The sequence below is a fragment of the Phycodurus eques genome, chromosome 9, assembly GCF_024500275.1.
Source record: "Phycodurus eques isolate BA_2022a chromosome 9, UOR_Pequ_1.1, whole genome shotgun sequence".
NCBI lineage: Eukaryota > Metazoa > Chordata > Actinopteri > Syngnathiformes > Syngnathidae > Phycodurus > Phycodurus eques.
The window spans coordinates 23,260,156-23,389,185 of record NC_084533.1 but is presented as its reverse complement, the minus strand read 5'-3'; the positions used below and the strand labels follow the sequence as shown (position 1 = coordinate 23,389,185).

Below are 129,030 nucleotides of genomic sequence, written 5' to 3'. Positions count from 1 at the left end.
AAAAGCATTTCTAATTGTGTGATGTATTTAAAAAATCGAATTATGTTGATACACTTGACACAGGACTTTTAGCATGTCGGAACTTTATGACAAATACATAATAAATAAGTATATCAGACAATTGAATAGTCAATAAAAAATGCTTGCATAAACGTCTGGTTATTTATATCAAATTGTGATACACATTTAAAAACATTCTACAAATATTAAATTAATATCTTAAATATCTTAAATTAATATCTTCATACAGTCATCAGTATCTGGAATCACACCGACCCTTAATTAGACTATATTATATAGAATGAATGAATGGATTCTAATGGGTTGTGTGATTGAAATAATTGAATTTAAATCAGTGAATTCATGTTGAGTAAAACACTAAATATTTTTTAAAAAAAATGAATAGACAATATCCGATTTTTAATTCAATGTTTTTTTAAATCAACGGTGGAATGTCAGAATGCTGGAACGTTTTGACAAATACATCATAATCTGAATGACATTAAGCCTCAGTTAAGGAAGGTTGTTGCAAACAAACCAAATTTACAACTGAATGAGAAATATTTGCATTTTCAAAAGATGGAGGAGGAATCAGTCGACTGATAATTGTGATTGGCTGCTGTCTTTGACCTACAGGTACTATGCATGCACAGTACATCTAGTCATGTATATAAAGAGCGATAAGAGCCAGTAGGCTCTCTGATGTCTTCTACTGGTACCAGCATCCTCTGTTTGACACGAGCGAACATGCCCAGACCACAAATATGCCCTCACCTATTTACCCCCCCCCCCCCCCCCATACCTCACTGTACAACCCCAAAAAACATTATGTTTCCACCTCCCTGCTTGACTGTGGTGTTCTTTGAGTCAAATGTTTTTTCTTTAACGCGGCGGGTTGAGGTGATGTCAAATAGCTCAGCTTCGGTTTCATCTGACCGCAGCACTTTCTTTCTTCTCTGAGTCATCTAGATGTTTACTGGCAAACTTAAACCGGGGCCTGTACATTATTTGGTTTGCGGACCTGGCAGGGATTGCAGGATTTCAGTCTTTACTGTTTTGGTGGTGCTTGAAGGTCTTTCCGTGTACTTTGAAGCTCCCTTAACTTTCTCATGACCTCCAAATAAAGGCGGCAATAGTTGTCACCAAACCTTTTGCCATTGGTTTTGTAACCCATTCAGCCTTCCTCACATCTTTTACATCCTGTGTTTTTAGGATTTGTTTGGACTGATACTCTGACCATAATCATTAAACAAGTATGAAAAATTGAAGACTGCTCATTCTTTATAGTGTCGTATCCCCAGCATCAGGGGGAATATTGTATCACTTTGTGTTCTGCTGCGAGGATTTTTCCTCTGCTTTGGGTTTTGTTCATCTCTTGGCCCTCTCTTGTCTTCCTGCCTGTATTTTTCCACCTTGCTCTGCACAGCGCCCGCTCGTGTTTTGCTAACATACTCCAGCCATGCTTTTCCTCCCCTGCTTTGTAGCAGCAGCTGTGTTGAAGCAGGTACCAAGCCTTGTTATCTGGCCTGCAAGTGTGTGTTATCTGATGCTATCGGTGCTCCCGTGTGTGCGTGCATATGTGTGTGTGAAAGAGCCACATCGAGAGAGAAATTAAGCTTCTGATGTAATGATAACAGCGAGCAGAAGCTCCGTGTGCGTACGTATTGCTGATTGAGCAAACAGGAAACGTCGAATGTGAGCACAAAGGACATTTTTTTGTAAATGACAGAACAAACTAACATCATTATCTCCAAAACAAACACGGGCCTCATCTGTCACGGTCCGGCGAAGGACGTCAACCTTGAATTCTCGTAGATGGGCAGCGAGGATGGGAAATGAGATTTCACCCTTTTCACAGATTAAAGCAACAACAACAATCTAATGGTATTCTTTCTATACATATACAGTAAGTCGACTAAAAACTGGCGACACACCGGCGCCTCCATCCATCTCTTTTCTATACCACCTCTATAAATAAATTTCCCACGTGATAGGGAGATTTTATTATTGTCCGATGAAGCCAATGTTGAATTCCAAAATATACGATTGGTGTAAACGCAATACTGCTCATCACTAAAAGAACACCATACCAACAGTGAAGCACTGTGGTGGCAGCATCATGCTTTGGGGCTGTTTTTCTTCAGCTGAAAGCGAGGCCTTAGTCAAGGTGCAAGAAATGATGAACAGTTCAAAAAACAGCACTCATTGTTTCACCACCACATTATTTCAGTTGTCTATTTATATTCCCCTCTCGAAATTAGCGATTTATTTAAAAAAAATATATATATCAGTTGAGTTGTACACGTTATATGTCACAATAATGGTGGAAAAAGTTTGAAATGACTTATCTTGGTCACATTTCTTTTTTATATCACGTACAGCTAGCATTTGAACAGGGGCGTGTAGACGTTTTACATCCGCTGTATCTAATTTTTGGTGGTGTGCCGTGAGATTGTTTTGATGTAAAATATATCCCTTGGCTCATTGAAGGTTGGGAAACACTGCAATAAACAACCATACAGACTGTGAACTTCTTACAAACTCAACAAGGGATCATTAATTATTTCCCACATTGTATGACATGATTACAGTACAGGTATCTAATTGGTTAACGTTGGTTTTAGAACAGCACAAGGTTAGGAAAAGAGATTTGGAGACATCTTTTTTCTCTACGCTGACGCATGACTCACTCTGTCCCTTCCACTCTCCGTCTCCCTCATCCAGTAGCTATATTTAGTACTGGAATGATGCCCTTCTATGCAGACAGACAGATAGGTTGGCAGAAGTGCTCCTATCCTCTCTCCTACGTCACCCGTCTACTTCATCATTAATAATCATAACAAGCAAGTCATACATGCTCATCAGTTTCACCACCGCTCCCGCACTGCACCGAACATCTGAGGCCTGACCTGTTTAGATAAGGAAACTTAAATATTACATTGTAGTTTCAACCACAATAGTAATCATATTATATAAATGTAAACCAGAAAATGCAATTTCTGTAGAAATTGGGTATGAACACTGAAAAGATAATGTTGGAATTAATCGAGATGCTGGAATGTAGATCGTGAGACTCCAAGTTGAATCAGTCGTGAAACAAGTAAATATGTAAACTGTCTCTTAATTTGGGAACTTTATCTGAGAATTGTAATAAATAGTACTGTGTTTGTCATGAATGAGATGAACAGTTTGAAGTCGGAATAGTTTGAATTGGTTGAGAAATGTGGAAGGAAGAGGTAAATGTGAGTAATATTTCTTAATTTGGGAATTTTATTGTGAAACTGTGGCCATTCGGGGAATGTGATAAATAGCTTTGTGGATGTCATGAACGAGCTGAACGTTTCAAAGTTGGAACAATTTGAATCGGTAAAGAAATCTGGAAGAAGGTCATTATGCAAACTGTCTGCATTCTCGTGGAAAATGTGAAATAATGAAAAATGTGGGAATTTGCGCAATGTTCCCAAGATTTCCTGAATGAGCTGAACAGTTTGAAGTAAGTTGTATCAATTGAGTAATTTGTAACATTTGGAAGTATGAGTTAAATTTAGAACATGACTTCAATTCATTTCAGTGCGATGATTTTCATGGAAAATGCGCAATTGTGGCAATTTTGCAAATGTGGAAAATAGTTGGTAAGTTTTGCAAAAATGCTGCTCTTCAACTTTCATTCAACGAGAAAATGCACTCTCTGTAGAAATTGCACGTGGAATACTTAAGCGCTGACGTCGAACTCAAATTCTGTGAAATTAATTGAATTGTTGCAATGTAGAATGTGAGAACCTGGAATGGTTCAAATCTGTCAAGAAATGTGGAACAAGGTGGTAGATGTATAAAATGTCTCTTAATTTGGGAATTCTATTGTGGAAATATGGGAATTTTGTCATTATGGGTGATTAATGGATCTCTACTTCAACAACAGTACTTAGTGGTTAACACAGTCAGGGGATCCGGGTTTGAATCTGCTTTGGAAGATCTTTGTGTAGAGTCACTGATGCTGTGTAGTAGTTCACTTGCCTGACTTCAGTTTCCACTCAGTGGCGGTGTGAATGGGAGTGTGAATGCTTGTTTGTCGGAAACAAACTGGATGTACCCTGTGACTGACTCCGCCTCTCGCCCAGTGAGCTGGCATAGGCTCCAGCGCAACCGCCACCAAAATAAGAACAAATGCCTTAGAAATTGGGTGAACCGATGCTTCAAGACACGTTTAACCGATTCCACACGATTGACAGAATTCTAAATGATCAATAATACAGAATGGATCAAGTACCAAAGTGTCACAAAATTGTGCTTAAAATGCTTATACAAAATTAAATTGTACTATTTTGCTTATTTCCATATTGTCAGTGTTGAGTTTGTCCTCGAGCTGCTTCTGACTCAGCAGAACAGATAAGAGGAGAGGGAACAATATTGTGTCTCAAAACACACACACACACACACACGCACGCACGCAGACGCACACACGCACACACACAATTCTTTGTCATCAACTCCCAGGGTGACGATGTCATGAAAATAATTCTGTTTGCCTTCCATTACCGTAAAACGAAACAAACACCAGAGCTTTGTATGAAAAATAAGAAGTTTCCTTTAATAACATCTGTAACATGATGGTTGTATCACTTCCAATACATTGGATGCAGTAAGTACACTGTACACTTGTATATGGACACGGAGTTAAATACTTCGACTAGTAAGATATAAACCTGTATTGTTTTTCTACAAGGACGTCATTAAAGGGCACAAATGGTGTAGCAGCAAAAAAGATTTGTTGGGGCTACAGTAGTACAATGTATCTGCAGCGGCAATCACAACGCATTATACATGTCTAAGGCAGTGGTTCTCAAACTGGGGTCTCCGATCCCACAGGGGGTCCGCGAGCCGTCACTCGGGGGTTATGCAAAATAGTTCGCAATAAACTATTGTGTCATATATCATTTTAGAAAGTGCATAACGACATATGTTGACCAGCGCGACGACTTCAGCTTTAGGCCAATTAAAAACGAAAATCTGACATCCCTGCATGAATAAAATGTTTTTCAATTAAAAAAAAGGCACATAACAAAACAATCTGACTTTCTTCCCTCACTAAACTTTTACTTTAATATCTCAATATTACAACTTAATAAAAAAAAAAAAAAAAAATATTATCCTAAGATTATGACTTTTCATCCCAACAAAATATGTTTTTGTTCTCATAAGGATGAAGATTTTTTTCTTGAAAAGTGAGAACTTTATTTTCATACTTTAAAAAAATCTGTAAAAAATATGAATAGGTTATTCTAACATTACAACAGGGAACTTTTTAATTCATATGACATTTAGTGGTACACATGGTATGAAACTTAATCAAAACTTTTTCATAAAAGGCATAAAATGGAAGTCAAAGTAATTTAAAATGTTAAACTCATCCCCCTTGTGATATGTTTAATAAGTTATTGTTATGTCAGTTATGTTTAATTGGTGTATTATGAGAGGATTCTTGGAAAATGTTCTGGAATATTAGGAATCCCCGGACCCAAAACGTTTGAGAACCACCGCTCTAAGGAATGCACTATGTCATAGACAAGAGGTTATAAAATGTCATATACTTCTAGTAAGGTTTGTCACTACATATGACAAAGGGATCTTTACAGTCAACTGCGCACGTACGAAGCACAAAAATACAGACATTATGAGAATATATCAAGCTGTTGTGATACTGAAATGTCAAACGTGCTCTTTCCTGCTTGGCTTTAGTATTAAAATAAAAATTTTAGACATGGATAAGTAACATCCAGACCTCTAAATGCCCTACCCCTGCTAGCGTTCCTGAGAGCTCAGCACCTCGTCTCCTTCCACTGGAATGTTTTTGTTGTGTGTGGTTTTTCTGCAAGGATAGCATTTACTGTACTGTATATGCTTTTTAAAATGGGGTAATCTCGATGGACTGACATCGAGTCATATAGCACAAAAACAGTAAAAACATTTCACAGCACAAAATTAAATCACATAAGCCTATATGATATTGTCGTGGAACAGTTTATGTGAGCAAGTGTTTAAATTTTTTTTTAAAAGGGCAAAACAATTAAAGTACTGTAACTCTATTTTGCTACCATTAGCCTTATTCTGGTGATTTAATGAGAAAACAATCGGTCTCAAATTGCCACAGAATAAAGGTTGAAACTGAATTTTTAAAAAAGTTAAAAAATGTAATTTTATTTAAAAAGTTTTTTTTTAAAAAAGGATTTAAAGTGGAATAAATTCAGCAATTCTAATCTCTTTATGATTAGTGCTACCACTAGCTTAGCATAGAACAGGCTAGCGTCATTGTACAGTTATGATGGGAAAACAACCAACATCTCAAATGTTGTGGAAGTCTAACGTCTGTGTGATGCTACAGCTAGCTAAGCACAATCAAAGCCAAACCAAATTGGCCCATCACATCAGTACAGCTCCAGTTTTGGCCGGTTACGCCAGTACGGTTCTGAGGATACGGCACCGGCTTTTGGCCAATCACGTCAATTCAGCTCCAGTTTTGGCCAATTACGTCAATACGAATCTGACTTTTGGCCTTTCAGGTCAACACGGCTCCAGCGTTTGGCCCGTCACGTCAATACGGCTCTGACTTTTGTTATGTAACATCAACACAACTCTGGTTTTGGGCCATCATATAAATACAGCAAAGGATTTTGGCACGTGATGTCAATACGGCTCTGGCCCATCACATTGACTGACAACCTGTTTGAGGCCTCCTTTCTCCTTTTTATGCCAATTAACGTCCCTAAACAGTGGTTTGCTAACCCCTAATCAAGTCATGTTCCCAAATGTTCCTCTCACTTCTATTTTTGTGTGTGTGATTAGCACATTATAAAGAATACCGTATATTCCCGCTTTGTGGTTAGTGTGTGTGAGACGTTTCCATTTGGAGTCAGTACATTTGGGCCACCCGGCTTGACTCTTTATGTGGACGGATTACAGACAGACAACACAATGAGAGACATTCAAGCAATGTGAGTGAATTATAATAACGTATAAAATTGAGGCTTGTGTAACAAAATATTGCATGTATTTATATAGAAAAGAAGAAAAAAGCTTATGGCTACCTGCATTAGTTTCACATTGCTTGTGCGTGTGCTTTTTGCACTACTGCTTTAACTGTGAATGCGTGTGTGTGTGCATGTGTGTGTGTGTGTGTGTGTGCGTGTGTGTGTGTGTGTATGTGTGTGTGTGTATAGCAGTGGACAGACGCCAGACCTCATTATTGTCATTCTTCTCACTGCCTAAAAGCGAGGAAAAGCGAGGCGAAAAGCGGCCGCTTTCAATCCAACGGAAAAGACAAGAGACAAAAGGGCCCAAATTAAAACAAATGCTGCAAAAGGCTTGCCCGTGCTCATGTGGTTTGGGGGGTGGGGGGATAACCCATCTGGGGTTTTTCAGAGCCAGACCACACAGATACATTCAGCACCACTATAGGTCCACATACACACACAGGCTGTGTCATTGCATGTACATATCCTATGTCCCATCCGGCATGTCTGAGTGTGTTTGCACCTTTTATCTGATTGCAGTTTTTTTTTTTTTTTTTTTTAAATCCTTCACACAAGCACTGGCCTCGATGTGAACCTGCAAAAATCAGTCTTCGTGTTTCAAGAGGTCCACCTCATCCATAATAGTCCCACTGGTGTCCAAGCAACTGCAAAGACGCAGTCCACTGTTTATCCATAAATCATAGATCAGCGCCGTGGTCCCCGCGCTCGTGCGAGGTGTTTAGTGACTGGATGTGTCTGTGCACGTTATGTACTGTACAATTGTACACACACAGACACACACACACACACATTTGATGTACATGTACAGTGCTACAGTGATGGCTTAACGAGAAAAAGCTAGTACAGGCTGAGTGCTAATAATACTTCCTTTGGGCAGGTTTGGGTGGGGAGGACAAGGTGAAAGGGGGGACACGTCAAGTCCTCACGGCGTCACACCTGAAACCGAACACAGAAGGTTTGATATTAAAGGGGACATATTATGGAAAATGTACTTTTAATGGTTTGTGTACAAATACAGTGGTGCCTTGACGTACAAGTAAACTGAATCATGAGTTTTTTGAGATACACTATTTGTCCAATATGTCAAAACTGTCTCTATGACCTGACAGCAGAATATTATTAAAATGATCTTTTCAAAAATCATTTCTCTCATTTTACTCATTATTTTACAACTGGGCACGGCAGAACAAGGATAGCCAATCAGCAGGTTTAGGCACAGTAAACGTGAGAGTCACACGCAGTTTGTACTCACGAGCCTCGCGGGGGGACAAAGTAGCCTCATGCAAAAGGAGACTATACTGTAGTTTTGTGATCTGATTATTTAACTCATGTTAGCAACGAAATTTAAAAAGAAGGAATTGGAAATCTCTCTCCCAAACAGTGACGTCACCATTCTCACCGGGTCGTCATGTAAGTTGATCACCCCTCTTATATTTTTCATTGATTATACAGTCCCAAAAATAAATTTGTATAATAATACCACTACAATACCAACTTTCTCCACCATTCAGCCACTGAGGATCAGAAATCTTTAAGCGACATGATGATGCGCATACATAACGGACGCCAGTTAGCTCAGTCAGTAGAGCATGAGACTCTTAATCTCAGAGTCATGGGGTCACGCCCGACATTGTGTGGTTGTTTCTTTCTTTTTGGGGGTAGGGAAAACGCAAATAGTGAACTCCGAATAGGCAGAGGTGCGCTGTACAGCATGTGTAAATTTGGATCAACCTGCAGCGATGAGGGTTGTGTCGTCGGTGTTTTCGGTGGCAGCTCTTAGCAGTGAGGGTGCAGAAACACCGACATGACGCCGCATCCAGCGTCCACTTCCTGCCTCGGCATGGCCGACAAGATGGCCGTACGGTTGGCATTGGAGGAGGATGAGGAGGAGAGGTCATTGGGGGAGAGGAGCGAACAGGAGTCCTGGAGAGGACAAGCAACAGTTGGACGATTAGTTAGTAATTAGTGTTAAGTCAACTGGTTAAGATGGGCAACCAAATTTGTAGTTGTTCAAATCTTTGATGAAGCTCTGTATCAATATCCTGGCTTTACGAAGTTAACAATACTCACTGTTAATTGAGAGCCCAATATGTCTAACGTTTCGGGAGTACAGTGGAACTTCAGTTGGCGAACGATTCAGTTCATGAACATTTTTGAAAAAGAAAAATGACCTCGGTTCATGAACAGTCTTGGCATGGCCACGGAAGGCTCAGAGCTTTGCACTTTTTCCCATGCTGCACAAACATCATTGGGTCCGTGGTTCAGGTATTTTTGTTTTTGCCTAAAATGCCCGCCACATCCCACAATGCGATGCAAAAGCTGCGCTCCATTGTGGGAGGTGGTAGCCATTTAGGGCGAGCAATAACCACAATGAACGTAAACATTACCCATCGTGTTGCTCGAAGGCTTCAACCGGAAGATGATGATGCTCAACAACCTGAAGTCGGTACAGCCAAAGCTTTATCACTGTCTGGAGCATACGCTGAATCGAGCTTTGGCCTCCGGATAGACTTTCTCTGTCTTTGCACCAATCCCTGCTGTGTAAGTTTGCTGTTTTCATCGGTGGTAGTGGCAGAACTTCCACTGCGTGGTTTGTCAAGAACAGATCCTGTTTCAAGAAACTTGCCCAGGATAGCACAAGTTGTCATGCACATTGGAGCAGTGTGACAGCCATAAAACGTCTTGCCAGGCAGATATTTTGCAGTACTGATCCAATGTCAATTAGTGTGCCGTGGGCAAGGGAATGCTAACAAAAACTGCAAAGCCAAAGCACTTAAATACTCATGGCCTCACTTCTGTCGGAATTATACCTGAAACAAAATAGAAAAAAGGAAGTGTATGGGGACTTCTGGCAAAACGTGTACTGTCTATCTGTTTCCAGTCTCTGATTTCTTCTGTGGCTAGAAATTAAACAGCCACAGTAAGACACGGCGCACTAATCCTGTTTCCTTTCTCGCTCATCCCCTCGTTCGTCATAGTTTCCAGTCTAGTCGGTGAGATGGTGATGAGAAAACCGTCTACATTTGTGTCTTTCCTGAAGGCTGTTAGATAATAAAGTTACTTAATGAGGCAGAGAGAGGCCATCTTTGTCCAGGGCCACGGTGACCACGCCTGCCGCTGGCATGGACAGAGAAGGTGGCATTCGGGAGCAAATTACAAAGATTTCACCCCTGCTAGAGCTCGAATAAAGCCAGTTGGGGTTGATGGATGGGTGCTGAGGGGACATCACACCCAAAACGGAGCCCCCTTCCTCCCCCTGGGGCCCGGATATGAGTGATGGCCAAAAGGTGGGCTAATTCTTTTATGCCTCCGAACGGTCTGGATTCATGGGAATCACAGTGCTAAACACATGTCAATCTCGTGCTACAGTGCGACAAGGTTTTCATTGTGCTTGGTGTTAGAACAGTGGCTTCCCACACACTTCACACCATCGAGCTGCTATCACACATAAAGCTGCTGAAGACATCGACTATACGGTACATTTAGATACTGTATGTTCTTATAAATCCATATAAGGTTGGAACAAGCTCCCAATTGAATTGAAGACCAACATGTCATGATCCACTCGGAGTTATGTTTTTTTCTGCCAGGTGGGTATTCCCTGTGTTTTTTCTTTGTTTCCCCTAGGCGTTGCAGGGAGAAACTCACCTGGGAGCTATTGTAATCACCTCTGAGACTGAAAGCTCTGCGGCCACACCAGGAAGACGCCAGATCGTTCCTTTGTCTTCACCGTTTGCTGTGCTGGATTCTGTCTCGCTCTCAAGTTAGATACTGTTCCTGTTTTTTTGAACACTGTTTCTCCCTGCAAGTTCTGGTTTTTTGGTGCTATTCTTATTCTTTCTTGTTTAGCCACTGTTTGTTTGAACTTTGATTGCTATTATCTGAACTTGTTAGTAGTAGTTTGTGTGCTGTATATTACTATTTTACTATTACTATTTATCTTTTAAAACTGTTTATTTACTATTATTATTTACTATTTTATTTATATTAGTCTTTTATTTCTGCACTTTTGTTTTACGTACTCTCCGTACACTCCAGTTTCCTCCCACATCCCAAAAACAAGCATTAATTGGAGACTCTAAAATTGCCCGTAGGTGTGACTGTGCGTGCGAATGGTTGTTTGTTTGTATGTGCCCTGCGATTGGCTGGCAACCAGTTCAGGGTGTACCCCGCCTCCTGCCCGATGACAACTGGGATAGGCTCCAGCATGCCCGCGACCCTTGTGAGGAGAAGCGGCTCAGAAAATGGATGGATGGCTGGATGGATGTTTTACGTACTTGTCCGTAGCAGTTTATGTTACCTATTTTTCTTATTTTTTACTCTGCGGGGACTTACTATACCACCATTTGTTAGAATTTTACAGGAATAAAGACATTGAGTTATTTTTTTCTACACTCTGTCAGCTTTGAGGTTGACCAGTCGCAAAGCATTACAGATCCTAAATTATAGAACTTTCTCCAAAGAAACAATCTGATCTGATCTTAAGAAACCAAGCCTGTCAGCACTGACTTCTTTTAACTATACTTTTTTTTTTAACTAACTATATTGAACGACTAACGCACTTGATGTTAGTACAGTAAACCCCCGTTTATCGCTGGGATACGTAGAATTGTAGTGTATGTGTGCTATATACAGTGGGCACGGAAAGTATTCAGACCCCCTTAAATTTTTCACTTTGTTATATTGCAGCCATTTTCCCAAAATCATTGAATTTTTTCCCTCATTAATGTACACACAGCACCCCATATTGACAGAAAAAAACGGAGTTGAATATGGCAGAAAACCCATAAAAATGATTGCTATAAAACACAAGAGTTCCGTAATATAGTGGGGATTTCTACGACAGGCAAGTAGATACATTCTACCCCAAAAACTGCAATGTAGCAGAGCTGAAGTTGTCAAACCACGATATTGTGGGGAACAATGTATAAAGGAGTGAGTAATGTAATCTACAGTATGTGAGGATGTATACTAATGCACTTTATGTGAGTATATACAGTATGTGAGTAATGCAACTTAAGTGGATATATTTGCATAACTGTGAGTAATACACCTATGTTGGTATGTAGATGTGAGCAATGTAATCCATGTGTGTGTAATGTATTTGCGTATACGGTTTGCTACTCATAATACTTTTTACCTTAACTTTTCTACTCTTTTCTTAATTTTCCTTTGTGTGCCACCGGGACTACAGATGGAAAATAATACTTGTGAATTGAATATTTTTTTGTACATGGTTCCTGAAAAACATATAACTAAAATGATATTGTTCTCCATTTTGCACTGTTATTTATTGTCCTCCTTTGCACTGCACGTTGTGCTGTGGAGTGTTAAACGTTGGCCACAAAGGCGCATTCTGTTCATCCCGACAGTATACTCGCGACCACAAAGATCTCTTTGAGTCGCGAGTATCACACAGAGGTGAGTGAACTTGGTGTGTGTGAATCTGTATGTGTGTGTCTGATTGTGTGTGGGTGTGTGTGTCAGACCTTGACTAATGCGCCTGTAAAAGAAATTGTGTCAAATAACGTAGACCAGATGACCCCTCATCCAAACACACGCAAAGGGGTTCTGTTCAAATACATGCTGCAAATAAAAATTTTGTCGCCAAGGAAAAGATTTTCAATTAAATAGGCTGATATTTCACATGATGGTTGATAAGTGGTGAGCACGTCTGCTTCACGGTTCTGGGTTCAAATCTCAAGTTTGCATGGTCTTCCCATGCTTACGGGAGTTTTCTCCGGGTACTTCGACTTCCTCCCAAAAACATGCGTGGTAGGTTTATTGAAGCTTCTAAATTGTTCAAAGGGGTAAATGTGAGTGTGAATGTTTGTTTGTCTAAATGTGCCCTGTGATTGGCCGGTGACCAGTCCACGATGCACCCAACCTCTCTCCCCAAAGTCAGCTGTGATAGGCTCCAAGGCAAGTGCTAAAGAAAAAGGATGGGCGGATATTTCACATGAACCTACGCATTTATGATGCCTCCGACAATCTTCCTTCCTCTGCCCTTTTTCTTGACGCTTGTTGGCTTGTGATAGGGCCTGAAAACGACAAGGAAAAGACCAGACAATCACTCATTATTTTACCAGTAAAAAACAAAAACAAAAAAAGGCCTCAAATTCACTTTTCAAAATCTTTATTTGATTATTTCAGCAACATTTTGAAGGTTAAGCATGGATAACGACCATTGCTGCTATAGAAATACATTTTTATTACAGTGGACCCCGGCATATTTGTGGTTCAGCACCTGCAGATTTCTTTTCCCCAAAAATGGGTGTCAGTTATTCATTTTTTATTTTTATTTTTTTTAACATTTGCATGACTGTTTATGATGTTAAAAAGTCCTGGAATGCATTCAAACAGTTTAAAATCTAAACATCCACCGCCTTCAAAATGTATTCTTGGCTTCTTTCTTCAAACAAGCTGAAATTATGAGCGGTCCATTTAGTGGCACGGCTGCAACATCATCAGGATCATAATGTCCCATGTTGTTGTCGTCGCTTTGATAGACGAGGACGATGATGGATGCGTGACTGCGCTCCATCATTGCCAGTGTGTGTGTGCGCACGGCGGGCCAGATAAAATCATTACTATGGTGACAACAGGATGTGGGTGGCCCCAGGGGATGCTCGGAGGGAGTCACACAGATGCTAACTCAATAAGGGACATTAGACAGGGAGCACAAATTCAAACACGTGTTGAACTTGTACACGTTTTTACTAATGTGTGACATCGTGCAGGTTTGTCTAGTGTATAGTAAACGCACCCATGCACATAAAACCTTACTGAGTCGTAAACAAATGTATACATACCTACAGCACACACACTAATACATTGGAACTCTCTATTTACGTCCATATCCAAACAGGAAGCAGGGCGATATAAATATGACAGCCCTTTTAGGCTGCAGGCTGTTTCCGAATCTAAACATGCTTAGCTCCGTCTTCTTTCAAATTATTAAACTTGTGCTTATTACATTTTTAAATGTTAATATTGTTGGTCTTTGAAATGTGTTGTGAAAACCATCTACATTGGCATTGTGTGTAGTTTTGCTGAGTTTTGCATTAATGAGGTGCAATGTTCCACTTTTAAATGATATTTCTTGCACTGTATACTCTTTTAATTGTATTTCTATTTGTATTTATTTATTTTTTCTCTTTGTTTTAAATGTTTATAAGCTGCGTTTTTCTTTGTTTTTAAATGCTTTTAATCATGTAAAGCACATTGTGTATGAAATGCGCTATATAAATAAATAAAAAAATATATATATGTGCTCACAGGAAATTAGTAGGAAATGATACAAAATGTAACATTTTCCAGCAACATGAGCTTTTTTTTAAAAAGCCTTTTTAAGAGCTCACAACATTCTCCATAATGTAAAAAGTCCAAACTATAGTAACTAAAGAAAGCAAACGACTATACCTTGTAGTTGATGTCAGCTGGAGTTGTTCTTTTAGTCTGCAAATAGATTTGTAGCATGGCAGTGTCAAGATGCAGTGAACAGGTATTCTGTAAGATTTGGTATCAATACGTTCGTACAATATGTACGTATGGTTATTGCATCACATGATGTATTTGATAGACTTAAATATGTATTCATTGTGCGAATGAGAGGAGCTACAAAGACAAGTAAAAAAAATTAATTACCATTTAATTGATTTTCCCCCTTTTGGATTATCAATAAATTAAAAGCCAGTAAAAAAATGTGGCCCAATTTTCTAATTAAAAGGATTTAAATTTAGAAACAATATAACACTAACAAAACAAAACTTAATTTTCCCATTTCATTGACATGGATGGATTCCCCCCCCCCCCCCCCTTAAAGGCAGAGTTTGCAGTTTTGACAGTAGAATATTATTTAAAATTATCTTTTGAAAATTCATCCCTCTATGGCCTTAATTTATACCTATAATACCTATAATTTAATTTAAATTATTATTTTACAACTGGGCACGACGTGACAAGAATAGCCAATCATAGACTGTACAGACAGGAGGCGTGACCAAATAGTCTGTCAATCGCTTGCTCACATGCACCGTCGTGCTCATGAGCCTCGCAGGGACACAACACCCTCGCAAAAAGAGAAACTAATATAGTTTCTTGTTATAGTTTATTTCAATCCAGTTAGCAACATAAGTTAAAATGAAGGAATTGGACAGATTTCCATTTCAAATCAAGGATAAACATATATAACGGTGGTGTCCTATATATATTTTAGATTAGGCATTTTAGACACGGGGACACAAACGTTGAATTAAAAAAAATAACAATAAAAATTACACCAGCGCACGCACACAGAGCAGAATATTTATTTGAAAGACCTAATAAAATAAGGATAATACTTCATGTTTTGAGCATACGGACAGCAGCAAATCGATGGTGCGCATTAGACACGGGTATAAGGGTTTCCCTGATTTTTGGGGTGGATTTTGTGGATGCATATTATACTTGAGAGCATTTTATACACAAGAAATTACAGTAGTTAAAATACAATACATGTGTTTCTTACCTGCACTCACACTGGCTGTGTTCAACAAAGGTCAACTCAGTGAGCTCATGTTTCATAAAGGAAGTCCTCATCAGCTACACAAAAAAACCACACAAAAAAAAAACACACGTGAAGGCCAACTTTCCATCTCACAACATGGATGTGTTGAATATTTGTGTGTGTGTCAATGTGTACCTCCATGGTGAGGGTGTGCGTGAGCGAGGGCACGCACTCCATTGCCTCGTCAGCACAGCAGCCCCCACATCTCCTCACTGCCACGCAGGAGGGTACGAAAAGGTGGTGCGTCTCCCCCGGCAACTCCCGCCAGACCTCCACCAAGGTTTCTCGGGGCTCGCATCCACTGCGAGAGTACACCTCCAACCAGCGTCGCACTGACGACGCACAAATGTCTCGGCTTCATTACAGGATGGATGACGGGGACCCCTTTGGATAGAAACTGATAACTTACCTTCTCGACCTTCTCTGGATTTAGACGCGTCGGTGGGCCGCCAGTGAGCCAGCTGGTGGGAAACAGAAAGAGAAAAGAAGGCTTTTTGAGAAGGGTAATAAAAATTAAACAATTAACTCTGTTCAGACAGCGTAAACCAACCACATTGAAAGTGAGAGTCATGAGGTTGGATAAGTCTGCACACCCTCTGAAAACAGGGGATATGACTTTGTCCAGAGTTAACCAATGACATTCAAACTCATGTTCAATGGAATTCAGCACACACCTGCCACCATTTAAAGCGCCTCTGATTAACCGCAACTACATTTAAGCTGTTCTAATAGGCATTTCCTGATGCATATGTGCCCACCAATTGGCTGGGAACCTCCCCCAAAGTCAGCTGGCAAAAGCTACAGGTCAAAGGCGCTCCTAATGAGGTCAAGCGCTATAGAAAATGGATGGATGGTTTTTGTCGGACTTAAATAGCCATTCATTGTGCCAGTGAGATGAAACTACAAAGATGACTGTACTGGTAAAAGTTTGCCTCCCGTACCTGGTCCTCCTCATCACTAACATCATCCACTCATCTCTCAAAACTGAAGACATAACACCAGTACTGAAAAAAACAGGTTCAGATCCAAATCATTTTAATAGCCTTCGTCCCATCACCAACCTCCCATTTCTCTTAAAATTCTTGAAAAAGACCGTTACTTCCCAGCTCCACTCCCACCTCACTTCCAATAATCTCTATGAACAATTCCAGTCTGCTTTCCCCCTCCATAGCACCATAACAGCATTCATCAAGATCACCAACAACCTCCTCCTGGCAGCTGACTCTGGTTTACTCACCACCCTCATCCTCCTTGATCTGAGTACATCTTTTGATATCACTTCTCACACCATCCACCTAAACAGACTCCACCGCATTGACATCAAACACACACACACACACCCCTCCAGTGGTTCAGTTCTTACCTGTCCAGCCTGTCCACCCAGTTTGAAATCATTAAAATCCCACCTGTCCTCCATTTCTTCTGGTGTCCCCCAGGACTCTGTCTTGGGCCCCCTCCTCTTTGTCACCTCCACCCTACCTCTGGGCAATAGTTTTCATAAATTCAACTTACACTTTCACTGTTACGCAGATGAGATGACACAAAGTTCTACTTCACCATCAAACTCTCCAACACGTTTCTTCCCTCCTCCCTGACTGATTGTTTCTCTGAAATCAAAAACTGGTTCGCATCCAACATTCTACAACTCAGCAGTAATAAAACCAAAATTCTACTAGTATTGTAGATACCAAGTCTATACTAGCCAAAACTGACAGTCTTTCCATCACACATCATAATTCCTCTGTTCTCCCCTCCCCCTTAGGTCAAGAGTCTGGTTGTAATCCTCGACAGCATACTCTCCTTCCAAGCACACATAAACAACATCACCCAGTCAGCATCCAAAACACAGGCTCATGAACACTTTTCAAATCAAATGCAAGATACACCTATCCCTGACTTTTTATTCAGTTTAACATTTCCCATATTATTTGCTATTTTAATTGATGTTTTATGTTTTTTTTTTATCATATAGTTTGATGTATTTGATTTTCTTTTAACTATGTACGGTGAACTTGAGTGGCTTGAAAGGAGCCAATAAATAAAAATGAATTACACTTTTTATGATTTACCTACAGAGTCTTATGTTTGCTTACCCTTCAAATAATTCAGACCTCTCAATCAGCAACACTAGCACATTCGAACTGCTTTCATGTCAAATCAAGTGTTCTTCAGGCAATGCAGTGGGCTGGTGTTTCAAAATAAGGCTTGAAATGATTAAAGGATTTTCTGTTAGCTTTTTTGCCCCTCGGCCACTTTTGAACACAAAAAGTAAGTTCCGACGCTAAATGACAGGATGGAGGCCGTCAGGTCGGGGGTCTACCACTGTAAACGTGCCTGTCATTAGATGAGCTGACGTGACGAAAAATATTTGTTGTAGAAAAGTTTAGGAGTGTTGCTGAGCACGAGCTGCTACCTTTGCCCCCTTTGCCCCCGCCCACCCACAGCAAAGTCTCTCATGAGGAGAAGAGAGTGAGAGTCGGTGCCAATGGGATTAGGAGTTCAATAGGCAAGACACACATTTTTACAAGCCACATGCTGCGGCTTGTGGCCGAAAGCTCACTAGATCACCCCACTAAAAGTCTCTTTTCTGTCCAGTAACTCTGCCTTAATTCATTTTGTTTTTTTACATAGCATTTTTAAGTCACTAAGTCAAAGACACAGCTTTAAAAAGTGACAATTCACATGGTCAGGACGACCAAAAGCTGATATGATTTAGACATGTCACATAAATCACTCACTTGTCTCTTGCGCTCATACTTACAGTACAGCTCCTCTCACTAGCACAATGAATAAATATTTAAGTCTGTGACCGTGCTGCCAACAATAATAATCATAGTTAATTATTTCAAGAGGTTGGCACTCCAGTTTGGCAATTACACTTTATGGTCTTTAGTTTAGTAAGTTTGCTTCGATGGGAAGCCTAGTGAAGCACGTACGCCTCACAGTTGAGAGGTTCTGAGTTTGAATCCCTACTGTGTGAAGTTTGTATGTTTTCATTGTGCTTGTGTGGGTTTTCTTCAGGTACTACGGCTTCCTCCCACAGTCCAAGAATGTGCATGTTAGGTTAATTGAAGACTTGGAAGAAGGGTTTTGCATCGCATAACGTGGTTGACGGTCTTAAACACATATTCATTGTGCTCGCAAGAGAAGCTCTTTCACGAGTCATTGACGACTCTAAATTGTTCATAGATGTGAATGTGAGTGTGAATGCTTGTTGGTCTGTATATTGACTGGTGAACAGTCCAGGGCGTACACCGCCTCCCACTCAAAGTCAGTTGGGATGGCTTAGTGAGAGGACCAACAAAGAGGAGCTCAAGACACAAACAAGCAAGTGATTTACATGACATGTCTAAAACATATCAGCGTTTTTAATTTGCTTACTCTTAGGTGTTCTGACCACGGACATCATCACAGCAGCGGTTCATTAATTATTAAATTTCTATTTCCTGTAGTAAAAAAATAAACGGTTTCAGAATTGTGTGTCCATTCATATCACATTGACTTCGATTCATATGAAGGAGGACAAATGTTTAACCTGACACATATTTTAGCATACAAGTTTAATGCTTCGTGTCATGGGACAATGATACATACAAAATAAACACGAAAGTCCAATAACTCTATGTATGTGTGTGTGTATGTATGTGTGTGAAAAAGACCAAGGGCGCTTGTAAGGGAATGTAGACTTTGTTCAGTCGGCACCTTTTAAACAGCTCCACCCCCTTTTATACACACACATACACACACACGTTCAAGTGAGTATGGAAATCTTTGTGAGCGTTTCTCTGACATAACGTGCTCTGTGGCCCCCAAAGCAAGTAAAACATGTCCATTCATATTAGTAAGTCGAATACAGTACCTCGCTTTACTCGGACTAAAATGAAAATGAAAAAAAATAACTCACTTTGTCATTGAGGTGACCATGACCATGTGCAAACAAAGACATACCTGTTTGGTACAATCAAAGTCAAGATCACACAAATAACGTGTGCAAAAAGTCAATTTGGTGTTTTTGATATGAATTACTTTCTTAAGTGTAAATGTATATTTGTGTATTGCATTCTGATCAAACCTTTTTGATTTGTTTTGAGGGTTAGAAATACACATTATTGCCATTTATGGGCCTTAAAGTGGAACAGCAGCAACCTGAATGCACAGGGAGTGCAAGCAAGTCCTTGCTCTTGGTTAGAGAAGCACCTAGGTCTGCTGTTAGCATCACAATTTTAGCATTCCGATCCCAAATCTTCTGCCTTCTTGATTTGTTTTGACAGTTTGAAATGTGCATTGTTGCACTCTACAAGGCATTTTTTTTTCTTTTCATGGGCCTATGGGGCAGTTAAAATTGAGCCCTACAAATGCACCTAGATCTGTGTTTGCATCATTTTTAGCATTATGATCCCAGATCTGTGACATCTCGATTGGTTTCAACAGTTTGAAATAATGCTGTGTTCGAAACCACACAATCGGAGACCAACTCTTGCCCAAGACCGGTCTCGACGGAAAAACCCATCCGGCCAGTCCGAGACAGAGACAAGACCTAAACCTTTGGGAGTTGAGTCCGGAACAAGACCACAAGACCTTCAAAATGTGGTTTCAAGACCGGTCTCAAGACGTTACAGGTTCAAGAATAGTTTGAAATGTGCAATTATTTTTCATTGATCTTAGGGGCAGTTAGAAGTTAGCCTTACAAACTCTGCCTAGCAACAAGTGACCACATAGATGTCCCAGAAGTCAATAAAAAGAATCAAGGCCAGGCCATGTAGTGTCTGGCTTCATGAATGAGTAAAACATACAGTATAGCGTTAGGCCCGGCTCCCACCGCGCCTCGCAGCACTGAGTGTTCTTGATAGATGTCTCCAGACATAAATAAAGAAAACAGGTCGTCGGCCTGCTCGTGAGTGCGAGGTGAAGATGAGTTCACGCGGTACACTGCCTTTAAATCGACAACTATACACCATCTCTATGTAGTCTGTATGTATTTTTGATTCATAAAACACTGTTTCCTTCTATTTTGGTGACACAACTCGTTAATTAGAAATACTTTTGGGTTGCCAGATTGTGGGAAAACCAGTATTTTTTTTTTGGCTAGCGCTTTAGCTATTTAAAAAAATACAGATACTACCTAACCTTGGTTTTATTAATTGAGAGTGACACAGCAGATAAGTGTAGATAAGTAAATGATAAACTTTATTGATCCTGTGTGTGTGTGTGTGTTGGGGGGGGTGGGGGGTGGATGAAGGACTATCGTCAGCTAGTTTAATCAGTTAGCACTCACTGAATGAACAGCTAACCTTACACAAGCAAAAGCCGACATAACGCACATATTCAGTTGTTATAATGACTTCGGGATGAACTGTGTTGCATTTTGACACATAGGTATAGCATTTAGGTAGATAGACAGCTAGCTAGCGAACTAGTTCAAGACTAACTACGCTACATTTTGACAGGTAGCAAGGAGGTAGGTAGAGAGCTAGCTAGCTAGATTGCTTTATATATATATATATATATATCTATATCTATATATATATATATAGATATATATATATATATATATATATATAGCTAGACAGATAGACAGCTAGGTAGATAATACACTGTATATAGACAGATATAGACATATTGATACATAGCTATACATAGACAGATCTATAGATAGATTTATAGATTATGTATACTGTACATAGATCGACAGATACAGATGTATAGATTTATAGACAGATACATAGGCAGATTTATAGCTAGAGAGACATATAGACAGATGTATCAATAGTCTGATAAGACAGATTTATAGAGCTATTTCGATAGATCGATAGCCATACATAGATATACACTGTAGATGGATGATATATAGACAAATAGCTATTTAGGCAAACACATTCATTCTAGATAGGTAGGCTGCAGATATAGATAGATAGATAGATAGATAGATAGATAGATAGATAGATAGATAGATAGATAGATAGATAGATAGATAGGTGACAGGTGGTTATTGACTTGCGGCAGGATGACTGGCATAGACGTACAATGTGATTACCAATATATGAAGTGCAGCACATGCATGCCGACACTTTAGAGGTCAGATGGTCCACCGCTGCGCGCGCGCGCGCACACGCACACGCACGCACGCACACACACATCCATACGTTACCTTGGCGTGGGACGTCGGGATTGTGGTGAGCAGCAGGAATTGAAACATTCCTAGAATAACTTGCTGCATAATCCCCATTGTGTGCACGGGAGTCCTATAGCGCCGTCCAACTACTACTACTACTACTACTAATTTTGGGTCACTTGCATCCAAAGATGTATCTGGATCATATGTGCGTGTCCGTATGTCCTCCGTGACCGAATAAAGACGCACCAAAGCCGGCGTTCACTCTCCAGCCTCCCTGCCGTGCAACCACACGCTCGGTGGCATCTTCATTCGGAGGTGTGCAACTCTCATGTTCTCGTAGAGATTCCTCTCTTAATCATCTCAATCTCCAACATATCGGCGCAAAATGGGTGATTATAATCACGAGACTTGAGGAAAGTTTGGCTTTTATATTAATAGTCGTCTTCTTTCCATCGTAAAATCCTCCTTCCGGGGCGACCCAAAACGATTTAAAATCAATTAAGAGAGGATGCTGGGTCGTGCGGAGATCCACCGCATGACGAGGAAGGGGGCGGGAGGGAGTGGGAAGACGGTGCCGCATATGTCGCTCCGAGCTCGGTCACACCGTCTCCATGCTGTCGCTGTCGCGGATCACGTCACCGCTCTAAAATCCACTTAAAAAAAACAAACGGATATGTTTGACAGTAGTAGAACTTGAGGTTTGTCCGGTTTAAAAAAAAAAAAAAAAAAAAAAAAAAAAAGAGGAGGCAGAATGTGTTAGCAGCAGAGCGGAGCAGTCAGTGTTCATTTGTTGTGGTCGCCCAGCTCGTTTTCCCTTTTTGCCCTTGAGACGCACACAGCGGAAGCAGCATTACAACTTTTTTTTTCTCCCACAATACGGGACAGGGCAGGCAGGCGCACTGGATACACGTGCTATAGTGCGGTATTACAAGTGGCCCCTCAGCATCGGTGACAGGGGGGGGCTTCACGTATGTATGCGTGCATGGGGCCCCTCGCCAAAGGGGAACAAGGTCAGAGTTGCCACAGAGGTCATGTCCTCTGTCATTCTCCCCCCACTCTTTTTGGTACTGCAGAGCTCAGCTATTGACGATACTTTCCAGGCTTGTGTTTTGATTTGGGTGACCATAAGAAATAATTGATTATTAGATCCTGTACGTAAAATATATGAAAATGATACCTTGGTGGTGTAAGCGCTATTCATCGGCAGTCTGGATGCAGAGGGAGTCTCAGGGTCTGTAATAACACCACATAAAGTCACTACTTATTACTTTTTTTTTGTTTTAATAAATAATCGGAGGAGTTTCTGGAAAGAATACCCATATACCGAGTAGTCACGCGAGACAGAACCAACTAACAATATTACACTATTATCATTTTCCACAATTTAAAATACAAATTTGACTATTTACCATGCTTGTGTTTTGAAATCTGAATACAGTTAATAACACGTGAATTGAAAAGTGAATTTTTGTCACTATATACAAATAAAGTTTGATGTGATGGATATAACCCTTTTAAATTGCTGTTGACGTTTCTAACTCATTAAAACACGCAATCAAAACGATACACTTATTAGAATCTGAAATGTGTGATTACGTTGGAGGCCACTTGAGGTCAGCAAATACATTTGACATATGAAATTTAGCACTGCATTACTTCCTGCAATCAGATAATATGATGCGTCGAAATGTCAGCTCCACCAGCCTTTGCTCTGCAATGATTTAATAAATCTATGCACCACTTGAGATTTATAGGGCAAGCTTAATACACCAGGCGTTCATTTGTTTACAGTGTCAAATAAAACCGAACACCATTTTCACTTAATAGCAAGAACGGTGTAAAGGGAAAGCAGCTGACTTTACAGCTCACTAAAGAGCTCCAGTTTCATGCTTGGCTGCTACTTTAATAAACCCAAGCATCCATCCATCCATTCTCTGAGCCACTTATCCTCACAAAGGTCTGGAGCCTATCCCAGCTATCATTGGGCCGGAGGCGGGGTACACCCTGAACTGGTTGCCAGCCAATCGCAGTAAATCCAACCATTTTATTTTTTTAAATAGCGTTTGTCCCCATTAGGGTGGCCGGTGAACTGGAGACAATCGCAGTACACATACAGACAAGCGTTCACACTCACATTCACACCTATGGACAATTGAGACTTCATGCTACGTGCTAACATGCATGTTTTGGGAAAGTGTGAGGAAGCCATAGCACCCGGAGAAAACTGAGATTCAAACCCTGCAGGACCTCTCGACTGTGAGGCAGACATGCTAACAATTTGTCCACCATGTGACCCATTAATATATCGAGTATAATAACGGAACTGCGACACTGAGATCTTTATCGTTTCCCCCGCTTTGGCACAGAGGAATGTGTGGCACTGAAGCATTATTTTACAGCCTTTAATGTCAATTAAAAGTGTGTGTTAGTGGAGTCACAGTCTTGGTGGTGTGTTTGGGTTATGAGGGTGGGAGAGTGTGAGTGTCTGCTATGCAGGGAGAACATTATCTCGTAAGTCTCAGTGCTGGGCCTGCAGGTGACAAGACAACACAGGAAGAAAATATTCTGTAAAGCAGGGGTTCTCATACTGGCACTGATATGTGCTACTATTTAAATAAGTCCATGCCAATAAAACAAACATAATAAACCAACTGAAGTATATATTCGTCAAGTAGAATCCAACCGTTTACTGCCACTGGCGAATATGTTCGTCTAGCACATTTTTCTAACAGGTAGGCGTGGAAGAAGGTCTCACCCACCTCGCCTGTGAAATTCAGGTTTGTAACCCACTGTAATGACTAACAGATCCATGTAGATGGTGGCATTGCACTGCTTTGGATTTGAGATCAGCACGAAGACAATGAATGATTAGACAAAGTTTTCAGTCTGTCACGTCGATTATTATGAAGAAAAACGCCAACACATTGGAAGTGAGACAAGTTTAAGCATCTGACACGCAAACAGATATTTATGGTATATTTAAAGTAGTAGATAGCATGTTTCACGATTGTGAGAAAACATGATGCAGTTTATGGAGTGAATGGTGAACGAGGTAAAAAAATCCACTGATATTCAACGGGAGCCATGCGGTGAGTCAGCTTTGCTCACGGTGTGTTTCATTGTTGTAATTCTAAATAAATAATTTTGCCATCAACAGACCTTTCTCAGTCTTGCTTTTGGTGTTTTATAGCTTGAAGTGTCACAAAGTCAGTTATGCTTGACATCTTTCTTTTCACAAAAAGCTTGTTTGCTCCACTTTTTGGTCAGAAATAGTTATTTTCTTTGTGGGGGGCAACCCACATTCTCTCAAGAAAGAACATTTATGTGGCAAATGTAGGGTCCACCCCTTCCCCCCTCTCCGACCCTTGTGAGAATAAGCTGTGAAGAAAATGGATGGATGGAAGTTTGTACCCACGATTTAAGCACAACTTTGTGTGTATTCACTGTTTATGAATGAGGGCCAATGTCTATGGTAACATTGATTGAGATTGACTGCTTGATTGCCTTCGACTGGGCTCTCTTTTCTTGTCATACGCTAAACAATGCAAGAATAATTCAGTAAATTTTGTTTCCTACTAAATTCTTGAGTCGCTTTTAAAAAGAATAGTTGTTACAGCGGTCGGCAAAGTCACTAAATATAGCGACCTAATTGCTAAATTGGCAACACTGACTGTCATTCAGTAAAATAACTCCTCTGTTCACAGCCAGGCACGGTGGCCGACTGGTTAGAGCGTCAGCCTCACAGTTCTGAGGACCCGGGTTCAATCCCCGGCCCCGCCTGTGTGGAGTTTGCATGTTCTCCGCGTGCCTGTGTGGGTTTCCTCCCACATCCCAAAAACATGCATTAATTGGAGACTCTAAATTGCCCGTAGGTGTGACTGTGAGTGCGAATGGTTGTTTGTTTGTATGTGCCCTGCGATTGGCTGGCAATCAGTTCAGGGTGTACCCTGCCTCCTGCCTGATGACATTACAAGGTGGGAAATTTCTCCCCTGTACCCGAAAAGTTTAAGAAACCCCGTTATAAATGATTCACACCGTAGTAACGCTTTTGGAAGTCCACATGTCCATATCTACTCTAGGGCTGTCAATATCGAATCTTTTTGGAATCGATTCTCCTATTGATTATTTATCATAAAATAATCGCCCCCTCCACTATTACTAAATAAATAAATAAATAAAAATACTACTAACATGCATTTTATTCTCAGTTATGAGGGACGGAGTTCAATCTTTAAACTGCATATGTTGGTACTGAGTTATGGTATAAATCAGATGAGAGAATTTGTGACAGTAAACTCGTAAATGCTAATCAGTTAGCAATCGTGATTAGCATTAGAGCGCTTGCGATTACTATTGTAGGACAAAAAATGATAACTACCATTCAGTTCACTCATACATCTCTGACGCTACTTTGTTGTTTTTGGCCCAACACTGTGTCCGTCTGCAATAAATGTCCATGTGAAACATGGGTTGTGGTGGTGCAAACATGGTTCCGGTCAGTACTTTTTAGGGGGGGGGGGGGGATCCTGGCGGAGCGTTGAGGCAAACATTTTCCGTCGACCTATTTTTGAAGTCGACTTAGGCCAGTTATTAAAAATTTTCCCCAGTCCTAATCCATTCACAAAAATAATAAACCTGTTTCTTCTCTATGACAGTTTTATAAGCCAAACAGAACAGGGGGGCATTATGCGAGCGTGAAATGGATCCTAAACTTGTGGGGTCACATTTGAAGATCCAAATGTGACACAAGAGAGGACCTGGTGTGGAGTTTGATAAGGACACTTCAGTTTCTTCTTGAAATGTGGCCAAGCGTGGGGACATCCCATGCCCTTTGATTGTCCTTTACAACAGCAAGCATGAGATTTCATCACACCACACACACACACAGTAAGGAGAGTAATTCATATAACACACACTGTGGCTCCAAGAAGGCTAATGACGTGTGTTGTATAGAACATAACCACTTTAATAATGGACTTTTCTAATCCCTACAATAGTTGGACTATTGTGCCAATCTTTGATAGAAGTCTACAAACTAACGGGCAGCTGAGTGAAGTCTCCTACTTCTCTCCGCCATTGCGCATTTTGTATTTCTCCATAAACTCGGCGTGTTTCTGCCGCAGGATTTCTGTCTGCTTCTTAAAACCGTTGACCCTGGGGGTAAAAAAAACAGCACAGAAATGAATTAGAACTAGGGCTGGAACTAACGATTATTTTAACAATCAACAAATCTGTCAATTACTTTATCAATTAATCAATGAATCGGATAAAATATATATTTTTAATATCCATCACTTCATTCAAAAACAGGTCATTATCTCAAAGTAACAGTGCAGAAAATGCACAAACATAAATTGACTATCATTCAGTTACTGGTTTGGTTACTGGAGGATTTGGACAATTTTACGTAAAAAAACTTAAAACGATTAATTGATTATCAAAATAGGTGCCATTTTATTGGATAATCAATGTGGATTAATTAATTGTTACACTTCTAATTAGAACCAATTGCACAGGAGAGAAGCTATATTCCACTCAAGTCAACTGAAATTGTGGGCTAATTGTTAGCTTGGCAATGTGTCCACTGCATGCACCATATACACGGATCCTCAAACTATTTGACAATAATTCAGCGGCTTGGCAATGAGGTGATGCTTCTATGGGTGAAAATACAATCCATGCTTTCACTGTAGTTATGGAGGTGTGCATGCACGAGAGCTGGGTTGACCGAGCTCTCTCATTTGTATGAGATTGGACAGGCCCCTGAAAACAGGCTACTTTTTGCGAGGCTAGGAAAATAGGGTCCACACCATGTATTTGCATTGCTTGTATTTGTATTATATTTAAATGCTCTTCCCAGTCTCCTCTGTACGTAAAGAAACAAAAAAATCTACAAAATTTGCCTCCAATACGTACAGTGGCGTGAAAAAATATTGCCACCCTTCTCAAATTCTTATATTTTTGCATAGTTTTCCCACTTTAATGCTTAAGATCACTCACTGCCAGTTTTCTATAACTGGCAGTGAGTTTTTCACATCTCTGTGGAGATACTTTGGCCCATTCTTCCCTGCAGAATTGTTTGAATACAGCAAAAATTGAGGGTTTTCGAGCACGAACGGCCTTTTTAAGGTCATGCCATTGCATTTCAATCGGATTAAAGTCTGGACTGACTAGACCACTCCAAAACTTAGAAGTGGGCTGAAATATCCACATTTGGGCAGTCCCCCCAAGGGTTTGTGTGCGGTCATGTGACTGCCTTGTGCCGTCTGATTGGTAAATTTGAGTCAAACGACACCAATGATCACGTTTGATCGGCGTAATGGTGCCCTATGCAGAAGTTGAAGATGGAAGTCTAAAAATAGATCGCGCACGCAATAAAGTATGCTTCATTCAAACTACTCTGACAAATTTATCCATAATGTTACTTGAGTAAATGTAACGGAGTAAATGTAGCCCGTTACTACCCACCTCTGCATCAATCACAACAAGTTGTCCAGGTCCTGAAGGAGCAAATCAGCCCAAGACACTACCCGACCATGTTAGACTGTGGGTATATTCTTTTTCTGAAATCATGTGCTAGATTTATGCCATATGTAACGAGACACCCACCTTCCAAAAAGCTCAACTTTCATCCCGTCAGTCCATAGAATATTCTCCCGAAATTCTTGGGAATCATTCAGATGCTTTTTTTTTTCTTTTGCAAAAGTAGGACAGGCCTTTATGTTCTTCTTGGTCAGCGGTGGTTTTCGCCTTGGAAGTCTGCCATGGATGCCATTTTTGCCCAGTCTCTTCCTTATTGTTCTATCATGAACACTGACCTTAATTGAGGCAAGGGAGGCCTGCAGTTTTTCAGAATTTGTCCTGAGTTCCTTTGTGGCCTCCAGGATGAGTTATTGCCGTTCTTTTGGGGTAATCTTTGTCGGCCGGCCACTCCTGGGAAAGTTCCCAGTTCCATATTTTCTCCATGTGAGGATAATGCCTCTCCCTATTGTTCGCTGGAATCCTAAAGCTTTAGAAATAGCTTTTGTAAACCTTTCCAGACTGAGAGATGTCAATTACTTTATTTCTCGATTGTTCTGGAATTTCGTTGAATCGTGTCATTTTGTTGCAGCTTTTTGGATCTTTTGTCTGACTTGATTTTGTCGCAAGATTCTGTTCATGTGATTTCTTGATTGAGCAGGTCTGGAGGTAATCAGGCTTGGGTGTGATCAGTGAAAATTAACCAAACATTGTGATTAGCCACAATCAATTCATGATTTAACAAGAGGTCGAATTACTTTTTCACACTGGGCCAGGTAACAAATATTTTTTTTTCCCTTAATAAATGAAATCATCATTTAAAAAGACCATTTAAGTTTACTTTGGCTATAATTGTCTGATATTTACATTTATTTCATGATATTAAACAAAGAAAGTATGCAAAAATATAAGAATTTGAGAAGGGGTTCAATACTTTTTCACTATAGTTAAAAGTAACCTAGCATGTTTAAAAAATATTAATAGAACTGTTTTATTTTTGTAAAGCTGCTCTAGTATGGAGGTCCCCCTTAAACAGCTGAAATAGACAATCAGACACCCATAATCAGCCGTAATGAAAGTAACAAACTACAGAGTCCTGTATTGGGTCGGATCACGTCAATAAGGTGACTTGTGGGCGCTTTTTTTTTTTTTTTTTTTTGGGCAGGATCGGGTGCAAGCAAAACAAAGATGGAAGTCCTTACTTCTGGCTCAAATGTGAGGGTTGCAGCTGGGCAGAAACGTTAAATATGGTCAAGTAGGCAACGGATCTTAAGAAAAAGAAAACAGACCTAGAAAAATAAATAAATAAATAAATCAGTTTTAAGGTAGGAGGTCACAAACCTGGCTCTCTCTTTGGATTCGTTGTAGATTTCCGTGATAACTCGATCCTTCTCGTCCATGAAGTTGTTGTGGACCTCTTCCAGCTTCCTACAACGGTTCATTTAAGTCAATCAGACTCTCGCTTCAAAAATCCCTAACATCACCGGAACCTCTAATGCTACCAACCCGGGACATTATGGAAGGTTCTATGTCTTCGAGATTCCAAAAACTGTTGGAAACACCTGGGGTGTCAATCTTGTTTAATCGCAAGACACATCGTGGGTATGCCAACCCTCAGGTGGCAGGTTATGAGGGTGAAACCTCAAATATATAACACTGGGTTACAAACTTTATTTTTTAAGGTGCCTGTTTTTTCAACAGATTTTGGACAATTTTGCGTCACTGAATCCGAAAATGACATCCGTTTCTTTTGTTAAGGTCAAGTCATTATGCCAAATTGTTAACAGTTTATTAATCAAATGTTACAAACTTTGCTTACTGTAAATGGAACAGTAGACATTGATAAAAGTAAGTACCTGTAAATTGAATGTTACGTCATCATTGTTCTAAATTCAGGGCATGAAGCTCAGTTTATTTGAACCTCTAAAATGAAAATACCTGCACATCAAAACACAAACATGTATGTGCCCATAGTTCAAAAAGTTGTCCTGATTGGGCAAAACCAATGTGATATTTGGATTCAGCACATCAAAAAATATTAAGACAATACATTTGTTGTTGACCGGTGTAATTGCTAGGGGTGTTAACAGTATGTCAAAAATCACGGTCTGTTGTGTACTGTAGCTCAGTTTTTAAGTTCATGGTTCAATACACATTAATCACATTATGCAAACAAAATGCAAAACAAACAATAACAGGTCTCATGGTATTTTAATTAAACATCAACGGCTTAAGTCTTTTCTTTTTAGGGAAATCCACCATCAAGTTTTTGCTTTTAAGAAATGAACGATGCGGGTAAGTGCAATAGTAAAAAGTGTGAATTATCATCCAGGTTCATTAGGTTATTTAAATGCCACTAAAATTTGCATTTGCAGCCTGATACCATCTTTTAAACGTGTCATTGCTTGTCCCTTACCTAAGAAGCAGACAGCCTATTAAATCACAGATGACAGGAAGTTTCACCTGAAGAAGACAAAGTGCGCCCCGACACTGAGCGCCATGGTGAGGAAGCAGTAGCCCACCAGCCGGAAGTTTCTCCTCTGCCGCCGCTCCCTCTCCTCCGCCGACATCTCCTGGGTGTGGGACTGATATAGTTGTTCCCAGTAACGTATGTTGTCCTGCACCGTTGCGCTACTGCGGTAAAAGGTAAACAACGGCGGATGAGCATTTATGAACATACATAGCTGAGGAATCGGTTGTTTGAAATTGTGACTACAATTGGGGCATGATGGTTCCATTCTGCTGGCATTTACAGTCTGAACAATGAGTTGAAGGTTTCTCGGGACAAAGAATTATTGCAACATGCTGTGTGGAAACAAGACTACCACAAAATATTCCAAAAAGCATTGTTGTAACTATTTAACCAAAACTTCTTAAGACTGGGTTGAAGGAACCTTGAATAAATGGCAGCAATAACCTTAATCGAACATTTCCTGTAGTTGAAGATCAGACGCGCACACCAAACCGGACGAATTTTGGACCATTCTTCTTAACAAAACGGTCGCAGTTCAGCAAAATTCCTGGGATGTCTGGTGTGAATAGCTCTCTTGAAGTCATACCACAGGATCTCAATCGTGTTGAGGACTTTAGCTGGGCCACTCCAGAACACATATTTCTTCTTCTGAAGCTATTCTGTTGTTGATTTGCTTCGATGTTTTGGATCATTGTCCTGTTGCAACACACATCCTTTTTTGAGCTTCAACTGTTGGACAGATGGCATCAAGTTCTTCTACAAAATATATTGATAAACTTGTGAAGTAATTCTTCCATTGAGGACACCAAGCTGTCCAGGCCCTGAAGAGGCGAAGCACGACCGTACCATGACAATTATAATGCATTTTTACACTTATCGCGCTTTTCTAGACACTCAAAGACACTTTACAATTGCATACAATATTCATTCACTCCACAGTCACACCTAGTGCTGTGTAGCCACAGCCGCCCCTGCGGCAATCTGATGGAAGTGTGGCTGCCATTCTGCACCTACACTATGACTTTAATACCATAAAATTACAACAATACATGGGAAAATACAGCTTTATTTTCAAAAGATTACAGATTTTTATCCTGACAAAATACAACTTTGTTCTTGTAAAGATTATGACTGATTTTCCTGAAAATGATACATTTACTCTGATGACATTACTTTTACAACTTTTTTTTACTGTAAAAATATCTATGAATCATTGTAACGTTACCACTTAAAAAAGAAAAGGAAACTTTTTCATTCCTATGGCATCTAGGGGAAACACATGGTAATTATGTTTAATTACTGATGGGATTATGAGGTGTGTGGGGGGGGGGGTGTACCCGGAAAAACCACGATTAAAAACAAAATGCTGTCACCTGGTTCCATAGCTCGTGTGACCGGATGCCGACCTGAAGGCCTGGCCTCCTCCTCCTACACCATAGGAATGTCTGATTTTGAAATCATACTCCTTCCTGCTGGGCTCCTTGCTCAGCACGCGGTAGGCCTCGTTCAGCTCCACAAACAGGCTGTGCAGCATTGGGTTAGAGGGGTCGCTGTCTGGGTGCAGCTGCACATGATCAACGGGTCAGTACACACTAGAAATATGGATAGTATACATATACAGTAATTAGGGTTTTGATTTGTTATCAAGCACATTGGCTGAGAAACAGGCACGTGGACGCTAGAGTAAGACTGCCATCTAGTGGTGTGACATTTTCGTGTCGTTCATTTATCAGACATCAGATTTGGAAAAACGGTGATTAATGTAATGTATGACAATTAACTTGTGTATTTTCTAGAAAAGGTCGTATATTTTCAAGATTAAAGTAGTAATTTTCTAGATTAAATTAGTAATTTTATGAGGATAATCCAATATTTTGTGAAAAAAACAGATATACTTGCGAGATTAAAGAATTAAATCACAACATTTGGTGAAAAAGATGAATACTTAAGATAAAAAAGATGAATATTTTTTAGGTTTAAATTTGTAATGTCAAGAGACTAATAGATAATAGGATTAAATTGGATAATAATTTAAAATGTTATGAGAAAAAAAACTATATGTTGAAGATGAAAGTTGTAATTTTACGAGGATAACATTGTAATATTCTGTGAAAAGAACATCTTTTTTCGAGATAAAAAGTTGTATATTTGCAAGATTAAAATTGTTTTACGAGAATAAAGTCATACGATTCTGATATTTTTTAGGTAAGTCATCATTTTAAACTAAAGTAGTATGTTTTCAAGAAAAGATAAATCCGTTTTTTTTTTTCAGATGAACTAGAATATTTTCTAGAGTTAGAGTATTTCTAGAGTATTCAGTTCAGGGTGTACCCCGCGCCTCTCGCTTGAAGATAGCTGGTATAGGCTCCAGCACACCCGCGACCCTACTGAGGATAAGTGGTAAAGAAAATGGATGGATGGAAGTTGTAATATCATGAGAATAAAGTTGTCATATTATGAGAATAAAGTTGTATTATATGAAAAAAGATGGACATTTTCAAGAAGTTCCTATATGTTCGAGAAGGAAGTCGTAATTTTATGACAATAATGATGTAATATTCTGTGACAGTAACCCTATTTTTTTTCATGATGGAAAGTACATTTTCAAGAGTAAAAGTTGGAATTTTTACGAGACTAATGTTGTTACAGCTGTAAAAACAGCAGGACATTTTCCAGATAAATCATAATTTTACAAGAATAAGGGCATATAGAGTATTTTTAGTATTTTTCTGGATTAAAATCATTATTCCATGAGAATAAAGTTGTAGTTGTCAGTGAAAACAAGATGGATATTTGAGAGATAAAAAAGATTATACTTCTGAAAATAAAATCTTAATTTTTATGAGAAGAAAATTGTCATCTTTCACTAAAAAGATGACTATTTTCTTAATTAAAAGGCCAATATTTGATATAAAAACCACAAAAACATTTGATATTTTTGCGAAAAAAGTTATATATTTTCAAGATTAAGAAGTAACATGATGCGAATCAAATGTAATAGTATTATGGCACATCAATATCATATTATTATCAGTAGAAAATATCCAACTTTTTTTCTCAACAATTTGTTTAAACAATGTGATTACCTTTTTAGATTTGTCAAAAAATGCATTTTTGATTTCTTCCAAGGTGGCATCGTGTTTGATTCCCAGCAGGTCATAGTAGTTGGCACCTTTTCTGACATGGGAAAATAACACAGGACAAAGTAGTTTCGATGTTTTGTTTTTAGTTTTGGATTAATATAACACACAGTATGTTTGCTAGTGGGCAACACGTCGGATTCGCGGTTAGCACATCTGCCTCACAGCCGAGAGGTCCTGGGTTCAAATCTTGGCCTTCCTGTGTGGAGTTTTCATCTCCTCTCTGTGCTTGTGTGGGTTTTCACCAGGTACTCCAGTTTCCTCCCACATTCCCAAAACATGCATGTTAGCTTCCATGAAGATTGTAAACTGTCCATGGGTGTTAATGTGACTGTGACTGGCTGACTCTTTGCTTTATGCTCAGTTTGACCATAAACTTCATCTGGGAGTGGCATTAAACAGATTGAAAACATATTTTTTGATGAAAGGTTCACTATTTCCCAAACCACTGCTTATTGTGAAGTCAGTTGAATTGCGTTTACTGCCACCATAAAGTGCTCATACAGTATCTTAAGTTTGCGCTTGCAAGTCAACGCAAAAAGACTGCTCGCATCTCAAAAACTCAGAAGTCGGGTCACTCGTATCTCAAGGCACCACTGTATTGTTTGTAATATTTTGCCCCGTTCATGTGGCTAATAAGGTAGCTAACAAATAAGAAACAGCTTTCGGTATGATGCAGTACTGCAAACTACAACCACAATAATAAACATTTTGTTACATTAATACTGAGAATGGTCAAAATTGTAAAACAGAAAGGATGATACAGTTCTTTTACTGAATATGTTTCATTTATTTGGGTGTATTTAAATGTTGTGAGTGGGTGTCACGAAACAGTATAGTAGAGTGATATAGACTCGCACACGTGAAACTGAACACAAAAGAAGCTGTTTAGGGTGCAGTATTGGATGCATGCATTGTAATCTGAGTGCCAAGAGCTTATGTGCGGGGTTGGGAGGTCTTTTGTCTTTGCGGCTGACCATCTAAGTTACGTAACGTGTGTGTAACCAAAGCAAAGAACATGTTGACCAAAAAGGTGGCGAATGGAGGGTATCATTTATAGATTACCTTGGTGCAGCACTCCAGGATAAGAGACGCAATCCATTCTTGTAGCACCAAAGACAACTCTGGAAGAGACGCAGCTGCGCTTCCAGCTGCATGGCCCAAGATGGCCGTGGTGATGCCACACAGCGCTCCTTTGCAGGGGAATAGACGTATTAATTCCTCCACTGCTCATGTCACTAGAAACATATTCACAACTAGAATGGAACTATCCTGAAGCACGGTTAACACCACTGAACTTTAGATGTTACCCAAGTATACGTTCACTGACCAAAACATTAGGCATGCCTGAATATTCTAATGCCGTGATTCTCAAAGTGGATGGAGAGTTAAATGACCAACTGTGTATAACATTACAGTGGTTTAATTTTTTTTTTTTAAATCCAGTACATTTGTTGAGTACAGTTCAGGTGTATTTAACCTTTAAGTAGCCGAAATATAGTATTGTTGTTTAAGTATTTTTTGAGGTGGTATTTGTTTTTAAAAGTTTGAGATCCACTGTCCTTATGAGTTATGGAGTATTAGGGCCAGTCTGACAATTTTTGGGAAAAAAGTTGGAATTATGTGACAATGGTCATACATTTTGTAGAATAAAGTTGTACAATTTCAAGCAAAACAGTTGTATATTTTACAAGAATAAAGTTGAATATTTTTGTAAAATATGCAGTGCATTTTATGACAATAAAGTTGCATATTTTCCAAAAGTCACACATTTTCAAGAAAATTAAAAGAAAAATATCAAAAATGTACTTTTACAAAAATAAAGTTGTAGATTTTAGAGATTAAAGTAATAATATTTTTTTAAATATTTTTTAGATTAGTCATAATACTATGAGAGTGGAGCGCCCAATATTTTAGCACATGAACATGATTTTATTTTCAGTAGGATACATACAAATTTTGTTTCTCAAAAATCTACAATTTCATAAAGAAGAGTCTCGTAATATTACGAAGTTAATGATGAAAAGTGTTTTTTTTTTTTTCAAGAAATATTATTACATGCATCTTCCTCTACTTATCCGGAGGGTCGCGGGGGCATTGGCCTAACCAGGGAAGACCTATCTATGGCCTACCCGAACTCCTCCCACGCCATGTTTTTGCCCTCAGCAACCACCAAAGCTGCGTTCCCTTTGGCCAACCATTTCCCATCAGCTGCCGCCAGAGGATCAAAAACATATGATTTTCTATAAAAAAATAAACAATTTATTTCTTGAAAACATATATTTTTTTCTCTCTAAAATATAAGACTTTTTCTTCCAACAAACTTAAAAAAAAACAACTCCTGTATTCTCATAATATTTAATCTAGAAAATATAAACCTTTGAATCTGGAATGTATGAGACTTTTTGAACTTATTGTTTAAATATTATGACATCTATCACAAGTATTATCTCAACAACATACATTTTATTTCTTGGAAATAAATGACTTCTCATTTCAGAACTTTTTTCCCTCAAAAATCTAATACTTATTACCTAAAAAAGTGAGCTAATTCACATCATATTACAATTTTAATGTTGAAAACATGTAACTTTTTAATCTTGAAATGCTACGACTTCATCTTAAAAATATCAAAAAAATATTGAAAATAGACAAATTTTCTACATGAAAATATATTATTTTGTTCTCGCAATATTAAACTTTAATCTTGAAATAAATACGACTTTTAGCATTAAAATATACCATTTCTAATATTGTAGTGTAATTTTGTATTCGGACTGGTTTGGCCATAATGCCCTTTCATAAAAACGAGGTCTTCAGTATTGCATCAAAATACATTTTAATTTTAACTTTTTTCCCCAGAATACAGTACCTTGTTTGATAACATGAGAAGAACACACAATGTATGACGTCAGCAACTGCCCCTTTTCTGAAGACGCAAAGGTGACGTCTGAAGACCACAACAATGGCGTTAACGTAAATGGGCAAACACCACTGTACTAACAAAGCAACAGTACAGATATTTATGATTGTTAATACATATTGGATATTTTATTACCATCTTATTCCCACTTCATGATGAATCTCACTGTACTCACAAATACCAGTTGGCGTTACCTTCAAGTGTTCGCCTGCCTTTCATAACTTGCTAACAACATTCGAGACTGACAAGCCACGTAGCGATATGAATAACTAAGGTTGGGAAAAGACGAGGAATTGACATTAACGTGTTAATAAATGTGGATAGTGAAGCAGAAAACGGACATACCAGAATAACCGAGGTTCATATCACAATGTTCTTTTTGGTAGAGTTGCGTAAAGTTGAAAGTCAGCTATTTCTAAAACCGGAACGTGGGAAACGCTATTTTCAAAATAAAACCCACAACGTGCCCTCAGAGCGTCATGTCAAAAGTTAATAATTCATATTATTTGGAGTGATTATCATGAATGATTGCGAAAATGTCACATACAAGCCCTTTTCTCATCTTAACTGTCATTTTACCAAACACTTTTATTTATTAACCGAAAGCCGGGTGTAGTGTTGGTAACTAACGCCACGTGTTTTTCACCAGAAGTCATTAACTTGCTGCAGGATATATTTATAAAAGAAGACACTGTAATAGCAAAGTCTACATTTATCACTTTGGTGGTGTTAACAATTGCTAATAACATAGTTTTTTTTTGGAGGGGGGGGGGGGTTCCGTTGGTCTTGAATCACGTGACTTCTGTCAGCCAATGGTATTACTTTAGGCGGAGGTTCGTTAGTTGGACAAGCAGCCGTAAATACGTTACGACTGTCGTTAAACGCTAGTTTGCCAAATGATGCACTCGTCTCTTACTGTTTGTAAGGGAACTATATTATTATTCTGTTGAGTAACATTGTTTGCCAGCACCAGACAACGCAAATAGGTATGTGAATATCCGCCGCTGAATGGCTTTCGAAAGTGGTCACTCAAATTAATAATGCCGCATTTGGACTGGCGGCGAAGCGCTGATTTCCCTGTTTTTCTTTTTTTTTTTTAAACCTTTATCAAAACACAGCATTAATGATGACGTATAACAAAAAAAAGCAAACTTGACAAATTAGCAGCCAGTGTTAAGATGTTGCAACTGCATTCGGATGAATGGAGAATAAGAGAATATTTCGTCAAGAATGGCATATTTTTGAGGAGCTGCTCTCACATCAGTCTCACTCAGCCGACAGCTTTCAAAGTCGTAAAAGGATCAGAGTACTGCACATCAACTGTACAATGGACAACCATAGTGTCTCTTATCAGTCAGACATTAAAAATGGTAACCATAATAATAAAATAAAATACAATAAATAAAATTGGTCATAAGGAATCTTATTTCTAGCAGCTTAGAGAAAGTGTACCTGTATTGGCCATTGCAAAACGCTATGTGGAACGTCACGTGACCAACCCCGGAAAACGGAATAGCTGACTTCCTGTGTATGCTACGCAAACGAGCATGACTATGGTTCGATAACATGGATGATTGTTTGAAGCCGAACTTTCTCACATTTTGTGTTCTTTATGGCTGGTGTTTTCGGATAACAAATGTTAGACTTTACACCGATTTTATCGGCCTTATCGGTTATTTCTAATGTAAGAATTTGTATTTATTTTTTTAAACGATGTGGCTTCTTTTTCTTCCATTTTTCTGTATGTGACCGTCAGTGGAAAAAGACAGGGCATCCCTGCCCTATGTCACTGTCCCTCAGGAGAAAGGTGGACAAGAGCTGGATGATGGACCCCGAGGTTTCTTTGTTGCTGCACTGTGCAGTCTGGCGAGGCCTACGGCAGTCCCAAGTGCAGGTGGAGCTGTCTGAAAGGTAGGGTCACCAATCACAACTTCATCGAAGTTGGAAGTGTTAGGAACCACAGACAAGACATGGGAGAAAACAATTTGTGGCCACAACATACTCTAGCTATGACTACAGATGTGTTCTGCCAGTCAAAGTTGGCTGTAACAAGTTTTGTTCTGACCAACCAGTCAGAGAACGGAAAAACGCTGACGTTATTCATGGTATGAAAATTTGAATTTAGGTTGTAAAGGTATGATGTGATCTTACAAAATAAATAAAACAAATATTACCATGCAGGTATAACCGCCAGACTGACGTAGCTCTCCAGCGTCACATCGAGGAGGTTTGGACGGCGCGAGTGGCAAAGGAGCCTTGGCTTTTCAACGGTGCCAAATTTCGGCTGCACTCTTTCCATGCGGCATCGCCTGCCACTCAACCTTCAGCCTGCACTGTGTCATTCCAAAACCTGGACTCCATTGATAGCCAAACAACTGATGACAAGGACACCACGCCGCTGCTCACTCTGAGGGTAGGCCTCACTACTTACAAGGACTACCTCGGCACCAACTGGTCGTCCCGAGCGACGGAGCTCCGCAGACGTGGGGAGGCCGAATTGGGCAGTAGTCAGGCGCTGTTGGCCCAGCCTTTAGGAGTGGGCGCCATCGTGTGTACAGGTGACGGACAGGTGGTGTTCATCAGGAGGAGCCAGGAGGTTGCAGAGGCAGGCGGGAAGCTGGACATTCCCGGCGGGCACCCAGAACCCAAGGTGACGGCACTCGAAGCATTTCCACTGCCAAAATTAAAATTTAACCTAGATTAACTATCTTAAACCAATGCAAAATACAGTCTTGTCCTAATATAACGCGCAAGAAGATGAGGCAGAGAAGGTTCTCAACTAAGCTCCAGTAATTTTTGTCTATACAGAAAAGAGAATAATGCCTATGAGTATTTTTGTCTGCTGTTTGTAAACATTGCTGCTCTGTGTGTTAAAGTAGTTTTAAGGTTTAGAATTATTGTAACATCTATGCTCATTTCTATTCGACAGTCTATGGTGTTTCACATTATACAGTGGGTATGGAAAGTATTCAGACCCCCTTAAATTTGTCACTTTTTTATATTGCAACCATTTGCTAAAATAATTTAATTTCATTTTTTTCATATTAATGTACACACAAAATGGTATTGTTGAAATTTTTGCAGTTTATTAAAAAAGAAAACCAGAAATATCACACAGCCATAAGTATTTAGTAGAAGCACCCTTTTGAGCTAATACAGCCATGAGTCTTTTTTGGGAATGATCCAACAAGTTTTTTTACTCCAAGATTTGGGGATCCTCTACCATTCATTCCTCCTTGCAGATTCTCTCCAATTCTGTCAGGTTGGATGGTGAAGGTTGGTGGACAGCCATTTTCAGGTCTTTCCAGAGATGCTCAATTGGGTTTAAGTCGGGGCTCTGGCTGGGCCATTCAAAAACAATCACGGAGTTGTGATGAAGCCACTCCGGTATTTTAGCTGTGCGCTTAGGGTCATTGTCTTTTTTGTAGGTGAACCTTCGGCCCATTCTGAGGTTCTGAGCACTCTGGAGAAGGTTTTTGTCCAGGATATCCCTGTACTTGGCTGCATTCGTCTTTTCTTCGATTGCAACCAGTCTTCCTGTCCCTGCAGCTGAAAAACTGCAACTGAATTATATGGTTTCGGTGAACATTTTTTGTGTTTCAAAGTTCAATGTTTAATTTAGTGTTTTGTTTTATGTCAGTCAACTGGAGTGACAAACAGCTTGAAGAAAGCATGCTTTGCATCTTACTGGAGAACAATAAGTGAAAAAGTGTGCCAATACATTTGTGTGTGGGGGTTAAAACTATTCTTTTTAAGATGGTCACAGATGCTTCAAACACACAAACCTACTGAAACACTTAAGCATTGTTAATTTATTGGAACACAAAAAAAACAAATTGCAAGCATAAAATGTATAGAAAGTAATATATGTATGTGTACGTGCATGTGCCTTTGGGAGGCGGGGCCTGGTGATGTTGGTGAGTCAGTGTGTGAATGGCTGGGTGTGAGTCGTGGCCAACAGCAGCTCATGAGTGAATGTGCTCAATGTGTTTTTGTTTTACCGGCATTCATTAAATGGCTGAAAAGTGCGACGGCATCCACTGCTCTCCTCCCACATATGCTAAGGCATTACGGCACACTGTACAGTTAAAAGATCGCCTAAAAAAATACAATGTGTGTGGGAAAACTGTATAGTCCTCATTGTATGAGTGTTTTTTTAAGCCCAGTTTTTGCAGCGTTGTGGTCATGATGGCATTTTGGTCATCCACAGGTTGTGTGCGAGCGTCTTGGTGAGGCAAAAATCGACATGGACCTCCTGCAGAAGAGTTCGGAGGCCGTCATCGCTGAGCTTTTCTCGTCTGTTTGTGCTGAGATTAGAGACGAAGTGGGTCTTTTTTTTTTTTTTTTTTTTTGTAGTCCAAAACTGTGGGACTTTGGCTTGTAGAGGCGATTTGGTTGTTCTATTTAGCGAGTTGTCCGACCCCTCGAGTGACAATTTAAAAAAAATTATAATAATAATAAAAAATAAAGTGACAAGCGAGTTTAATTCCTGTTAAGAAACAGACAACATGAGCAAAATAATTGTCACATTGTTTTGCGTGTGACTTTCCTTCCATTAGATAATAAAATATTTATTTTCGGGCCTGTTAAATATCGCAATAACATCGATATTGGAATATTCAACACCTGTATCGCATATCTTCCTAATATCGTGCAGCCCTAATTGTGTAACATTATTTTAATCACAAGCATTTGTCTCTAGGTAAACGTTCCTCTGAGTTCCCTCGGTGAGCCACTGCTGATGGGCGTGGCCTTGAATCACACGAGTGCCGGAAGACCAAGTGCTGAATTCTACATCAGGTATACTCTTATTCGAGGGAAGCGGGATGTCATAATTGTCTGAATAATATAACAACTTGGAAAAATATAACTTTATTCTCGTAAGATTACGACTACCCTCATATGCGGCCCAAGGTAAGAGGTCCTGAGTTCTTGTGTGATGAGTGATTTTCAACACGCTACACTAACACTGTATGAAATGTTTAATATAACTACAGAAATGCTATTATATCATCCATAAATGTTCGTTTATGGCACTGGTGGAGGAGCATGGATGTAAAAAAACAAAAACAAAACCATTGTACATTACAATGTACACATCTGTGAACATTCCGATTTTTCTACTGGATATTTATTTTATTGATCTTTTATACATTTGTTTTTTTCCCCCATTATAAAATTTATGAAAAAAAATCGAGAAGAGCTTAAAAGAGTGCCATGAATTTCATGTAATTTTAAGGGGGGGGGAATGACTATTGGGCTTTTATCGTTATCAGGATATTAAAGTACCTATATTGGGATTTAAATTTTGGCCATATCACCGAACACTATGCAGAAACATCTAATTTTCAGCTGATCGGGTGAAAAAGATCAGTTTTATTTATTTTCTGAAATTGTAAAGGTCATAAAGTGAAAAAATAACAGGTACAAAAAGCTTACCAAATGGAACAGTAGTAGGTTAATTTCATATTACACAATGTAAGATTTCATTTTTTGTTTTTAGTACCGGTATAGTAAGAGTGACAATAACAGAGCTACACAGTCTGCATGCTCTCCTGCACTCAGAGGGAGAGCGATTAGTGAGCGGCACCTTTTTTGAAGAAAATGAGCGTGAAAGACTTTTTCTAAGAACTAGGAGAGCTGTGAAAACGTTTTGCTTACACGGACAGGAGACACCCAGGGCAAGTCGAAAGATGATTAGTCTGCAAAGCCTGATATGAAGCTGCCTCGCTAAACGGCTACGTCAAAGAGTTGAGAGAGTGACACACGGGTTAGCAATTGTGACGCATTCAAACTACTTAAACTTCAAATAGAAGTTGAACAAGTGTGAATGATTTTTTGACTAGCGGGTTTGACCAGATTCTTAAAATCTAAGACACTGACTCTGGTGCGAAAAAATGTGATCTGGGCATCCCTAAAATCAGTGAAACCATATATCATTTGTCTTTCTCTCCTCAGTTGTTCACTGTCATCTGATGAAGTCCGAGAGTTGTACTGGAAAGGAGGAGCAGAGGCAGACGAGTCTACGGACATAGTGTTCCTCAGTCGAGCGGTGAGAAAGTCTTGCTTTAAAAAAATAAAAAGTGCAAAAAAATGCATATTTTAAAATGTTTGAACGTTTCAAACAGGAAACATTGCAGCTGGACAGAAGCAGTCCACTGTGGTCGGAGCTGTGTCCTTCTGCCAAGGGAGCTGTGTTGCTTTTCCAGATCGTGAAGCCTGAAATGTTGTGATTTTAATAGTCTGAACTTGTTTAGAAGCACTGAAACTATGATTCCACATTGTACAGTAAAATATTTTGAATAAAAACTTTTGAAAAAGGGCAGTTTTGTTCTTAAATCTGGTTCGATTGTTGAAAGCAGCAATTGTTGAAAAATCCCCTTGCATACCATTAGCTATCCTGTCATGTCCATTTCTTCATCAGTAGGCCTCGTAGCCGCTGCAGTAATACACGGCTTGGTCATGATATGGCGCATTCCACTGAAACGTAAAACGGCATACAGTATAATCAGTTCTGACTGCATACTCTTAAATCTGGTCATGTTAAAATAATCTGTACATACATGCTGGCTCCAAGACTGCATGTTATTCCAGCCTTAGGAAAAGGAAAAAAAACATTTTACATCATTAATCGCACACTGGAAAAAAGTACTAAGGTCCATTCTCTCTAAAATGTCTTTGATGAAGAATTATGATTTACCTGAAAGCCTAATTCAGACTTGATATATTGTCTTGATTTCTTTTTTTCTGGTATGAATTGTATAAAGTTTGTGATTCTGAATATTAACCATGTAAACACCTGTGAGTATTGTTTCACTGTCTGTCTACATGCGTTGGCACCCTGTTTATGTTCAAATATTTGCTTCAAGGGTTATTGATGCGTACCATTTACTTCGAAGGTCTGAGTCGGGAATGACGTCTCTGCATTCCAGTTACGGAGTCGGAAAGAAGATGATGACAAAAATGATCTCGCGCTTGACTTGTCCGAGTATAAACAACTTCTGGACAAATATGCGGCCCTTCTGCAACCTACGCCAAGATAGCCTATTTTTCGTTGTTTACAAAAAGTAAAAGGGCGAATGTTCATAATGCCATATAAAGATTGGAGTGTGTCTTTGTCTCCCTCTCTTTCTTTCTTGGGTTAGGTTTATAATAAATGTCATTATTCACTGATATACAGTTCCTCTCTTTTCTAGAATAATTGCTGTGCTGCAGCCTACACAGCGGATTATATTGAAGACTGGAACGGAGTGGGAGATTGTGTTGACCATGGATGATCACACTTTTGCATGCTATTTCTGTGTTATCAAGCCCCAGCTTGAGTATCTTGTGAGAATGCTTCAGGACAATGGCATTGAAAAACACTGTGGTGTACAGTGAGGGAACTTCGGGGCCTTTCTGTAGGCCTAAACACTATCAAAAGCACTGGCCTACATTTACGACGAAACTTATAATTTTTTATAATACTGCGCTGTGCTCTTGCAGTCATCTTTACAGGAAGGCCACTCCTTGGAAGAGAAGCAGCAGTGCTGAATGTTCTCCTTTAACAGACAATTTGGCTAACTGGACTGATGAACATCAAGTCTTTTAGAGATACTTTCATAACCTTTTCCTGCTTTATACAAGTTTATATCCTGACCTCAACCCTATCGAGATGCTGTGGCATGACCTCAAGAGAGCTATGCACACCAGACATCCCAAGATACTTGCTGAACTCCACCAGTTTGTAAAGCGGAATGGTCCAAAATTCACCCTCATTGTTGTGCACGTCTGATCTGCAACTTAATTTACTTGTTTCCTCCCTTTCTTGTGAATGTTTGCTGTATTCAATATAATTGTGTTGTTATTTAAACCAGACTGTTCGTTTATCCTTGTGATTTAGATCAGGCCACATTTTATGACCAATATATGGAGAAATGTAAGAAATTCCAAAGGTTTCACATACTTTTTCCTCCCACTGAATCTCAAGGCATCACTGTGTAATTTCTTATACGTACTGTTCAACCCACTTCCCCTGGTCCAGTGAGGTGGTGGAGGAGGCCCATGTGGGTGAGGTCTTTTCTTCCGCTGATATTTCTTCAGTTTCTCCGGTTGGGTAACAGGCGGCAGCAGTCGTCGGGCCTCGTCTTTGTACTCCCGCAGTAGCGCCAGCGCTGCTTCCTGCTCCAGCTCCACGTAGTGGAGCTCGTCCAAAACACCGGCGAGCTGTTCGGGTAGACTGCAGCTGACTGAAAGGAAGTAAGGAATGGTCACATTACGGAAGTTGTCTAGTCAAGACTGCCACGATTTGAGTCCCACCTTGGAGTTTGAGCAAGGCTGTCTCGGGAATGCTCTCGCCGTCCTTTTGGCGCTCTGACAGACGTCTTTTCCACTCGTCCGCCGAGGGGAAAAGCACCACCGCCACACGTCGCCCGAACCCGGAGAACAGCTGCAGCTTGTAACGCTGTGCAGAGAAGAGGATGTTGCACTGAGGAGGGGTGGGGGGGGGTGGGGGTGGGGGAGAGAACAGGAGTATTGTGATATTCCAAAATAAATATAATAACATTGTGATATTATTTGGGCGCAAATAAGTTAGACTATCGTAATGTGAAAGTAAAGACTAGTAATAAAAACTGTACTAGAAGATAGAAAATAGGTTAAAGTACATTCATTAATTCCAAATATGCTTAAAATATGCAGTATACTTATTTTAATATTTTATAATTAGTGCAAATAAAAAAAATATTATTTTCATTTGTTTCCTCAGACATTGAGTGCAAGCTGATACCCTTGAGTCGTATTTAAGGAGTTCAATCCCAGTATGTTTCAAAGTGAAATGTTACCTGGTCCAAAATGTAGTTGCCTGGCGTGTGAGCAGCGATTTTGATTAACTCAGTCAGACAATGGGCGGCCTGCTGCAGTCGGCGCTCCCTCGCACCCCCGCTCTAAAAAAACGAAATCACAAACGCTTGAGTGACTTAAATGAGACTAGGGGGGCGACGTGATGTTTTTGGACTGACCATCATGCATGAGAGCAGCTCCTCGGTGCCCAGCAGCTTGTAGTTTTTCTCCGAATGCTGCTGTATGTGAGCTCTGGCCCAGTGGCTCTTACCCGAACCGGGGAGACCCACCATCAACAACATCTATGGACACAGATGGAAATAAAGTAAACGCCCGCTATTCTCAGGGAAAAGAAACCAAGCTCTTCAGCAAATAGCGAAAAAAATGCAATTGATGGTGATTTTTGGGGTTTTTGCATTGCCAGTACGAATACTACAATACTAACTACAATCCCTATATATTTCAATATCATTTCAAACATCTTACATTACTGGTTTGAAAAAATACACCAAGATTGCATGTGTACAGTGGCTATGAAAAGTTTACCCACCCCTGTTGAAATGGCACATTTGTGTGATATAAAAAAAAAATGAGACCAAGATCATTTAATAACTTTTTCCACCATTAATATGACTTGTACAACTCAAATGGCTAGAAAAAAAAGGAGCCTACTACTTGTGCAACCAAACTATCTGTTATTTTACTTCCTCTTGAAAATATTCCGTTTTTCTTCAGTTGAAAGCAAACAAGAGTATCGGTCAAATTAATGGTGAAAAAAGTTTTGAGATGATTTATCTTGTCTCATTTTTGTAATATCACAAATTCCTGTCATTGGCGCAGGGGTGTGTACACTTTTTATATCCAGTATACATGTGGCGAAGACTGTCTGCAACTTTCACTAATAACCAGGCTAAATTTAGCTCCTCCACAACACATCAAGATGTTAATCTCTCAGTCGAGATATATTTCTTCAACACACGTCCTTGACGCAATTACTACTTTCCTATTAATCAGGGCTTTGGCGCCATCTTGTGACATTTTAGAGTGTTACACAAACAGCACAAAACCCGCAAGTACCATAATCCCTTGCTATTCGCAGGGGATAGAAGCTTTCCTGTGATCCACTGCCAGAAACTCACCTCACTCTGCGCTCTGGAGCTCGGCTCAGACGTGTTGCGACGTCTCAGCCTAGCAGGGAGCGCTGGCAGTGGGGTGAAGCCCGGAGGAAGGGGGTACCAGGGAGGAGTCGTGGCGTCCAAGAGGAAGCGAACTGCACAACTCTTACAGAGCACGTGAGGGAACAGAGCACGGCCTCCAAGCTCAGACGCCTCCAGAGAAAAGGCCACGCCCAGAAAACGGCCATTTTTGTGGAAGGAGAGCTGAACGCCGCCGTCCGTGGAGAAAGACTGTGGGAAAAGAAAAGAAGATTCACTGCACAAGAATACAATACACCAACATCGCAGTGATGTGACTATTGTGCCATAACGATGCTCATATAATATATAGTGCAGCCCCAGTACCCCACATAAATTTCAAGAAGGACGTCACTCACGGCATAACAGCCGATGATGTCTCCTCCCCCAAATGGCTCCCCAAATTCTTCTTCTCTTCCACATGTCACCTTTGTAGCACGTCCATCATATGCGAAAGAAAACTCTTTTTCACCTGAAAGTCGAAAAAAAAAAAGGTTTGAACAAACAGCATGTAATTTCCTCTCTGAAAGAACTCAATCTAAGTGTAATATGATGTCTAAGACAAACAAAGTTAGATAAGTATTATGTTAGTCAAGAAATGTCCCTCTAATGAAATAAAATTTTGGGATATTGCTCCCTGAATCAACATTGCACTGAAGACGTGCCTCGAGCAGCAGCAAATATGTATTAATTTGATTTTGATACTTTTTGTTCATTTCCAATATTTAAAAAAATACAAAAATAACAAAAGGGAACCAGGTTACAACATTTTATGTGAAATAGTTTTTGAGTATGGGAAAGTCGTCAAAAGGTCATGATAATAAAAATAATAATAATCAGAGACAAAGCAATTTGAATAACAAGTCCATATAGTAAGGAAAGTGCATCATTTTAAATTTGTATGCCTGAAAAGGATTATTAATGTAATTAATCCTACCCCTTTTTTGCATTTTCATAGTTGTATACACTACATTAAAAATTAGTAAAACATGAATTGCTGGACAGGAATAATAACATGTTATGTTTTTTTAGTAATTATTTCTCTTTATTTACAGATTATATAATAATATTTCCATTAATTACTTGACTACTACAAATGCATATGAATATGCTTCTGAATAAACATGTGCACTTCTTTGGATTTGAATGTTCCAATATATGGAATACCAGTACAGTTATTTTTTTGGGTCAGGCGGTTATTGATACAGATGTCGTAGTTTAATAATGGCAGAAACAATTTCAGGAACACACACTCGAAGTTCAAAGTTTTGGGGCCACTTGTCCTTGTATTTATATTCTGAAGAAAAGGACAGTTTTTTTTTTTTAAACATTCAATTAATTAGAACTACATTCTCGACATTGTTCTTGTGGTAAAAAACAGTTCTTTCTCAGTGACCCCCGAAATTTTGAATGGCAGCGTAGATTAGACAAAAATGAAGTCGACAAAATTTAGAAGCTTACCCAGCAGCAGGGACGTTTGAGCCGAGGACCAGCCTACGCGCACCCCGTGGGACTGTTCGTTTTCCAGGCCGTCCGGCTGAGAGCTCGACAACCTCTTCTCTAGCCTCACCTCGAAGCCCACCCTGCCTTGTGACACCCCGTGGGTGAGCCTGCCTCCGGACCACAGCAGGGGAAATCTATCCCAGAATCGTGGTTGGCCGCAGGCGCCGTCCGAGTCCACCTGGAAGTGCAGGTGACTGTCGTCTAAGTGAAAACAGGAAAGTATAAATTCGGTAATGTTATCATAAATGAGGTTAACAATGTGTTCAAATACTCACATGAATTCAGTATGATTGTGTCTCCATCTTCTTCTTCTGTCTCCTCTCTCTCCGGAGCTTGTGGTGGTTTGGCTCTGGTGCACAATAAAAACATGTTTATTAGCGCTCACCTTGTAAAAAGACATTTTCAAGATTCAAACCCAGAACCTCAGCACTACATGACAGTCATGCTAACCACTAGTTCACAGTGTGGCGGCCACCCTGTAAATAATTGTTTTTTTAAATCACATATTGACATCTCCACGAGTAATGTTCGTCCCCGCCATTACCTTTTATATCGTATCTCCTCTTTGAACTCGTAGAATGCTCGACCTCGCTCCTCCTCCGCCGCCGGCTGCTCCAGCTCGTTATTCTCGGCTTGACATTCACCAGCATCGGGTAACAGACACCCAGAGACGTCTACAGCCTCCGTCTGGGTGGCGGAGTCGGAGAACTCTCGGGTCCGGTCTGCCGGGTTGACACCGACTGGCTCCGCCGGGGAAGAGGACCGAAGTAGGGAGGAAGAGGAGGCCACAAGTTCCACAACCATGTCCGGGGTCTGGCTGGTACTGGCTGGCACTGCCAGGGAAGAGGCTGGCACTGGAAGTAAGGTGCAAGAAGAGGAAATTGACTGTGTTTGGAAATACTTTCTTGAGTGGAAGCTCTTCATGTAGTACTTCGCCAGCATCTTGTGACATCACAGGAAAACTATCGATATAGTGTCCTCAATGTAACTCAAGCTGAATCTTGCAAATTAGTGAACAACAGTTACGAGAAAAGCAATATTCCATGATGAAGATACAGAAATATTATTCCCCGTTTCTGGGGTATTGTTTGATTTTCGGCGTGAGACAAATTCATGACTTGTGGCCTGAAAACATCTTTACTATGAGGAGGGAAACACAGCTCAACACACAAAAAAGTGCTTTGTTTGCATTGATTTTGTAAACTACAACCATCTCAAAGCAATATAATGTTATTATAATCTATTTATTTATATATTCCACACTTATTACAGATGGTCCTCAGTTGACATTGATGCAGGATGTTGTAACTACGCAACATCAATGACATGATTAACGGCGCGTCCAAATCGTGTTCGAAAGGTACTTTTCAAAATTCAAGCTTACCAAAACTCCTTACCGTTTTCCCACAAACATCACAAATGCGTCTTGGCTGTTTGTAGAGCTGAGATACCTCCACGCATGATTCCATTTACACTCCGCCGCCATTGTCTACAGAATAAATGATTGACCTACCTCGCAGCGCACCACAGTGCTCTTACGCATTATGCAGTTATCCAGGTGGTATCAATGATGCATAATAATAACACATGTGAAGAAATACCAATCAACTGTATCACAAATATCGATATTTTGATGTGAGAATCGATTTTAGACCAAAAAAGATCTGGTATCGGCGATATCAATTTTTCAGTATCGATCCGCATATCGCTACACTTTGTAGAATTCTGTCGTGATAATGGAGTAGCGAATGAGGGTCACTGTGGTTTCGCCATTGCTTAAATTACCTTGTCGTTGAACGTCTTGCTCGTGTGCGTTTCCTTTTTGGCCGCCGTCATCCAGTAAAGACCACAACCGCTCCACCAGATCTGTCTTCAGTCCCCTGCTGTCCAAACCGGATTGATTCAGTCTCGAACGCAGCTCGGCCACTTTAAGCTTCTTAATGTCCGCTAGCTTCATCGTTACCGGTACAAAAAAAAAAAAAAAAAAAAAGGAGTAGAAATTATATCGCTTTGGTGTTAAGTTTTGTGGTTAAAAAAAATGAAGTTGTAGCCCTCACACCAAAACAAAGGTTCAATATGGAGCCCCGGCTTCTGATTGGCTGAGCCAAACAGCCTTTTTCTACGTTTTCCTTTCGAGCAGATTTAACACTGTTTCGAAATTATGCTGCCATCGTGCGACAATAAAAGTAAGTACACCTTACCTGTCAAAAGTGGATTTCAAGTTGTTACAATCGTCTCAGACCAGAAAGTAACTGTTTTATTTTCCAGTATGTTGTGTATTTAATAATTTTAGTAGCTAAATTTCACATACCTGTCAGCATTTTCTCCCCTAATAAAACTTTGTTTTTGTTTTGCTTATTTTACGAATTGTAAAGCTGTTAAAAATATGGGATACCCTGAAATATAGCTACATGATTTTATCTTTGTGATTATTTTATTTATTTTATGTTTTGGTATTTACTGCATGCTTGTTCTGTTTCTCTGCGCTCTTTGATTGTTTCTTATGCAATATTCAAATGTTTGGAGTTTTCATTATTTGTCAGCTATAATAATAATAATTAACTGTGTGTAGTGAATCAATATGAGATTCCATTTTTGAATTGAACTACTGAAATTTGTTTTCCAAGATATTCTAATTTATTCATTAATTAGTGGTATCTAAAATATTGAAATAAACTAAATACAATTGGGCTTTCATAAACAATGAACCCTAGATGATTCTTTGGTTACTGTAAAAAAATTTATATTAAATCTTGAAAAATTCTAATACACAAATGACAGATGTGAATTTTAGCTGTATTTTCTCGATAAATCAGTAAGTTCAGACTCATTTAGCCGAAAAAGACAAAAGCTCTTTATTTGACAATAACAGTGCAAAAATTTTATGGAACACAAGAACAAGAGGTAGAATGAACACGCCGTTGGTTATCAATTACCATGTTACATTATACAAAAAGTGACAGCAACCTTCTTCAGATTTTTCGCTCCGCTGTCTGTGTGTCATTACAACAAGTTCAACTTTGCATCATTAGTTAAACCTTAACCAAAGTTGCTCCTTCTGCAGACTTCTTAGGGTTCCACACAAACTACAGCACGGACACGTTTGATCTGTCGCGTCCACACCGACAGCTTCATAATTAAAAAAAATCTTCACCAGCAGAGACACAAACAGTTGTGCTTTTTTGGTCACTTGACTAAACAGAGATGAAGGGGGAGAGAGGGTTCATTCATGCTCACGCAGTGAGACTGTTTCACTGTGTCTCAGTCACTCTCACCACGTCACATGCGCCACAATAAAAGCTACTCAGTGCTACATCTGAACACTCAAGATGTCAAACCACACGATTTCGCCCTCACCAGGATGCAAAAAGTGCAAACTGTTCAGTAAACAAACGTGTATTTCATAGAATGGACACACATGAACATCAATATCGCATTGCTTGTGGTTTCACTGACATGCATTTACAGAGTCAAAGGACACGCAAACATACACAAAAAACAAAAACACTGTTGGTAATATTGATAATATTTTATACAACTGCTCCAACTGTGGGAGTTTAGGGTTCTGTGATTATGTTCCTAAATTATAGGAAATATAGATGTGACTACTTGATGTGAACCACAAAATTCGTGCTAATAATTAAAAAAAAATATATCATTGCTGTCGAACAACAAAGCATGCATTGCTTGCTTTTTTAAAAACTAAAAACTAAATAGAGACTGTCAGATCCAAAATATTTGTGTTGTTTTTATAGAATAAAAACTAAAAATTTGGATTTGTGCTTTTTGTTGGCCAGCGACTATATATTTCAAATATATAAAATATATGTAATAATTTCAATTAGTGGCAAGTGCATTTGGGGCAGATAGCACAGTGCCCCTTTAGATCCAGCAGATGGTGCTGTATTTCATTCTTTTAAATAAGTATATATATATATATTTTTTTTAATCCAATACAGAGCAACGATTAAATTACTAAATCAACATGCGTGTTAATTTCTACAAATAAATATTTCTGTCCAGCATTTCTTTCCTGAATTTTATGAGTTCCTTTTTGCAGTATAATCATCTAGATTTTTTTTAAATCTGAAAAACCACAAAATGTTTGTGAAAAAATCTGGATTTTTTTTTGGGGGAGATTTGGAGATGTGCTTTTTGCTGGACAGCAACAATATAAGCATATGCATTGTTGTATTTAATACAACACGATGACTAAATTACAAAATGAACGTGAGCGTAAACTTGTCTCATGCAAATAATATCACTTGCAACTATGTTTTTACTGGCTTAACGGGGCAGGCATGATGGAGCCCAACGACAACCTGCCTAGCAACAAGTGGCAAATGTAACGAGGAAAAAGAATGAGTCCGTCTGTTGATGATTTTACGTTTTATAATGAATTCCGTATTTTGTTAGTTTTATGTATTGCATGTGCATAGTATAGCCAAAAAATAAAGGTATATCAAGCCATACAATAAAGTACTGTATTTTCTTTCTGGGCTACTGAGTGGTTGGTGCCCCACTATTTCTTGTTTCCACATAAAAACATTTGTTTGTTTGTTTACACTGATGCTACAATGCACCACAGGTAAGTGATTCTGTAAATACATGCAGAGCTACATTTTGACATTAATGTCACAATGCGTTATTGTATACTGATACAAACTGGACCTTACGATGCAATTTCACGGGAGTGTTCACACACCACGTACATTTGAGAGGAAGAAGAGCATATGTACAAAAATAAACCTGCCAGCTTCCATCAACGCCTTCGTAGGGCGTTAGACCACAATGGAGGGGTTTTCTGGGGAATACGGGGTCGTCGAGGGGGAGCCTTCGGAGGGGGCGTCCTTCAGAAGAAGCTCCTTTTCCCGCAGGAGGCACGGCCCGTTGTGCGAGTGGTAGAGGCGCATGAAGGCCAGGGTGGACTGGAGCAACCACATGAGCGTCACAAACCACAGAGATGCCTGAGTACAAAGACACGACTCAGTGATCATAAATATTATTATATAAATCAGTACACAGTAAGTATTGTAGCATGCAAACATCATTAAGCATGATTTGAGTTAAATAATAAATTAATTAAGTGAATTATAATTAATAAAACGTGTTTGTTTCATAATAAACCACAGTCACCCAGAGAAAGACATTACTAACATTTTAGTCATATTTAGTGTTTTGTGGCAATTAATTTAAACAAGAGGAATCGTGACAGAAGAAAAAGACACAAAAAACACTAAATTAAAATAAGCAAGTGGAGTCAAGTCATTACTTGTCATAAGCCCATCATCATTGCATTGATTTTTTTTTTTCTTTTAAACAAGAAAATCTTGAATAAGCGGCGGCGATAAACTGCCAAATGGTTTTCACGCTTGGTCAAAGAACAAGAAAAAAAAAAAGTGGGCAACCAAACCACTCAAGTCCCCCACCTTTTATTTAGAATCACAAGTAAATCCTATAATGTATCTTGAGCAACAGAATGCTCCACTGTGGTCCACCATTTTGTGTCAGTGAAGACTCCTACCTGCGCCAGACTGAGCTCAGTGTAGAAAGACGAGGTGTCCACGTCCAGATAAAGCAGAACCGACTGTGACGTCGCACAGCTGAACATAAAAAAAAAAACAATGAAAATGACTTTCAATTTTAGTGGACAGCAATAATAATAAAAAGTCACAGCGTAAGACCCACCTGAATGGTTGTGTGTCGTTGTCGGTCACCATGTCACACCAGGAGGCGAGGCCCAAAGACAAGACGACGCTAGCGCCGCCAGACAGGAAGAGCATACACGCACTCAGCAGCACCGTCAGGAAGGACGAAAACAAAGTGCTGCGCAAAAAGACATTACTTTAAAATATTGCTTTCTTCCCTCGTTAAACTTTGACTTTAACAGGCACGTGCACACATAGACCACAAGTGGTGCTCAAGCGCCTTCCCAATTGCCCTGGATGAAAAAAGTGCAATTTTTGCTGCAACCCACTTTTTGTCCCCATTCATCAAAATTTTAAAATGACCCTCTGTGTTGTTAATTCAACCCAAAGTGTTTTGATATCTGACGGGCATTTATTTGAGTCCTAGAGATAATTATGCATATATGATATATGACATTGATGCTTTTGATTTTTTGTACCCTTCTTCTGACGAATACATTTGACTAAAATGTCCGACTAAAGAGGCCCCAAAAATGTCTTAAAGCCTTCCAAATTTGAATTAATTTAAAAAAAAAAGAATGGAAAGAAAAACAATGTATGTAGTCGAAAGCATTTGTGTTTCTCACTGTTTTTAAATAAGAGGAAAATAATAATTAACTTAGAATTTTATGGCAGCAACATGTTCCAAAAAAGCTGGGACAGGTGGCAAAAAAGACTGAGAAAGTTGAGGAATGCTCATCAAACACCTGTTTGGAACATCCCACAGGTGAACAGGCTCATTGGGAACAGGTGGGTGCCATGATTGGGTATAAAAGGAGCTTCCCTGAATTGTACAGTCATTCACAAGCAAAGATGGGGCGAGGTTCACCTCTTTGTGAACAAGTGCGTGAGAAAATTCTCCAACAGTTTAAGGACAATGTTCCTCAACGTACAAATGCAAGGAATTTAGGGATTTCATCATCTACGGTCCATAATATAATCAAAAGGTTCAAAGAATCTGGAGAAATCACTGCATGGAAGCGGAAGGGCCGAAAACCAACATTGAATGCTCGTGACGTTCGATCCCTTAGGCACTGCATCAAAAACCGACATCAATGTGTAAAGGATATCACCACATGGGCTCAGGAACACTTCAGAAAACCAATGTCAGTAAATACAGTTTGGCGCTACATCCATAAGTTCAACTTGAAACTCTACTATGCAAAGCAAACGCCATTTATCAACAACACCCAGAAACGCCGCTGGCTTCTCTGGGCCCGAGCTCCTCTAAGATGGACCGATGCAAAGTGGAAAAGTGTTCTGTGGTCCACATTTCAAATTGTTTTTGGAAATTGTGGACGTCGTGTCCTCCGGGCCAAAGAAGAAAACAACCATCCGGGCTGTTATGGACGCAAAGTTCAAAAGCCAGCATCTGTGATGGTATGGGGCTGTGTTAGTGCCAATGGCATGGGTAACTGACACATCTGCATTAATGCTGAAAGGTACATACAGGTTTTGGAGAAACATATGCTGCCATCCAAGCAACGTCTTTTTCATGGACGCCCCGCTTATTTCAGCAAGACAATGCCAAACCACATTCTGCATGTGTTACAACAGCGTGTCTTCGTAGTAAAAGAGTGCGGGTACTAGACTGGCCTGCCTGCAGTCCTGACCTGTCTCCCATTGAAAATGTGTGGCGCATTATGAAGCGTAAAATACGACAACGGAGACCCCGGACTGTTGAACAGCTGAAGCTGTACATCAACCAAGAATGGGAAATAATTCCACTTACAAAGTTTCAACAATTCGTGTCCTCAGTTCCCAAACGTTTATTGAAAGTTGTTAAAAGAAAATGTGATGTAACACAGTGGTAAACGTGTTGCAGCCATAAAATTCTAAGTTAATGATTATTTGCTAAAAACAATAAAGTTTATCAATTTGAACATTAAATATAAAATTCCTTGGAATTGGGGGTTGTACAATATACAGTACTGTTTTATTGATTTTGATTTTTATTGAACCACAAAAACATGGCACAATTGTCATGGTCAGTCACAAAGAGTGCAACAGAGTGAGCTCATGTGAATTTGTGATTGGCTGTTCGTTCTGCGACACTACCATTCACCAGCACGTGACATTTTTAATTGCAGCAAAACACTCATAAAACTAGTTGCCCAATCCTGCACACTGAGGCGACGGTTCAGTTGGTTTCCACCGTGTCGCTTGGTGTGTGGCGGGCCTAAGCCAACCTGTACAGTCCAGTTGCTATCGATTCATTGCCCAAAGAATGCAATGACTTGGATGAATGAGTATGAATGTTCACAGCTTTGTGATGAAGTGCCGCTCCTGCGAATGAAAATATGTTTGCTACATTCGCTGTCATCTGCGGCTGCCGAGAAATGCACATTTCAGCACTCCACTTCAAATTTGAGTCAACGTGGTTTTCTATGTAACCTCTGCTTGGTCAGCCTGTTACAATCTTTAAATGTAAACAAAAACCATTGAAGAAAATTTTTTGGTTGTTGCTGAAGTTCCCTAAATTTATTTTACAAATATTTTATTATTGTTTTAGTCAAAGTGATATTGTTCTTCAATATTTTAAATTGCACATTCCCATTTAGTGTTTTTGTCTTTTTGACGTTCATGCATAATCAGTTACTCAGTACTTGAGTAGCTTTGTCACTGAGTACTTTTTCACTCTCACACAAGTAAATATTGGGAGTTCTATTTTTTTTTTTTTGGTACTTTCACTTGCGTCATATTACTCTAAAGTAATATTACTCTTACCCTACCCACGTCTGTTTCGTCATTTTCCGCACTTGCACTGCTACTACAACACAGGCAACATATTGAGGTCAGTGAAGTGTGCCATCAACTAATCTCTTATCGCATGCAACACGTTTCAAAGAGCCCACGCGTGTTGTTTATTTTCACCTACTCGTCGTGTCGTCCGTGGAGGTAGAAGAGGCACCTCCAGCCCTGCGCGGCCCCGTACAGCACTGTGAAAATGCCCACAAAAGTGGCGAACTGGCAGGCCGCCGGCGGGCCCCACTGCTGCACCACCAGGTGGGCGACGGCCCCCGCTTCCTCCTCGCCGGGCTGCGGCTCCTCGGTCCTCCAGTAGCCGCTGGAGAAGAGCGCACAGCGGCCTTTGAACGCGGAGCCGTTGAGAGCCATCGGAACGACCACCAGTAAACCCGCCGCCATGGAGAGGGCGTGAGCGGCGCAGTGAGCCAGCAATAGCCGCCGGTCCAGCTCCATGTCCGGTGGTGATGTGTGAGGAAATGCGGCAAAGATAAGTCAGCACATTTCTCCGTTCGCTTACGTTCGCGTGCTAACAGTTGTTTTTTTTAAAAGGCTTCGGGACGCTTTGGTAAATTTCCGAACATGGGCGGCGACCCGACGAGACGACGTGAGCTCAAGCCCAACATTCAAACTGTTACACAACTACAACTTGCAGAGACAGGAACTTGCACAGATGTCTCACTCTGATCGATTTTCCCGGCCCTACAGAACAGAGAATCCCAGTTGATTTACCAGTCTTTATTCACCTCTCAAATACCACCGTCGCAATTATATAAATAGAAAATAACAATGTTCAAGTAAAGATTCAATCATTCATACATTCATTCATTTAAATAATTATGATATTTGCTTTATATTGTGTCATGTTTTTCGGTGCCTTGACTCCAGGTCTGTAAATAAAGATGACTAATTTTGAATTTACGTATAACCGTTCTGCCCTAACGTCATTAATGGTGTTCCGACACAATGACCTATATATTCTCCGTATTTTGGTGGCGTGGATCATCTTCTTTAACAGCAACGATCTTTGACTCCATTCCCCTCCATCTATTCCCCTCCAGTCATGGCGTGAACGATGTGACGTCACTGATGTCTGACAGTCATTGAGCGTTTGCATCGTTTTCACGGCAGCACTTTATCGTGTACAAATTATTTGAATCATTATTTTATTTTTTAAATAAAGCTTGCAATAAAAATGGTAAAAAAATGGTTACGTTTTCATTGATACAAAAAACGCCAATGCACTCCATCGTGAATTATAAATGATGGAATGCAAACGCATCATCTTTTAACAACATCAACGGTCAGCGAGGAAGGATGTGGAACTGTCAAAATGCCGAAACCCGGGATCGAACCAGGGACCTTTAGATCTTCAGTCTAACGCTCTCCCAACTGAGCTATTTCGGCGGTGAAGGGGTTGTGTCCGTGTTTGCTTATTTGTACAAATTACGGACGGTCATTTCACGCCGAAATCGGCGCAAAGGCTGATGGGTAGAAAGGTCAAGAATCGGTCGGTGGTGGTCGACGGCAGCCTTTAAAATGACGGCTAACAATAAGTCTTCCCCCCACCCCCCCACCGAATACAACAAATGCTGCAAAAATGAACGACGCCGATTCTGTAGCATATGTTGTCTACAATACCATGAGGAATGCGAGTATGTCTTGTTTTATCTGAAGAGGCTAGCGAGCGTTAGCTATGTAGCTCGCTAGCAGCTGCGTGTTATTGTTTTGTGGTGGTGGTCGTCGCCTGTCCCAGTGGGTCCACAAGCCTTTATGGAGCCCTAAGCGGAATTGATTTGGGGCCTCCTCGCACAATGATGATCTGTTTAATGTGTAGCTATCACTCACCTCGATTAACTGTTTTTTTTAAGACTGTTATATGCAGATTGGCACCATCCGACTAAGTGTGCAGAGGATAAATCGATGCAACATCAAGATCAGGACAAAATACAGTGTGTGAAACGTACAACAAAGTGACCTTGTTGCGCTTGCTAAGGAAGCTAATCTGATATTCAAGACCGCAGCTCTGTTTCTTCTTTCTGTAGCTTTTTTTTTTTTTTTTTCGTGGACATTGTCTTGATGTTTCTCAGCTTTGTGTTCTGAAGCTCTTTCTGTAACTTGTTTAAAAAAAAAGAAAAAGAAATCCTCATGCTTTTTGGGGGCCGGTTGGTCTGCTCGTCCCTGAAAAAATGGATGACAAGTCCAGCAGCCACCACAGACTCCTGGTGGTCCTGCTCATGGTGTTGATCTTCGGCGTCATCATGATCCAGTACGTGTGTCCGAGCAGGACCGAGTGCCAGATGCTCCACCAGCTGGGGTCCTGGCTCCACATGGCCGGTGCTGCGGGTTCTCTGAACGGCGGTGACATCCAAGAGAAACGGGATCCGTATATTGCAGAAGATGGTGCCTTGGTGCGCTTTATCCCGCGTTTCAACTTCACCAAGGCAGACCTGAACCGCGCTGTGGATTTTAACATAAAGGGAGACGACGTCATAGTATTCCTGCATATCCAGAAGACGGGCGGCACCACGTTTGGCCGACACCTGGTACGGAATATCCAGCTGGAGAGGCCGTGCGAGTGCCACGCCGGCCAGAAGAAGTGCACCTGCTATCGGCCGGGGAAGAAGGAGACGTGGCTCTTCTCCCGGTTCTCCACCGGCTGGAGTTGCGGCCTCCACGCCGATTGGACAGAGCTGACCCGCTGTGTCCCATCACGTATGGACTCCCAGGAGGTGCCCAAGACCATGCAGAGGTAGGCGGAGGAGTCTAATGCTATTTCAGTACAGTGGTCCCTTGACTTACAAGTTTAATATCTTCCGTAACCACTCAATGTACACACATCAAATACATGTTCCCCATTGAAATGCCATTAATCCCTTCCAGCTCCTAGCCCAAAACACAATTTTTTTAAAGTTTTTTTTTTTTTTTTTTTTAATAAGGCGAAAAAAATCACTCCAGATCACCATGGCTCTAATGAGAATATGGATGGATGCTAAGGCTTGACTTTATTCTCTCTCCAGTAGGAATTATTACTACATTACCATCCTGAGAGACCCCGTGTCCCGCTACCTGAGTGAATGGCGTCACGTCCAGCGCGGTGCCACCTGGAAGGCCTCCCTGCACGTGTGCGATGGACGCTCGCCGACGTCGTCCGAGCTGCCCAGCTGCTACCTGGGCGACGACTGGTCGGGCTGCTCCCTGCAGGAATTCACCGACTGCCCTTACAATCTGGCCAACAACCGGCAGACGCGCATGCTTGCCGACCTCAGCCTGGTGGGCTGCTACAACGTCTCGGCCATGAGCGTGGATGAGCGCTGGGCCGTGCTCCTGGAGAGCGCTAAGCGGAACCTGCGTGGCATGGCCTTCTTCGGCTTGACGGAATACCAACGCAAGACCCAGTACCTGTTCGAACGCACCTTCAGCTTGGCCTTCATTGCGCCCTTCACGCAGCTCAATGGCACGCGGGCCTCCGGCGTGGACGTCCCCGCCGAGACGCAGCGCCGAATCCGCCAGCTCAACCGCTGGGACGTGGAACTCTACGAATATGCTCGAGATCTCTTCCTGCAGCGTTTCCAATTTGCACGCCAGCGGGAGCGCAGGCAGGCCAGGGAGAGGCGCCATCAGGAAAGGAGGCGGCTACGCGGCAAGCTTACCAGGCTTACTACAAAGCAAGGACGCCAGCAAAAGACCACTCAAGCCCCCCCTGTGATCGAAAATCACTTGCTTGTAACTCAGTCCCAAGAAAAAGTTGAGGAAGATGAGAGTGTGGAGTTTGATGGGCTGCTCCCAGACTGGTGGGAAATGGATGAGAGCGGCACCATGGAGGACTACATGGACAATGTGGAGCAGTGGAAATGAACTTTTTTTTTTTTTTTTTTTTTTTCAAACTAGAATGAATAACGCCTTACTCAGTTGAGCAGATATGATCTGAGCCAGAAGAAATGACATTGAAGCAACTGCACGAATAACCTTTACAGAATATTTCTGTTATTTATATCAATTGTGCTTAAAAGACCCGACTATGATCTTCACTTATTGGAATTTGTTTACACTACCACACAGTTCAGTTTTTTGTTTTAAATGGATTTTTAAATGTTTTTCTTTTTTATCAAATTGATGTCCAAGAACCACAGTATGCACATTACTGATGTTGTGTAATCATGGGAATCCATGTCTGTCTGTTTTCATATGATGTTTCATTCATTTGCTTTTATTTGTCTTAGTCTTAAATAACCACAGAGAGGGTATACTAATAATGCACCCTTAACTTTAAATCAGTCAACTCCAGGACAATCCTGTACAAGTTCAGTAACTTTGTGAAAAAAAGGACTGTATTGCTTAGGTGGTGAAAAGAAGAACCTAGTCTTCTTTTACGTGCAGTATTTAATGTTTATATTGATTGACATTGCTTGGGTTTGTTCATTCCAATATGGTCCAGTCATTTTGCCTTTCAGTTTTATTTTTCTTTGAACAACACACTACCTTTTCTTAAAAGACACAGTTTGCGAATAGCAATGTTTTTCAAATTGGCTGAAGTTGTCATACATTTTAAACTAGCTTTTATAACAAAGAAATAGAAGATACCTCAGCGTGTAGCGTAACTGATATTTGTTGTAAAAGCTGTGAATGTTTCAATGTACTGTATCTTGTCTTTTGTTGTTGTTGTAAATATACAAAAACTATTTTACATGCACCCGACTAATTATTGTGATGTTCTTTAGTTCACTTACTGTAGATCTCTGGAAGCATCAACAGCTTTTTGATTTATCAAATGCATTAAAACATACATGACTCTTTTCTTGGAAAAATGTCATGGAAGTATATTTACTGTACTGAAATAGTTAATTTACTCACTCGGTGTAAAAATCTGGGAAGGTTTATTGAAATTCAAAGCTTTTGTTGTTTGAATGGGCCGGCAACAGGTGCATACACGCACAGGCTCATTGGAAGAGCATTTAATTGTTCTGCCTGTCACTATTGATGAACAACAATACATTACTTGTGGTAAATAGAAAATATTTTTGGAACCAACTCCATGAAATTGGAAGATGTCCCATGTGTTCTGTTCACACTGTTACTATAATGATAAATATTCAAACATTATTGATAAATAATCTGCGTCTATAATAACAAAATCCCGAAGTGTACAAAGAAATTAGATGGCTCAACATAGAAAAAATAATGTAAAAATTTGCATTAGTAACGACGTCTAGTAAAGCCCGCAGTGGTGTTACTTCCATGGTCGAAAGCGCACCAACAACCGCACACTACATCGCCCACAATCCACCACGTCCAGTGTGCTCAACTGCGCAAGCGCAGAACAAACGGTCGCGCGAAGGATTTGAGTTTGGTTTTAATGGTGGAAAGCTAGGAGTGGTTGGCTGTTGTTACATTTTCAGCAATGTGGACATGGCAGCTCCCCCGTACATGTCGGAGTCATCGGATTCAGGCAAATCATCCTCAAACGACCAGTCTTTGTCCAACCGGAGCAGTAACAGAAGTCAGAGGGTCGCCGAAAAAGAGAGACGGAAAAATGTGGCGAAGGACCCATTTGTTCTGGCTGTAAAGTATTTCTCTGACGGTAAGGACTATTTTTTTCTCTCGAACATGTCAGCTGAGGGATATATTCGAGTTCATATCGAACTTTCCCAAGTAAAATGGATTGTGTTCAGTATTTAACGCAACTTGGCTCTACAAACAACATCGTATGTTGTTGCACTGGACGACCGTGCGTTGTGACGTCATTCGATGATAGACGGTTGATTGGCTAGGTTGCTTACAGTTATTATTTTGTTTTGTTACTTCGTATTTTTTGTTTTGAGAGAGAGTAATGTTGTAATGCTGATACACTGACAATTATGGAAATGATGTCAAGCAATTGAAAGTGACTAGTAGTGCGGTAATTCTATTACAATGACAATTGTGGAAATGATGCAGCGTCCTCAAATACTTAACATTCGAAAAGCAAGACCTTGTCATCTGATGTTAATGACCTCTGGCATCCCAAGCGTGGACTCAAATCTCCTCAGATGCACTCATATAACTCATAGAAAGTCTTTCTCTTTCAGTGCTAGCTCCATTTTTAGTTCCTTTAAGCGTGATGGCCAGGTGTCATGTTACGTTTGTCCTTACAGTGAGTCTATCTGATATGAATGAATTCTGAAGTTACATTTTTACTGTTACTGACGTTGATGCCACCTCTCGCTCATCTAGTTGAGGCAGGTACTCCCGTGATTGGCAATGATGCCTTCGAGGGGAACCTGGTCGCGGTGGAGCAGGTGGCATACGCTAAAGGACTCCCGCCGGACGTCATCTCCGTGATGTTGGAGTTTGCCATGAGCCTTCGCATGGGTAAGAGGGATATCTCTGTTGTAACATAGACATTCGGTTGTATTTGTGGTGACCAGAGGAGGCTACGATGTGAACGGCACTCTAACGATGACCGATAATTGTAGAAATAAAGGTTGTCTTGATATGGCCTTAAGATAAAAGCTCCAATTTTTTCACAAAAATTTGATTACTGGTTTTAAAGGAAATCCTTTACGCTGTTCGCAGTCATGTTTTTGGTGAAAGTGATGCGCCTCAGCGGGGGATGCTTTTAAACTGTGGAAAATGCTCATTTTGAACCAAAGAAAATTGTCCTGACAAATAAACTCACATTATTGATAAAAATCGATTGATTGCCCAACCGTATCGTCTTATGGTCATATCCTTTGGTGGTGAATGGGAATCAGAGAGAAAAGCTCTCAGGCAACCAGTCTTGCGAGGGAAGTTTCTTGACCCTGCTCTCTGCAATGCATACAACCTGATACAGTATGATGTGATTTGAGAGTATATTGTAAAAATCAGTCCTCATCAGCCTTATGTCTGTGTTTTTTATTTTTTATTTTATTAAACTTGAATTTATTCCTCCAAATAATGTTTTTCCCCTCCTATTTTTGTTGTATTTAGGAACAAGTATGTGCCCCCGAGTGCTAAAGTGCCTGATCCCCGCTACGGTGGTGCCTCAGGACGCTGTTGTTCGAGCCATAGCTTGGCTGGGTGTCTCCAAAATACCCATAAATACACAAGTGAGTGAATGTAATCGCACATAAAAAAGGGGAATTTATGTCCCGAAAAAATATACTGTAATTCAACCACAAGATCAAGTCAAACATGTGTCTTGTCTTCCCCAAACAGAGTTTAGAGTTTACCTCTACTTCGCTGTATGAAGTATGTTAACAGGAATGTTTCCGCCTCGTATTTTAACAAGCGCCCATACCATTTGCAGGTTCTTTTCATCAAGTGGGTGTTGACCATTTTTGACATGATTGACGCAAAGGATCAACTGAGAGCAGTCTATGGCTTCATTTTCAGCTTTGTGACAGAGGAAAACCTGGTATGTGTCATTGTGTCCTACTGCTTGGATGTTTGATTCCTCTGGGGGCTAATGGAACACACTCATCCATCGTGTCACTTTGTATTGCCATGTTGTTTCAGTGTCCCTTCATCTGCCACCTGTTGTACCTTCTGACGACAAAGCAAAACGGTAAGCCAACTTTTGATGCTCAATGTCGTTATTATCAGCAGGGTTTTTCCTTATCTTGCGCGTAGCATTTTGTGAAGTTGAAGTCTGTTTCCTTATGAAATCCTTTGCAGTGCGAGTGTTTCGAGTCCGAAAGCTACTGGATTTGCAAACCAAACTGGTAAGTGCAACGGTCATTTGTAGTCCACCGACCCATCTAAATACTAAATATTACCGGTACATTACAATATTTGTAATAAAAAAAGGCTAGTTTGGAGAGATGCACAGAAACGGCAAGTACCGAGACAGATTGGCTGTTGCTCCCGGAACATAAGTTGTTTAATTGTTGTTAAACATGCAGGCTCTACGAGATAAAATCTTTAACACTCTGCAGGCAAGTCATATTAAACATGCGGTAATTCTCCATTCTTATTCTGAGAGATTGTGCTTCTGTGCTGCTGTTTTGATTAGCAACAGAGTTAAACTGGGCTCAGTAGTTAACTATTTGTGTGTGTGAACAATAATGAATAAGAAATGTTAACAATGTTCCCTATTTGTATGTATTTTATCTTTTAGGGAAGACAGCCCTTCCTTCTGCACATCCTGTCCCTTTATAAAGTGTTTTGCCCAGAACTGGTGACACTCTCTATTCCGTCCAGAATGAGGGTTTGTACATGTTACATTTAACACTCACTGGCCATTTCTTTAAGTGGTCAATCTATTGCAATCCATTTCAAGAACATCCATCCATCCATTTTCTGAGCCGCTTATCCTCACAAGGGTCGCGGGAGTGCTGGAGCCAATCCCTGCTATCATCGGGCTTGAGGCGGGGTACAACCTGAACTGGTTGCCAGCCAATCGCAGGGCACATATAAACAAACAACCATTCACACTCACATTCACACCTACGGCAGTGTAATAAAATCTGCCTATGCTAATATAATGATTATTATTATTTTTTTTGTCACTGCCAGACAAGCCCCTCTAGTGGAGCTTAATAAGCAAATAACCACTGCAAACTACAACCACATTAATAAACCTACTGCCATATTAATACTGGACCTTTCTGAAAGCATGGGTTGCAAAATTCCAGATATTTTCAAAGTCTGCACATTTCCAAGGAAGTAATGGGAATAAATTTATATAAACAAGGTATTTAGAAAACAGAAGGTTGGCTATTAATAGGGAACTTAAATATAGTTCAGGGAAATATATTTTTAGCATAATCCTGACTAAAACAACCAGATTTGGCGGTACCGTGATTTATGTGTGCACCAACATAAAGGTTTTTCGATTTAGGAGTCATTGCTTGGTTGATTTAAAAAAAATAAATAAATAAAAAATAAATATATATATATATATATATATATATATATTATATATATATTTTTTTTGTGTCGCGAGCTAAAGTTTCAGGTATGAGTGCGCTTCGGCTACGTCGCCGCACAGGTGAAGTGAAAAAAAGTAAGCTATCATCTATTTTGCATTTGTGTCTGCTTATGGCAAAACATGTTTTATATTTATGCTTGAATATTATATACAGTATTTCCATTAAATTCGCAGTTCATTCCTATAAATTGCAATGGTAAGTTTCCAATTTGGAATATTAAAAAAATTCCTCAGCTACACTTCCCACAGAAATTTACCAGAAAAATTCCGCACTTTTGCAATCTTACTGATAACATCGATCAAAACTGAACTTTTTTTTGTTTTTTTTGTAGCTCTTATATGATCATCCCCTGGTGCACAGAAGAAATGCTATGATGCCTTATGTCCTTTGCTGTGTTTCTTCACAGAGTGGGTTTAGGAATCACAACTCACCATGGAAATCTGCGCTAGCTTGTGTGCAGAAGAAGAACGCTGCGTTGGTTTCCCCCAATGCTGATGTGACCCTCACAATCAAAGATCATAGCAACCCAAGAAAAAAAAGGGTATGGCGGTTAAAACCTCAACCTCATCGTAGCCCATATCCCTCTGGTTGTAATCCTAGCTGCTACTTTTTAGTCTGCGTCGTCTTGGATGTGAAGCCACATATAAATGTTTTTCTTAGATACCAGTGTAATTATTTATTGAACACAAGAAGAAACGCTTGCTGAAGTCCTTGCTGATATATATTTAACCATCATCCCTCTGATGCCCTTTTCTTTCAGAAACACCGCCACTTGGAACTGCCAGTGCTGAGTTGTGCAATTAATAAGGAGTCTCAGACTGAATCGTTCTTCAGCAGAAAATTTGTCCCTCTGGCGCAGCTCCGGTCCTTTGCGGAGCTTTTGGAGAACATGCACCGTATCGAGGTACACACAGAGAAGCTTACTAACTGAACTGCGTATATTGCCATAACATCAACTTAGACGACATAAAGAATAGAACGGACATGATGACACGTGACCACATGACTGACCTGGGACACATTTTGGCTTGTGACTCTGAAACAAAAAAAATATTATGCCAATTATTTGTAAAATTGCCTTCATGGTACTAATCTCACTAAAAATCCTATCACATTTTTTTTCATAACAGTTGATATCGATGTATACAGAGCTGCCAAATGTTACGGAACGTTCATATTTTATTACGGAAATCACTGAAGGCTGACTGATTCCAGGGTCCGACATTACGGGCCAGTACGGCGCTGTGTACAGCTACCGTGACGAAAATGTCATAAATGAATTCGATGAAACAAACACAATATTGTTTTAAAAAAAAAAAAAAAAAAAAAAGAGAGAGGGGGAAAAAAAGCTGTTTGGGGGCACACTATTTTATTACGCCGCCCGGCTGCTAAGCCGTGGAGGGGAAAGTTCTGTTTGCGTCCGGTGTCAACGCATTGTAAGTGACTAATCATTGCCTCCTTGGTAGCGAATAAATTACACTTCTTTACCATGCTTCTTACACATATCGTTTGTTATCACAAAGGGAGGGCGAGGAGTGGGTAGGAAAAGATGGAAAAGCATCATGCTAATTGCTAAGATAACGTGTCATAAAGTTGCAAAACACCAAAATAAGTGATTGGGTGATACAGTACACTTGTCACATACATACTGGAACCGCATTATAGCTGAGAGTAACCCAAGTTTGAACAGCACAATGACAAGCCAATTAATACGTGTCTGGAGATATAAATGTAAAACAATTCACGGCCTCTGATCCGGAATTGAATTAATACGTCACTGGAGACGTCATCTGAGAACAGGGTCAGGTTAAAAATATTTTATTATTAATAATAAATATTTGTAATATAAGGTAACCTTTATTAGTCCCATAACGGGGAAATTTTCATCATATCAGTAGCTACAGGAGATATAAATGTATAATGTAAGTAGTTTAATTTACTTTTGAAATCTGATTAATCTGATTTAATATGCTTTTTTTACTTTTTTAAATTTATTTTATTTAATTTTTTTTTAAAACCCAGGTTGAAAACAGAATTGGTAAAGGCAAATTAATCCATAGACACAGATATTTTTGAGTGGCACAAATCTCGTATACTTTGATTCAGGCTGCAACTGCGTCTGCCATTACAAGGTTGATGCAATAAAAACAATAATATAACAACTATAGAAGCCATAACTCATTAACAATTACGATTATAGAGTAATGTTTATGCTGTGCAATTGAACAGTATGCATAATTATTTTTATATTATATAGTGCAATAACTGTCGTGCGGTAATGTTCTTGACAAAATATTGAAATTCAGACCAATTTGGAAAAATGTTCTGGAAGTGAAGAAAACACTTTTGGGAAGGAAGCGGTGTACTGAAGAAAAGAAAGTGTATTCTTTTTGTCCGATTGTTTTATTTTAAAAACATTTTTTTTTTGCCGCAAAAGTCTGACTGAAATTTAAATCGGAAAGGTAATTTTCCTGATTTAGACAAATGGGTTTCTTGTATGAAAAAGAGAGTTTTTAATTTTGTGATAGAATCCATGATGTTAATTCCATTTGCCTGTGAACGAATGCCATTTACATTCCATAAGACACAAGTTGTGTGTGACATATTAATGATCGGTGTGGAATTGTTACAAGTGAATGTGGGACTATCTGAGAGTGTATCGTCTATCCGTGTGTGGGAAACATAGATCATTCTGAAATATTAGATATCTAATGGGAACTTTCTTACTGTGTAGCTGGTAATATGACGTTTTGTTTAGAGGTATTATGTAATGAGGTATTGAACTTATTGTATATGAGTATAGCATAGCTGGATGCAATTTATCTAAAGTCTTTTGACCGTGTCTCAAATGTCATTTTAATATTGCCCAGCCTAATCAAGCCCTAATTAAGACATATTTTGATCGAACATCTTAGCCGCTACACAGCGAGCGTGAGACCCCCATGGAGGACGCCACCTCGTTGTTGGTGGCCCTTCCGAGCTTTATGCAGCGGAGCGCCCGCTGGCCAAGGTTTCTGCTAATGTCATCAACTACCTGTTTCGGCGTAGTCTTCAGTGGCCGAAAATTCAGTGCATCACTAGTTGTGACCCCACATTTGGCAAAGGAAAGGTACAGATGGGATGCTCTGTTTTACGAGTGCCATTCCTACGGCTGCAACAAAACCTGACTTTGGATTTAAGTAGCACCGTAGTCTGTTACTAACCTATGACGTTGTAAAGTCATCATTATGGTATATGTTTGTATGAAAAACACTTCTAGGCCATGAATATTAACCAATAAAATAAAAAATAGTAGGTATGGTGTTAACTGTGCGTGGCTACTGGTTAAACTCGTTCATTTTGCGCCGTTAATAACCTTGAAACGTGTATAGCAACGTAAAATGGGCCCCCCTGTACATTTAAGTGCAATGCATGCTCATATCCACAGGGTGGTGCTGTATGACAATTTTGATATTTTGCCTACTTTTCAGCAGAGACTTGTAATTTCTTTTTTAGTTTCATGGCAGTTTTTTTTTTTTTATACCCTTGTTCTACTTAGTGTTTTATTTTTATTTGACCAACAAAAGTTAGGGACAACAACAGAAGACTGGGAAGAATGAATTGTAAAAACTGCAAAGCGTCTTATAAAATCCAAATAATGTATGTTATTTCTTTAAGCTTGCACACTCTGTATCATGAAACATAAGTTCACCAATATAGTTGTCATGACTCGCCGTAAGGACAGGTCACCTGTGTGTAAACCCAGAAGAAATCTGTTAAGTCCTCATCAAATTACTCACAAAATACCTCTAATGAATCTCCTCATCATGCTTTTAACCATTTGATTTGAGTGCTGCAGTTCATCCATTCTTTGCCCCTCATTGTTATTTGATTATTACTTTAACAAAGTGCCCGCGATGGAGGGAACAGCTGTTCGTACATTATAAGAGACGTTATAAATTCTCCCAGTGCTTGAGTTATTAGGATTACAGACTACTGAAGGATTATTGAAGTAGCAGGCATCTGCTCTGTGAAAAGCATTAAAAAAGGTCTACTGGGTGATTTTAATCTTGAATCAGAATGCCTTTATGCAAATTAAAGGTGACTAAACGACAGCCTTTGAGGGTTTGTGTTGCTATATTTAAATTAATGTGTACAGTTGCATATTTGTCATTACCTTTCTGCATATGAATTTTTTATTTTTGGCCCCAAGGTAATAATTTATCAAACGTGATCTCACTTATGTTTGGTTAATTTTTACCCCCACCAGCTGCCGGCTCAGATGGGCTCTCTCCTGTCCACCAGTGTGGCTCTGCACTACCTGGACTGTGTGCAGGAGGAGTCGGCCCTCCTCCGTCTGAACTACTGGCTGGGCTACGCGCTCCGAGAAGGTAAGGCGGAGACAACTGTGACATTCCCCCTGTGAGGAAGATGTGCCCAAATTTAAGCTAACCCACAGCTGAACCCCGACTCCAAGTGCCGTTCTTTCGGTGTATGCTTTAAAAATGGTTAGAGGGGAGTTTGGGGAACGCACGTGAGGGGAATGTAAAATGTGCTGTCCTTTTTAATTTTATACTTTCCATTCTGTCACAGAATTTTTGTTTTGTCGAGATGGCGGCCCATCCCAGAGTTCCGATGAGGCGCTGCAGTTTTTGGACAGGCTGCTGTCGGCGCACCACTTTCTCCAGGTGAGCCACTGTGCCTCATACCTGCATCCATTTTCCATCTTTAACATCTTAATCATTGTTTATTCTTAAAATTTGAAACGTCTTTACCAGGAGGGGTTTTCTAGTTCCGAAGGGTTTCTCTACAAGTTCCTTACTGTTTGGGACGGATGCCTTATGCGACCACAGATCCTCGGCCTGCTGAGCAACATTCCTGTGGTCCCAAGCTACCGTAGGTTTATTACAAGTTTTCACATTTTCAAACAAATCTGTGAATCCAACAAAACTCAATGCAGTTCTGCTTACATTTTGGCTAACATAGGGCTAACAGAAGAGGTATATGTATAGATTTTCAGAGTATGTGTGTATGTGTGAAAATACAACAGAGGTCTTGGATGTGACGAGGACACCATTCTGCATTTAATCAGCCACTAAACAATACGAGCGTCATGACTGACAAGCCACCAATAAGTAGCGTTACTCACTGTGCGTGTATATCACAAAATACATTTTAATTATTTTTTGTGCTATCAAAAGCCATTCCTAAATGTTGTTTTGATGTCGTGTTGATTCATAAAATAAAAACGCTGGTCAGATGTTAGAGGTGTCACGAAAGCAAACAAATTTGTATCAAACTGATTAAAGTCACTGTTGTGCTTCATATGTTTCGTTTAAAAACAAAAAAACAGTTTCTCTGGTTTCTGGGTGAAACAATCATATTTCGTAAGACCAATCTATGTTCTACTGCTGATTACTGGTGAAAGAAGGGAATATTTTCTTTCATTTGGCAGATTTGGTGTATATACCGTATAACCATAGAACACAATATTCTGTGGGTCTTGAAAAATCAGTCAAAATGTTCTAAAATGGCTGGAAATATGGGTTGGCTGCTCTAAAAAGAAAGTATAAAAAGAGGTTAGCAATATCCCTAGGGCTGGAAACACACCATTATTTTAATATTCGATTAGTCTGTTGATTATTTTTTCGAAGAATCAGATACATTTTTTTTAATTTCATTCTCTTTATTCTAAAACAGGGCATTATTTCCAACACATTGCAGAAATTGTACAAATATAAATTGATTACGATTAATTTACTAGCTTGGTCCATAACGTCAGAAAATAGGCAAAAATGCTGAGCATTGTTTTTTGAAGTAAAAGCAGATGTTTGCAAATGTCATATTTCGATTAATCAAAGATAAATAGTCTGCTTTCATGGAGGACTACAGAAGTAATATTTAATGGTGAGAGGCTGAAATTCTGAGAATTTGGACCATTTTAAGTTAAACATTATCTCTAAATGATTAATCAATTAAAATTATAGTTGAAAATAGTTAATACATTTGATAATCGATTAGTTATTGATTAATTGTTGCACAACTACATAGCACTTTTGTCACAACGCTAGTACGTTTCAAACACAAACAAAAATGTACTTGAGTTTAGATGCTCACCGGGCTGAAGTCTCATTAGATCTGCCGTGCGACTTTCGACACATCTTTCCCAATTATAATTAGACCCTGTAGGAGAGTTTGTAGTGTTATTTTGTGATTTTATTGTAAAAATGTGTCTGTGTTTTTATGTCCTACATTTGTTTTATATTATTGGAGTTATATTTTGTACTTATATATTCTCTGATGTGCAGCACTTAGGTCACGTCTGTAGTTGATAAATGTGCTTTATAAATAAATTGAATTAGATTGGATTATATGATATTTAGGGCGTTCGGATATGTAGGTTCTGCTTGTTGAATAAGAGGTTGTGATGCTTTTAATGACATCCAAACATTAACTGCACTTCCATTTCAGAGCTGCTACTTTTGTAGACATTTTAATTAGTTTTTGTTCTTGTATTAAATGTATAATGAATGACCATGTAAAGCACATTGTGAGCCCTCACTGGGAGAACTACTAAATAAAATTGACTTACTTCCCCTCCTCAGAAATGGACCAGCTTCTGTTGAAGCCCCTCAAGCAGCTCTACTTCATGTCTTCACCGTTTTTCAAGGTACATGTTCTGGTCCATTTTTTTTTTTTGTTGCTGTTGCTTCCAAGAACCACTTTCATATGTGATTTTAATAGTGCTAGTTTGGCGTTTGTATGTCTATGTGTGTGTGTCCTCAGTGTGGGCTGTTGGAATGTCTGAATGGAATGCTGCGGAATTGGCTGACCTGGCACTCTGTGTACGCTCTGGAAGACAACTTGGACGTTAGCATCAACAGCCATGCCTCCATGTAAGTCTCACGAAGGGAGCTGTAGCACAAAACATACAATGCGAATTAATGTGTAGCTGTCACCTGGAGATCAGACCCCCCCCCCCACAAGAAAAATAACTTTCATTAGTCTTGTGTGAGGAAATTAAATTTTCAATGCCTTGAGCCTTGCACCAGAGACACGGCCCTAATACAAAATGGGGCAGTTTCAGTTAGGTTTTCTGGAAACAATCAACACATGGATTATATGCTGAACATTTTGATTCATGCACTCTATTGGTCTACTGCAATACTGCAGCTGTGTTACTTTGTTTCTAGATCCATGACTTTGTCGGGCTTTAAGGATTCCGTGTTGAAGCTGGTGCAATTTGTGGGTCATTTGGCAAGCGTGGGGCTGCAGGTGGAGAGCTGCCATTCGCTCCTGCTCAACTTCATCCTGGAATTTTACGAGACGGTAAAGCAAGCGCATTGATCAGGTTGTGTTTTGATCAGCATCTGTAGCACGAAAGCTTCACATGTGCCCTCCATTTTATTGGGCTTTATGAACTGGTTCTGAATGAAAAGACTACAGCAAAAAAATCTAAATTCAGGTGCAATTCTCTAGTGTGCCGACCTAAATCATGTGCAGTGGTACCTTGACTTATGAGTTTAGTTAGTTCTGTGACCAAGCTTGTACCTCAGTTTACTTGTGTATCAAATCAGTTTTTCCATTTGAAATGCCATTAATCCATCCTAGCTCCTTCAGAAGCACAATTTTTTCCTCATCTTTTTCATAAAGTAAAACAGCAGTTTTTTTAAAAACGGTTTTGTCATGTTTAAACTGGCTGTATGAGCTGACAGTAGAATATTATTAACATGATCATTTGAAAAATCACCCCTCTCTGGCTCCAGCTAATGCCTCTAATTAAACCTTAATTATTATTTTAATACTGGGCACGGTGGGACAAGAATAGCCAATCAGAGAGTGTAGTGCGTTAACAAAAGTTAAAAATGAGCTCTCGACTTCAAATAAGGGGTTAACATATATAACGTTGGGATGGGGCAATAGGAGACTATTGTACTTTCTTGACCGGATTATTTAACTGTGGTTAGTAACAGAAGTTAAAAATGAATTGGACAGCTCTCTCAGGGTTAACATATACAGTCGTAGGTGCCAGTATTTTTTAGCATGACTGTACATATTTTTTTAATTATATGTTTGTCTATTCTGGCATTGAGCAAATAGAAACAATTTGGTAATCCTAATTGACCTAAAACAGGAGATGTTTAGTCTGATTTCATGTCAGACAGTCAAGAAAAAAAAAAAGCATCATGCGTCTTTTTTATAGTCGTGTTAAAAAATATTAGTCAATATTTTTGAGCACGACTGTATAATGGGGGTGTGTGTCCTATACACTGATGGCTGCATGGCTGGCCTTGGAAAACCACCGCGAACGTCACGTCGCCGTTCTCACCGAGTCGTCAGTTGAGTTGATTACCTGTCTTACATTTTTTATTGACTGTACTTTCCCAAAAATACATCAATATATATAATATTTCGTGTAACGTTGCACGTTGCAGGCGAGCGGAACGCAGCGGTACATTCCTCCAGGCCAATTCCTGTTTCGTTGTCTGAGTTTAGTGAGCTGGGAGCGTTTCAGAGACGCGAGGTGGTGGGGGCGGGGACTGAAATGAGACTACATTCAAATATCGCTCGCAGTTTGAAAACTTGCATATTTTACCTTTACACACTGTAAGAAAAATAGCACTGTATTGTAAAATATAAAACAATAAAACAGAATGTAAAGAAATAAACAGTTTTTCTCAAGTGTAATTAAGATGAAAGCCGCACACACAGTAGTAAATCGTTTTTAAATGTCCCTTTTAAGAGGCGTGGCCTAGTGAGTGACATCAGCTTGGTTGGCTGTTTACCACGTGGGTACTTCAGTGTGACCGTCCGCTGCATAAATAAACAACTGAAAGTGCATCCGCGATTCTTTTTCCTCCGGCGGTCTATATGGTACCACTGTACATGAATTATACACACAGACCTAAGCTTGGTTATTGATGTACATCATGACTGTTCTCCAGGTGTGCGACATGTTTTTGAAGTACGGGCTCCCGCTCATTGTGCTACCGCCGCCCGCCGTTTTCTACCCGGCGCTGCTCGCGACCGACCCTGTCAGTGTGGACCTCCTGGCCTACATCATGCACAGGTACAAGCCCTTGCTAGCCTCAAGTTAATATAATGCCATGATACCTGGCTGATGGAAGCAGATCTGGGACGGAATGGCCTCTGTCACTTATATACAAGCTAATGTATAATTTTTGATAATGAGTGACTCTGAGGCAAAATTCCCAGAAGCTCCTGTATGTTTTTTCTTGTTTTTGAATTTTGAAAGCTTTAATATATAGATTAGCTTATACTAGTACCTACCTGAAAATTAACTTCAGCACGAACTGCAAGGTTCTGTAATAGCTCTGCCAATTAAAATGGGGAAATGTCGGCACAACAAAAATTACAATTAATTGCTCGACGTTTTCACAACGCTGAGCCATTTGACAATTTGCCATTGACTTTGTCTTTTTTTTTTTTTTTGTCAGGTACAAGGTGAACATGGTTTTTGCCAAAAGCCAGGAGAAAATCACAGAGGTACACAATGACTTTTACTAGATATACCCTGACTGTCTGTGCATTTATACATATACTGTGTGTGTATGTATATTTATATATATATATATATATATATATATATATATATATATATGTGTGTGTGTGTGTGTGTGTGTGTGTGTGTGTGTGTATATATATATAAGTATATAGACACAGATCTTTCAGTTTTCAATAACTTATATTGGCTCTGTAGACCCAAAGAAGCAGATTAAAAGCTGCTCATTTCTTCAACATTTTTTGGGTGCACCTTGCTGGCGCTGTATTAGGTTCTCTAAAGAACGTCTGTGACCTGTAGCACAGCAGGTGAAACATTAAGTTCATTGAGTTGTTGATTTTCAAGCTCAACTGATTACTTTTAGGTTTGAAAGTGCATAGCAGTCAGCCTCATTTATCATCTGCAAAATGCCACTGGCTTCTCAAAGAACTCACCCGTACGTGTGGTGGGAATAAATCAACACAACAAACAGATGTGGTTAATAAATGCTCGCCTCCACCGACAGGCTTTTCGCACCAGCCGCCAGACCTTCAGGGAGTTCAACCACTACGTACTCGACATGGTCAACTTCCTATGGAACGGCAAGATGTTCCAGTCAGGTGTCAACATGCAGCTGGACGAGGACGTGCTGCAAAGGAGCAAAGTACCCGAGGGCTCCGCCAGTTTCGACCTCATCCATCACCCGGCCTTTATGGGCTACGCTGTCGACTTCCACCGCAAGGTGAGCGTGCGCCTCCACAGCAAGGGGGCAAGGTTTGACAAGTCATTTTAGATCGAAGGGGATTCATATGCTCTAACTAGCAAAGTCTGTGCACATAATTTTTGTTCATTTGCTGTCATGGTAAACGTGTGTCTTTGTATTAGTTGAGATCATATTGCAGTGCGAAGGTCCTCTTGGAATAGCTGTTTCTTAGAATTATTTTGATGCCACAACAGGCCTAAAAAAACACACGGATCCTAGCGGTGGGACAATATACGTAACCCACAGTACGGTCCATACCTCGGTTTTTGGGGCCACGATGCAGAGTTGCTTGTCAGCAAAAACTGTAATATGTATCAAATAATCACACTTATTTCAGGTTAGCCATTATTTAAACACAACTCTTTTGAATGGTAAACTGCCTCTTATTCCTTGGTTTATTGTATATGCACATGACAATGCAGTTGTGTAAAATATGTATAATAAATTAAAACATGCAAAAATGTAAACAAAAAAAACACTCTGCAGGCATAACGAATCGACCCATGCTTAATCCAGCTGTTACACCTCGGTGGGGAAGTAAAATGTTAAAACCTCTATGGAATGTGCACGGACAAAATGTAGCATTGGTCATGCGTTTTCATTAAGCGACCACAGATCTTCGACCACTGAAATTGACCTGACAAGTAAACTCAAATTATTCGATTAAAGTTGACGAGTCTCTCAAACGTGTTGGCAGTTTGGTGTGAGCTGACCTTATTATATGCAAGTAGCTGCGGTGGGTGTACTAAGTCATAATTCTCAAGTCTTAACTGTCAAGTTTCAAGTCCCAAGTTAACATGGCAAAACTTAAGGAAGCTAAGTCAGGAGCAGTCACAGGAGCATCTGTACTTTTGCTCGTCGTTTCCTTCCCAACACCACTCGAGTCTAGTCATGTGACGTGTTGTGTCCTCCTCCTCTCATGAGTATACCGTATTTTCACGACAATAGGGCGCACTGTATTAAATGGCGCAGTCTCAGTTACGGCGTCTATTTCGGTATTTAACACTTACATAAGGCACACCGTATTATTGGGCGCAGGCATGGTAAAACATATGCTTGCTTAAAACATACGGTAGCATGCATGCACGCTAAAACAATGTTTTTAAAAAGGCAGTGGAAGCAAAACTGACTTTGGTTGTACTTTATTGAAGTATTTAACAATGTACTCACGTTATTTTTTTATCAATCCTCATCCACAAATTCATCCAAGTCCTCATCTTCTGTATCCGAAATGAACAGCTGGGAAAGTTCTCCAACAAACATGGCGGGTTCCCTCTCGTCATTGTCAGAGTCAGTCTCGTTGCCGGGGCGCTGTACAGCAATGATGCCGGCTTTCGCGAAAGCTCGGACAACAGTCAAAGCAGATACCTTAGCCCAAGCATCCACAATCCATTCACATATGGTGGCGTAACTCACCCAGTCTTGCCTCCCAGTCTTAGTTCCATTTTGTTTTTCACAGGGGCTGTGAGATGGGCGCGCATAGAGTCACAGATCAGCAGGGACGGTGACGCGTGGAAAAAAACATCCGGTCTCTTTACATACACCTCACTCAGCCACTCTCTCATTTTCTCCTCGTCCATCCAGCCCTTTTGATTGGCTTTAACTATGACTTCAGCTGGAAACCTTTCTTTAGGAAGTGTCTTCCTTTTAAAAATAACCATAGGTGACAGATTCTATCCATTACCATGGCAACCAAGCACAACAGTAAAAGCCGACTTCTCGTGCCCCGTTGTGCGTCTCGCTGCCGTGGTGGTCCCATTCTTCTCTACAGTGTGGTTCACCGGGATGTCGAAAGTCGGCGGCACCTCGTCCATGTTGGTGATGTGGTTGGGCTGGATGTGTTTGTCGGCAATCTTTTTATTGGAGTAGGAGCGGAAGATGGCCAGTTTTTCCTTGTAATCCGCCGGAAGTTGCTGCGCCACGGTAGTCCTTGCCCGGATGAATAGATGGCGCCGTTTCATAAAACGAAAGCACCAAGACGGGCCTCCTTGAAAATGTTCGATTTTCATTTCTTCTGCAAGCGTTATTGCCCTCAGTCGAATGGTGACTGTAGAGATGCGTCTCCCGGCTGTTCTTTGATCATTAATCCATTGCTTGAGTTGGTCTTCCAAATCGGGCCACCTCGCCTTGTTTCCGCGGAAACTCAGCTTCGTCTTCTTGACTTGCCAAAGCTCGTTTTCCTGCTTCCTCTACTTGCGAACCATGGATTCGTTGATCTTGAATTCTCTCACGGCTGCTCGATTCCCATGTTCCGCCGCGTAACTGACAGCTTGCAGTAAACTTTGCTTTGTAAGCATGTCTCTTCGTAGGTGCCATTTTCGGGGGTCCTTAGCCAAACCAATGTTGTTTTGCACAATGCACATACCGGCGCTATATACCTACTGGGGGCGCGCCTTTAGCGTCCGCTGTCACGCGCACCCTTCCCCCTTTACGTCCGCATGCTGTCCTTAGTCACGTACGCCTTTCCTTTATATAAGCAGCGTGTCGGCAGGAAATGCTCCCAGTCAGTCAAGCGGAGCGCTCATCAAAGTCACACATAAAGCGTGCCGCATTATAAGGCTCCCCGTCCATTTTGGAGAACATTTAAGACTTTTAAATGCACCTTATGGTCGTGAAAATACGGTAGTAGTATCATAAACAACCTGAAGATGTCTGATGGGATCTCTACAACCTTCCTAGTTTTTTCGACTACCACACTCCCACTAGTGCCACACTTAGCTAAATACACGTAGAAGTGAGATGCATGTGGTATTAATACATCTTTCATACAACATACATAAATACCTAAGTGAGCGTTTTATTATTCACAACTGAGACAGCAGCATGAGACATGGTTTTCATCACGTTTAATAATACACACAATTCCTTTTTGATTCCGTCCCATCGCTGACATCCAGCTGTGAGCTGTTGAGTCTGGCATTCCGTTTAAGCATTTAGTCCATATCCTACTTGTCTGCGCTTTGTCTTCACTATTAATAAAGTTCAGCGTATGAGTAGAAATGTCATAAAGTAGTTGAAGGCAGCAGTGGAAAAAATGTCACCCTAAGAAGTAGTTGTCTAGTAGTCTACTAGAGCATCCCAGTCATTCTATTGGTGCACTGTAATCCTTCTACTAGTGTGCTGAGATGTCATACAGCAGTGGAAAAAAATGTCAATGTCGTCATGTAATTTTTATACTAGTGCTCCCTCGTCATTCTACTAGTGCACAGGAATGTCATACAGTAGTGGAAAAAAAGGTCACAAGTGTTTCTACTAGTCCATCCTAGTTCTATCAGTGTGCAGAAATGTCACAGAGTAGTGGTAGGTAGTAGTAGGAAGAAAAAAAAATCTCACAAATAGTAAAATAGTTGTTTTACTAATGCACCCTAGTCATTCTACTAGTGGCTAGAAATGTCATACAGCATTGGAAACGCCACTGGTAGTAACACAGTCATTCTACCGGTATGCAGAAATGTCATGCAGTAGTGAACAAAACATCACTAGTAACTAGACAGTCATTCTAGGAGTGCGCTCTAGTTGTTCTACTGGTGTGTAGAAATGTCTTACATTAGTGGGGGAAAACTTTTTTAGTAGTTCACTGAAATGTCATGCAGTAGTGGGAAAAGAATGTAACTTTGTAAGACAGTTGTTCTACTAGTGTGCTGAAATGTCATGCAGTACTGCAGTGGTAAAAAAGGTCAGTAGTCCTAAGACATAGTCATCCTATGGACAATTGAGTGCACTGTTACGATATCAAAAAAATTGCTCGAACGGCTTTCCACAGCTGAAATTTCTGTCACGTGTGTAATTAAGGCTTTGTCTCTCTTCATCATTAGTGTTGGCCCGAAAGAGAAGACCTGGATCTCCGTTCCATTAAGGTATGGCGGCTTACCATTGAAGTGGGTTATTACCAGTGTTGGGGAGTAACTAACTAATTACTTACAATGAGATCATGTGTTTGAATTCCAACATTTATGTAATTGTAGTCCATTACATTAAAGTTACAATAAAGTTTATTTTATTTTATTATTATTTTTAAAATCTTCTCGGTGAAAAAACATGTCGGCAGTGTGCGACTTTTTTGCGCTGTCTGAGACACGCAACACAAAAGCCATTTGCAATCTGTGCAAAACTGAAGTACCTTCGTGGGGGAACGTCATCTAAATGATTCAAAACAACTAATTTGATCAGGCACCTGAAGAATGTACGCAAGGCGGAGTATGCCTCGTTCAAGCAATGTAGCGTGAAAATGGAAAAGCTAAGAACCACACGGACGCTGGACAACAGCCGTCCATATTGTCGGGACAGTGAGAAAGTCAGAGTTGGCATGTCATTAACAGTATTTGTTAACTTAAAGTAATTGAGTAAGTTCGTACCCATTATTTCTGTCTCAAGTAATGTTGATTTAACCTGAGTGAACTTTAAACTTATGTCAGTGGCCAATCCTTGAACGCCCCCCAGAGGTCATTGTTTTACCTTTTTGTCTAAAATGTAACGAATACTTTTGAAGACACATAAGTATAAACAGTAAATGAGCAAGTCATTTTAATAGACTTATTGCTCCAACTTGTGATCAGATCAGTGAAAATCCTGATCAAGTAAAGCCTAATCAGAAGTAAATTTTCATCATGAATCGGAATGGTATGTGAAAGAAAAAGAAAAAAAGGCTGCGCTGTCTTGCCCTAAATGCATGGTGATGTCATCGTTTATACACTTGAAAACATGGCCACGTCCTACCAGCGCTGGTCTGCTGGGATATGTTTTTAACTACTTGTAACTTGTTTTTATCAGGTTATGTTTTTAACTACTTGTAACTTGTTTTTATCAGGTTATCAGGCTTGTTTTTATCACGTTAATAAAAGTGTAAAAACAACCTCATCTACTGTGCTAAATAGATGTCCGACCTCCATCTTGATGAATTATGTGATGTTGACATCAATCTGTGTGTGTCTCACGTCTGTAAAACTGCTGTTCTGATTAAACATGTGTCACATGTATACAACAGATCGGAATAGATCACGTCACATGTAAACAGTTGACCAGAGATCTTCAATCTGAGTGATTTCAATCGGAATGACAAACAAAAAGTCTGCATGTGAACCCGGCTGTCGTTAGACTTTTGACCAGTAAAGAAAGTAATTGAAATAGTTACACTACTATTGCATTTTCAACAGGGTAGCTTATAAGTGTAACCATTGAACTACATTTCCAAAGTAGTCTTCCAACACTGGACTTATTGCTGTATATGTGCTCATGAGAAGGTATGTGAGCACAGATGTGTGTGTGTGTGTGTGTGTGTGTGTGTTTTGCAGCATGTCAAGCCGTGGGGCTGGTACATGGAGTATCTGTCCTCGCAGGGCTACGATGGCCTGCAACTCTTTACGCGCACCAACACCATCCGGCAACTGCCGTCGGAGGGCGGCAAGGACGACAGCGCCGCCTCGCAGGGATAGCGAGGGGGGGGGGGGGAATAGACTTATTTTTCCTTAAAGGACTTGTTTATACTTTATCTCATCGGCTTCTTCTTCAAGCAGGCTCATTGGCTTGGGAGTATCTTTTGAATGTACATAAGTTATTTGTTTATTTCCCGTTTTTAATGACAGCACGGTCTGTTCAGTGACATTTGACTCTAGTGGTTTTTAGTGTTGTGCTTTTTTGCTTGCAATACAAAGCAGCTTTTCAGTGTACAGCGTCATTTTCTTCCTCGTCTGCGTTTCCCCTGCGCTGACTTAAAAATAACTTTTACTGTCCATGTAAATAAAATCAAGCTGGCACAAACGCGACAGGTACAGAAAATTGCCCATTGGCGTGGACTGTAAATGTGCATGGCAAGATTGTTTATAGATCCTCTGCATTCTTTATATGGACCCAATTTTAAAATTTGATATCAAAGTAGCTTGTCCTTTTTGTTTTTGTTTTTTTGCTTTATTGTAAATAGAAACAAGTAAGAGTTAAGCTCCATTAACATGCAAGTCATCTAAATATTTTAATTACATTTTGATTAACATTTTAAAAAAATTTAATTGAAATCCATCCATCCATCCATTTTCTGAGCCGCTTCTCCTCAAATAAATGCAATTTAATTTTAAACAAAATGAGATGACATTTTGTTGGCATGATACAGAAGTATGTATTGTATTGATAATGTATTGATACAGAAGTCAAAATTAACGAGGTCAGAAAGTTAGATTTTAATAAGTGAATTTCAAAAATAAAACTTTATTCTTGTGATATAACTTTTATTCTGGCAAAAAAAACCAAGAAATACGACTACAGAGTGAGCCTTGAGATATGAGTGACCCGACTAATGAATTTTTTGAGATACGAGCTGTCGTGCCTTTTTTTTTTTTTTGCATTGCCTTGCGGTTAAAACTTTGCGATATGGGTGCTGTAAGGGCAATGAACTCAACTCACTCAACAACAAAAAGCATAGCAGGTAGAACAATTCTTCGAAAAAGAGGCTTGAGGCTGTTTAATGCCACTCCCAGTTGAGGTTTACTGCCAAATCAAACATAAAACAAACAGAATTACTTATGTCAAACAACCCCATAACGTTGCCCCTAAATCAGCTAACTTAATGCTAATAAATAATGGGAAACGCCTTAGATGGGCTAACAAATAGTATCGATGTCGCGGTGTTATAACGCTTTAAGCAATTGAACACAAATGCTGGAGCAACATATGTAGACAGCCAATCAATTAATACTTAATAGGATTACTTTATCCTGCAAAAAAAGAGTAATTAATATTACTGCAGTTTATTCTATCCCTTACAGTAGTTGTGAAAGTAATTAATTTGTGTCGACGTGACTGTATTATACTACTCCCTGGTGGCCAAATTGCGCACACCAGAAGGAGCCGTAATGAATTAAAGGGGACCTGAACTTTTTCGTGTAAGAATGCGTATGTGCCCCCACTAGTCCAAACACGGTATTCTCAAGAATATTACGTTCGTGGAATAAGTATCCAGCAAATTGTGGACCACGGCACCTTTTATAAAACGCTCACTAAACATATTTGCGTCTCTGTAGTAGCAAATTACCATACAATAATTAGTGTAAATGACAACTATAATAATCAAAGTCGCAAACGATCAGAACCTTTAGATCCCTTAGCTGCCCAACAAGGTGCCTGATGTAAAATACAAGCACCGAACAATGCACAAATGCAGGATTATAGGGAATGACTCACCCTGTCTGCATTGTACTGCCTGGGATATTTCTGTCTATCTTCACTACAAATGTACAGTCGCTCTGATGATAAAAGAAAACAAACGCAGTCTGCCGTGACTGAAATCCATACATCTTCAGAAATTACGGATTATAGCTTGAACGGACAAATGGCTTCAACGGACGACCCTCGGCCCTATTAGTCCGTTAAATCGAGGTTCCACAATTGCTCTTGTGCTTGCGTTGCAAACGTCACGTGAACAAAACTCGTATATGCTGCGATAACTAGCAGAACTATTGCTTGACGACATGATGGTTTGAACAAACTTTTAGCATGTTTTTATAAAATAAATATATAGAGTGCTATTTTTCCTTTAGTAAAACCATGGCACAAATATAAAGTGGATTTTTCGGGGTAAAACTGGAATGGATTAATGCAACGAATTATACTCTTATCTCAAAGCACCACTGTGTATTGTAACCCCCACCCAAAAAAAAAAAAAAAAATCCAACTAATTGAGTGCAATTGGTGTCTTGCTCACGCTATTTCCACCATTTCTGTCTTAATGCTCCCCACGCATGAGTGAATCCATGTCAGGATGCAAGTGTGGGAGGTACTTGGAAGTTGTAAATCTCGCAGCTGGCGAGGCGCACATTCACTTTGCAGCGAAGACGCGAACGGAACACGCCGCCTCGCTCCATCCCGTTGGTGACGCACCGTGGCCGGACCACTCGCGTCCTCCCACCTCCCCACTCCGCTTCGCCTCTGACCTGCGGAAAGAGAAGAAGGATAGGCGGTCGTTTTGTTCAGACATTTACCGGGCGGATGAAGCTCCTCGGCGGCCGAACTGCTCTCTGATGTCAGGCTCCACCGCAGCTGCTCTTCGCTCCTCTCCGGTGTTCATCTCGCGCCCACCTCCACCCCCGCCGGATCTCTCGCCGCAGCTGCAGCCTCTTGAGAGGCAACACGTCCGGGGGAGCTTTGCTCTTTACCACCTGAGCTGCAACCTTTCGGACCGGAGCCAAAAGGTAAGCCTGCCTTGCTGTTTCTTCTCTCCTCAAGTGAGGTTTCAAGACTCCTGCTTGATGAACCGATGTTTTATTCATTGTTTTTAAATTGCATTTTGCCATTTTTGGGTTGTCACTTGGAATGAAATGACGCGTAGGAAGTGTGCGCCAGTTTGTTTGGTCTTTCTTGGCAGCCTTGTTAGTTTGCACGGAAGCAAATATGTGCTTGTGTGAATGCATGAATGGTGCACTCACAAGTCTGTGAGGGGCTTCTCTGCGAAAGCTTGCATCAAATCTTAAATAGCAATAAAACATGATATAAACCAAATGCAAGGGCTACTATGTAGTATGCAGTGTTGGGAATATAATGTAGTTGGTTACAGTTACAAGTTAACCTGTTTAAAATGTAACAGTAGTGTAACTATTTCAATAACGTTCTCACAGTAATACAACTAATCACATTTGATTACTTTTGAATGCATTAACAGGATCTTTGGATAGTTAAAAAAAAAGGGTTAAAACCAGACCACAGATCATTATTTTGGAAATAACTCCACATTTGTTCTTTACACAAATAGTCATAACAGAAAATGTTGAAATGTTTTTTTTTGGTTTTAAAAAAAAATGTTTTTTGCATTATATACAACCCCGATTTCAATGAAGTTGGGATATTGTGTTAAACAAATAAAAACAGAATACAATGATTTGCTAATCATGTTCAACCGATATTTAGTTGAATACACTACAAAGACAAGACATTTAATGTTCAAACTGATAAACTTTGTTTTTAGCAAATAATCAATAACTTAGAATTTTATGGCTGCAACACGTTCCAAAAAAGCTGGGACAGGTGGCAAAAAAGATTGAGACGTGAGGAATGCTCATCAAACACCTGTTTGGAACATCCCACAGGTGAACAGGCTAATTGGGAACAGGTGGGTGCCATGATTGGGTATAAAAGGAGCTTCCCTGAATTGCTCAGTCATTCACAAGCAAAGATAGGGCGAGGTTCACCTCTTTGTGAACAAGTGCGTGACAAAATAGGCGAACAGTTTAAGGACAATGTTCCTCAACATACAATTGCAAGGAATTTAGGGATTTCATCATCTACGGTCCATAATATCATCAAAAGTTTCAAAAGAATCTGGAGAAATCACTGCATGTAAGCGGCCAGGCCGAAAACCAACATTGAATGCCCGTGACCTTCGATCCCTCAGGCGGCACTGCATCAAAAAATGACATCAATGTGTAAACGATATCACCACATGGGCTCAGGAACACTTCAGAAAACAATGTCAGTAAATACAGTTCGGCGCTACATTCGTAAGTGCAACTTGAAACTGTACTATGTAAAGCAAAAGCCATTTATCAACAACACCCAGAAACGCCGCTGACTTCTCTGGGCCCGAGCTCATCTAAGATGGACTGATGCAAAGTGGAAAAGAGTTCTGTGGTCCGATTAGTCCACAGTTCAAACAGTTTTTGGAAATTGTGGACGTCGTGTCCTCCGGGCCAAAGAGGGAAAAAAAACATACGAACTGTTATGGACGCAAAGTTCAAAAGCCAGCATCTGTGATGGTATGGGGCTGTGTTAGTGCCAATGGCATGGGTAACTTACACATCTTCAAAGGCACCATTAATGCTGAAAGGTCCATACAGGTTTTGGAGAAACATATGCTGCCATCCAAGCAACGTCTTTTTCATGGACGCCCCTGCTTATTTCAGCAAGATAATTACAACAGCGTGGCTTCAGAGTAAAAGAGTGCGGGTACTAGACTGACCTGCCTGCAGTCCAGACCTGTCTCCCATTGAAAACGTGTGGCACATTATGAAGCGTAAAATACGACAACGGAGACCCCGGACTGTTGAAAGCTGAAGCTGTACATCAAGCAAGAATGGGAAAGAATTCCACCTTCAAAGCTTCAACAATTCGTTTCCTCAGTTCCCAAATGTTTATTGAATGTTGTTAAAAGAAAAGGTGAAGTAACACAGTGGTAAACATGACCCTGTCCCAGCTTTTTTGGAAAGTGTTGCAGCCATAAAATTCCAAGTTAATGATTATTTGCTAAAAATAATAGGTTATCAGTTTGAACATTAAATATCTTGTCTTGGTAGTGTATTCAATTAAATATAGGTTGAACATTATTTTCAAATCATTGTATTCTGTTTTTATTTGTTTAACACAATGTCCCAAGTTCATTGGAATTGGGGTTGTATGTACAGCATTTGGAAAACATAACATGTTGACCTAATAACAAAAGCACTTCATAATAATGTTCCGAAATAGCCCAAAATTATAAAGATGAAACTGATCTTCAAAAGAGTCGCTGATGGTTATTATTATTATTATTATTATTATAGTATGATCATTCACACTGTTCAAATGGTTACTGTTGCACTTGTCTGTGACCATTTCCTGAAGAGAAGACAAACCATTGGTGTTGCACATTCCTAAAAAGAAAATATTTAGGCTTTTGATTCTTTGTTTTTTTTCATATTAACATATGAGATAAGCAGTTTTTTTTTTGTTTTGAAGACATTTCCTTTATGTGCTTTTACTGTTATAAGTGGCCCCTTGAGGGCAACCATAACTACGATATAGAATACGATAAAACCAAGTTTGACATTAAGGCAGCGCAGGCCACTTCATTGGGTACACTTGCACAATCCAGTCTAATGTGGTCCAATGCAACAGCAGCATCTAAAAATTGGATTTTACAAAGACAACAATGCTCAGTTGTGACAATTATTTTATTCTTGTGGTTGTGTTTTGCATCACCTTACAGGTTGTCCGAATTAGTCACCTCACAGTGCAGTGTGTTTGTGGCTGTGTTGGTGTGCTTTGGTAGCGCCGCGGCAGCCGGGTGCGTCTCATTTGCACACCCGGACACTGAGCCTATATTTCTGTGTGTAAAAGTGAATGTGCATTTTTGATTGTTGAAAGCCTGGCGACGACTTGATGCGATACATTCCAGGCTTAAAGCGGATAAGGCATACAGTATGGTTCATACTGTATTTTCACTTTACAAGGCCTTTAACAAATTCCTGCTCTCCATTCATTTTCTGAGCCGTTTATCCTCACAAGGGTCGCGGGAGTGCTGGAGCCCATCCCAGCTATCATCGGGCAGGAGGCGGGGTACACCCTGAACTGGTCGCCAGCCAATCGCAGGCCACATACAAACAAACAACCATTCGCACTCGTAGTCACACCTACGGGCAATTTAGAGACTTCAATTAACCTACCATGCATGTTTTTGGGATGTGGGAGAAAACCCACGCAGGCACGGGGAGAACAGTGCAAACTCCACACAGGCGGGGCCGGGATTTCAACCCCGGTCCTCAGAATTGTGAGGCAGACGCTCTAACCGGTTGATCACCGTGCCGCCAATTCCTATACTCAATTTAAAAAAACAAAAAAACAAACAGTTTAACAGTAATGTTTTTAGGTTTGAAAATTTAATTTGAAAATTATTTCGTATACCACGAGAAGGGAGTATGGGCGGCACGGTGGTCGACTGGTTAGCACGTCTGCCTCACGGTTCTGAGGACCGGGTTTCAAATCCCGGCTCCGCCTGTGTTGAGTTAGCATGTTCTCCCCGTACCTGCGTGGGTTTTCTCCGAGCACTCCGTTTTTTTTCATTTATTTTTTTTCAGTTCCTGAGAGCTAACCCTTAATTTAACTCACCTGCTCCCCATTCACACCTGAGAGCTAGTGCGTCACATGAGCACAAGAGGAGAAATTGCCCAATTGGGCCCAATTTGGACGGTTTCACTCGGGGGTGTACTCACTTTTTTTTTTTTTTTTTTTTTTTTGCCAGCAGTATACACACGAATTGCTGTGTGCCGAGTTATTTTGAGGGGAGTGTAAATGTACAGTTATGCAAGCTGAACACTGACTACATTATATTGTAGCAAAGTGTCATTTCTTCAATGTTGTCCCATGACAAAAATGTGAGGGGTGTGCTCACTTTTGTCAGATTGTTCCTGTACGTCTGGCCGTTCTGCTGTGTTGGATCACTGTCAAACGCGAAGTAGAAATGACTGACATAAAAGTGTAATAATGTCGGTTCTGAAGATCAGATGCATCCTCCTCCTCCTCTCTTGTGTTCTTTCATCTTTCTTGCAGCCAATGAAGGCCTCTCAAAAACTCAAAATGGTCCAAAAAGATAAAGGAAACCAAACAATCTCTCCACGCTTCTAACGTTCACTCTCCTCATTGTTATCATTTAAAATAACCTAATATCCAGTCATTTCCCCCTGTAGATCCTTCCCCAATGTCTTTTGATGTGGCTCACGGGGAAGGACTCGGTTTTGGCTGCAGCGGATTGTTGTTGTTGTTCTTTAGAAGGCACTTATGACGGCGAACACTTGTGAAGTGTAATTGCGAAAGACTCTAAGAGGATTTGTTGAATGTTCCATTGTCAATGCTTGCCTCCGTCGGCATGCCTCCTCGTCCTCTTTTTTTAGTTGTATTTTAGTAGAATACAATAGACTAGAATAATAACCTTATGCAAAATCCCCCTGATGATGTGTTTGTAAACACTATACCAGTGTTTCCCAACCTTTTAATGAGCCAAGGCACATATATTACATTTGAACTGCACCAAAAAAAAAATGTATAACGTAAAGCATACAAAGTATTTTTAAAGTGAAAATAAATGTCTTCTAAATTTGACACGCCACAGAGGAGAGCATCATTTACAACCCTGTTGACAAGTATATTAGATGAGACTTCAAAATGGTGAAAAAAAAAAAAAGGTTCTCAAATAGCATTGCTATGACCTAGAAAAACGGATGCGTGCACTCATGGCCAAAAATGAGGCGCTCTAACTGAAGTGATCACGACTCTCAAATAAAATTTGTCTATTTACTGTGGCCAACATTATTGAAAAGAACCATCTGGACTGTTATGGACGCAAAGTTTAAAAGCCAGCATCTGTGCAACTTACACATCTGTGAACGCACCATTAATGCTGAAAGGTACATACAGGTTTTGGAGAAACATATGCTGCCATCCAAGCAACGTCTTTTTCATGGACGCCCCTGCTTATTTCAGCAAGACAATGCCAAACCACATTCTGCACGTGTTACAAGAGCGTGGCTTCGTAGTAAAAGACTACTAGACTGGCTTGCCTGCATTCCAGACCTTGTCTCCCATTGAAAAGGTGTGGCGCATTATGAAGCGTAAAATACGACAACGGAGACCCCGGACTGTTGAACAGCTGAAGCATTACATCAGAGCAAGAATGGGAAAGAATTCCACCTACAAAGCTTCAACAATTCGTGTCCTCAGTTCCCAAACGTTTGTTGAATGTTGTTAAAAGAAAAGGTGATGTAACACAGTGGTAAACATGACCCTGTCCCAGCTTTTTTGCAACGTGTTGCAGCCATAAAATTCTAAGTTAATGATTATTTCCTCAAAACAATCAAGTTTATCAGTTTGAACATTAAATATATTGTCTTTGTAGTGTATTCAATTAAATATAGGTTGAACATGATTTGCAAATCATTGTATTCTGTTGTTATTTATGTTTAACACGTCATCCCAACTTCATTGGAATTGGGGTTGTAATTGGATCAAATTTAACGATTGTTCTGCCTCGGTGGAGGTCTGTGCTCCACTGAGTGCCATTCTCATTGACAGCATGAGGCATTTTTAATTGAATTAAAAAATTTTCATTTTTTTTTTTACCTTTTTCTCAATTTGTCAGTGATTTATGCATTAATAAAAATCACAGGTCTTCTCTTCTGATGAATCCTGAATGTGTCTTTTAGCTGATTTGTGTTATTTAGATCAGAACGAGTATGTTAAGGATAGTCACGGGCCTGCTTTGCTCTTTTTCTCTTTTTTTTTTTTGGTTTATCTTTTTTTTTTTTTTTTTTTTTTTTTAAATTCAAGAGAGTGAGCTGAAAATGTCATCCTGTGTTTAAGTCTGCCCAGGGTCTTGTGTAACTTAGTGGTGCGTTATGAATTAACGTCCATCCCCCTGCTATAGTGACGGCATGTATTCCTACTGAGCCATATTTGGTCAAAGGAGAGGTGACGTCAAGTTAGAATTTTTAAGGGGACATGCTGTATTATGGGAAAATGTACTTATTAATAACTACCAATAATACCAATAGTTGTGTGCCTTTGATCAGCTTGGCTGGATGAAGATCCAGAGCCACTTTCAAGTGACTACACTGTCTGCATGCATCAGGTGTGATGCCCCTGCTTTTATGTCAAAGCCAAAAGGTAAGCAGAGTTGCTTTGAAATTTTGTGAAATACACAGATTAACATTAGCGAACAGCGTTAGCTTCTGATAAGTGGCACACATTTGATTGCTCAGTGAAGTCGTCAACATTGTGCTGTTGGTATGAATTTGTGTCCGTGCGCCATATTTTGAGTCATATTGAGCCACTCCAGTCGCTTCAGGTTGAGGCACTGTCCTCGGTCGTCATGGTAACAAAAGCTGAACTCGCCATTTGGACTGTAGTATACTAGGGAGGGTGTCCAGTCGTGCAGTCATATGAGACACTGTAGATTTCAGAGGGACAACCTATAAAGCACTTTTTAAATTGGACAAGACTATGGCCTGACTAAATGAAGCGCCTCCTCTCACTTCAACATAGTTGCTTGGCACCAAGATGGCACCAGATGGTGCCAAAGTAGTATTCATATCAGACATGGCTTTGGATTGAGCACAAAAGCATTATAGATGAGTTTTTCAGGCAATAAAAGAGGATACGTTCCTCCCAAAATCAGCGTTTTCAGATTTCAGTTTTCCGAACCACAAATGTGCTTGAGGTTTACTGTAGTTAACTTATAAATTGTCGCGTAAAAATGCATTAAATGTCTCCTTTAACATGACGATCGCCATCTTTTATCATTTTTCCAAGTCGAGTTTGTGTTCCCACTAATCTGTCAGACTTTGACTCAGTGTGATTTAATTACAAATGACACCCATTCCTTCCCCCCTGGCATTGACCTCCTCGATGTCACCTTCTGTATTGGGCCTCTAATCAGGAGAAAATTATTTGCAATAACGGCGCCTGAGGTTTATTTCGGGCAAGTGACGTTTGTTTAAAATGATTATTATTCTAATTACAAGTAATGTACAGTATTCCTGGCGGCGCAGCGGCATAGCCGGCGATATTTTCTTCCCTTTTGGAAGCAGCTTCTTACTACCAATATGTGAATTGTTTGTGTTTCCTCGCTGATAATAAATACATCTGTTCAATATGCTGACGATGGAGTACTTTTTTAATTTTATTTTATTTATTTATTTATTTTTTTTGTACATGGGTGATTTAAATTAGAACTGCAAGGCTGCAAAGGAGACTTTCTTGGAAATACTTTGTCAAAGCAAGAAATGCTTTGACAGTTTCACAGTGCCAGCCTATGATTAAAAAATAATAATAAAAGTCGTCAAAACAAAACTTCCCAGCCACTTTTCCACTTTACACTTTAACTATCCACTCGAGCAATCAGTAGAGCAAATTAAGTCACCAAATAATACGTTTTAAGGACCTTAAGAAATTATTTAACATGTATAAAAATTTCTCATATTGTAGAACTCAAATAAAGGTGTGGAGTTTCCCCCTTCACAGGTGAAATTAAAAATGAATAGAAATAGTTACTGTGGTAACATTTCATCTTCTCCGCAATATATAATAAGCAAAGCAAATGTATTTACAGTATATAGCGCATTTCATACGCAAGGTAACTCAATGTACTTTACGTGATTAAAAGCATTTAAAAACAAAGAAAAGGGGGGGGGGGAGAAGAGTTTTTAACGTGAACTTAAAACCATTCACACTTGCGGCTGACGTCACTTCTGTTGGCAACTTATTCCATTTGTGTGCAGCATAACAGCTAAATGCTGCTTCACCATGTTTGCTTTGGACTCTGTGCTCCACTATTTGACCAGAGTCCGACTGGGTTTATTTTCCTTTGACGTCTTTCCTTGATGTATTCAGGACCTAAACCATTTAGTGATTTATAGAACTTTAAAATCTATTCTAAAGCTGTGTGGGAGTCAGTGTAAAGACTTAAGAATTGGAGTATTATGTTCTGACCTGTTTGTTCTGGTCAGAACCCAAGCTGCAGCATTCTGAATGAGCTGCAGCTATTTAATGCTCTTTTGGGGGAATCCAGTCAGAAGACCATTACAATAGTCAAGTCTACTTGAAATAAAAGTATGGATGAGCTTCTCTTGGTCTGGTTGACACATGCAAGCTTTCACTCTGGATATGTTCTTCAGCCAGTAGAGGGCAGTTTTGGTAAGTGATTTGATAAGACTGTTGAAAGACAGGTTGGAATCTATCAGTACACCAAGGTTACGGACTTGGTCTTTGGTATTTAAAGCGAGTGACTCCAGGTATTTACTAACATCAATCCTCTTTCCTTTACTGCCCAAAACAATTGATCAGTGTTGTTGTGGTTTAATTGAACAAAGGTTTGGCTCATCTAGTTATTTATCTGTTTTAGACAGTGACACAACACCTCAATTGAACTGTACTCATCTGGAGACACTGCTAGATATAAATGCATGTCATCTGCACAGCTATGATAGTCAAGATTAAAGTTCTGAAGAATTTGAGGCTAGCATATACAGGCTGAACAGGAGGAGTCCAAGAGGTGACCCTTGAGGGACCCCATAGGTTATTGCCATTCGATGAGATTGAACACTTCCAATGGTTACGAAATAACTCCTTTCCTCCAGATCCTGAACCATTTAAGGACTGTTCTATTTGGTCCTACCCACGTTTCCAACCTGCTCAGCATTATATTATGATGCACCGTATCAAAAGCCGCACTGAGATCCTACAAGACCAGAATTGACACCTTTCCCGAGTCATTATTCAACCTTTTATCATTAAGCATTTGGATAAGAGCTGATTCTATACTGTGATGAGTTCGGAAACCTGGTTGAAATTTGTCAAAAAGTCCATTTAAGATCAAGAGAGTTTATTAAAAATAATTTTCTCATCAATCTTGGCTATGAAGGGGAGATTTGAGGTGGGTCTGTATTTTGCTAACATGGAAGTGTCCAGCGTTATATATATTTTTTTTAAAGAAAAGTCTTAATGGCAGCTACTTTAAGAGCTTTAGGAAACTTGCCTGACGGAAGTGAGCAATTGATTATTTGCTGCAAATCAGCTAGCACAGACTTTGCAATGGTTTTGAAAAAGTCAGATGGTATTGAGTCAAGACAGCTCGTTGATGGTTTTAGCTGCTGGATTGTTTTCTCTACAGTTTTTTTGGTCAACTGTAACAAATTCAGTGAAGACCCAAACGTTTGAGCTGTGTATTTCTTCAAAAATAAAATTTTCTCAGTTTTTTTTTTTTTCCCCCATTAGAGTGGTGCCTTGACCACACTGGTAACTCAAAAGACTTGTATCGTAAATCATCTTACCACATTGAAATGAATGGTAAGGCAATTAATCTGTTCCAGCCTCCCCCCAAAAAACAACAACAATATAACATTGTAAAAAAAAAAAAAAAAAAAAACATGTTGTAATGTGATTTTTAATAAGTAAAATAGAACTTTTTAGTATCCTTTATAAAAAGGTACAGTAATGGCAAATTGATAGAATGTAAAGACTTAAACTGTTGCCACATTTTTTTGCTTCAATTCAATGGAAATTGCACTACTTCTTCTGGTGTGTGCCTCTTGGCCACCTGGGGGCAGTCTAATATAGACAACTGACTCAGTACGCTGCAGTAATATTGGAAAAAGAAAGAGATGTAAAATATAGGCCTGTGAATAATATATTCGCTCTCTTCATGTATTGCACCACCATTTGTATTCAGCTATCCATTGCTAACAGCATTATAACACTGCCACATAGATGCTATTCGTTAGCCTGTCTATGGAGTTTTGCATTTTTTTTTGTTAGCATTAAGTTACACAGACTGTTGCAAGGAAAAACAATGTGGTTGTTTTACTGTAAATACAAAATGTGTAACTGTCTTTATGTTGAAAGTCAAAGTGAGAAATCAGCATTTCGAAATTGTAATTTGGGTCATTCCTCCTTCATTGCACCACTGTATTATGTTTTTTGTTTTTTATCCATCAATTCTCATCTCAACCATTTTTCAAAACTATTGACTTTTGTTTTAACTCTCCTAAGGAAACTTTTACGAATAGGTTGCTAAAGGGTTAAAGAACCCATCAGAAAGATCCGTTATTGCTTCTTCCGGCAGCATGGTGTTCATCTCTCCATCTGCAAACATCGTGGTGTTGCCCCGCATCAAGTCAGCACGACGGTAATGTGGTGTGATTATCGCTCTCCCTCATGCCTGCCGCCGCATAGCAAGAGGCCCTCTCGCTCGGCTGTACTGTCACGGCGCGCAACGAGATGTTTGATGGCGGGGAGATTGCGCATAATGAAGCAAATGGGAGTCACAAAAAAAAAAAAAAAAAAAGGCTGAGCTTATTCATTATTCAGCGTCTTGCAGTCAAGCCGCTTGTATTTGTATTGTGCAAAATCCCAGCAGAGGCTGCCCCGATGTTGTGGAGCGCAACGAGATTGTTGGTTTTAATTTGCGGAGACGTAACATGGTTCGGAGAGCGAGTGGCAGTGGGATAGAACCGCCAGTTGGTAAGAAAGCATTCAGAAAGTTGGAAGTGTCCCTCCAAGGAGCCCCACAACGTTGTTTTGGTTGTGAGTTAATCGTTTGATTGTCAGCAGTCCAGACAACAAAACACAACTGAAACTTCGGGATTCATCGGTCGCTACAGTGCAGATGTGGAAATGTGTATTAAGTAACAGTTGTTTGAAGATTTAGAGTTACATGACAACTATGCTAATGTCTGTTAGCCTGTCTATTGTTTTTCGCATTATATGTTAGCATTAAGCTAGAGGACTTTTGTTAGACGAAATGGTGTGGTTTGGTTGAGCATTTTGGTAGTGAAATATACAATATTTGTTGTTTTCATGTCAATTTTACAGTAAACAACTGGGATTGACAAATACATTTCCACAAATAATTGACCCCCCCATAAAATTGGTTTGTAATTACATATTGATTTCAAAGATGGAGACAAAGCACTTATAACGGAGAGGAACCCATGTTACATAAACATCTGTATTCAGTAGTTATATGATCCAACACAAACGAACCACCTTCACATGAGGCTCGTCAATAGTATTAGCCTGCAATTTAGCCTAAATAACACGCTAGCACAAACTGACAGCATCACACATGGGGAAACAAATGCGTGCTCCGCTTTACACATGAAAAAACAACAACAAAATAAATAAATGCTAGGATGAAGAGAAATAAGTAAAATAAAGAAAAACTGTTTAGTTCCACACCAAAATTATGGAAGAAGACTCCTCTTCAATAGAAGAGCTATAGTCCTCCTACTCGTTCCCTTCCCTAAATTAAAGTTAAAGAGCAATATACAGTTATCATGTTTGCTTAGTGTGTTATTTCTTTATATTTTTTTTCCGCTCGTGTTTCCATATTTTGTTTATTATAGTGTACTGTATTTATATTTGACAGTGCACTGATACAAATAAGGTAAATATTACTCAATGTTGGGGCTAGAACAGATTAATTGTATTTCCATTTATTTCAATGGGAAACATTTCCTTCGTCATGAAGGGTCAAACAGGGTCATGGAACGAATTAAGTTAGTAACCGGAGGTTTCATTACTTACTGTAAGTACAGACTGTGTACTTTTGCCACTTCTCCTTGTTACCTGGTCTCCCATCCTTTTCTGGGATACAGCAAAACAGACAAATGAGGCAAGAGTGGGTGAGGACATTGATAGAAAAATCAATTTGCCATTCCATAAATTGCCGAGCATGTGGTCTCCTTGGCCATGGTGACTGCGAGCTATTATTTAGGAGCCGCTAAGGGAGGCGTTCCTATTAACATTAAATGGCTCGGTGTCTGTGGCTCGTATTTATGTTGGTTATTTACTGCGCGGGTTCAGGGGTCTCGCTCCGGGCGTGGCGTCCAAGGCTGACGTGCCCCCACAATGGAGACGGTCAACTTTAATGGGGCAAATGGGAGGGGTTAGGATGACCGGAAAAGGGCCCTTTTAAATGGAACATTTTCCAATGACAGCGATGTGATGCTGGTTGGAAAAAAGCCGTGCATGAGTTGTAATGCAATATTAAAAACAGTTTTCAAAAGATACGTTAGGTCATGTGTCGATGAGATTAAACAAACAAGTTAAAATGTGTATGTGAAATTAAAAAAAAAAAAGTAAAATAATTTAACAAAATTAGTTCATCTCATTGTTTAAAATCAGGGTAACAATTCATTTTGAATATACAATAAATCAAACGTTGAATGTACAGTACATGAAATTTATTTTATTTTAATACCATTTATTTAATTTCATTATTTACAGTGAATCAACCATTTAATGAGGTAATTAATAAGAAATCAATAAACAATGAAGTGTTCCCATGAATCTCCGTAAATACTTGAAGCCCCCTAAAATGTTTATAATTGCTTATAGATGCCACAAGATAGCGGCAACGCACTACTTTTGTCTAAATGAAGCACCTCAACTCACTTTAACATAGTTCCTTGCACCAAGATAACAAAAAATGGCTGCAAAGCACAAATCTTGTCTAAATGAAGCTCCTCAACTCACTTCAACATTGTCCTTTGGCAACAAAATGCCATAAAATTGTCACAAAGCACTACTTTTGTCTAAATTAAGTTTTTCAACATTGTTCCTTGGCACCAAGATCCCAAAAGCACTACTTTTGTCAAAATGAAGCTCCTTAACTCACTCAAACATTGGTACTTGGCACCAAGCTGCCATAAGAGAGCGGCCACACTACCTTTGTCTTACATATGCCTCGGTCGTCACGGATTACATCAGTACATGCGCCAACAACACTGTCCCAAAGGCAAATAAGAAGAATGATCGTTCTTAAATCGGTATACTGTAAATACCCACGCGGTGCCTTCACCAGCTGGCTGCAAACTGTGCAGGTGTGCAGAGGGATTTTCAAGCAGTGCTGCGGTCACATACACATTACCTCTTATCCTTTTTCATTGGCTTATATCTCTACTTACTTAAAACAAAACATTTTTAACCTCTGCCAAGAGAAAAGTACCAGTTGGTCTGTGTTTATTTATATGTGAGGGTTTTTAAAAAAATATATAATTGTGAAACCCCCAGAAAAAACATGGTGGACATGGTGTTTGGTTTGGTAGTTATACATCATTTACTTGTCTCTTATTTCTAGATTCAATATTTAGAATATAATACTCAGACTATACGTGTTTTGAATATGTTTTTTCTAGCGAGGATAGCCAGTATGAAGTGTTCGATTGCCTCCCTGCCTCAAACAAGGTAATAAAGCCATTAGACGCTGCAATGAAAGGCCACTAGCAGCGACATCTATTACAGTGTAGGCACATGTGCAGCACAAATGTCAAATAGCTTTTTCTTCACTGGATTTGAAGCATTTCAAAACAACATGGGCCAGTTTGCTATGCTATGTTGTTGCTTACCAATGATTCCAAAGGATGGATCAATACCTACTAAAAACCCGATTGGACCATAAGTTTGTGAGTTAAAGCTGAAAACTAATCCGCAATCATGCTCCCAATCTTCACAAGCAGCTTCTTGCTTTTGTTCCATGTGGGTTATTCCCACCGAGAAACTTTTAAGGTCAAGTATTCTCATTTGAATAGTTCCCCCCCCCCCCCCCCCCCTCCTGTCTGGAATTTTATTTTTCCTTGCAGTTATTTCCACTTTTATTTCTACAATAATATTTGGAACTCCTGTGCCAAGGCTGCACTGGTTCAGAACAATAAATTAAAGGAGACCTATTATAGAGTGATATTTTATGCATCCCGTGGGGCAAATGAAATCGTCAAAGCAGTAATACTCACACAAAAGCACTCGTATTGATAATATAGAAACAACCGACAAAGTACAAACAAAAAAACAGAGCCGCATTGAGGACGCGAAAAGGCCTATTACACTCGAATATTGTTCACGAATCTGTCATGATCTGCGTTAGTAAGCACTTCTTACATACTTGTGTTGTGTCTTATGTTCTTATACTTGTTATTCTTTATACATTCTTATTATTAACATTTTTACGTGTCTCTCCTTTTTCTTAGATATATGATACACGTAGCTCAATTAATTGCTCACCAAACGCACGCACGCACGTATGTACAGCACTTTCTTGTGTTGGTTTGTTACCATGACAACCCACTCACTGCACAGCCTTCGCTGAAACACGACACATGTGGCAGAAATGTTTCAGTGGGCCTTTTCCAACATAAATATTCCAACAACCTTGTGCTATTATTACACGTACATAATACAGTAATGGTGTTTTTATGCTCGTAACCACTACAAAAGGTCGGGTTTGACAGCTACAAGCAATATCGACTTTCCACATCAGAGCCGCGACAACCTTTAATGCTTTTGCTCTTTTGTGTCTATATCCCATTTTAAAGTCGTTGCTTTTTTTCTTTCTTTCAGCTTCTTCTGTTTAAATGTAAAGGTACACGTTGAGCTGATGTTGACTTTTAATTGGATGGGGAAAAAAATGACTCACTTGAGTGAAACATCTCAACTTTGATTTTTATATATATTTTTTTGTCAGTCATGCTCAGTTCATGACCCGCATACTGTCACATTTAATAGATTTTTTTTTTTTTTCAAAAGCCTGTCTTTCCAAAATGCAATCTCTTACTCAGCGTGCTTCACTCTGCAGTGTGAGTCATCTTGAAAATAATTGTTCAAAAAGTCCAAAGTCCAAACATTTTAATTTTAATTTTCGTTTTTTTGTAGCTGCTGTTTTTTTGTCCCCCCCCACCCCCCCTTTTGATTAATCTAAAGTCACAGTTGGGTTCAAATTGTGTACAGTAAGGGAACCGAATACAAAACATTGGCGTCAGAGGAAAACATTTGGGGGAAAAAAAAGTATTATTAAAATTATTATTGAAGAGATGCTACTGTGCTTGCTTGGCTACTGTCGAGGTGCTCTTGAGCAAGGCATCGTACCCACCAGCTCAAATGGTGCAGCACTCTTTGCGCCCCTCTTTCACTCCAAATCTCCTTGCATGCTTGCATGTGTGTAATCAGGTTCTACGTGTGGTGTGAAACACAAAGTTTACATTGGAGTGTGAGTTGAATCTCCCTTAGATAATTCCCCTATAATAAATTTAAAAAAAAATACTGTACATGGAGGCGGTCTCAGCTCCTCAGTAAGCCGCAGTAGTATTAGTTGTTCTTTGCAGAGGATAAAGAATATATGCCAGTGAGTCCTGTTTTATCTCTCTACATATGTTGCTCCACTGTTTGTGTTCAGGTGTCAGTTGCTTAAAGTGACAGCAACGTTATTTGTTCGTCCCTCTATGGCATTTCCTATTATGTGTCAGCATTAAGCAAGCAGACTTTAAGGAAAAGCTTATGTACTTGTTTTAAATACACAATGTCTAATTATTCGTTATATGTTTAATTTGACAGTAAACTTTAACTGGCAGTGGCATTAAACAGCTTTTTGGAAAAAGTGTTCACTATCTGCCAAACTGTCTGCTTGTTGCAATGCGAGTTGAGTTGCGGTCAAAGCCCTTGCGGCGCTTGTATCTAAAATTTCTGCTCACAAGTCAAAGCATAAAAAAAAATCCTCCGAGGGAAAAACTCAAGTCGGGTCACTCATAAGTCAAGGCATCATAGTTGCATTTCTTGTCACTTACTTGTTTCCTTTGATTATTATCATTTTCCAGGAAAAATGATGGCATGCTTTCACGAGGGGGGGGGGGGGGGCACATACTGTAAAACGACCCGGTGGGCCGGATCTGGCAAGCGGTCTTTGACTTTTCCACCTGTGTGCTAATGAAATACAGTTTGAAGACAAGAAGCTAAAACCGTCTCCATTTCTCTTCCACGAGGCGAAGAGCCCCCTGCCGAGGCTTAATTGCGCGCCTCAGGACCGCTACCCTTTTTACTTCTTAGCCCATAAAGCGTTGCCGTCTATGCCTTGCTTTCAATTGAAATGGGTGGAAATTAGACTTTTCGGATGCCTTTTTTGTATAGTGTATAAGTGTATATATGTATGTGTTTGTGCAGGTACGAAGCGTCACCAGATCATTTCTCAAAGTTGCACTTTTCTCCATATGCATGGCTCGTGGCGGCTTTCAGATTTATCAAAGAGAAAAAGGGCAAGACGACCGCTCAGTGCAATTAATTCTGGCTGCTTCCATTTGGTAGCGCTCAGTCGGGCTCGCTCCATTAGTGACATGAGTCGTCGCGGCATAGAAGAAGTGTGTGTGTGTGTGTGTGTGTGTGTCCGTGCGCGCGAGTGAGTAAATTAATGCTGCTCTTCATCATAGATGCTGTTTCAAGCAAAGCAGAAACAAAAAAAGGTGCTCAATCTCATTTGTCAGCCTCACCGCCGTGTTAGCTTTTGTTTTCTAACATTTTCATTGAATTGTCAAAGTATAAAGAACATGTTCTGCTTTCATTTAGGGAAATTAGTTATGAGACAGAGAGGAAATGGAGCGAACAAACACAGCCTTTGTGTTATTTAGCTTGTAAGTACAGAAATAACTGCAGTACTGATCTTGGAATTGTTGCCTCTCCTTTAACGACAGTATTTCACAAAATGTACAAGACCGCCACCAAGGCCTCCAGAACTAATACAAAATATTTTAGCCCAGTTACTATTTTCTATTTACATTTCAAACATGAACATTTTGGAGCCATAATTTTCTTACGAATATTTTAGGAGTTAATACCAATGCATATGATTGTGAGTAATAACATCAAATACATACACTACTGTGTAAAAGTTTGGGAGTCATTTAGAAATGCCCTTATTAATGAAAGCAAAGAACAGTTTTTTTAAAGTTTATTTTATTTAATTTATTTATTTATTTTAAATCAAGGTGTCTATTAGACAGCCTCATTTTTGCACAGGGGTGCCTTAAGGCTGTGCGCAGTGTGTGTGGGTTGGCAATTGTTTTCATGAGAGGCAGATCATTCAAAAGTTGATTCGCCGTTGCAACATCGCAGATTACAGCTAGTCAAAATGTACATAAACTTTCACTCACACTAAAAATACATTTCCGGGTTTTAAGCAAGCGATAGAACAGCTGCCGCGCTGCTCCCAAGCCATATCGGTACATAAAGCATCTAATACTGTGTTTTACAACAATATTTAACTATATTTATCATTTCTTATGTCCCTGTGGATGAAAAAGTGAAGCGTGTGGCTAAAATGTACGCATGCAGTAAGTAGTTTCTAGCTTAAAGTACCTTGGGGTCCACCTTTCCGAAGACGTCACCTAGAGCAGAAACACTTCCTGTCTGCTCAAGAAGGTGCACCAACCAGCTTCTTCCTCCGGAAACAGCGATGTGCCGAACTGGGGAGCGGTAAATTGAGGAGCTTCTACAAATGTGTGGTGGGGAGCGGCACAGCAGCTGCTCTGCTGCAGAGATGAAGCCGCTACAAAGGACGGTAAAGGCTGTTCAGAAGATTGTGCGCGGGCAGCCTCCCCACCACCAGACATCTTCACCAGCATGTGCAGAAAGAGGGCCCTCTGCATCATCAAAGAATCAACCCAACCTACACGTCCTCACTTCCATCCTCTCCCCTCAGGCAGGAGGCTACAGCACATCTGGCGCAGGACCACCAGGCTGGGGAAAGGCTACTTCCCCGGAAGATGTCAGACTGCGAAACTCGAACGGTCCTCTGTGCCGTGCCTAATCATCTCTGCACGACGAGCACTTTATTTTCTTACGTACAAATGACCACATAAATATCACATGCAATTCAAGCCTCTGCATTTGTATTTCTGCTGCATTCACATTCTCGCTATAAGCATTCCTTGTGATTGTATGTTATTTTTTGAAAATCTGATTTCTTATTCTGTTTTTATTTCACCCGTCTTAGGACTTATTTGGCTAATGTGGGACATTGGGTATGGATTTCATGTGTAAATGTGTGTCGATATGACAATTAAATTCCTTGAATGTGTTTTGCTTGGTTCAGCACATGTGTAGCAGGAGTTGTCTCAATGCCACTGATACACAGACAGCCCGTTACTGGGTCATTGAGTTCACAGCTGTGAGTGCAAGTTTTAACTTTCACTGACACTTCGCCACCTGTATCATAAGAGTGCCATTTATTTTAGTTCATATTTTTGTCGTTTCGGAATAAAAATGACATTTTGTTTGGAATATTACACTATTATCACATGTGGCCTGACCGACCTCAATGAACTTTAACTGGTGCCAATGAGAGGCGCTTTTAAATGCTTACCCATTGAACATGAGTTCACAGCCACGTACCAGTTGTGAGAGGGTGTGCACAATTGTGCAACCACATTATCTTAGTTATTTTTTACTTCCCGTCTTGAAAAAATATATATTATTCCAGTTAAGTTGTAAAGGTTTTGAAATGATTCATCTTGCTCTCATTTATTTTTTCCCCACGTCACGAAAACCTCGCATTTGAACGGGGTTTGTGCAGACTATTTATATCCACTTTACATTTGCCCAAATAGAACATTTTCTGTAATAATAACAAAATGTTTTTATAGAAATGCATTGACTAGTTTCTATGCAATCCTCCTTGCTGAAAAGCAAACAGACACGCGTGACCTTGGCGTATGTAAATCTATAATACATTTTAACGTATGCTCATTAAAAAGCAGTGTTAGAGCCTCGGGCCTAATGACATCGCTGTAAACACAAACATTCATCTATATGGAAACCTAAAGACTATTAGTAAAAAATTAATAGCACACAAGTTGACCAAATACAGTATAAAGAATATGACTGCAAGCTCACATGGTATTAGTGTGGTTTAAAAAAAAAATAAAAATAATAAAAAGTATTTTATTTAAAGAGCCACTTGACTGGTATTCATTTTCATAAACAAATGTCAAGTGCATTAAATACCATGTTGGACACCCCACGGTGAACACAACAGACGCGCTCACTTTGCATCTCCTTGTTTTACCAGCAAAAAGGATAAGACGTCCTATTTCAGATTAGTCACCCCGCCCTAGGCCGTGTTCTTCTCATTTCTTTTTATTTTGTCTCATTTTGATTAAAAATGCCTTTCATAAAACTTGCTTATAATCCCTCCTAATTAATGCCTAAATCATTTCCTTTCTGGCTCAAGGCTGTGTAGTGAACATAAATAGTCTGGCATAAGCTCTTAAAGCGTCTTTGTCGCCGACGGCTGCTTCATTGGTTGTCGTAGAAATGGCGGCATATCGGTTTCAAACGTACTTCGCTGCAAAACTCTCTCTCCTGGTCAAGGTGCAACCTGCTTTTAGGCTTCCAGGTCACTTGAATGAAGACTGTACTCCACTTAAGTCCACCCTGGCCACACGACTTAATTTATAAGTGCGTATTTAACATGAGAAAATTTTGAGGGCATTTATTTATTTTTTGTTGGTAAAAACACTTTATTTACAATATAACCCCACCTCCCCAAAAAAACGACTAAAATCACAAGTCTAAGTCTCCAACAACACTTGAAACACTAGTTGCTAGATTGGTTGCTAGTCACAAAAATAGTAGCGAAATGGGTCAGAATAGTTGGTAAACATAGCGACAATGTTCCTAAGTTGGCAATACTGTAATGACCTCAAATAGCCAATTCCTATGTATGCCACTTGTCGCCATGGTAATGAAAACCAATATGCAGTGGGCTCCGCCACCCCCCCCCCCCCCCAAAAAAGTCTTCTTCTTATATCGTGTTTGCACCATTTGTTGTACGAACTTTATTCTCATGACTTTCCTATTAAATGCTTGCTGAAGCTCCAACAGAGCTGTAGATTGCTCATTTATAAATGTGTACCGCATGACATCAGTTCCTCATGTGGTAATTATACAGCTACCGCCACAGCAGGAAGCTTCTGAATGAACTGCAGCAGTGAACAAGCGGCGAAGTTTTTCGGTGGGGCTTGACATCCCTTAAGGATTTTGAAAGCGGGGAAGGATTCTCACCACGAGCCGTGTGACTCTTTCTTGCGAGCTTGTGTTAAGATCCATCAGAAACAGCCGGAAAAAGGTTACAAGCCTTCACATTTCGAGTGCAAATCAAATTACCTTTTGCTGTACATACTAAAAATAACATTTGAGACTTCCCCATTTCACCCCCAAAAAGTTAAGATTTTTATTTACTTTTATGTGTAATTTATTTTAAAATAGAGATGATCTATTTACTCCAAATGTATCTTTGTTCATTTGTCTATGCCAGCAATGTATAGTGACAGACAGAACAATGAAACATACAATAGAATAATAGCTTTGTGTTTGAAGAAACGGGACCAGATTTCACACTGACGAAATAACATTTGTGAGTAAATTAAGTCGAGATTACTATTTCAGTATACTGTAGTTTTTTTCTGTTGTTTTGATATTTGTTTGTTGTGCTGTGAGAAGTTTTCACATTTTTTTATTATTATTATTATTTTTAAATCTTACAATTTATAATTGTTTTATTAAAAATTTCTAAATTGAGTTTAATATTTCTGTTTTTATTTTTTAAGTTGTTTTAATTTTCGGGTTTTCGAAAGAAGCATGATCTAAGTAATTGTTAGTTAACATTCATTGTTTTTTAATTTTAAAAGATTTTTTATATTGAAATTTTTCAGATTGTATTTTAATTTTTTAAAAATGTTTTTAAAACTTTAAAATTGTTCGTTTATTTTTGGTAATTTTTGTTGTTGTTTTGTTCTATTTAGATTTTTAAAAATAATTGATAGATTCTTTTTCCCACATATTCTAAATACACGGATCTACGTGTTTGGTTGCCTCTTTCTGCTTGACAGGAAGTGACTGGTTAATTGTATTTAAATTGCTCTCGAGCGCTAACATTTGGCAGATGAACTGAGCGCGTCAAGTGGGGCTTCAATTATTCCTGATATTTTATATTCCTGCTGAATAAGCTGGGAGACAAAGGCAACAAAGTCAAAGAACTTTTTAAAAAATATTTTTTTTTACATTTTTAAAAAAATGATTAAATATTGAGCTTCACCGCCCGAGACACACTGCACTAACTCGTTGACTTCTTTGACTTTACGCTTGTTTCAAATGTGGCAAGTAGGCTCGCTTCGTTTGCTCTCTTTCTTGTTTTTAGTCGCTCTTTTTTGGGTGGTAAAGAGAACTTAAAAGAAAAAGCTGACTTTGTTGCTAATTGACCTTCATCGCCCAAAAAAGGTTTTGTCTTTAAACGTGCATATCATGTCGACTACTTTATCACATCAATTTTGCGTCAATCATCTTAAGCATACTAATGTGTTGCCTAGGCAACAGCTCACATTTAAAGAAGGATTTGTGTGTTTGTCCTTATCCAAGTTGTGCAGCATTCCTAAACCTCTGTAGATGAAGCTGAGATTTTTGAGCGTGCACTCCATGTGTGCTCCCACAGGACTGTGAGTAATGAGCCTTAGGCCAGGCTGACTAATTGGACCTGACATCACACCGTAACTCACTTGCACGGCGACCCACCCTGCTGCTCAAAGCGGCTGCAAACAGCTCTTCCTACTTACTGCAAGCGGCATATTTACATGCGCAAACATACTTTGGTGAAAGTCGCGCTGCATTCCTCCATCTGAAGCTCAATCCTGTGACGTCTCGCGTCACCCCAAAAAAGAAGGGATGAACAAGGAGGAAATTCATATGCAAGCCTGTGAGTGTTGTTAGTCAAACTAGAGGCCCGTGGACCCCAACACCTCATTTTATGCCACCTACCAAACCTTGCCACAATTTTTTTTCTTGACTTTGTTGGAAACCAACCATTAAAATGCTAATAAACAAATATAATGTGTATAATATGCTATAATTGGGTGATTATTAACATAGTGTTAGATAAGGGAGAAGAAGTGTAAATCAAGCCACATGCCTCTTCTGTAAACAAATACAGTGCAGCTCAGCTTCTGGCTTGCAGACGGCCTAATTATTATTTTTTGGGCACAATTTTTACACCTGATGTCTTTCCTGATGCAACCCACCCAATTTTTTATATATATTTTTTAAATCTAGGCTTGGGTCTGGCAGTGGATGGGTATTGCGGGCAATGGCTGGGAATTGAACTCTCCTCGTCTCCACAAAAGCCAGCATGTGCCACAACACTACCAATGTGTGTACATTATATAATATAGTATATTTTGCTCCTATTACGATCCAAATCTGTTGTCGCTTATTAAGTGATAGATGGCGCATGTAGAACTGTTGTATAAAAGCAATATTACACTCAAGGTTGCGATGTCGTACATCAATATATCAACACAGCTGTGATTCGGTCATAGGCCGAAGATCATATAGTACAGTACAGAAATACAGCACAACATCAATACCTCTGGTGTGATATTGCTTAATTAGCATTATGAAAAAATTCTTTCCTTTTAAGGGAAAAAGTTCGAGAACGGTCTCTCATTAGTGGAATCAAGCGCATACAAGCAAACAATATATCATCCATGGTCATCTCTATAGTAAATCTGCATTTATATAAGGGCTTGGCAATATGCTGAATGTAATTAAATAATGGCATATAGGAGGGAAGAAGAATTATTACTATTCTTTTTTTTTTTTTTTTTTTTTTTTTAAACTCGATGTGGTAAGCATGTTTTGGGTGGGGATTTAAAGGCAGAGGCGTCCCCCATCGCTCTCTGTCATCCACAGGGGGAACGCTCCGTAGAACTTGAAAGTCATTTGTTCCCCTTTCTGCCGGCGTTCCTCAAGCCTGAAGTGCTCGTGAGAGCTCGCTGAAATGAACGTTTGCCGTTAACGTCGCCGTAGTTGGCAGAAGGTGACTCCGCCTACTCACTGCATCCAGCAGACCCTAACGCATCCTCCTTTATTTTTGTATTCTATGAATGCTGAAAACCACATACCTGAAACGAAACAGAAAAAAGTATGTTCGTGACTTTTGGGACACTGGGAATATCCATCCATCCATCCATTTTCTGAGCCGCTTCTCCTCACTAGGGTCACGGGCGTGCTGGAGCCTATCCCAGCTGTCATCGGGCAGGAGGCGGGGTACACCCTGAACTGGTTGCCAGCCCGTCGCAGGGCACATACATACAAACAAACAAACAACCATTTGCACGCACATTCATCACATTCACACTTACGGGCAATTTAGAGTCTCCAATTAATGCACGTATTTGGGATGTGGGAGGAAACCGGAGTGCCCGGAGAAAACCCACGCAGGCACGGGGAGAACATGCAAACTCCACACAGGCGGGACCGGGGATTGAACCCGGGTCCTCAGAACTGTGAGGCTGACGCTCTAACCAGTCGGCCACCGTGCCGCCACACTGGGAATAATGTATGCAAAACTATGTAACTGTGTCTTTAGCAACACTGATAGATTGTTACATAGATCAGAGGTGAAGAATTTTTCGATCGTTCTGCATGTGGCCCTGGGGAAAAATGTTTGGACACCCCTGCCTTAGTTAATGGGCAATTCAGATCTTTCAAAAAAAAAAAAAAAAAAAAAAAAAGCAAATGAGAAAAAGAGCAAGCTGCCCGAAACTGTGAAAATTGAAGCTAAATGCTGACCTTCATGGCGTAATGACTGCAATTTTGAATGTTTGAATGCTTGTATGGTGCGGAGAAGGGCAGCCTGTGCCCAGAGGCGGAGGCGAGTAAATATCCTATTGTTGCAAAGTCACGACCAACTTTCGTGCAAGAGCAAAAAAGATTATTTTGGGGTTTAAAAATAGCCTTTGAAAACGTATGCACAGTATATTATATTTTGAAATGCCGTTTCAAAGCCATGCCATGGCGTCTGTCAGCCAAAGGCGGAGCTGCACTGTATTTGTTGACAGAGTAAACCAGTGGCTAGAGAAAGGAAGTAAAATTTCTTGTCACTATGTTCTGTGTGGTAACTTGGTATGTGTCGGTACCGTACCTGAAAAATTTGAATATGAATACATGTAATTATTTAACTAACTGTCTGCGACCCACCCGAAATGCCACTTTAGTTTTTTTTTTTTTTTTTTTTTTTGTGGGCCATACGTTTCAAAATGCCTTTTGCGTATGTGCGTGCGTGTTTGTGTCGTTCACCTGCTGCTCGGAACACAGCTTGGGTCACGTCCGTCGCAAGCCGCTCGCAAATAAATGAACGAAAGGGAAGTGGTGGATGTAACTCAGTTTCAGAAAGTATTTGTCACTCCGGCTCACCGAGAAAACCTTCGGCAGTCCTGATGGCCAGTCCGCATCTGATCCAGCGGCACGTGCCCCAAGTAAAAGGGGCCTAGTTATGCCCCCTGGTCTGGTGTGTTTTTTACATTTATTTATTTTCTTCGCTATCATACTATAAGTGATTACTTCACAGTAAAGTGTTTCTCCTGTACTCTGGCTCAGGCTTTCACGTATTGTGGGCCATTGTTAAAAAAAAATCTCGACTTTTCCCCTCCATCCAAAGACGACATCGTCTGCGTGTCCTCGGTTGTCTTCTCAGCGGAAAGCACTCGCGTGAACTTGCACTTAAGCGGCGGGTGTAAGGCTCGCGGCTGTGTCATTTCCAGCCATTTGCACTTTACGCGCTGGCTATTGGTGATTTCAATAGCGAGAAACGAGTCCCTCTGATGGGATCTCAATGGGCCTTTCCGTCACGGAGGGACTATTTCGCACTTTGTGTCCATCAATCTTTACTGACACAACACACGGCTTTCGAGTGTCACATTTACATAACAGAGATCAGGTCAGCCATTTGTTATGTTCAGCGTGACAGTTATATTACCATTTGCCATTAACTAATGGATCATCCCAATACAGTAAAATTCAGCCGAGGTTCGGAGGAAGGCTTTGACATTCACTATAAATAAATGTCGCAAAGGACAGACGATAAAATCAATAGTAGCCTACTCCTCTCTCGTGGCTGGTTATTGATTATACAGCTGATTTGGTTAGATGAATGCGTGAAATATATAAGATCCTCTACTTGTACACATCCATCTGACAAAACGGTATCTGTGCTCTCACTGAGACTACAGTTGGCATAATAAAGCTGCCAGTGTAACTAATGATGTCTCACAAACTGAAATAATAAGCACAGATGATGAGTGGAGGAATAATTGATGGCACTCACAAGGATATTTATGACATATAGTATAATCATAATAAGACATGTTATCAGTGCCCACAAATAATATTGTGTGTTGCAAATGGATTCTCGTGTTAGATTCATTATTCATTTTGAGTCACACGAGTGCTGCTTTTTTTCTTTTTTTTCTTCTTCTTCTTCTTCCAAAGCACCCAGAATACATTGTCATAAATCTGACATGATGTCAGCTAGCGTTATGTAACATGGTGATGTTAATCTCGTAGTTGTATTACATTTTTAGATCAGATTTGAGATAGAATGCCCATCTACAGTGGTGTCTTGACATCCAAGTGGAATTCATTCTGTAGCCACACTAATAATGCCAAACTATTGAAATGAATGGAAATGCCATGAAACAGTTCCACAATGAAAATGAAAAAGTTGAAAATGAAAGCATTTCATATTAATATTAATATTACGATGTTTTTACAGTAAAATTACAGCTTTCTCATAACATTGCAACTTCTATTCTTTTAAACTTCTCTTTTCTCTTCTTGAAATATTAAAACCTTATCCTAGACGTGCATTTATTTTGCTGTTCCCTAATTGGGACCATTGTCTGGCTAAGGAGATTTGTTTTCAAGATATAGGTCGAATTATTTATTTTAGCCATTTTTATCAAATCAGAAACTGAGCATTCAGCGCAATTTATTTTTTGAATAATCTTCTAAATTGTGTGTCCAATACAGATGTCTTCTGTATTATTATTTAATGGTAACACTGATATTTAACAAATAAATCCAATTTTATTAATTGTTCCCCCCCCCCCACCCAACACGTAAGGACTATGAAAGGGGGCGAGATCATGACCAAATACTTTGGACAGTTTTTATTCTTTAATATGCTGTACAGTATTTCACTTTGGCCACTGCTGCAACAACGCATAATTTGGGTCGTGCTCCTGACCAAGTCATCCATTTTTGTGCTTGGTGAAATACATGAACCTTGACAGGTCCATCAAGGAAAAGGTGGGACTCCCCACTTACCTCCACCCTCAAAAAGGAGCGTGCCATCCCGTGACCTTTCTTCGTGCTCTCCAGTCTGCCACAAGATGGATGGCTCATCATAAAGAAACTTTGCTTTCCACATCAAACATAGATCTTTTTTTAATTATTGAGTTTTATGGCTGTTTCACCTGCAGGTTTTTTTTTTTTTCCCAACAATACAAAGAGTCAGGCTAGGTCTTCATGCTAAGCTAACATTCAAACACTGTTTCATGTGGGACGTTGAGTCTCTAAATCTTTGCATACATAATATATTCTAAAAACATGGATTGCGTCCCATCCCCCCCCACCACCGGCTGTCTACTCGCATCAGGCTGTGATGAGTGCTGATTTTGACTTGTTCTGCTTTTTTAAAGGCATCTGCTCATAAAGTTCTCAGCAAATATCCATAAAGAGGTTAGAAAGTGAATAAAGGCAATGAAGATTGACAAGGACAGTTATTCCAGTGATCACGGAAAGGGAGAATGATGCTTCTGTTCAGGTTCATTCTTAGAATTCTGTTCAGGTTCATTCTTAGAATGAACCTGAACAGTAATGCAGATGTGCTAACCAGTCAGACACTGTGCTACCTTTACAATAAGCAATTCAATTAATTAACCAATTATTTGATAAGATAAATTAATAAATACACAACCAATCTTAGTAAAAAAAAAAAAAAAAGGCAAAATTAATACAACAATATAACAAGAATTGATAAGGTAACTTATTAGCTGGTGGGCAGAGGGCTGGAGTGTACTTTTAAGTGGCTCCTGGGCCACAGTTTCCCCACCCCTGTTATAAATGGTCTATGCTTCTTTCATGTAACACAATCGATCCCCAGCAAAGACATTTTCCATCTGAAAATCAATGCATTCATTACATTTTTTTCTTTTGGTCTCGCCTAATTTCATTGTTCCAAATAAAAAGCCAGGTGCCTAGGTGAGAAGGTACGTGACATTCCTTTGAAAATGTCAACACAACTCACACGCATTGCAGCCCCGTGTTCCCACTCGACTGTCGGATGTCAAAGACCCGAGGGTGAACGGAGGAAGCGGGAGCAGTGCAGATGTAGTGGACAGATAACTTGGTGATTTGTAGTACCTGGGGACATCAGCCCGTTGGCAGCAGTTTGCGCTGTTAGCACAAGGATAGCCAACATGGCATCCAATAAACATAACAAGGGTACATTACAGATAAATCTGTTTGAAACTTTGCTTTTATTTCTTTGGGGAGTCACAAAAACTGCTTCAGCTTGTTCGTACCTAAAATTTAATGGCACATTGTACACACAAATTGAGCCAAGTTTGTTGGCCACCTTGCTCACACAAGCCTTTACAGTTCTTCCCATAAATTTTCAATAGGTGTGAGATCTGGGCTTTGTTATGGCCACTCCAAAACACTGACTTTGTTATCCTTAAACCCCTTTGCAACCAGTTTGGCAGTATTCTTCAGGTCATTGTCCATGCGGAAGACCATTTGTGCCCAAGCTTGAAATTCCTGGCTGATGTCTTGAGTAGTTGCTTCACTATTTCCACATGATGTTCTTTCTTCATGATGCCATCTATTTTGCGAAGTGCACCAGTCCCTTCTGTAACAAACAACCCAATAACCTGATGCTGCCACCCTCGTATTTCAAAGTTGGGATAGTGTTCTCAAGCTTGCAAGCTACCCTCTTTATCCTCCAAATGCTCATTAAGGCCAGACAGTTCAATATTAGTTTTGTTATACTAGTCTAATCTCTTTCTAGTTTGTTCGTCTGACTTAAATGTGCATGTTTGTTTTCCTAACAAGGACTGTATTGAGGAAAAAACAACAACACTAACTTGGGCCCGCTACCCGGTAGCTCCCTTAATTTGCAGTTAGATTGCATATTTTCAGGAGGAGGATGCAGTCGCAGCACTATTCTTCTTCCATCATGTCCCTTCATGGAGGAACATGACTGATATACAATAACTTATTCCTGGAATCTGGACAAGTATTTCATGCTTATATTTGGTTTGTAATTATCTCTCTGGAATCCGACATAAATCAAGCTGCACTTCTTATTAGGCAGCGGCTACCAGGATAAATTGAGTTAGCTTGCTGTTTGAGCGCAAAGAGAAATATTAAGGGATGAATGTTGTGCTTTTGCAAGGGTAAATAACTGTTGTGCTTTGCTTAGTTTTCTCTTGCCTTTGAGTGAAGTGGCTATTACGGTAATCACTGTGTAAAATGAAGACATAACTGTCCATATTTACTGTCTGTTGCTGATGGCAGTGATTTGTCTCTGTTCACTGTTTATTTTCAAATGTTAGCCTTTGATTTAGCACTTGGTTCTCTTTGGTGCTTTGTCGAAGGAAGTTTCATGTTAATGAATATAACAACAAACTCTCGAATCTATTTATCCAAACAAACCGAAACCGTGCAGTTTAAAAGTAACAAAAGGTGTAACTTCCCTATTGATTTACTACAGGTCACATGTGGCCCGAAGATAATTATTAACAAATCCCAGTTCCAATGAAGTTGGGCTGTTGTGTAAAACCTAAATAATTTTTTACACAATGTCCCAACCTCATTGGGATTGGGGTTATACTAAAAAAATATTTAAATATCAGTGCTATCTGGTCGTAGTGAACTCAAGGCAACTCAACTCACTTTACAACAATCAGCAGTTTGACAGAGCGTAAACAATTCTCCAACACACCATAGATGGGCTAACGAAGAGCATTGACAGTTGCGGTGTTATAACCTTTTAAGCAATGGATATTTGAAGACAAATGGTGCAGCAACACATAGAAATTCAAGAGAACAATAGAGCAATACTCATAGGCATATATTATTTTAAATTACAAATTAATTCAGCTTACTGAACCAGTTGTGAAACTCTTCTTTTTGTGTGCCTCTATATATGTATTATACTGCCCTCAGGTGGCCAAGGCACACACGTCAGAAGGAGCAGCATAATGTCCATTGCATTGAAGCAAAAAAAAAAAAAAAAATGTCAGTAACTGTTTGTTTATATTATATTTAGTTTTGTCATAACTGGCTGTTTTTTTTTAAAAATAAGGTACAGTATTATGGAGTGCTATTTTCTATTACAAAATTAATTACACAATATTTTGTTAGGTTACAGTTATTTATTTATTTATTTTTTGGGGAGCCTGGAACAGATTGTCATTTCGATTCATTTCAATGGGGAAAGACAATTTGATATACTAGTGTTTTAAATTACTAGTGTGGTCACAGAACAGATGAAACGCAAACACCACTGTATATACTAATTTTTGCCATTTTTGTTTGTGACATACCCGTGAGATTTTTCTACTGTAAAAAAGTGTCTCGGCTCAATAAAAGTTGAGAAACACTGCTCTAAATAGATAAAATTGCTTAGTGCATCTTTATTGCTTATTTAGCTGTGTCGAGTGGAGAATGTTTCGTCAGTGTCATCTTTAAACTCGCAGCTATGTGACTCAGTAGAATACAATATATAAAATTGTTTTTACTGCATAAATCTTAATCCGTTTAATCACTGGAGTGGATACGTTGGCGCCTTGTTGCTGTGATTGATTGTACACAGACTCCCAGAGTTAATAACTGTCATGCGCTGTGCTGAATATTTCTCATTGCGGTGTTGTGGTTTGGTGAGTGTTACTGGGAAGGCTTGAAAAATTCTATAAAGTCGATCCAAGAGTGATCTTTTTTCTTTTTTTCACGCCCCGCACTCGCCTGATATTTGTGAAATGAAACTGCGTATTACTTTTGTTTTGGTCTCAGCCGTTCCACTTGAAACGGCCTTTAGGTGTACAGTATATAGCGTGTTGTGAGCAATCAACCATAGAGACAATTTATCCTAATGTCAACAAAAAGCCCATCTCAGCAGTGATTATTCTTATCATTAGAAGAACAGATAGCACTTTCTAAGAGTGCATGACTGCTGCTGTGACCTGCACGCTCCACAGTGACCTCCCCATTGATTGAACAGCGCTCACTTCTTTCTGCAAGACCTTCATGAAAGCCAATGTTACATGTAATGGCTTTTTACATGGTTGCCGAGACAAATGCTGCTGACCCGTCCAGGTCGTTGTTTCAAGGCGAATGTCCTACAGGACATTGTTAGAAAACATAACACCGCATGTTTAAGTAAGTCGGTCATTAGAGAGGACTCACAAAGTGCTTTACATGGTGAAAGTAAAGAGTCACAAACAATACATTCAACACACGAAAAAACAAATAGAAACAAGCAAGTCCGAATGGAATGCCTAAAGAATCTGCTTTTTAAAATCCTGGTCCAAAAAAAGGCAAAGTTACAAGATTAAACATCTTTCATATACATGCAGTGCCTATAAAAAGTATTTATCTTAAAAGAACAAAAGGCATATTATTACAAGAATAGTCAAATTTTTTCAGTCCAATTTTTTTCCCAAACAATAAGAAGATTTTATTTTCGAGAATATAGTCCTAATTTTTAGTAGGGGGGTGTCTTTTCAAAAAATAAAAGGTGTAATACTATGAGAATATTTATTTCTTTTTTTAATTGTCAAATTATGACTTTCTTCCTTCGCTAAACATGGACATCATAATGTTGCGACATTATCTTGGTAAATTGACTTTTTATTCTGACTTTAGTCCCATAACATTGCAAATTTTTTTTTTTTTTTTCCCTCTAAAAATTAGGAATTTGTGGAGCCCTTGGCGTTCAAACCCCTACCGTCAGCAAATTGTCATCAGACAATTAAATCTTGGCATGTGGTCTGCCTTTTCTTTGGCTTTTAAGACCCTTATTCCGGAAAAAAATAGCCTTAGCAAAAGGGCTGCTAAGATGAGGGAAAATATAAGCAAATACTTTTTAAAATGGTTTTTAGCAGCACTTACATGCGCTTCCGAGTTGGAAAAAATATATCTCTGCCGTAGTTGGCATTGGCTCGAGAGTAGTGGGGATGTGCTAGTTTCTCATTTACATGGAACAGGAGCACCCACCTTACTTAGTAATTGGCCAGGTAACTCTTAGCAATACAGTGAATATGACTGGAGGGCCAATGTTTACCACACAACCCACAGTCAGGGTTTCATGAAATAAAATGCACACACATCAACTAGCCGGACGTACATTATAGCTAAGGTGAACACTCATAACACTGCGGGCAGGAACAAATGCAAGTAAAGAGGAACGTTGAGCTTCATTTACTGAAACTACTTAAAAGGACTGCTGCAAAGCATGCTGGGAAGTAGAAGGACTCTACTCTTGCTACAATATGTTGCCTATCAGTTGCATAATTATGAATTATTTCGGGAAACAAGTAGTTTTTATTACAGAGATTTTCCAATGACCATTGTTTTCTTTCTCTTAATCCTTTGGTTGTTTTGGTTGCTACAGACATGTTCATAAGACACGTGGGAACAGTTTTAAATTGTGACATTTAATTGGCATTAGAATTATGAGTACATACTTGGATTCCCCCCCCCCCCCCCCCTTTAGATCCAAATAGTTTGTGAACCCCTGCCTCAGATGTAGCAACACCCTAAAATTCAGTACACGCATTGACTTGCCGCCTTCACATGCTGTTGGGAATATGACGACAGGGTGCAATGTTTTCGCCTGAACTTTGACTCCTTTTCCCTTTCCACGCAAGAGGGCATTAAGCGTGCAAGCACTGACATGGTCATGCCACGGCGGTTCTGTAGTGTGTCAATGTTATCTTCTCCGGTAATGAAGCTTGGGGGGGGGGGGGCTGCTTTCAAATAGATTTATTTTTCCTGCTTTACTCCTCGGAGAGACACAACAGCAAGACCCGATGAATAATTAGGATAGCACTGTATGCTATTGCCCCCTGTAATGCTCACTAAATAAAACCATTAATTCTGCCTGTAACCACATTTGCGCTTGCCCACCCCTCCCCCCCCGCACACAAGCAATTAAATACAAATGTATATGTGCTATAGCAAGTTAGTTTGTGGGTTGCGGGAGCTCACGTTTATTATTTTTACCTCAGCCAATTACATTATATAGTGTTATTAGATGATTTGTGTGGCAGTATGTAACTTCCTGGCTATAGTTTTTATAATATTATCCTGGAATGCGCATCCATATCCTTAAATCACCTGTGCATTGTCATCTTTGCTCTGTAAATGTAGCAATTACTCGCAAGGCAGTGATCTAGTCATGGGCGGAACCCAAGGAACTGTTGAATTGAGTTGAAAAGCTTCTTATCGGGCTGTGCCAACGTCTTGTGGTATCTTGGTGCTGAGGAACTGTGTTGAAGTGAGTCGAGGAGCTTCATGTAGCGCTTTGCTGCCATTTTCCAGCATTGTGGTGCCAAGGAACTATGCTGAAGTGAGTTTAAGAACTTCATGTAGTGCTTTGCCACCATCTTGTAGTATTTATAGGCAATTACAGTATAAACGGCGATGACGACAAGCTATGGAAAATGGATGGAAGGAAGGATGTAACAATAACATGAATAGCAATAACTGAGCTATAAACATCTAGACTAAAATGTTCTTTCCTTGTAGTTTAATATCAAATCTGTTTAATGGACAAGAATGTGAGTGTTTACTGCCTGCACCATCATAAAAAAAGAACAAGTTCATACACATTCAACACACAAGCTTGTATAATCTCAGTACCAGCCATGCACGCACTTCATGTCAGATAGCATCTTCCTCTACGCCGGAGCTGTGATTGTGCATTTTTTGGGAAGATCACATCAAACTTTAAACCAGACTCATCCGTGCAGTTCGCCAGGAAAAACTATTTGCTGCTGCTCCGGCTTTAATCACTGCGAGGGTTGTAATTCTGATTCACATCGCAGCCTCCGTGATAACGAGTGCAGCAACCAGTCAGTGCCTCAGGGCTGACTTCCTGTTGCAGCGAAGGCACCAGGAAACTACGAGAGTCTGGCCTTGGTCAGGCTCGAATTAGTCAAACGCAAATTGTTGCAAATTTTCAGGGTCCAGGAGAATTTTTCATAATCCTATGACCAATTAACATAAATGCTATACGGATTAAAACTATTTTTGAAAAAGTCATAAAGTTGTGATAACAAATTCATAATTTTTAGATTAAAAATAGTTGTTTTATGAGAACAGTATCTTTTACAAGAACAAAGACCTACTCTACCAAGATAAAAAGTTACAATCTTATTGGGCTTATTTTTTTTTCAAGATACAGTGGTGCTTTGAAATAAGAGTGACTTGACTTACAAGGGCGGCGAATTTGAGACCTCTGCTTTAAACTATGGATATTTAAATAGAAATGGTGTAGCAGCACATGTAGGCAGACAGTACAACAACACTCACTGGTATAATAATCCTCTGCGAAAATTACTAACATTACTGCAGCTTACTAAATCACTTATAGTAGTTGTGAAACTCTTTCTTGTTTGTGTCTGTATGACTGTATTATACTGATCCTCGATGGCCAAGTCGCACACCAGGAGTCGCGATGAATTAATCATGATGCACAAACTGTTTATTTATTTATTTTTTTACATTCTATTTCATAATGTGATCAATACACGTTTGTTCACGGAACAAATTAAAAGTTCCATCCGTGCAACCATCCATTTTCCGTACCGCTTATCCTCACTCGGGTCGCAGGTGTGTTGGCGCCTATCTCAGCCGACTTCGGGGGAGAGGCGGGGTAGACCCTGAACTGGTCGCCAGCCAGTCGCAGGGCACACATCATCCAGAGTTACATTATAAATAAATTACAAATACAGTTAAGTGTTGTAAAACATAACATATATATATATATATATACTTGTAGACTTATATTTGTATGGCGTGAGACTCGCTTGGTTAAAACCCCGGAAATGCCGTGTTGCAATTTAGCTGAGTTGAGTGGATGGGTACCAACCATTAAGTGAGCGCGTACTTGAATTTTATTTGACGAAACTACATAACAGGAAATGTCTATGGCTGTCGATGTGGTCTGAACTGTGCAATTCAGGCTAGGCAATGGTGTAGGTTGATTGTGCTGTTTTGCCAGAGTTTTCACTGTGAGAGATTACTGTGAAATTTTGCTGCTTGGCAAAATTGACAATTTAGCAAGAGAGAAAATTGATGTAAGCCTAAACTGTGGAGGGATTTACACACTCCACTGTTCTAGGGTCAGAAGGTCCTGGGGTTGGTCCCGGGAGTGGGGGAGCTCCTATAATTACTTTTGAATTGTTACCAATTGTCATGATTTAACACCTAATGATTAATGATGAACACTTTGCTTTTTGAAAGACCTGAAATTGATACAATTGAAGGGCATTGAAACCTTACCTATTCGTTACTCATAAATTCCCCTCTTTGTGTGTGTGTGTGTGTTTTTTTCCCCCGTCACCTATCCTCAGCTATTTACTGAAAAAAAAAAAAAAAATCACTGTATGTACAGGGGCTGAGTTTAGCCTGGGTTGTTATGGAGAGTCTACCACATTTATGTTTTTACTGTGATTAGTGGCTATTAAAAAACTCCAGCTGTAAGTAATTTATTGTCTCTAGGTACTCTGACATATAGTACATGTTAGGTTAATTGAAGACTACATTTTCAATCGTGAGGTTTGGCCCAACGGTGGATGGAGCCGGCTTGAAATTAGTAGGTTTCCCTTGTGATAGGACAAATTCTGCTGAGGTTTTGGTGCATGTGTCGAGTAATCCAGGAAATAATTTATGAAGCGTGTATCGAGGCGTGACTCATTCTGGGCAAATTACGTCACCGATGATGTGTCAAGCATCGCTAGTTTGTGAAGTGGTTTGAATTTGGTGTACTACATGAACAGACCCGTCAAGAAAGCGTCATGGTTCCCCGCAAATTTTGTGTTCGTGTTTGTGGTTGTAGTTGTGTGGAGCTTGGCCAAATTTCCCATGACAAGGACTATTGTTTATTCATGAAGTCTGTAAGAAAAAAAAAAAAAAAAAAAGGAGAGAGTTTTTTCCCGTATATGGGACCACTTCGGGTGGATTTCTCCAAATCATATCACACATAATATGTCTGCATGTAGTGAAATGTGTTACTTCTGTAATTTACAAGTTCTTTCATTACATACAATTTTTATAGTGCTCCATTTCAGTTTTAGTGTTATGACCACCTTTAAATTTTATTTTATTTTTTTTAATTCCCAGGAGGCTGGTTTCATTTAGAAGTGCAGCAGTACCTCGCAGAACTGAATATTGGCATAATTGTTAATGCTAATGACTTGGTAAAATAAATAAAAAATAAATTACAAATTGAGGATCCCCACAGTACTGGGAGAGACAGAGATGGACTTATCCAAGGTATACAGCTGCCTCCTCGGTACCGTCGCAAACAGTTTTCTCCAAAGCCTGTGAAATCATCATTTCCAAGGAAAAACAAAGTTCAAGATCAGTGGCGAAAATATTGTTTAAAAAAATAAAAAGAAGAATAAAGTCCCCATCACGGCAGCATTCATAAGCACACAATCAACTATCTTTTGAAAATACTTCAACAGTTTTAACATAAACATCCCATGTCCAACTGGATTTGTTTATTCTAATCAGAGTTTTAGCCAGCAGGGGGGTTTGTGTGCATGTGAAGCCTTGAAAATGAACTTTTTTTGAACCAATTGGCTCTAAGCGTCAGCGATTCACTAGGCTTCATCTGGCCAACACTAACTATTCAAGGTTCAATGTGCTTTTACGGTCAATTCTTCAATATGCGTAACACATACAGAGGATTTAAATTACGATACTCCAGGGCCTGCTGTGCTACAAAAGACAGTACAAATAATAACATCAATATACAAAGCTACATAAAACGATGGTATATACAGTATAAAAAGTAATTATTTAATGTGCAAATATCAAAGCATCTGCTTGTAACCTCGAGTGGACAACACAAATCACAGTCAGTCAAAAATCAATGGTCCCAACGAATGACAACAAAATTGTGTAACATTCATATACTGTATATTAATTAAAAAAAAAAAAAAAAGATGTTAAACCACTATGATATCATCCCAACATTAATTTAGATGGTTGTAGCCTGTTAAAACACGTACAACCCTGGTCAACTTTGCTATATAAGACTTTGATTTCGTCCACTACTGGTTTGCCAGTTGGACGAAGGAACTCTGTGTCTGGTAACCCCTCTTGCTATTACATTTATTCCACTATATCATGACAAGACATCTTAAAGGACAGCCATCACACGCTGAACTTACTTGTATTACTATTTATTTATTTCTCTCCAAATGTCTATTCCAACAGAAGTGTTATACACTCCCCCCCGAAAGTCTTGAAAAATGGAGGTGGTTGCACTTGTTCATTTGCACCCACTTGGTCCTGGCGGGGAAAAGTTGGACTCCGATTGCACTCCTGCGCTTCACTCTCACAATGTGAGACATTCATCTGTCAGTCATTTGATCTTTGATTCCTCATTACTTATTTCTCTCTGAGCCCATTTCCCTCCTCGTACCCATTGCCAGTTATTCCTTTTTCATCTGAAATAAAATAAAAGTCTTTGCTCCCGCTGCCAGTTGAAATAAATGATTTTTAGCCACGGTAATGGCCTATGCCAATATATCACACTTCAGGATTTATTTGCACGTAAGGCCTAGTGAGGTTCAAGCTAATTGTTGAGTAATTATGTTGCGTCTAATGAAGACTGATTCGATCCTGATGAAAATGTTTAGCCACATTGCAGAATTCACCAGAATTCAAATGCCGAATAAACTAATATTAGACTTCTTTGGACAGCTTAGGAGTGCACATCTGCCTCACAGTTCTGGAGTTTGGTATTCAAATCTGTGCTCTGGCCTTCCTGTATAGAGTTTATATTGTATATAAGGTTATGTATATGTATGTAGGGATTTCTCAGGCAACTCGTTACTGTAGAGTCATCGAAGACCCTAAAATGTCTAAATGACCCCCGTCATAGCGCAGATTTTTACAGGCAAGTCCCGATTTAGAGTTATACACTCCCCTCGCAACATGCTGGGCAGCACTGAGGTCTGCTGGATATAGATGCAGTGTGATTAAGAGCAAGATCCAGCAGAGAAGGTCCCCTACTAAGATGCAGTTATAGTCGTTCCCACAAAGCAGAGAGAATATTCTGTGTGCCTTTGAGTTAGGGATGGAGAAACTGAGGCTTTCTGAAGCTGTTCAGTAAAGACAGAGTTGCCTATCATTTATTAAATGCTCCAAAGTGACTATTAGCATAACGCGATGTCTCATAATAGAGTAAGTGCCTACAGAAGGGAGGTAAATCTGTTTTTTTTTTTCTTTCCCCAAGTTATCCATCCATCCATCCATCCATCAATCCATTTTCCGTACTGCTTATCTTCACAAGGGTCATGGCCATGCAGGAGCCTATCCCAGCTATTTTAGGGCGAGAGGCGGGGTACACCCCAAACTGGTTGCCAGCCAATCGCAGGGCATATATAAACAAACAACCATTCACACTCACATTCACACCTATGGGCAATTTAGAGTCTTCAATCAACCTACCATGCATGTTTTTGGGATGTGGGAGGAAACCGGAGTACCCAGCGAAAACCCACGCAGGCACAGGGAGAACATGCAAACTCCACACAGGCGGGGCCGGGATTTGAACCCCGGTCCTCAGAAGTGTGAGGCAAATCCTAACCAATCGTCCACCGTGCTGCCTTTACAAGTTACACCAATTTACATTCATCCATGGTGTTAACCCACTCTTTTGAGTTAGATGACTTCATAGCCTTTCAAAAAGGTAACTTGGAAGACAGGGATATTGACTAGTTGCTGTCAACTTTATCTGAGGCAAATGGGTGACGAACAAGATTATTATTATTAATTTATTATTATTCTTTTTTTTAAATTGTTGGTCCATGTCGTATCTGGGACGCAATTGTCGCAACATCAAAGCTGCGTTTTCCCTATCAGTAAGATAAAGCCAACAAGCCATGTATGTATACAACTTTAAGTAACGGTGGCCATCACACAGCCCAACTTTGAGTATTGTTGTATGCTCTCCTTATATGTGTTAAAGTAGTAGTTGTTTGAAGGTTTATAATTACTGTAACATCTACAGTATGCTAATTTCTGTATGCCTGTCTGTGACATTTTGCATTATATGATTATTATGTTAGCATTAAGCTCGCGGACCTTTGTTCGACAGCAATACAGTATTTGGTTTGGCTGAACATTTTGTTGTTCGGTATCAAATAAACAGCTTGAAGCAAGCACGCTTGGCATCTTGTTCGAAGAACTGCGTGAGTCTTTTTGTTCCATCAAAGTGATGTAATAGTCTCCCGTGTCTTAATAGTGCGTCAGTAACAACAGGCGCTAAGGAATACTTTAAAAAGTGTGCTTAAATGTTTGAATGTTTTTAAAGTGTGTGGCAATTTTTTTATTTTAAAAAAAATATAATATACATATATATATCCATCCATCCATTTTCCGAGCCGCTTCTCCTCACTAGGGTCGCGGGCGTGCTGGCGCCTATCCCAGCTATCATCGGGCAGGAGGCGGGGTACAACCTGAACTGGTTGCCAGCCAATCGCAGGGCACACATAAACAAACAACCATTCGCACTCACATTCACACCTTGGGGCAATTTAGAGACTTCAATTAACGGGTTACAGGTTAGGTCTGGAATGTATCCCCCGCGATAAAGGGGGGTTCACGGTATGGACCTTGAGATTGTTTGGCAACTGGCTCAACGTCAGCTGGGAAAGGCTCACTTGGACCCTAATGAGGGCAAGCATACAATGGATGGATGGGTTCCACTGTAGGACTATTGTAAATAGGCATTACCATTCTTTCAATTCACAACATAGGTGACATTGACAGTCTCTTTTTTGTTTTTCTTTTTTAACTTACTGTTAGTACAATGGTGATACTTAAAATTCTCCTCTGCTCTTAAGTAAAATAACCTCTTGCACCTTCAATGCAAACATTCCTTAATTATCCGCATGTGTGGGTGCCCTTTTTCTCCTTGTTGTCCGTCGGGCTACCACCAAGCCGATTTTAATCTTCCCGGCTTTCCATTTGGTTTGATTCAATTAGGTGGGCTCAACTCCCCTCACTGTAAGGCTTGCCATCCATCAGACGCTATTTCATGCCGGCGGAACATTGCAGGGAGTCCTTTCTGAATGAGTGCGCACTCACTCCTGATGACAAAATGCTTCATTATCCTGCCGGCGTGAACGTGACAAGGAAGGGTTAACACTGTGGATGATGAATGGTGTGGTTGTGCTACAAGTGTGCTTGAGTGTGCCGTCCTATTTGAATTGACAAGTGACTCAGGCAGGCTTTGGGATGAAACTCTCACAGCTCACAGCGGTGGTAGAGAGGAAACTGGGAAATTGCTCAGGGCAATGACTTGCCCTCATCCTCCATCTTGAGAGAGAGATGCTTTAACAACCTTTCGCGTTGAATTCTGCTGTGTTGCTTTATGGGTGCAAAATGAAAATGAAGGTCAATTTTACTATATAGGTGAGTTTTTCAGGAAACGCCTGAGGATAGGTTCCACAGAGAGTAAAAAAAAAAAAAAAAAATGCAAATACAGTGTTGCCTTGACATACCTCAAATCTTCTTTGCCCATTGAACTGAATGGAAATTCCATTAATCCGTTCCAGCCTGCCCCAAAAAAAATCCCCCAAACATTTTTGTGTATGTTTTTTTTAATGAAAAAAAAAACGCACTCTACAATATGACACTTTATAAAAACATTACAGTAATGACAAAATTAAATACAAACCCCAATTCCAATAAAATTGGCACATTGTGTATAACAAATAAATACAGAATACAATCATTTCAATCCTTTGGAAATCCTTTTCAACCTCTCTTCAATTGAATACACTACGAAGACAAAATGTTTCATGTTCAAACTGATCAATTGCTGTTTTGTTGTTGCAAATATTCACTCACTTTGATGCCTGCAACATGCTCCAAAAAAAAAAAAGTTAGGACAGGAGCATGTGTTTTACATCACCTTTAACAACACTCCCAGTCATTTGTTTCCCTTGTCCCAACTTGCAGGCATAAAATTCAAAATGGGAGAATATTTACAAAACAAAACACTGCTTATCAGTTTAAACATTAAATACATTGTCTTTGTTGTGTATTCAATTGAGGTTGAAAACCATTTGCAAGTCATTGTATTCTGTTTTTATTTACATTTTACACAACGTCTCAACTTAATTGGAATTGGGGTTTGTATTTGTATATGAGCCATTAAAAAGTCAATTTTCTATGATATGTTCCCTTTAACATTTTCCCTGTGGGAACTCTCCAGTATATGAGAGAGCGCTCACCCCTGCCTCGGTCCACGCAATACTTCCAGAGAAATTACTGAAATGTATTCATCCATCCATTTTCTGAGCCGCTTCTCCTCACTAGGGTCGCGGGCTTGCTGGAGCCCATCCCAGCTGTCACCGGGCAGGAGGCGGGGCACACCCCGAACTGGTTGCCAGCCAATCGCAGGGCACATAGAAACAAAAAACCATTCGCACTCACAGTCATGCCTACGGGCAATTTAGAGTCTCCAATTAATGCATGTTTTTGGGATGTGGGAGGAAACCGGAGTGCCCGGAGAAAACCCACGCAGGCACGGGGAGAACATGTAAACTCCACACAGGCGGGGCCGGGGATTGAACCCCGGTCCTCAGAACTGTGAGGCTGACGCTCTAACCAGTCGTCCACCGTGCCGCCTTACTGAAATGTATTGATTATAAATGCCATTCGAAGATCCATTTTCTTGTGAGACATTTGAGCGGCTGGATTATTCATGTCCATATTTTGCGTATTGTTCATCAAAACCTTTCAGTTGTCTGAATGCTGACTCAAGTATAAAACAAACAAACAAAAAAAACAAATTATTTCTCCCACTGGGCGTCACTAAATGAAAATCTATCACAAGCAAAGATTATCAGCGTATAACTAATAGCTCATTTGCTGCGAACGGGAGGATGTTGTTTATTGAGTGGATGGTGTGAAGATGCTGCATCTCAGCTGTTGGCCCAGCCAATGAAATGTGTCACTCACTGCGTCGCCGCCGAGCTGTCTCGTGCTGATTTTCACCCGCTCACCCTGGGGGGGGACATCACACATACACTTAGCATATGGCCCCATTAAAGCCACGAGCTATTCTGTCATTCACTGCTGTGTAAGTACACATCCACTGGCAAACAGTGGCATTCATAATTCACATTATAGTTTTATTTCTGAGGAAATATTCTATGTCGCTGCCACTAAGTTCTTGTGAAAATAGTTCAGCTCATTCTTTTCTCTACTGGGTGTTCCCTGCCAGCTTGGTATTAAACTTTTATACCTATTTTGAACTCAAAGGGAGTGCTCTATATATTTTTCTTTTGTCCACCTCAGCCATGCTGAGCAGAACTTTATGTGGCTCAGTGTATGCATGTTTTCTGCCCAAAACTGTCTGGATGTTAAGTCAAAGTTGCAAGTCGGTACATTAACGCTCGATGAGGACGCTAATGATGAGAGTGTCATTGTCATATGTTTATTCACACGGTAAAACCTGCTTCAGCGCATTAGACCGACCATGAAAATAAAGTTCTGCACTTCCGTAGCCAAGTAGTGCATTAAAAGATAAGCTTAGTGCAGGACACACAGTGCTGATTTACACTCAGGACCACCTCCGTAGATAACAACCTCATGCATATGGCAGCATTTTGTGATTAAGACTCATGCATTATTCACTGACTAATTAAACAAAATGATTTGAAAAGGTTTTGATGTTAACAAAAGTTAAAAAAAAAAAAAAAAAAAAACTCTACTTATTGTGCATTTTTATCACTTCACCCAAATGTAATGGCTTCCTCACTGGCTCGTGTGCCAGCCAGCCTTAAACTTGGGTGGAAATTGGTTGTTGTTGAAAATGGTTGTTTTTCTATATGTACCTTGACATTGACTGGCGACCAGTCCAGGGTGTACCCTGCTTCTTGCCCAAAGTCAGCTGGTTTAGGCTCCAGGAAGTCTGCTCTCTCTAACTTTGTCTCCAAAACATCGAACCTTGGCTGTCCCTCTGATGAGCTCATTTCTAATTGTATCCAACCTGGTCACTCGTAGGGCAAACCTCAACGTCTTCATTTCTGCCATCTCCAGCTCTGCTTCCTGTTATCTCTTCAGTGCCACTGTCTCTCTCTCACCACTGTTTTAGACACTTTGCCCTTCATCCTAGCAGAGACTCTTTTGTCACATAACACACCTGGCACCTTCCTCCACCCGTTCCAACCTGCTTGGACCCGTTTCTTCACTTCCTGACCACACTCACCATTGCTCTGGACGGTTGACCCCAAGTAATTAAATTACTATCTCTTCTCCCTGTAGCTTCACTCTTCCCCGACCACCTCTCTCATTCATGCACATATATTCTGTCTTACTTCGGCTAATATTCATTCCTCTGCCTTCCAGTGCATGCCTCCATCTTTCTAATTGTTCCTCCACCTGCTCCCTGCTTTCACTGCAGATCACAATGTCATCTGCAAACATCATGGTCCACGGGGATTCCAGTCTAACCTCATTTGTCAGCCTATCCATCACCACTGCAAACAGGAAGGGGCTCAGGGCTGATCCCTGATGCAGTTCCGCCTCCACCTTAAATTCATCTGTCACACCTACAGCACACTTCACCACTGTTCTGCTGCCCCTGTACATGTCCTGTATTATTCTAACATACTTCTCTGCCACTCCAGACTTCCGCATGCAGTACCACAGTTACTCTCTGGGTACTCTGTCATAGGCTTTCTCTAGATTTCAAAGACACAATTTAGCTCCTTCTGACCTTCTCTGTACCTTTCCATCAACATCCTCAAGGCAAATAATGCATCTGTGGTACTCTTTCTAGGCATGAAACCATACTGTTGTCCCGCAAATACTCACTTCTGTCCTGAGTCGAGCCTCCACTACTCTTTCCCATAACTTCATTGTGGCTCATCAACTTTATTCCTCTATAGTTCCCACTCTGCACATCACCCTTGTTCTTAAAAATGGGCACCAGCACACTTTTCCTCCATTCCTCCAGAATCTTCTCACGCGCTAGAATTCTATTGAACAAGCTGGTCAAAAACTCCACAGCCACCTCTCCAAGATGCTTCCATACCTCCACAGGAATGTCATCAAGACCACCTGCATTTCCATTTTTGATCCTCTTTAATGCCTTTCTAACTTTCCCCTTACTACTCATTGCCACTTCCTGGTCCACCACACTTGCCTCTTCTACTCTCTCTTCTCTCTCATTTTCCTCATTCATCAACTCCTCGAAGTATTCTTTCCATCTAGCTAGCACACTGCTGGCACCAGTCAACATATTTCCATCTCTATCCTTAATCACACTAACCTGCTGCACATCCGTCCCATCTTTATCCCTCTGTCTGGCCAATCTGTATAGATCATTTTCTCCTTCTTTAGTGTCCAACCTGGCATACATGTCATCATATGCCTCTTGTTTGGCCTTTGCCACCTCTACCTTTGCCCTATGTCATATCTCAATGTATTCCTTTCGCCTCTCCTCGGTCCTCTCAGTGTCCCACTTCTTCTTAGCTAACCTTTTTCCTTGTAAGATTTCAAGTACTGTGAGATTCCACCACCAAGTCTCCTTGTCTCCTTCCCTGCCACCAAGTACTCTCCTGCCTGCCTCTCTGATCACCTTGGCTGTTGTGGTCCAGTCTTCTGGAATCTCCTCCTGTCCACAGAGAGCCTGTCTCACCTCTTCCCGAAAAGCTGCACAACCCTTGTCCTGTCTCAACTTCCACCACATTGTTCTCTGCTCTGCCTTTGTCTTCCTAATCTTCCTCCACACCACCAGAGTCATCTTACACACCACCATCCTATGCTGTCTCGCCAGACTCTCCCCTACCACTACCTTACAGTCGGTAACCTCCTTCAGATTACATCGTCTGCACAAGATGTAATCCACCTGCGTGCTTCTACCTCCGCTCCTGTAGGTCACCCTATGTTCGTGCCTCTTCTGGAAAAAAGTGTTCACTGCAGCCATTTGCATTCTTTTTGCAAAGTCTCCCACTATCTGTCCCTCCAAGTTCCTTTTTTGGATGCCATACTTACCCATCACTTCTTCATCACCCCTATTTCCTTCACCAACATGTCCATTACAATCTGCACCAATCATAACTCTCTCTCTGTCTGGGATGCTCAGAACTACTTCGTCGAGCTCCTTACAGAATTTCTCTTTCACCTCTAGGTCACATCCTACCTGTGGGGCATAGCCACTAATCACATTATACATATCACCCTCAATTTCAAATTTCAGCCTCATCACTCGATCTGATACTCTTTTCACCCCCAAGACATTTTTAAACAACTCCTCTTTTAAAATAACCCCGACTCCATTTATTTTCCCATCTACACCATGGTAAAATAATTCAAACGCTGCCCCTAAACCTATTGCCTTACTGCCTTTCCACCTGGTTTCCTGGACACACAATATATCAACCTTTCTCCTAATCATCATGTCAACAAACTCCTGAGATTTTCCTGTCATAGTCCCAACATTCAAAGTCCCCACATTCAGTTCTAGGCTCTGTGCTTTCCTCTTCTCTTTCTGCCAAAGAACCCGCTTTCACCTCTTCTTCAACTTCGACCCGGAGTAGCTGAATTTCTACCGGCGCCCTGCAGGTTGACTGCGCCGGTGGCGGACATTGTTAACCTGGGCCACGACAGATCCGGTATGAATTATTTGGATGAACGCTCATATTTGTTTGGCAAAATTTTAAGACGGATGCCCTTCCTGACGCAACCCTCTGCATTTATCCGGCCTACAGTTTGCACTGGCTTGTGCCCTCCATAGTGCTGCATTAATGTTAATTGGCACGATGGAGGTTAATTATCAAGTGTGAGCTTATGGAGTTGAATCAAAGTAGGGCAGAGGAGGCTTCCCTGAGGAATGCCACAATCATTAGCATGACTAACATCAAGGTGAAACTGGCTTATCAATGCAGGCAAAGAGCTAATTCCTTTAAACCATCTTGCATCCAGTGAACACAATGTCAGCCTTTGGCACATCTGGAAGGAAATTTCAACTCCCCAGTGCATCCTTATTAGACTGTATT

General features: G+C 40.0%; 7 protein-coding genes and 1 non-coding gene across 18 annotated transcripts; 3 read left to right on the top strand and 5 right to left on the bottom strand.

Annotated features, from left to right (window-relative positions):
- Positions 1-7,525: 7,525 nt before the first annotated feature.
- Positions 7,526-21,812, bottom strand: vegfba (vascular endothelial growth factor Ba). Its single transcript, XM_061685136.1, has 8 exons — positions 21,725-21,812; positions 15,986-16,037; positions 15,712-15,908; positions 15,538-15,611; positions 14,451-14,486; positions 12,998-13,069; positions 8,760-8,951; positions 7,526-7,964 (listed from the first exon to the last, which is right to left on the bottom strand). Exons 1-8 carry the CDS (start codon positions 21,800-21,802, stop codon positions 7,943-7,945), a joined length of 723 nt encoding a protein of 240 aa, XP_061541120.1. The 5' UTR covers positions 21,803-21,812; the 3' UTR covers positions 7,526-7,942.
- Positions 21,813-22,278: 466 nt separating this feature from the next.
- On the bottom strand, positions 22,279-37,169 carry dnajc4 (DnaJ (Hsp40) homolog, subfamily C, member 4). Of its 8 annotated transcripts, none has more exons than XM_061685128.1 (11): positions 37,092-37,141; positions 36,696-36,773; positions 34,889-35,016; positions 33,770-33,860; positions 32,057-32,247; positions 30,674-30,844; positions 29,552-29,638; positions 29,413-29,478; positions 26,756-26,845; positions 22,869-22,924; positions 22,279-22,344 (listed from the first exon to the last, which is right to left on the bottom strand). In XM_061685128.1, exons 2-10 carry the CDS (start codon positions 36,708-36,710, stop codon positions 22,918-22,920), a joined length of 846 nt encoding a protein of 281 aa, XP_061541112.1. In that variant the 5' UTR covers positions 36,711-36,773; positions 37,092-37,141; the 3' UTR covers positions 22,279-22,344; positions 22,869-22,917. The 8 variants fall into 8 exon arrangements, with proteins under 8 accessions (XP_061541112.1, XP_061541111.1, XP_061541113.1 ...); XM_061685127.1 differs by lacking the exon at positions 37,092-37,141 and adding an exon at positions 36,882-37,082; XM_061685129.1 differs by lacking the exon at positions 37,092-37,141 and adding an exon at positions 36,882-37,082 and having other exon boundaries at positions 30,674-30,841.
- A 432-nt stretch (positions 37,170-37,601) lies between these two features.
- nudt22 (nudix (nucleoside diphosphate linked moiety X)-type motif 22) lies at positions 37,602-43,278 on the top strand. Of its 2 annotated transcripts, XM_061686302.1 has the most exons (7): positions 37,602-37,732; positions 38,503-38,657; positions 38,928-39,396; positions 40,957-41,070; positions 41,449-41,546; positions 42,705-42,798; positions 42,875-43,278. In XM_061686302.1, exons 2-7 carry the CDS (start codon positions 38,530-38,532, stop codon positions 42,977-42,979), a joined length of 1,008 nt encoding a protein of 335 aa, XP_061542286.1. In that variant the 5' UTR covers positions 37,602-37,732; positions 38,503-38,529; the 3' UTR covers positions 42,980-43,278. The 2 variants fall into 2 exon arrangements, with proteins under 2 accessions (XP_061542286.1, XP_061542285.1); XM_061686301.1 differs by lacking the exon at positions 37,602-37,732 and having other exon boundaries at positions 37,878-38,657.
- Positions 40,380-50,281, bottom strand: si:ch211-107m4.1 (heterogeneous nuclear ribonucleoprotein U-like protein 2). Of its 2 annotated transcripts, XM_061686300.1 has the most exons (13): positions 50,048-50,281; positions 48,807-49,116; positions 48,538-48,611; positions 48,221-48,463; positions 47,119-47,231; positions 46,706-46,972; positions 45,746-45,868; positions 45,569-45,670; positions 45,045-45,213; positions 44,744-44,974; positions 43,310-43,341; positions 43,136-43,226; positions 40,380-42,965 (listed from the first exon to the last, which is right to left on the bottom strand). In XM_061686300.1, the coding sequence occupies exons 1-12, from the start codon at positions 50,217-50,219 to the stop codon at positions 43,167-43,169; spliced, it is 1,896 nt and encodes a 631-aa protein (XP_061542284.1). In that variant the 5' UTR covers positions 50,220-50,281; the 3' UTR covers positions 40,380-42,965; positions 43,136-43,166. The 2 variants fall into 2 exon arrangements, with proteins under 2 accessions (XP_061542284.1, XP_061542283.1); XM_061686299.1 differs by having other exon boundaries at positions 43,136-43,341.
- Positions 50,282-51,092: 811 nt separating this feature from the next.
- On the bottom strand, positions 51,093-57,331 carry zgc:153018 (Transmembrane protein 179-like). The gene is made up of 4 exons (XM_061686426.1): positions 56,828-57,331; positions 53,951-54,088; positions 53,787-53,865; positions 51,093-53,229 (listed from the first exon to the last, which is right to left on the bottom strand). Exons 1-4 carry the CDS (start codon positions 57,148-57,150, stop codon positions 53,044-53,046), a joined length of 726 nt encoding a protein of 241 aa, XP_061542410.1. The 5' UTR covers positions 57,151-57,331; the 3' UTR covers positions 51,093-53,043.
- A 697-nt stretch (positions 57,332-58,028) lies between these two features.
- Positions 58,029-58,101, bottom strand: trnaf-gaa (transfer RNA phenylalanine (anticodon GAA)). The gene has a single exon. It is a non-coding gene; the product is annotated as a tRNA-Phe (tRNA).
- Positions 58,102-58,766: 665 nt separating this feature from the next.
- On the top strand, positions 58,767-61,381 carry hs6st2 (heparan sulfate 6-O-sulfotransferase 2). 2 transcript variants are annotated; one of them, XM_061686399.1, is made up of 2 exons: positions 58,767-59,446; positions 59,718-61,381. In XM_061686399.1, the coding sequence occupies exons 1-2, from the start codon at positions 58,884-58,886 to the stop codon at positions 60,550-60,552; spliced, it is 1,398 nt and encodes a 465-aa protein (XP_061542383.1). In that variant the 5' UTR covers positions 58,767-58,883; the 3' UTR covers positions 60,553-61,381. The 2 variants fall into 2 exon arrangements, with proteins under 2 accessions (XP_061542383.1, XP_061542382.1); XM_061686398.1 differs by having other exon boundaries at positions 59,715-61,381.
- Positions 61,382-62,032: 651 nt separating this feature from the next.
- On the top strand, positions 62,033-81,496 carry cenpi (centromere protein I). Its single transcript, XM_061686397.1, has 20 exons — positions 62,033-62,275; positions 62,908-63,045; positions 63,646-63,764; positions 63,965-64,072; positions 64,174-64,222; positions 64,333-64,379; positions 64,775-64,864; positions 65,995-66,129; positions 66,349-66,492; positions 69,838-69,958; positions 70,161-70,255; positions 70,346-70,463; positions 72,173-72,237; positions 72,354-72,463; positions 72,761-72,896; positions 74,513-74,637; positions 75,026-75,074; positions 75,596-75,811; positions 79,648-79,689; positions 81,124-81,496. Exons 1-20 carry the CDS (start codon positions 62,104-62,106, stop codon positions 81,262-81,264), a joined length of 2,220 nt encoding a protein of 739 aa, XP_061542381.1. The 5' UTR covers positions 62,033-62,103; the 3' UTR covers positions 81,265-81,496.
- Positions 81,497-129,030: the final 47,534 nt, after the last annotated feature.

Bases quoted from the DNA above. Each gene is read 5' to 3' on its own strand.
- si:ch211-107m4.1 (XM_061686299.1), bottom strand. From the start codon at position 50,219: ATGAAGCTAGCGGACATTAAGAAGCTTAAAGTGGCCGAGCTGCGTTCG. The intron at 49,117-50,047 runs GTAATTTAAGCA...CCTTACTTCCAG, and splicing joins GCAAGACGTTCAACGACAAG to TGCCAGCCTCTTCCCTGGCA. The intron at 44,975-45,044 runs GTGGGACTCAAA...ACTTCCTTTCAG, and splicing joins AGCCTTGCTCAAACTCCAAG to TCAGCTGCAGTCTACCCGAA.
- dnajc4 (XM_061685128.1), bottom strand. The intron at 30,845-32,056 runs GTGACAGCATTT...CTTTTACCGCAG, and splicing joins CACACGAGCTATGGAACCAG to TAGCGCAACGGTGCAGGACA. The intron at 29,639-30,673 runs GTGAAACTTCCT...GAACCGTTGTAG, and splicing joins GCGCACTTTGTCTTCTTCAG to GAAGCTGGAAGAGGTCCACA.
- vegfba (XM_061685136.1), bottom strand. From the start codon at position 21,802: ATGGGGATTATGCAGCAAGTTATTCTAGGAATGTTTCAATTCCTGCTG. The intron at 15,612-15,711 runs GTACACATTGAC...TTTTTTGTGTAG, and splicing joins CGCACACCCTCACCATGGAG to CTGATGAGGACTTCCTTTAT. The intron at 13,070-14,450 runs GTATAGTCGTTT...TGTCGTTTTCAG, and splicing joins CAGCTGACATCAACTACAAG to GCCCTATCACAAGCCAACAA.
- hs6st2 (XM_061686398.1), top strand. From the start codon at position 58,884: ATGGATGACAAGTCCAGCAGCCACCACAGACTCCTGGTGGTCCTGCTC. The intron at 59,447-59,714 runs GTAGGCGGAGGA...TTCTCTCTCCAG, and splicing joins GTGCCCAAGACCATGCAGAG to TAGGAATTATTACTACATTA.
- zgc:153018 (XM_061686426.1), bottom strand. From the start codon at position 57,150: ATGGAGCTGGACCGGCGGCTATTGCTGGCTCACTGCGCCGCTCACGCC. The intron at 53,866-53,950 runs GTGGGTCTTACG...TTTTATGTTCAG, and splicing joins AACGACACACAACCATTCAG to CTGTGCGACGTCACAGTCGG. The intron at 53,230-53,786 runs GTAGGAGTCTTC...CTTTGTACTCAG, and splicing joins CTGAGCTCAGTCTGGCGCAG to GCATCTCTGTGGTTTGTGAC.
- nudt22 (XM_061686301.1), top strand. From the start codon at position 38,383: ATGTTAGACTTTACACCGATTTTATCGGCCTTATCGGTTATTTCTAAT. The intron at 39,397-40,956 runs GTGACGGCACTC...GGTCATCCACAG, and splicing joins GCGGGCACCCAGAACCCAAG to GTTGTGTGCGAGCGTCTTGG. The intron at 42,799-42,874 runs GTGAGAAAGTCT...CGTTTCAAACAG, and splicing joins TAGTGTTCCTCAGTCGAGCG to GAAACATTGCAGCTGGACAG.
- cenpi (XM_061686397.1), top strand. From the start codon at position 62,104: ATGGCAGCTCCCCCGTACATGTCGGAGTCATCGGATTCAGGCAAATCA. The intron at 63,765-63,964 runs GTGAGTGAATGT...TACCATTTGCAG, and splicing joins AAATACCCATAAATACACAA to GTTCTTTTCATCAAGTGGGT. The intron at 66,130-66,348 runs GTATGGCGGTTA...CTTTTCTTTCAG, and splicing joins GCAACCCAAGAAAAAAAAGG to AAACACCGCCACTTGGAACT.